Source organism: Cryptomeria japonica, chromosome 8 (genome assembly GCF_030272615.1).
Source record: "Cryptomeria japonica chromosome 8, Sugi_1.0, whole genome shotgun sequence".
In the NCBI taxonomy this organism is placed as follows: domain Eukaryota; kingdom Viridiplantae; phylum Streptophyta; class Pinopsida; order Cupressales; family Cupressaceae; genus Cryptomeria; species Cryptomeria japonica.
In genome coordinates, this window is record NC_081412.1 from 484654444 (window position 1) to 484798622 (window position 144179).

General features: G+C 36.9%; 1 protein-coding gene across 8 annotated transcripts; it reads left to right on the top strand.

The window, feature by feature from the left end:
• The first annotated feature begins 22126 nt into the window (after positions 1–22126).
• LOC131077280 (tetraspanin-10) lies at positions 22127–113402 on the top strand. Of its 8 annotated transcripts, none has more exons than XR_009113569.2 (13): positions 22128–22377; positions 22481–22596; positions 22709–22763; positions 22862–22917; positions 84817–84864; positions 85088–85136; positions 85268–85351; positions 85462–85529; positions 85720–85845; positions 85957–86032; positions 86237–86301; positions 90493–90563; positions 113170–113402. XR_009113569.2 is itself a non-coding variant. In XM_058014736.2 (12 exons), exons 1-12 carry the CDS (start codon positions 22324–22326, stop codon positions 113222–113224), a joined length of 852 nt encoding a protein of 283 aa, XP_057870719.2. In that variant the 5' UTR covers positions 22128–22323; the 3' UTR covers positions 113225–113402. The 8 variants fall into 8 exon arrangements, 5 of the variants coding, with proteins under 5 accessions (XP_057870724.2, XP_057870719.2, XP_057870722.2 ...); XR_009113570.2 differs by lacking the exon at positions 113170–113402 and adding an exon at positions 111723–112213; XR_009113571.2 differs by lacking the exon at positions 113170–113402 and adding an exon at positions 93127–93611.
• Positions 113403–144179: the final 30777 nt, after the last annotated feature.

Here is a 144179-nt window from a genome sequence, read left to right on the forward strand (position 1 = left end):
TAATTGGACCAACTTGTAGAAGCAGATGTAAATGAGGTAAAAGTTAAATTTATTGTCGCATGTGTTTTGTGTGATGATCGATGGTATTAGGACATTGTCTCATATTTGCTAAACATGAATTGTACACCTTCTATGTATGAGAATCAAAGAAGAACCCTCGAGATACAATCACAAAGGTGTGTGTTCATCTAGGGTGTGTTGATGTGGAGGAATCAATGAGTTTGACTTCGGTGCCTGTATATAAAGAAAATTAATGAAGCAATGAAAGAATGTCACCATGGTATATGTGGTGGACATTTCAAGTCCAAAACCACTACACATAAAAAATTGAGGGTAGGTTTTTGGTGTCTAAGAGTTTTTAAGGATTGTGCATAGATGATAAAGAAGTGTGATGCTTGTAAAAGATTTTGTGTAAGTTAAAGTTTGTTGGAGCACTTCCTCTGTTGTCGTAATTTGTTAGGCCCCTTTTTAGCAATGCTAGATTTATTTTATTGGAGAGATACAAGATAAGTCCAATAATGGTACAAGTGTATTCTTGTGGCTACCAACTACTTTACCAAGTGGTTTGAGGCTATGACAACCCGTAATACAACTTTTGATCAATAACATTATAACAAATATTGGAGTTCCAAAAGTAATGACCATTGATAACTCCATGTGTTTTGGGTCAAATTATATGCAAGATATGTGTTCTAAGTTTGGTATCGAACTGATATACTCTTCCCCAGACCACCCAAAGAGTAATGAACATTTTGAGTCTAGTACTAAAAGCTTTATGAAAATCATAAAGTGGACTTTAAATCAAAATAATAAAGTTGGGATGATAAGCTCAAGTATGCTCTTTGGGATGATAGAGTCACTACCAAACATGCCATTGGATGTGTCCCATTTGAATTGGTTTATGGATAAAAATCTAGTATTATTATGACTTATGAGGCTACCTATTCATCAATTATTGCAAGATAAATATGATAATCAATGTAATTCAGTTTCCATTTAGTTCATGACATTTATTGAGTTGGATGAGAAACAAAGCATAACTCATGATAAAAGTATTCAAAAGAAGAAGGTAATGAAACATCTACATGATAAGAAGGCATCACCAAGGAATTTTGAGGTTGGTGATTTGGTTCTTTTCTAGAATATCAAGTTTGAAGATAAAGGGAATCATGAAAAAATTGACCCCTTATGGCTTGGGCCTTCTAGAGTGGGTGAGAGGTTTGAACTCGATCTATATTGCCTCATGGATTTTGATGGAGAATTTTTGGAGCTACCTATGCATGGTCAACATATGAAGAATTATAATTCACAAGTGATGGAGCTCAAAAAAATTGATTGGTGAATGTAATGCTACATCTTTTGTATTTTGATAGTTTCTTTGAGTAATCTTGGGTTTAGCTTTTAAGATGTTATTTTGTTGCAATTTTGTCAAGATTTTATGCTATTCTTAAAGATCTAGGTTCTCATCATGCTTGAAAGAGACATAAGTTACCAACCAATTCTATTCTTGGGTCAATTTTTTGTTATATTTTGTTTCAGTCCCTTCCTTTTGCATGTTTATGATGTGCTCATTTCATGACCCCTCATCGATAATCGATCTGAGATAGTCCATAAGGGTCACCTTGTCTGAATGTGTCATTGGTTTTGTGTTCTCCACTCATGTCTTTAGTCATTTACCCAATGTTAAAAAATTCTAAAATCTATTTGAGTTTGGGATTTTTTTGAGCCTTGAATATTGTAAAATGTTGAAATGGGTATCTATATTTTAAATTTGGGGAAACTTAGGGTCAAATTAAAGAAGTTATGGCTAACCAAATCTTTTGGTAGTTTAAATTTGACCCCAAACTATGTCATTCCACCTACCTATATTTTTGACACCACTTCATCTAGCTACCTAAAGTAATTGTTGATTCTCTCCATCGATCTTAGGCATCCTTTTGGAGGGATTCTTCCTTTGCCACTAATTTTGAGTTTTCTATAGTAGGAAAACTTAGGGTTTGACTTTACCTTGAGTTTTTATAGGAAAGAGACTCTCATTTTTCAAGGATTGGACAATAGAGATGAGTAGAGTAGAGGAATATTTAGAAAGGCATAACTTGTAGAAAATCAATTGTAGAGCAATTACAAGTGACGAGGCAAAATTTATTTCAAACTGCTAGAAGAATAAATATGATATCATTGTTACTTTCATGTATCCACCAATGTGTGTGTGAACTCACATAATGTATCATTTTTGAGATGTTTTCTTTAGTTTATTTGTTGTTGTGAATGTAAATGCCATTAGAAGAATTTAACATAATTCTAAATGTATTGCATACATTGTAATAACTCTTTTATGTGTTTGCACATGAGTTTGGGAAATTCATTGATAGAAACTAAGTAGATGAAGTGAAAAATAATATTTTCTCGTGAATTTGATGAGTATATCACCTAGAATTTGCCATTTTCTCATGCTATTTCTCCTTATTGATTGTGACTCTAGTGCACTGAGATAAGTATCAATCTCACAATTTTTTTCTCAACACTATTTTAAAATATACTTTGTTTTAGTTGTAGTGTGTGTGGAATAATATCATTTTTTGTAAATCATGCAACTCACCCCACCTTGCACTTCTTTCCAAGGTGTTATCATCAACTACATAGGGGTTTAAGCATGAAAAGTTTCACTTGGTCCAATGACGATATTCGGGGCTAAGGCTGAGGTCCCATGAACGGGCTTAAGCTTCTATTTTTTTAGGAATAGGAGATCCCATGAAGAAAAATAAAATTTGATATGGGATTATTTGGATTTTTTTCCAAAAAAATAGAAGCTCCTACTTTTTAGGCTTGCATATTTAAGTAAGTGAAAATGGGGCAAGGCTAGAAAATGCCCCACCAACTTAGGAATGTAAGTTGCCACTTGTTGATAATTTAATTTTAGATTTTTGTTAAAAAAAATTGTAGGGAAAATATTTTTTTTACTTGTTTTTGTTTCTATATACAAATATATTGCGTTCACGAGACAAACAACTTCCTTAAATTTAGGATCTTAACATTTTAAGTTGTATTGCACCACAAAGTTTATGAAACCAACAACTTTAAAATATTCATAAAAAATCTTAGCAACTCCAGCTCTATGTTTTAGGAAGCACCCTCCATGGGACCCCACCCCAAGTAGGCAACTTGGGTTTGGTTATCATTCAATTTCATTAATGATACAAGATTTCCACAATCTATAGAATTCTTTGTCAGTAAATTTCTGGATAAGATCGTGTGGAATTTTTAGATCAACGTTTCAGATCACACTTCATGGTCCATCATCGAGATTTGTTTCTTCTTATGCTCTCATTCATCTTGATGATGGATCACAGAGTGTGATCCAAAACATTGATGTAAAAAATCGCACACCATCTTATCCATAAATCTACTAACAAAGAATTCAATTTCATTATGTTCATCGTATGTGGTTTCAATACCTATTCAGGTATACCTCAAATAATACCCTACCGAGTTCAAGCTAAGCTCAAATTGTACAAGATACAACCCACTGTCATGGAGTTAGCTCAAATTAGTCCATAGTTCTATATAGGAATTGATTTTAGTCACTTGTTGACAACCCTAGCTTGGTAAGTGAAATACTATTCTAGGAAGTGGAGCAATGATTTTGAGACCTAACACCCCTCCCTTTTATGTAAAATTCCATAAATGCACTTTCTCAAAGCAATTGAAATTCAGTCAAGTTTACCTCCTTATTTAGTTAATATAATTTTCTCTTGGAATCATTGCAATATTTTTTCCTATCTCATAAAACATCACATATAAACTATAAAAATGAGATTTGATTTGTTATGTAAGATCATTACATTATTTAGCACTGTGACCCTAACATGGCAAATCTTGTCACAGTCTAAGCTCGTGTTTATAGATTGCTTTAGTCAGGGTCACCAATAATTTCTACAAGAACATTATCCTTGTTCAAAATGATGGAATTGGTTTGTTCCTCTCTACACAAACATGGATAAAAAGTTGGTTGCAATGTGGTACTCAATACATACTCGAAGGCTCTAGATAATGTTAGAATTCATGAAATGCGAATCCCACAAGCCCAATTATCTTCTGCAAGAATACCTGTCACACATACAAAGAAAATTGAACAACAAAATTATTGAAGACAATAACAATGAAATTGATTGAATTGCTTTGAAATTGCTCGAGTTACAATGAAGGACATTACATCCTTATAAAGAAATCCAACTCTAAAGATAGAAACCCTAAATGGTGGAGTTTACAAGATAGAGTGAGAGTTGAAACATAATGCATGAATCAGTCATGTATGCACAAAAAACATAATAGACTAATTACATGCATGAAACTCTCGAAATCTAAACATAGTTTGCTTTTCCTAGTTTGCATTATGCATGGAGATAAATATTAATTAATTAACTAAATAATAAATACCAATAATTAATTATTAATTAAGGCACGTATTATTTAATGAATTAATGCAATTAAGCGGATAATTAATATATAAATTATTTACTCCAACACCCCCCTTGAATGCATAACTGGGAGAGAGGCAAAAAAGATGGAGGAAAAAAGCATGCAAAGATGAATGCAAGATGGGTCTCGACAAAAAGCCTAATGAGGTACCCATGAACAAACATGCAAGTTTCTAAGAAACGGAGCAAAGGGGAAAACCTAATGGGAACAAAACTCCTCTTGAAAAGAGAAACAAAAGACAAGCATGAAGAAGTTGCAAACTTTGTCGTAGAATGACTACTATGATGCTGAAAAAAGAACCTCCTCTGAAACAAAAGTTGACCAGGATCAAGAAGACATGAATCTGGACGAGTTACTCCAATGACACTAATCAACCATGCAACACAAAACTGCTAGTCCAAAATACAAGTGCCAATAGTCTAAAGAACTGATCAAGTGAAAATGGAAGGTTGCCTCTAGAAATAGGAACACGAGAGTGTCCAAGTGGTAAGTATTCCATCTCATTGAAATGCATGGGTAACCAACCACTGCATGTTCTTAATACATAGGAACAAGTACTGAATACATAGAACCTCCAATGCAAAACCAAGGAAGCATCAGAGCCAACAGTAGAAACCCCCCCATAATGCTGATAAGGGAGAGGTATGATAGGTACTCTGAATCTGAATGTTATTCTCCATGATTTTGAAAAAAGTAGAGATCTGAGACAAGAAAGGTGGGGCTTGAATCATAGGAAGGGCATAATAGGTCCATAAAAACCACTATTAACTTCAAAAGGAATAGACAGTGGTCTAGTAAGCAGTCTATGAAAATGGACTTGATATTTGGATAGAGCTCTGAATCATCTTTTCGACGATATCCCGTTTGAGAAAAACAAAGTCCAAATGCACAAGATATGCCCCTGGGAGTGCAAACAACAACTTCTAACTTCAACTAGCAAAAATACCTGCAAAATGGAAAAATCGAAAAAGAAATACCTCTATATCTGGATGATGCAGCCATAACTGATTAAAACCCTCAAAAGAGTGAACCGACTTATGAAGCAAGAGAGACACAATGCAATCAGCAATAAAACATAACAAATTCATATAAACAGAACATATTCAAGCCACAGAACTTCCGACTATCATCTCATAATCATCATATTATCATAAGAGAACATCCGGTAATTAACTGGTTACATGCAGGCTTCAAGCCAGAAACAACCCAACCAGAACTCTAAAGATCAACCAAATCACAACATGCGAATCTCAATCCTTATTCTCAGTTATACTTCCTTTGGCCCCTACAAATGATTACATAACATCATATTTATACCCATCGGAACATATCTAGGGCGACCTCAAAGGATTACATTCACCAATGCAGGAAAATGAAACATGTAATTAGGTCAGCCCTAAGATTTAAGAAATCTTTCTGAAAAATAACAACCAAGTGATGTGGTTCAACAAGAAGGTCAGCCACATGCCAAAGAACATCAGACAAGACCCAAGATGGATCTATACACTAAGAATTGTGTCGATAAAGAAGGAAAACCAACCGGTAAGCACAAGAATTGTCTCGAGAACCCCAAAACAACCAATTAGAAGCGATAACTAACCGAAGAAGAACCCAAATGAACTAGAAATATGGAATCAACCACATGAAACCACCAGGAAACTGCAAACATGATTTGCCATGAAGAACAAGAAACTATTAGTACATACCGGTAAGAAAACTGAAACTGCACAAAGAACTAAACAAGAACAAAACTGAAAGGAAATGTTTTTGGTTGATGTAAGATTTCTCATCGACCGGGGATGCTCTTGCATTAGACAACCCAGGTAGAAAAAGATGTTCCATGAGAGGCAACTCATGAACATCTAAAAGGATTCAAAATGAAGATCCCTTGCTCATTTCTGATCCAAACTGTTGGCATTATAACAGACAATAAGAGATTGTTGGCATTTCAATTAGGATATTGAGAAGGTTGTTTATAATGATATAACTGATTAAGGATGATTACTGTCTTCACAATATTATTTTGTCATTGATGTCAAGAAATTGATTTTCTGATTTAGTAGGATGTTGCCATATCTTAAGAAGTATGTTTGTGATGAATAAGGGGAGGAATAAGTTATTCAATGGGCAACTATTACCAAGTTAGACAATGATGAGATCATGTTGTTTAGATTGTTTTGATATCCTACATATGCTATTGTTTGTAAGGTTAATGCTATACTATGTTACCGAGCAAGGAACCTAGTCGGTAAAACCTAAGGAACCTAGTTGGTAAACCCTAAGGTTATCGCTATCGGTTAATGAAGGCGGAATGTCTACCGAGTGAAGTTTAGTATTTACTGAGTAATAACAGAATCATTGGATGTATACATGCATTATTTAATGATGGAAGCTAATGAGCTGGTTATGATTAAATGATTGATACAATGTGTATGAAGTTTGTTAAGGATCTATGGCAATGGAAGATCGACAGGAAGATCTACAGCTCAGATTGAACCACAATACCCTAGCACAAGTTCCAAGAAATATATGCAAGTTCCAAGGCGAGGTAAAACGTTTTCTGATCGAAGGATACATTGAACCTGGTCAAGATTGAAGATCTGATGGCTATGATTGATAATGGGAAATGTGATCAAAGAGATTAAGCGGTTAGCAAATTGTTTATAAATAAGGAACCGTTGATAAACAATGTATGCGGGCAAGTGTAAGCACAAGGAGGCTACATAGTGATTACCGAGCACATAAGCTTGAAGACCTGTTTGAATAACATAGTAAGGAGCCCAACAAAGGGACAAGATAAGTCCTATGACTAGATTGTATTGAGAAAATAAGAATATGCTTTAGCATTTTAGATGCAAAGTTGCAGACATACTCATTACTGTTGTTTATTTGTAAGTGATAGAAAATCTCTTAATCGAGTGGACTTAACAGTCTTATTTGTAAATCCTCTAGCAAGGTGACATTCTGAATGAGTGTTTGAAACCCTTTAACAAGGTCACCTCTAACAAGGTGAAGATCCTAACAGATCTGAGGGAAATCCCTTAACCGGGTCACATCTAGCAATGTGTTTGTAATCTATAACAGGATTTGCTTTTAACCAAGCATACTCTAGAAGAGTATATTTCTTAGTGGGTCTGAAATCCCATAGTGGTTTTTCCCTATTTGGGTTTCCACGTTAAATTTGGTGTTATGAGTGTTGTTATAATTATGTGTTCTTAACGTTGCATGTTTTACAGTTTTGATTACATATATCTGTTTAAGCTACTGAGTTTGAATCTATTGAATATATTGAAGATTAAGTTTGTATGATTCACCCCCCCCCCCTCTCATCTTGTTAGCTTGGCATCTGTACTTAACAATTAGTATCAGAACTATCAATTGGTATTAGAGCTTTGGACTCCGGAAGAAAAAAGTTTAAAGGTACGTGAGGAAAATATCCAAAGATGTATAAGAGGGATGCACTGAAGCTGAACAAGTCAAGCTTCTCTACATGGCAGAAAAGGATGAAGCTGCACCTATCAGGAGTTGGAGAATATGTTGTATATTATCTGGAGAATGATTTCATTACACCTAGCACCTATCCATTGACAATGGAAGAGATAAAGGCAAAGCAAGAACATATTCAAGCAATGATTGAAATAACATCTGCATTGACCGACTCGGAGTTTAATGATCTAGAAGGCTGCAATGATGCCAAGGCAATGTGGGACAAACTCATATCTGCGTATGGTGGTGATGAACATGTTCAAAGAGCAAAAGTGGACAGTCTAAGAGGACAACTTGAATCCATGAGAATGAATGAAGGTGAGAACATAACCCAATACAGTACAAGGTTAAAGGAGATTGTCAATCAAATCAAAGGAGCAGGAGGAACCATTGAAGAGAAGGATGTCACAAGTAAGTTATTAAGAACCCTTCTACCAGCTTATGCAATCTGAGTCTCTACAATCAATGAATTGAGGTATGTACCCAATATGCGAGTTTCTTTGGATGCTACTATTGGTAAGCTACATGCATTTGAGTTAAGTAACTTTGATAACAGTGGGTCTTCGGTAAATAAAATTGAGTATACATTTAGTTCTTTTCATCTTGATGAATCTGATGATTACAATGATAGAAAGTATAAGTACTCTGAAGGGAATCACAGTGGAGCAAGCGAAAGATTTTGCAAAAACATGGAGGAGGTACACAAACTTTATGAAGAAATCAAAAAGCAAGAAGATTTTGAAGCACTATTAGCTAGAAGGCTACTGAGAGGAAAAGGTAAGTACAAAGGAAAGTTGCCTTTGAAATGTTTTAATTGTGATAGAATAGGACATATGGCTTCTAATTGCCCTGACAAAGAATCCAGTGAAAAGAGAGATTACCGAGATGACAGATAGAAAGATAATCATTACAAAGCACACCGAGACTTCAGAAGAAGAGATAAAAGGACATGTCTAATAGTTGATGAGGAATCTAATGATGATAAATCAGATGAAACTGATACAGAGGAAGTTGTTTATGTGGCTATCAAAGATGGATCGGATGAAGAAAGGTATGAAGAAAAAGCTTTAATATCTCACATGAATACTAATGATTCTTGGATCATAGATAGTGGATGTTCACATCACAGGACAGGTGATAAACACAAGTTTGTTATGTTAGAAGATTATGATGGAGGTTATGTAAGATGTGGTAATGATGCACCATGTCCAGTGAGAGGTAAAGGATCTATAACACTTCTTGACAATGCTAAATGTACTAATGTTTATTGGGTTGAAGGTTTGAAATATAATTTGTTGAGTGTAGCACACTTAAACAATACAGGATACCGAATAGAGTTTCAGAAAGGAATTGTCAAAGTTCATGACAAGCATGGGAAGTTAGCAGCTACCGAGACACAAACAAAAGGTAACACATTTCACCTTGACTCAACTTGGAATAAGTGTCTATATGCAAAGATAGATGATACCTGGTTATGGCATAAAAGATTTTGTCATGTAAATTTTGATAATCTGATCAAAATAAGCAAGAAGCACCGAGTAAGAGGTCTACCGAGTCTTGAGAAACCTGAGAATGCTATATGCCGAGGATGCCAGATGGGCAAGATGACAAGATCAAGCTTTACAAGTAAGTCTTACACTTCTAATGGAATTTTAGATCTTGTGCACACTGATCTTTGTGGTCCTATGAAAGTTCAGAGTTATTATGGCGATAAGTACTTCATATTATTTGTGGATGATTACTCAAGGATGATGTTAGTAATGTTTTTAAAAGAAAAATCAGAATCTTTTCAAATGTTTAAATGGTACAAGGCAAGAATTGAAAATGAAACAAGAAGACAACTGAAATGTCTTAGATCTAATAGAGGAGGTGAGTTCACTTCTGATGAATTTAACTTATACTACAATGATCATGGTATAAAGAGGCAAGTATCTGCACCGAGAATACCCCAGCAAAATGGGATAGCCGAGAGAAGAAACAGATCAATTGTGGATTGTGCAAGAACCTTGATGATAGAAAAGAAGGTACCTCAAACATTTTGGAGAGAAGCAATCAACATTGTAGTTTACACCCTGAACCGAGTACAACTAAAGAAAGGAACCTTGAAGACACCATATGAAATCTGGTATGACAAGAAACCTAATGTAAGTTATTTTAAAATCTTTGGAAGTAGATGCGATGTTCACAAAGATGACAAAAATGGTAAGTTTGATCAGAAAAGTGAAGAAGGAACATTTCTTGGTTATTCTTCTAGAAGCAAAGCATTTAAATGTCTGATCAAATCCTCTAACAAAATAGTAGAAAGTGCAAATGTGAAAATTGATGAATTTGCAGAAAAAAATGATGAAGGAAACTCCAAAGAACTAGAAGATTATGAAGGATTTGTATATGTTCAACCGAGAAGTCCTATCGAGAAAACTGCTGAAGGAAATGAAGAGAATGTCTAGTTACTGAGTGATGAAGAAGATCATACAGAGCCTACCGAGCCTGTATTAGCCAAGTATGTCAGAAGGAATCATGTGTCAAGTCGGATTATAGGAGATAAGGATGATCCAGTGATGACAAGAAACAAACTGAGACATAACACATGTCTGATATCTGAATTTGAACCAAGGATAGTGAAAGAGGCATTTAATAGTGAAGATTGGATAAATTCTATGACAAAAGAGATTGATCAAATCAAGAAGAATGACACATGGACACTAGTCCCAAGATCAAAGGACAAAAATGAAATCGGTACAAAGTAGATTTTCAGAAACAAGCTGAATGAAAAAGGTGAGGTCATTCGAAATAAAGCAAGACTAGTTTACAAAGGTTATGCTCAAGAAGAGGGAATTGATTATGGTGAGACTTTTGCACCTATGGCAAGACTTGAAGGAGCAAGAACATTGTTGGCATACGCTGCTTACAAGAATTTCAAAGTATATCAAATGGATGTCAAATCTGCATTTCTGGATGGTATATTAGAAGAAGAAGTTTTTATTGAACAACCTGAAGGATTTGTTGAAGGAGAGAATAAAGATCAGGTATGTAAATTGAACAAAGCTTAATATGGTCTGAAACAAGCACCTAGAGCATGGTATGAAAGATTGCATTCTTATTTAATCAAAATTGGTTTTATAAGGACAAGTGAAAACAACAATATGTACATGAAGAATGATGAAAATGGAATATTGATCTCAGCCATATTTGTTGATGATATTATCTTTTGTGGAAATGACTCTTTATGCAAGAAATTTGGAAATGAAATGAGCAAAGAATTTGAGATGTCGTTAATTGGTGAGATAAAGTATTTTATAGGTCTACATATACTACAAATGAAAGATGAGATTTTCATTACTCAACCCAAGTACATAAAGGAAATCTTGAAGAAATTTGGAATGGAGGATTCAAAACCAGTAAGTACTCCTATGACTACCAACTGTAAACTATCAAAGAATGATGAATCTGCATCTGTTGATGAGACACTTTACCGATCTATGATTGGAAAGTTGCAATATGTTGTTCACAACAGGCCAGACATAACACATGCAGTAGGTATAGTTGCAAGATTTTATGTAGATCCCAAGGAAACACACATGACAGCAATCAAGATAATTTTTAGATACTTGAAAGGTACTGAGGATTATGGCTTAGTATATCAGAAAGGAAATGACTTTGATTTAAAAGTTTATACTGATGCTGATTGGGTAGGCAACATAGATGACAGGAAAAGCACAAGTGGTGGAGCTTTCTTCTTAGGAGAAAGACTAGTGAGTTGGCTTAGCAAGAAGCAAAGATGTACTTCACAGTCTACAGCAGAAGCTGAATATGTTGTTGCAACATTAAATTGTACCAATATAGCATGGATCAAACAACTGTCGAAATGCATAAATGAGAAAGTTACCGAGCCAGTAACTATATTCTGTGATAATACTAGTGCCATTAACATTTCAAAGAATCCTGTTATGCACTCCAAGACAAAGCACATCTCTATCAAATATCATTATCTTGGAGAAGAAGCTCAAGAGAAGAAAGTGGTGTTGGAGTATGTTAGTTCAAAGGAACAAATAGTAGATATTTTCACCAAGCCACTACCAAGGGACACTTTTGAGTATCTCAGAAGTAAGTTAGGGGTCCTACCCCTATCTTCTACTCATTGACCGAGTTCGGTGAAAGCATCAATTCGATGACTCTAAAGAATATCTTTTAGGAGTTGATGCTGATTTACACACTTTAGGATGTTTTCTAAAGGCATGCAGGAAACAAAAACAGGGAACAGGAATTGAAGAGAAAATGCTCTAAATGAGACTGAGTTGATACCGAACAACAAATGAATTACTTCACACAGGAAGAAATTATGTATTAGTTTTCTTTTGGCATTGTTGTCAAATGGGGGAGAAGACTAATGTATGGGGGAGAAGACTAATGACAGGGGGAGAGCATTTCAACACTCTGAGCAATCACAATCACAACAATCTGAATTCGATTTTTTTAGGTCAAATCAATTGGTTTTGCCATCAATGCCAAAGGGGGAGATTGTTGGTATTATAACAGACAATAAGAGATTGTTGGCATTTCAATTAAGATATTGAGAAGGTTGTTGATAATTATGGATATAACTGATTAAGGATGATTACTGTCTTCACAATATTATTTTGTCATTGATGTCAAGAAATTGATTTTCTGATTTAGTAGGATGTTGCCATATCTTAAGAAGTATGTTTGTGACGAATAAGGGAAGGAATAAGTTATTCAATGGGCAACTATTACCAAGTTAGACAATGACGAGATCATGTTGTTTAGATTGTTTTGATATCCTACATATGGTATTGTTTGTAAGGTTAATACTATACTACGTTACCGAGCAAGGAACCTAGTTGGTAAAACCTAAGGAACCTAGTCGGTAAACCCTAAGGTTATCGCTGTCGGTTAATGAAGGCGGAATGTCTACCGAGTGAAGTTTAGTATTTACCAAGTTGCAACCAAGTAATAACATAATGTATTGGATGTATACATGCATTATTTAATGATGGAAGCTGATGAGCTAGTTGTGATTAAATGATTGATACAATGTGTATGAAGTTTGTTAAGGATCTATGGCAATGGAAGATCGGCAGGAAGATCTACAACTCAGATTAAACCGCAATACCCTAGCACAAGTTCTAAGAAATATATGCAAGTTCCAAGGAGAGGTAAAACGTTTTCCGATCGAAGGATACATTGAACCTGGTCAAGATTGAAGATTTGATGGCTCTGATTGATCATGGGAAATGTGATAAAAGAGATTAAGCGGTTAGCAAATTGTTTATAAATAAAGAACTGTTGATAAACAATGTATGTGGGCAAGTGTAAGCACAAGGATGCTACATAGTGATTACCGAGCACAGAAGCTTGAAGACATGTTTGAATAACATAGTAAGGAGCCCAATAGAGGGACACGATAAGTCCTATGACTAGATTGTATTGAGCAAATAAGAATATGCTTTAGCATTTTAGATGCAAAGTTGCAGACATACTCGTTACTGTTTTTTTTTGTAAGCGACAGAAAATCTCTTAACCGAGTGGACTTAACAGTCTTATTTGTAAATCCTCTAGTAAGGTGACATTCTGATTGAGTGTTTGAAACCCTTTAACAAGGTCACCTCTAACAAGGTGAAGATCCTAACAGATATGAGGGAAATCCCTTAATCGGGTCACATCTAGCAATGTGTTTGTAATCTTTAACATGATTTGCTTTTAACCGAGCATACTCTAGAAGAGTATATTTCTTAGTGGGTCTGAATCCCATAGTGGTTTTTCCCTATTTGGGTTTCCATGTTAAATCTGGTGTTATGAGTGTTGTTATGATTATGTGTTCTTAAGGTTGCATGTTTTATAGTTTTGATTACATATATCTGTTTAAGCTACCGAGGTTGAATCTGTTGAATATATCGAAGATTAAGTTTGTATGATTAACCCACCCCCTCTCATCTTGTTAGCTTGGCATCTGTACTTAACAATTAGTATCAAAACTATCACAAACATCTTCTTTATCTGCCAATCTTTGCTTTGACTTCTCTGGTGCCTCAACCAGATTCTCTAACCTTTGAATCCCTTTGGTTTTCTTTCTTTGCTTCAAATATGCACATTCTCCCTATGTATTGCCTTCTTTCTTCTGCAACTCGGGATTTCTTCTGCCACGAGACTTTATCCGGTTTGTCACCATGAGCTCTCTGTCGACCGGTTCCATCTATCCATCAAACTCATTTGTTAGATCCTTCGGCCAACTCATGTCACCTTCCGGTATAATATCTGCAACTGGTCCTATAAGATCTTTCTTAAAAACCTCCGATATAACCTCCGCAATTGGTTATGTCAAACCTTCTAGTATAACCTCTACCACCGGTTCCTTCAAACCTTCCAGTGTAACCTTTGCCACCAGTTTCCTACAACTTTTCTCAAGACTCAAATTCTTCACCTCCTTCTCTTTCTCCTTCAAAGAAATCAATGTGAACTTCTACCCATCCTTTTCAATAGTAACTAGGTTTCTTCTACAGTCATAAATAACTCCTCTATCATACTGCCAAGGTTTTCCCAACAAGACATGACAAACATTCATTGACACAGTATCACATAAAACTTCATCTCTGAAAGGCCCAATATTGAAACTCACCCAACACTGCTCCTTTATCTATATCTTCTAATCATATTATAACCAACTTACCTCGTAAGGACAAGGATGCTCAAGCCTCCTCAACCCAAGCTTCTCAACCATCTCTTCAGATACTAAATTATCAGTACTTCCATTATCTATAATGACCTTGCAACACTTACCACCCGATTTGCATATAGTCCGAAAAAGACTCTTCCTCTGAGTAGATTTAGTATCCTTTCTTCTAAACATAAGGGATTCTCCTTGCTCCGGTGCACAGTCAGACCCGGTACCATCTGGTTCTTCACTTGCCATGCAACTTCTTGGCATTCCTTGCTTACATTCGTAGGATCTATGTCCGGTTTCTCCACACTTAAAGCATTTGCCAAGGAATTCTCTACCGGTACTGCTGCTACCTTTCCTTGATGTCTTTTGCTCTGGTTCTTTACTCCATTTAGGTTTTGACTCCTCTTCTTCAATTGATTACTTCATACTATCATTCATCTTGAATTTCTCCTTTCCCTTATTTGATTGTCTTCTTCTCACCTTCTCCTCAGTCTTCAAAGCATACTGGTAAGCTTCTTCAACTGTTGAAACCTTCACCATACTCATCTCATCTTGAATGTTAAAAGCAAGTCCATTGATGTACCTCGCCACCTTTTCTCTATCCAGATCTGATTAACACATTGTAGAATTCCTCAGTATATTCCTTCATAGTCATGTTTCTCTGTTTCAGGTTCTGAAACTTCTTGAACAAATCCAGTTCATAGTCTCCCAGTATGAACTTGGCCTTCAACTTTGCAACCATTTGTCTCCATCGGGTGATCTTCAATTAACCACTCTCCACTTTGTCTTTGTGCAACTCTTTCCACCACAAGGCAACATGCTCTTTCAACTTGGTCTATGCCAACCAAACTCTTTGCAGATCCTTGACATCCTCAAACTCAAAGTAGTCCTCCAACTCTCCGATCCAATCGATCAGATCCTCCAAGTTCAACGTTCCAGAAAATTTAGAAACCTCAACTTTATGCATTTTACTTTCTTGCACCACTGCTCTTAGGAATCTTTCCTCTCTCTCATCTTCCAGTCCTTCAGCTTCCTCAATCTCTTCACCGACTTTCTCATACTCATCCTCAGAGTTAGGGTTTCTTAGCAAACCGACCAAAGCATTCCAGATTTCATTCCTCACTTCATTCTTGAAGTCTTCCATCATCTGTTCTACCCTCCAGGGGTTTGTTCTCCTTAGCGACATCTCTCCTTCCACTCCGGTGAACTGCCCCAACTCGGCGATCTGTCTATCGGTTTCAATTGCCTCCCCTCGATGATCTATTGAACACCCACACAACCTGCCTCTAATCGACGATCTGTCCACCTCAAGGAATGCCTTAATATTTGCAAACAATTCTTCCACCAGTCGGTCCATAACCAGCTCTGATACCAATTGATATAGCCATAACCAATAAAAACCCTCAAAAGAGTCAACCGACTTATGCAACAAGAGAGACACAACACAATCAACAAGAAAACATAACAAATTCATATAAACAGAACATATTCAAGCCATAGAACTTCCGAAAATCATCTGGTAATCATCAAATTATCATCAAAGAACATCCGGTAATTAACCGGTTGCATGCAAGCTTCAAGCCAAAAACAACCCAACCGGAACTCTAAAGATCAACCAGATCACAACATGCAAATCTCAATCCTTATTCTCAGTTCTACTTTTTCTGCCCCCTACAAATGATTACATAACATCATATTTATACCCACCAGAATATATCTGGGTCGGCCTCAAAGGATTACATTCACCAATGCAAAAAAAATGAAATGTGTAATTGGGTCGACCCTAAGGTTTATGAAATCTTTCGGGAAAATAACAACCAAGTGATGCCCACTAGAACATATCTGGGTCGGCCTCAAAGGATTACATTCACCAATGCAGAAAAATGAAATGTGTAATCGGGTTGGCCCTAAGATTTATGAAATCTTTCCAGAAAATAACAACTAAGTGATGCGGTTCAACAGGAAGGTTGGCCACACGCCAAAGAACATCGAACAAGACCCAAGATGGATCCATACGCCAATAATCACACCAGTAAAGAAGGAAAACCAACCGGTAAGCACAAGAATTGTCTCAAGAACCCATAAACAACCAACTGAAAGCGATAATTGACCGAAGAAGAATCCAAATGAACTAGAAATCTGGAATCAACCACATAAAACTGCCAAGAAACTGCAAACAAGATCTGCCACGAAGAACAAGCGATTACCGGTACATACCGGTAAGAATACTAAAACTGCACAAGGAACTAAACAAGAACAAAACTGAAAGGAAATGTTTTTGGTTGATGCTCGCTCATCGACTGGGGATGCTCCTGCATCATTGGATTGAGATTGGAAAGAGATTTCCAACGATATATGGTTTGTCCAATTTCGCCTCTGTATGCTCAAGTTATGGCTAAAAGAAAAAAAACCCTCTTTTAGGGCGCAAAGAGGGTCCAAAGGGGTCATGTATGTTGCCTGTATTGCAGCACTGATGCAATGTACTTTTGCTACAAAAGAGTTGACCTTTTGTTTTTTAAATTAAAAAAAAAAACCTTTTTGTAACAACATGCACCCACTTGATTTTTATTTATTTTTAAATAAAAATTAAAACCCCAGCAATCAATTTTTTTATTTTTGGAAAATATTTATGACGCATGTGCAGGTATGGCTGTATGGATTTTCATGTCTCGTAAAGCATGCCAATAAAAAAATCATGCCTTAGATGCCCCTATCATGGAAAATAGGCAAATTATATATCAAAATCCGTGGAATCACCCTTTTGAATCCAACCGTGAGGTCCTTTTGGGCCTAAAAAGCTCCAAATTTTTAGGTACACTCTGGAACAAAGAAAACCCTTGAACTTCGAACCCTTGCAAAATGGACTGTGTATTCGATTTTAACTAAACAAAAGGCAATCATGACTTTCTCAAGCCTTTTGGAACTGATTGTGCACTCCAAATTAACCCAATACGAGCGATGTGTTGCGTATACAAATAATATCCAAAAAAAGTAAACAAGAATCTTCAGTTTTGGAGATTTGATACCATGTTAGAATTCGTGAAATGCGAATCCCACAAGCCTAGTTATCTTCTACAAGAATACCTATCATACATATAGAGGAAATTGAACAACAAAATTATTAAAGACAATAACAATGAAATTGTTGAATTGCTTTAAATTTGCTTGAGTTACAATGAATGATATTACATCCTTATAAAGAAATCTAACTCTAAGGATAGAAACCCTAAATGGTGGAGTTTACAAGATAGACTGAGAGTTGAAACAAAATGCATGAATTAGTCATGTATGCACAAAAAACATGATAGACTAATTAAATGCATGAAACTCTCGAAATCTAAACATAGTTTGCTTTTCCTAGTTTGCATTATGCATGGAGATAAATATTAATTAATTATCCCTAGTAAATTAACTAACTAAATAATAAATACCAATAATTAATTACTAGTTAACGCACATATTATTTAGTGAATAATTAATATATAAATTATTTACTCCAACAGATAACTCTGGTTGTTGTTTAAGGAGATGTGTTTAACAATAAAAATTCAATTGCTATATTGGTAGTGGAGGATTAAGTTGTTGGCATTTGCATAAAGATTGCATTAATGATATGTTATATTGTCATTGATGTCAATTGAATCGGTAATGGTATTTATGATATTGCTGATATTGTTGTTATTGATATTGTCTTGTAACTGGTAGGAAGAGCTTTATGAAAGATGTTGTAAACCAGTATGTAAGTATGTGAGTTGAACCGATAACTGGTGTATAAGGTTAAACCCTTTCTGTGCAATGTAACCAGTAAACCCTAACAATTATTTTTTGTTAAACCCTAATTGATTAAGTTCGCTGAAATGGTTATGTTGGTTTATTATTTGATGATGAGCGGTAATGATGGTGACATGTGTGGTCATTGTACGAAGATAAGTTCAGATTGTTTTGGCATGTTTGTTTGATTGTCTAGGGAATGAGCAAAGTGGATTGCATCTAATGTAAAGCACGTGACGAGTTACAAGTCCAATGAAGCAGTGATCATGGAGTGGTTGGAATTTTCTTCAAGAATGTGTATAGATTGCTATGTAAATCCAACGGTCACACTTGAACCGATTTGTTTGTAATCTCTATGAGAGAATTAGGTTTTTGTTGTGTTACCGACCTAATTGATTTGTATTTAAGGTCGATGAAGTTGTTTTATAAAAGGTGTTGGCAAGAGTTGGCAGAAATCAGTTGAGTGTGTGGTTGCCTAACCGGAGAATGAATCTACAGTTTGAGTAAAGGCAGATTGAAGCTTAAAAGGATCCGATCAAGAAAATGTAGTAAGCTCTAACAAGCTTGGTTACTTCTTAAATCCTCTAACAAGGTGGTCCATTAGCTTGGATCTCCTAACAAGGTATTTGCTTTTTATCAAGGCATTTGTAAATCCCTTAACTGGGTGATTCCTAACAAGATCAATTCTTAACAAGACTTATTGTAAAAGCTTTAACATGCTTGACTCCTAACAGGGCAAACTTCAGAGGAGTTCAGATAGCTATCTTGTGAGTCTCATCTCACTGTGGTTTTTACCTATTTGGGTTTTCCATGTATAAACATTTGTGTCATGTGGTGAATGTTTTTGTGGTTATGATCTTATGATTGATTTGATTAACTTTTGTTAAGGCATGATAACTGGAAGCATTGAGAGATGGAGTGTGTTGATATATGATTAAGCATTTGGATGTTTACAAGATTAAAGTTGTTTACTGTTAAGTTGCTATAACAATTAACTGATTGATGTTGAGTATTCTTATGAGTATTGATCTTGACAGTGATATTCTATTGATAAGTTTACTTTGTGTGATTGAGTTTGAGTTTGGGAAGTTTGTATCAGTTTTTCAGTTTACTGATTCACCCCCCCACCCCCCTCTTAGTAGTCTACCAGATACTTATTCTTTCATCATACCATCATAATTCCTTTTCATTCTCTATAAATTTAACATGTCTTCAATTTGGGGAAAACATTGCTACCTTCATCTTGTAAGATAAATTTTCCGACTTTGTATATATCTCATTTGTTTATGGGTGTCATATGTTTCCTATAAAAAAAATGTATCATTTTATGGCCTTGATATGACTACATCTAGATACTTATTTATTTTCTATATCTTTTGAATCAATCTTGTTACCATTTAAACCTCACCTCACCTACCCCCTCTACCTAAATGTGTGAAAAATAACATAATTTGTAACATTTTTAGGATCCAACTTAAAATAATCTTCTAATCTTGTATTGCAATGTGTTCTAAATGAATCAAGTAAAGAAGTCCACACAACAAGTATAGGTTTAATTATTTTTGATGATTTTTTAAGAGTTTACTCAAGTTGGCCAACATAAAGGTGAACCCTACACACATGGGATTAATTATCTAGTTGTAATACAATAAGAGTCACTCATAGCATTATAGTATTTACATCTCCCATCCATTATATGTTTTTGGTTGCATCCTTGTTGTAGACACCTAAAATACATCCCTACATTTATGTTGTCATCACACTAGGTCAATCCTAATAATTAGTTCCTAACATTAACTAAATGAACAACGTCTATTTGATTATTCTTCTATTTTAATTGGAATTATTACACATGATGTAAGGTAAAGTGGTCATGGGATAGGAGGAATTGTATGAGACATACATGTGGGGATAATATGAATTAGCCACATATGTATGTGTAGAAGTAGAAGAATGAGAGGCAACGAAGGCAGTAGTGGAGAAAAGGTGGTGGCGGCACTATAGGTAGGAATAAAAGAGGAAGGGGTTACAATATGAGGGACAACATGGGTGATGAAGGCAATTGGAGTGACAACTATAAGATGGGAGGAGGAAGGATTGAAAAATGATGAAGGTTAAGTGACTAGGTGAGAGGATACACCATTGGAAGAACCCACGAGAGTACAAATATTATAGTGAATTTTCACGCCATAAAGGGGTGCCCACCAATGCATTATGTAAAGTAGTAGCTAACTATTGAGGATATTCAACATGAAAAGGTGCACCCATAAGTAATCATATCATAAGGGAAATATCTTTCTTAATAAGATATACCTCGTGAACATAATCTTGTTGTTCTTCATGTCCCTCAATATAGTTCCTAGCATTAGCATTACTAACATCCATACCAAATTGGTGGTTATTGTTGATTGAGTGACTAGCCATATTAGGGTCAATACAAGCACTCCTTTATACAAAAATTCCAAGGTTTTGAGTAGCTTGTTGAATAAGCAAATTCTAAAGTGAAAATAGATTCAATTATAAAGAATGAAAACCACTCTTAGATTTGAACAATAAAAAACTAGAAAATAAAAACCTAAGGAGATGTGAAAGTGAAGGAGTTCTTCTCCATAATTAAATGAAAAAAAACCCATTATTTTCCAAATAAGAGGGTGAATGAAATCTCTTTTATGTAAATCTAAGGCACGTTAATAAATAACATAAACATTCATAATATACTCTAGATAAAAAGAATGTATATGGAAAATGTAATAAATACAAATGAATTAAGTGTAGACTCTAAAATTTCATAAAATAATAAATATACTTAACTGGACAATTGTGACCAACAATACATAAATATTAGCGATGATTAGAGAAATGCTTTGGAAGGAGTGAATGTTCTATTTATTGCTCTAGATCACTTTTGCAACTTTAGATTTGATCTTGTGTAATTCTATCTTGTAGATCTTAATTGAAATTTGCAAATTGGATCTTTGTATACTTTCAAAAGGTCACCTCACCTTTGTGCTCTTAGTCCACTATCATATAAAAAATGCGTATAAGTTTAATGATTTACATGTAGCAAGAATAACTAATCCTTTGTGTTTAAAACATTTAAGCATATTAATTTAACAACTAGAAAATGATGGAGGACTATGTGCTCAAACATACAATGCCTTGATACTTATGCAATGTATATTCCGTAATAAATGCTCTTAACAATATATGCAATAATATATAATATTTATATATATTATTTAAGATGCCACAAATCTAGATACGTCTTGATAAACTAAAATCAATTAGGACTACTCCTTTGAATACAATACCACAAATACCTTTTATGTCCTAAGTCAAAATACAATAATCGAATGAAAGAGTAAAATTGATTTTAAATAAATATTTGAATTTCAAAAATCAAAATCCTCAATACAGCCATCTTTATATTTATTATTAAAAATTTCATTCCAATCAATCTAGGCCTAAAATATAAGTTAAAAAGGGCATGGGAATACTATTTTCACCATGACAATGTTTTGAATAGTTTAGTGCCTCGTGATATTGAGTTAATGACAAGCCAAAATAATCAAACGCTATTATTGTATGCCCAAATAGTACAAAGCACGATGCCACGTCATAATTATCGGCCGACAGAGCAACAGCGAGCCTGCGACCGAAATGATGATGTGGACCCTGAAAGTATTAGTTTAATGTTAGTCTATGCCATTTTAACACTGAATGCCATCATGACGACGTTAGCTCCTCTGTTTCAACTTTTCCGTGCCTTCACGACAATACTTTAATGAATGGAATTAAAGCCTGTGCAGAGAAAGGTAACTGAATTTGCTGCGTCTCGGGTTCGAGTCTCACTCACTCAAATATAAATGTCGTTGTAGCAGTCTGTAAAAGCCAAAAGCTCAAGGAAAATGGGATCCCGCGTCAGCACATATGTTATCCTGTGGGTTAATCTCTTTACTCTGGTATGTATGTATGTATTTTGAGCTCAGCACGCAATTGCAGCTTACAGTTTTTTCTTTAGCATATAAAGCTGCTTAGAAAGTTTTGAGTTATTTTTTCTGGCAGCTAGTGTCGATAGGCGTGTTAGGATACGGGACGTGGTTAGGTGCCAGACATAGCGACGATTGCAACAAGTTCCTCAGCGCGCCCGTTCTTGTCATCGGAGCTTCCGTTTTTCTCATGTATGTCGATTCGAGAACAAATTAGGGTTTGAAAGTATTTGTGTATAGTTATTGAGTGTACGTCTCGTCAACTCGATTGTAGCTCATAGACTATGTGCTGGTTTTGTGGTAGATCATTGATTGGATTTGTAGGAGCTCTGAAAAACGTCCCGATACTGTTATGGATCGTATCCTTTTTGGCGGGATTTTGTTGAAAGTCATTTTACAGTTTTAAAATGCATTATTACTATTATATCGTGGTCCTTGACTGTGATGTTTTTGGCAGTATCTTATACTTATGTTTTTGCTCCTAGCGGCGATTGCGGCATTTACAGTATTTGCGTGAGTAATTTTAAAATGCTTTTACTTTTTACTCTTTCCACTATTTGAATTTGGTTTAGTTTATGTCTTCACCTTTAGAGCTATCAGTATTTTTGTCTTTTACTCCCTTCTTAGTTTTCTTTTTGATAATATAAGGAGGGTGATATTGGACCCTGGGCCTTGATCTGGTTGTTAACAGAGCCCAGTAATGGGCATAAAACCTGCCAGAGCATCGGCCCACCGGATATTTGAACCTGGGTGGCCGTTGAACTTGAAACAACTCCACCTTTCAACCATTGCACTATGATCTTAACGGCGGCTGCTTCCATCTTATTTTTGCAATGGTTTATCTCGTGTAACATGCTATTATGAACATTGAACAATATAACTTTATTTGGTATTCACAGTCCAACTCTGACCTACGCCATTTCACCCATAGTGTTGGTATTGGTTATTTTGTAAGTTTGTTTGATATGATACTTCCTGTACAGAGCCTTAATATGCTTTTGATGTATTTGTTACTTCCCATTCCTACGTTGCGTCTTAGCCAGAGCACTTCGTCTCAGGTGATTATATTGACCAAAACAAGGACAGGAAGTTTTTACTACTTCAAATCCCTGTTACATATTAGCTAGAGCATTTTGTAGAAGGCGATTGTGAGGAGTCAGTGATAAGAAGAAAGATAAAGCTGACCAATACAAGTTCAATGGCAAGAATGACTTCAGAAGCGCATCTATTTTAGAATTAAGTTTGATTACAGCTGTATACATTTGAACTTTCAGCAGAAATTTGGTGATGCATCATATCCATGATATCAAAATCTGGATTCAATTGATTCTTGGATCGAAACTAATGAAAATATATGCAACAATCAGGATAATCTGAGCTGCTAGATCTGAGTTTAGTTTCCAGCTGCTTTTGCATTGGTATTTGTTGAACAAAAATCAAACAAACAAATAAATGTTTTGTCATTCTGACTATATAAATTCTTTTGTATAGATGGACTGTGAGCATCAAACGTTAGTGGAACCTATGCATGGGTATGTAACTTGCGGTTGCAAGAGCTCTACATGCCATAGAGTCAAAATTTAACCCAGGCTTTTCATAGTACTTGCCAAGACCAGGTCCAAAATTCAGGGTATGGAAACATGCATATATGTTTATAAGATTTGGAATATTTCATGTATTTTCCCATACAGCAAGTTTTTGCACAGTTAAAACCGAGACTTGCCTACTTTTCTGGGTCTTCAAATCTGAGATTTTGCCAATTTAGAGTTTTTCTTTTTTGGCTCACTTTTGAACCGAATTGACTTTTGCCTTCTCATGAGTCAAATATCAGGCGTGCTCTGAATCTTTTAAGGATTTCTGGTAGTTGAAACATATTTCCCAGGTTTCAAAATATTTCTCCATTCTGGAACTTTGAAGAATCCCTGCAAATTTTTGAAATGTTTCTGGCAAATTTTGAAATATTTCCAGTAATTTTCACATTTTCCAAAAGTTTGCTGTGTTGTAGCTTATCGTTCTAGAATATTTTAAAAATTCCAATACCATTTTCAAGAAATTTCTGAGTTATTGATGCCCTCATCAGGTGGTTATTTCTGTGATAAGAAAATTGAATAGAAACTTAAATGGGTTATCACCAGATTGCACCCAAGATTTCTTGTTGTGATTTGTATATCTCTCGTTCTGTCGTCTTATGTGCACCTAGTATGTTTTACTTTACAACTTTGTCTGTAATGCAGTGTTATAAATTGTCCTTGTAAAGAATAGGCCTTTTGAAATTCAATTGGAATCTATGATCTACTATGGTTGAGGCTACTTGCCACTCTGGTACTCTCTCTTGTGGTCGTGGCTCTATATCATCTGTTGTTGGGGACCTGTTGACGTGTATTTTGTACACTATCAAACACAGAATAAAATACCCAAGGGTACCTTATCCTCTCTTGAGTAAAGCCTCTGAATGCTGAAGATATCGCGAAAAGGATCAATCAGGGTGACTTCAAGGTTCTTCGTTGTAGGATCTCTACGTGTGGATAAGCTCTTTGTGGTATGATGCGATTTGCTGGAATCACAAGGGGACTTACACGTAATGACTAAACTTCTGATTTGCTTTGAATATTGCCAGAACACAGGATTTTACCGGCTTTGATTTGAAAAAAGGAAAAAAGATGAGGGTGAGGAAAGAATCTAATCCTAATACTAAGGAATGTAGGAGCAATGATTGATCTTTGATGAAATTCTAACTAGGTCTTGTTTTGACATCCCAGGACCATCTCCACAAGGTTAGTGCGATCTTCGAAGGAAAGCTTTATGATGTTCAAATCATCACTACAGGCATAGACACCATCAGGTTGATGCATATCAATGAAGAAGCGACAACTGAAGTTAAGCTTAAGCTGAATGATTCCAGTTGACTACACAAGGCAAGTCTGCAATCAACAAACCAATTTCACCATCAATCAAGCACGTTTCTTCCACTCATCTAATAACATGAAATCAAATATGACAAGTATAGAGACCATGCAAATTGTCAAATCGACCCATAAATTTCACCATTTCTTCAATGATGTTTTACAAGTCTTTTACAACAACATCTTGGCAACAATCTTTGCCTTCTCTCTCTACTCTACTCTAATTGCTATTCTATCAACTGACTAACTATCTTCTATTAACTCCCTATTTTCTAACTCCTTTCTAACTGCTTTCTATTCTATTCCTATTAGCCTTTACAAATGAAGAGCTGGGGCTTATATAGTGCCCATAATACAATTCAATGGCTCGGATCCATTTGAGATCAATGGCCAAGATTCAACAATGAAAACCCTAATTAGGGTTTGTTACAACCATTACATAACATTTAATGCTTGACCAATGATAAAATTACATCCTTAGGACACATGTCTTCTCTGGAAAATTTGACCAATAGATAGCTGGGGTAGGTACATCGAAGTTTGTGCCACCTCCCATGAGTTAGGTACATTGAATCTGGACACGCTGAGGTGGACCAATCTAATTGGAGGAGTGATGACTAGGATGCCACCTCGTTTGACACTCGTAATTTGGTGGATATTCAACTTGACGTTGCTGAGAAGCTAGCTTTAATTAACTTTTTTGGAACTATCTGCTCCTTCAACGAGCCCTTGCTCTGACTTCTTTTGTCTTTGATGTGCAGGGTGATGATGTACCTCGCCTTGGAACGCTGGATCGGAAGAGGTTAGTCATGATGATGCTTGACCGAAGAAGGCTGTCTTGTCGATGCTAGACTGGAGGAGGTCGCCCTTATCCTTGCTTGATCGTCTTTGATGAGAGCCTACCGACTTGTAGATCCTCTGGACTTTGGAGTCGCCATCTTGATACCTACACAACATTTCAAAATTAGTAATATATCTTGAAGTCTAGAAATTAGGATTCAAAAGGAAGATTTAAGATTTTAATTAGGAAACCTCATGATAAATCTAGAGTTATCATTTCCTAATTAACCATGCAATACTTAGATTTTCCAAAACAAATGTCCAAAAATCAAACCTTAAACAAGGGTGTCAAGATGATTTTGCCATACCTCCTCTTGAGTATTAAACTCTAAGAAATGATGCAAAAAATGGATTTCGCTAGGCAAAATTTAAATCAAAATTCTCCCTTGGATGAATTGCGCCTCCTCTAGCTTCAAAAAGAATAGACTCCACCCTCTTTGATCTTCAACACTTAGTAGAAATTCGCTCCACTCTAGCTAGATTTCACTCCTCCAAATTGCACCTTAATTAGTAGAATTTCGCCTCCAACATGCTATATTTCGCTCCTCCAATTCGCACTTCAACTTTGCACTTGAAAAAGGATGAATGAATGATTTGAAATATGAAACAAACCCCTCCAATATATAGAGCGCTCACCTCTCTTCTCTCCAAGGCCGACTTGCCAAAAGGGAAATGAAAATGAAATAAAATCCTCCTCAAAAGAAGGCCAACTTGCTTGTAAAAGCAAATAAATGTATTTGAGCGCTCAACTTGTAAATTTTTAATTTATTTAAATTAATTTTAATACCTCTAAGATGCTTATTTTGATTATTTCAAGGTCTAAAAATTAATTTATTAAATTAAAATGCCTTTAATTTAATGCGAATTTGATTTAGCCTTTCCAAAGGCCTCAAAGTTAGCAACTTGGTGAATTTTAAGGAATATCAGCGCTCAAAAATGTAAAAATGAAGGATATCACCAATTTCGCCCTGGACCTTCAATGAAGGTCAGGAGCGATTTTTCAATCTTGCTCTTAATCCTTCATCTTTTGGATTCCAAATTGCTTCCAAGACATAAAATATCATCTCTTCTTCCTATCCACACAAGATCTGGTCTCAATTCCTCAAACAAAGGAGAGGACCCTGAAAAATCGCTATGGGCCCTCTCTAAGGGTCAGGAGCGACTTTTTGATTTTAGGCTTTATTCTTCATCATTTTTCATTGAAACTTCATTCGTCATTAAGCAACATCCTTCATTTATCCATCTCATCCAAACTCGCTTTGTTGTTGCAAGGTAAAATGAGGATTTTCAACAATATCGCTATGGGCCCTCTCTGAGGGTCAGGAGCGATTTTTCATTTTTTGACCAAAATCATCAAGTTTCAAAGGCAAAACAATATTCATCATGTTTTTGGAGGTCTCTTCTCCTTATCCTAACCTTGCCTTAGCACCATTTTGAAGAAAACATGCATTTTTTGAAAATCTCGCTGTGGACCTTCAGTGAGGGTCAGGAGCGACTTTTTGGTTTTAAGCAAATTCCTTTATCTTTTAATCTTCAAATCACCTCCAAGGCATAACACATCACGTTCTCCTCCTGTCCAAGCAAGATTTTGTCTCAATTCTTCAAACAAAGGAGAGAAAATTGGAAAATCGCTATGCGCCCTCTTTGAGGGTCCGGAGCGATTTTTGTAATTGCCTTCAAAATATTGATTCTCAACGATTTCTTTTCACTTCAAGGCTTTTCAAACATCGTTTCTAACCCATGCCTAACCTTAGCTTTCCTCAAACTTGGATGAAAATTTCCCATTTTAGGTTTCTCGCTGTGGGCCCTCTCTAAGGGTCCGGAGCGATTTTTTGCTGTGGGCCTTCAGTGAGGGTCAGGAGCGATTTTTTCATTTTGGGTTGATTTCTCCTTGTGTTGATCCTCCAAATTATATTCAACCGATAGAACATGCTTTCCTTCATCCCTTCCAATCATAAAACATACTTTGATCTTGCAAGAATAATGCATATTTGAAAATCTCGCTGTGGACCCTCTTTGAGGGTCAGGAGCGATTTTTGCTACCTGGACCAAAATGCTTCACTTTTCACCTAAAAATCACTTTGCCAAGGAAGATGTCATCTTGTTCTTTGGTATGAATAAAAATTCATGTCCAAGAAAGGTCCAAAAATGTGCACACAAAGAAAATCGCTGTGGGCCCTCTCTGAGGGTCAGGAGCGATTTTTCCTTTCCTGGGCAAAACTCCTTCAATTCATCATCTTTGATCAAGTCTGGATACTTCACTATGCTCATTTCATCCATCCCCATGCCTTTGACATCTTAAGTCGACCAAATAAGGCTAGCAATGACCCTTATAAGATTTCTCGCTGTGGGCCCTCTCTGAGGGTCAGGAGCGATTTTTCTATTTTCAACAAAGTCCTTCATCATTTCTAGTCAAAACTTCTTCAGGTGGGTGGAGAAAGTCATTTATTTTCCATTCATGATCAAAACTTGGTCTCTTTTCATTGCAAAATGAAGGAAATCAAAATCTCGCTGTGGGCCCTCTCAGAGGGTCAGGAGCGATTTTTCGCTGTGGGCCCTCTCTAAGGGTCCGGAGCGACTTTTTGAACTCTCTGTCAGGATAATTTTATGGAATATAACATTTAAGTATAAGTGACATTTCCTTAAGTTATATTCCATATATACTTTCAGGATGTTTGAGAGTGGTTTTAGACCTCCAGGAGCTATATTGCAAAATCTAGTTTTTGGAGGATTTTCAGTTTTCAGACTTAGTCAAATTTCAGGATCAGGACATTCCAGACTTAGCCAAATTCAGGATCAGGACATCACTCTAGCAGGACTTGCTATCCTATTGATCTCCCCGACAGCACTCATCTTGCAAAGGCTAACAGACAAAACCCTAAAAGACCTAAAGAACAAACCCTAGAAAGCAAAAAGCAGGGGTCCCCATTTGCAATGGGGCGATGTGTGAAATGGTCACAACAGGACCCTAGTTCACTTCCCTTCCATGGTGCAGATCTGAGAGGCAGCCTCATATTACCATTTTTCCCCACTATCAGCGGTTCTTCGGCCTTGAATTTTATGAGAGGTTCTACTTAGGGTCGTCTAAGTTCCAGAATTTTGCAGCCCACCCCCCTTAGCTCTAGACTCACCATGCCGACCATTCTCAGATTCTGTATAATTACTCTTGTTGAGACATGAACCAGCTAGGACTCGAACCTAGGACCTTCCATACGCTGCTGGAGTGCTCTACCACTGAGCTATTGGCCCCCCTCTTGGACCAGTCCATCGTCGGTCCAGGTGTGGCTTATTTCCAACACCAACACCCCTCCCTTAAGCCACACCTCTCGTGTGCTTGGGGCTCCTAGCCTGGACCTGGCTCTGATACCATGTTGAGACATGGACCAGCTAGGACTCAAACCTAGGACCTTCCATACATTGCTGGAGTGCTCTACCACTGAGCTACTGGCCCCTCTTGGACCAGTCCATCGTCGGTCCGGGTGTGGCTTATTTCCAACACCAACAACTCCCACTATGATCGATGGCAATTTTTGTTGGCTCCTCGTTTGTGTCTTGGAGCACTGACACTTGAAGTTCCCAGTTTGGATGGCTTTCTTCTGACCATTGCCTTATAGGGTGTTCCCCCTTTTTTTCTTTTTATCATTACACTTGCTTATGGCCCTATGGGTATGCCATTTTTCAGGCTAGTACTTGTGTTTGTATGCTTTATGTCTAGGGCATCCATTTTTGCTCTAGTCCTTTGCTATTGCACGTGCTATACGTTCCATTCCCACTGATTTTTTTTTTGTCATTTATGGATATTAATTCTTTTCTTTCTTTCTTTCTTTCTTCCTTGCCTTGTATTGCCGCATTTATCCACAACCCTATAAAACTGCACTCCACCATAAAAAATATGCCTCTTCCCTGAAAGGCCTGGGGACTACTTGCCACATCATCACAATGGCTATAGGTTGATATTAAAGAGTGTCCTAGATATTTCCTTAAACTCTAGTAAGAGCTATAAACATCTAGCCCGTGAACTAAAGTTTTGGAACATGTTAAGAGCAACCATAAAACCTTGCAAGAGTGCTGAAGTCTTCTTGCTGCTGATTTAACTCAGCAACCAACAAAGCCTGTTCTTGTACATCTGCTTGTAGGTAAGGTCAAGAATGTGTTATGTTTTTCGGTGACAGTTCCAATCTTTGCTTTCTGCACTAAACAGCTTCATTAGAGAACCATCCTTTGTCACCAATCCATTCCGTTAAAGTTAACTCCAAGTTTAGAGTTTCTTGTAGGACAATTATTAGACATCTGGTACCATATTCAAATCCTGTCTTGAATGGAATTCAAAATATATACGGTTCAAAAGGCATGTGGAATATATTGCCAATATTCTGTAAATTGTGCCAAACTCCAAGTTTATAGTTTCTTGTAGGACAATTATTAGACATCTGGTGCCATTATTGAATCCTTTCATGAATGGAGTTCAAAATACATACAGTTCAAAAGGCATGCGGAATCAAGTTACAATATTCTGTAAAATTGTGCCAAATATGAAAGAAAGAATGAAAGCAAGCTCTACATCAAGCTTGAAGCAATAAGAGAACTTGAACAAAAGAAGCCTTTATATGGCTTGCAGATTGCTCCAGGCCATTACATAGTAACTTGATGAAATATTAGTTCTAAACCTTTCAACCTTAAATTCTTGAAGTAACATGGTAGTCTTATGCTGTTTTATTAGTGTTGCTATATCATACTTTTTAATTAGTGTGAGATGTATCTCTCACATTCCAAAAGAAGTTTGCAATATTCATTATTAGCCACAATATCAGACCTTTGTCATGCTTATTGAGCATTGTACATATAAATGTGATGCTGTTGATCATCATATTCTTCGATATGAGTATCTATATGTTGAAAACCAGGTAGTTTGTTTTCAATGTAATAATTCTTAGGCTCTGCCGTGTCTCCATAAATTGAGCAGAAACATTTTTCTGAGAAAGAGCATTTTCTGTAGACCTAAGAAGATTGAGCTTGATTAAGAGGGTTTTTAGAAACTTTTCTATATGAAACTTCTTGGCGTTTTGCTTCCTTTTCCTCCCCCCTGCTGTTGTAATCTAGTCTCAATCTCACTCTTGGAACTTTCTTTGCTAACTTTATTTTCAGCTCAATATTTGTTCTTTAAGAATAAGTAGTAATCCTTATTCTGACTACTTAACGTTTTGTTTGCAAACTGGGCACTAGGATATTTATATATTAATTTACTGGAATGCAAATGGCCTAAAATATATGTAATATTTTATATAACCGAAGTGGTCAATTTTGTCTTCAAACTCGTGGAAGATTTTCTCAATCCAATTAATCATTAATGAAAGATGTTAAGCTGATGAGAGAAAATTAAAGAAAAGCACTAACAATCTCAATTGGGCTTGTAGGTCTAACTAGGCCTACAAAGCCATCCATGGCCGCATCATGATAATAATTGAAGAAGCCATTAGCGTGAGAAACTGCCAGGATCATTAGATCAACCTTTGGGACATGAAAGATACGGTCCAGTCAAGGAATACAGCAGTGAGTGTGAAGTGAAGAAAGGAAGATGGTTCTTAATATGGTAATTATGATGCAGTGTTTGGTACCAAAAGAAGGCTTTTCTCAGTTTGGAGAACTTCAAATAGTTTATACATGTATAAATATCTTTTAAGTTGGGCTTTTCTTTTGGCTTGGTAAATCAACGGTCAGGTTATGATGTGTTTTATGTGGCATGGGATATGTAAGGCCACTTTTTTCAGATCTGTAAGCATGGGTTGCGCTTGAATGTACACGACAATTAATATGCCAAAATCTCACCAAGTGTTCGTTGAAGTTATGGCCTGTCTTATTATGGCTGGGGGATTGGAACTTTGGTCACACTCTTATGAGTGTGCTCCATTACCATTACTTCACAACCATTGGACTTAAATGGGAATCATTTGAAAATGATCAACATTGCCGATTTTCATCTTATTAAGTGTGTGTGAATTAGAGAAATGAACCAACTTGGAGTTAACTCTGCACTGCACTGATAAATTTCAATCACACTTTTCATATTTCAACTGATGTAGAAACTATTATCACTTGGTTTCTTTTCTTCTAAGTTACCGGTCTTAGTCTTGGTACTGGTGTGGATTTGGAGTCAAAAAAAATTTGGTGGTTGGGTTCATGTTGGGTTTGTCTATACAAAAACATATAAAGGTCAGAAATATATACATACTTGCAGCAGTAATTAAGTCTAAAATAACACATAGCATCATATAATAAACAAAACTACCATACATAAAAAATATTACAGTTTCAATGAGTCAAACTTGAATGTCATATATTCAAATAAAATAATAATAATGTGAAGTGTCAACAATCAGCTATCACCAATCAAAGATCAACCTCATATGACGGTTCTTTAAAAATATCATAGTCACCATCCATATTAGATGATGTAGGTAGTGATATATTGGAATAACCATAAATAGTACCATTGGTAGTGACACCAACATTGACACTCTCATGCTCACTAGCTGGCTTGTCGTCAACATCAAGTGCAACAAGGTGGGAGGCGGAAGCATCCAAGTTAGTATGCTCTAGCTTGATATCCCACTTCCTTGTGCCCCCTTCCATGTGGCGACTTTGTTTGTGAGGAAGGAGATGCAAGTTGAAATGCACATACACTAAATCCTTTGCCTTTTTTCAATGTAGTCATTTGCACTTTATTGATTGAATGGAGGAGTATGTGCTCAAATACCTTTCAGATGCAAATGAATTAGCAACATATTAAGACAAAATTAGAGAGTTAAAGAGTTATAAAATTAAATTTAAATTATTAAAGGAACATTTTTTTTTTTTTTAATAATATTTACATGCTCTAAGATTTTGATTGCAAGATGTTGTAGTTGTGTGAATGATTGGCCATGTAAGTGTCACGAATTGTGAGCATCAACCTTAAATTTGTTATGAAGAGCATCGATACTAAAGTCATTGAAGTGTCCAAAAGCCATGAACTCAATCCTAGTTGCATCCCACATGGAAGTACCCTTGGTTGATTTCATCTCTATATGGGGCAATCCTTGTAAACATAGAAATGATCTCAATAGTAGAAAATTGGGACTACGTGCAAAGGCAAGAGAATCTAGTAGAGTGGTCATTTTGTTCCATCTCTCTAATAATTTTCTTTTATATGAACAAAGCTTTTTCAACATTTTGTTCTTTCTCATTTATGATGGTTTTCATCTTCTTAATCATTGAGTCAATTCCATCATACATCTCTCCCATAATGCCTATTCATGTCAGCATAATGGATTATACTCAATATGGGTCTAGTAAAACTAGGGAGATATTTAACATGATCCCACCAAATGTCATTTTTGTTCATCTATTTAATATTTGTTGTTTTAGTAGTGTTATATTGCTCTGTACAAGAGTACATGGGGACGTGTCCCCTAAGGTTTTTGGCCAAGTCCCTGTACCAAGGACGTTTTGGGGATGGGGGACGCCTTGGGTACGTTTCCCCAAAGTTGATCTTTTTTTTGGGGACGTCCCCAATGAGAGGGGACAGCCGGCCGGCCCCTAGACGGTCAGGGGATGCTTGGACGTCCCCCAACTGTGTTGGGGACAGCTGGCTGCCCTCTTTTTTATAGCTGTCTTTTTTCAATCAAAAAACATAGAATATTTTTTATTTTTTTATATTTTTTTTCCATTCTAAGTTGTGAAAATAATTACTTATGTGTGAAGGAGGCAGTGTATAGGGGTAACATATTAAATATTTGTCGGTGAACTGAAATAAAACTAATGCTTTACTTTCTCTTTTGTTACTAAAGCATAAACTAATCCTGATTGTTTAAAGGGGTAAGTAAAAGACAGTCCCAAAAATCTTATATCCGATTTGGGTTGAGGAATATATATTTCATCTAACTCAGTCTTTCTTTAGGACTTTTTGAAAATAAATGACAAATTATTCAATAAATAAAAATAATATAGTGTACATATATTGCAATGAAACATATATTCACTCCAAAGTAAATTAAGCAAGTATGTAACAATTAGGTATTTCATAAATAAATACATGTCTTCTTGTTAGCAAATTTGCATATAATTATATATATCAAAGGGTTGGGAAATACGGGCTAGGGAACAGGTTAACCCCTTTTGCTGTGGACCAGAACCTTGGCATAGGCAAGAGAAGCAAGAAACTGCACAACGCATAAGATTTGTGAGAAAAAAATGTAATAAGTATGCTTGAGGATTCACCTCCTCATATCCCCTAAAGGCCATTGCACAGATATTCAAAATAATTTAATGTTGGTAGCCCTATGTTTAAAAACACCTGCTGCACCCACTGTAGAACTTTATCAATGTTATCATATGAATATCTGAAATTTCCCTATTTTTTAACTTATAAATATAGCCGTCCTCGTCCCCATCCCCATCTCCGTCCCCTAAAAATGGCCTAAAATAATCCTGTTTTCGAAACATGCCCCCTGTCTCGGAGACTCAATGAAACATAGCCTTAGTACGGACCGATTTTCGTTGATGACTATGTTAGTGCCTCACAAACATTCACAAGTTGCCTCAAGATGATTGTGTTGGAGGCAAAACGGGTGTAAAGAACTTTTTGATGTGTTTTTCATGCACATGCGAACACAAAATAAAATACCAAGGTATCTTATCCTCTCTTGAACAAAGTTTCCCCGATTGCTGAAGATCTCGCCAAAGGATCAATCAGAGTAGCTCCAAGGTTTTGATTGTAGGTTCTCTACGTGTGGGTAAGCTCTTGCGGTATGATGTAATTTTGCTCACAAGGGGACTTACATTCGATGACCCGAGCGTCTGATTTGCTTTGGATATCACTGGAATGTGGGTCTTTATTGATCTTTGATTTTTAAAAAAGGGAAAAGGATAAGGGTTGGAGAAGGATCTAATCCTAACACTAAGAATGTAGGAGTGATGGATGACCTTTGATGAAACTTTAACTAAGTCTTGCTTTGACATGCTAGGATCATCTCCACAAGGCTAGTGCGATCTTCTAAGGAAGGCTTTATGGTGTTCAGATCACTGCTACAAGCATAGACACCATCAGGTAGATGCATATCAATGAAGAAGCGATAATTGAAGTTAAGTTTAAGCTGAATGATTCCAGTTGACTACGCAAGGCAAGTTTGCAATCAACAAAGCGCTAGTAGTATGGATATACAAATTTCACCGTTGATCATACAAATTTCTTCCATTCATCTAATAACATGAAATTAAATTTGAGAAGTATAGAGACCATGCAAATTGTAGAATCGACACATAGAATTCACCATTCCTTCAATGAAGTTTACATGTCTTTTGCAATAATGTCTTGGCAACAATCTTTGCCTTCTCTTTCTACTCTACTCTAAAATGCTACGAATTATTGACTATTCTCTGACTATTAACTATTAACCTTTACAAATGAGGAGCCAGGGCTTTATATAGAGAGCCCTTTACAGATTGACGACTCTTATGGACTTAGAATCAATGGCTAGGATTACAAGATAGAAACCTGTTGACGTGTCTAAAATAGCTGAACTTGCGACTTCATCCGGCCAATGCACAATAGAATGTACTCACTGAGTATCCTATCCTCTCTTGAGATAAGGAAATCCCTAATGCTGTTTTTTGTTTGATCAAAGGGGACGACCTCAAGGTTTTGATTGTCAGGTCTTGACTGCGGGATTACTTAGTGGTCGATGTGATTTGCTGGGAGCACAAGGGGACTTACGATTTGCAACAAGCTGGTCTGCTGTGATTCTCAAATTACGTAATAAAGAGCAAAAGGAAAGGGTTAGGAGATCTAAAACTAACAACACGGGTATGCGGGTAGACGAATTCAACATAACCAATCCTTGCTTGGCCAGAATAGCTCACAACCTTGCAGGAATGGTGCAATCTTCAAAGGGACTTGGAAGATTTTCAGACTGGAGATGCACGGCTAAGCACCCAATTCTAGCGCAACTCAGATGGACACCTGCAATTGAACTAAGCACAATTAAAGGCTCAGGTTAACCATACAAAAGGATACACAATCAGTATATCCTCAATGGTATGAGCCTGAATCTATCAAATACCTGCACACCCAAAATAGAAAGATCTATCTAAAATGCTAAGAGAAACCATGCAAACAAGATGAAAACAAGACAATAAACACCAAATCAATGTCTATATATTGATTTCAGCTGCCTATTACAACAATTTCTGCAACATCTCTATGCTACTGCTTAAAATCTAACCTATTCTAACTCTAAAATCTAATTCTCTCACCAGAGTCTAACTATTTAACAAAAATCTCTAACAATCTAACCCTTTACAAAAGAAAGGCCTCTGCCTTTTATAGATTTTACAATACAAACCAAAGGCTAGGATTAACTGCATCCAAGGGTCCTGATCTGCCTTCTAGAAACTAGCAGCCCTAACCCATGCCCATTAAATTCTCACTCATCCATTCAACCACAATTTCAACTACCTGCCACTATTTGGCTTCAATTTGAGTCTATCCGGTAGTTGGACATAACTGTCCACAACTGACTTGTTTCCCCTTTCTTTCAAAATATCTGAGTGGGACTTACAAGCAGTTTTACAATAAAACAATTTCAGCTTTTTTAGAAATTGAATTCCTAGAATTAAATCTAGCTGTGTGCTTTTTCTGAGAAGGCATAAACTTGCAGCGTTCAGAGTGTTCTTTGGTCTTTGGTCCCGGTGGTGGACTTCATCTTTGTTCAGCGGCACGGTTCCCAATGTTTGGTTGCTCTTGCGCTCCTGCAGGGCGTTCCCACATCTTTTTTCTTTTCCAGTTTTCAGCGCCTGGCCTTGATTGCGATACTTCTTTGATTTGCGTTTCAGGTCCTTCTCCTGGTTCTCTAATGACGTCCTATGACCTGCGAACAATCAATTTCATTTCAATAGATCAATTTGAAAAATTAATTAATTTAATTTAACAAATATTAAAATTTAACGCCTGGAGGGTCATTTGAAAATTTCCCAAGTTTTAACGCTTTTACTCCTTCCACGAATTTAGTTGTTCCTGGCAATTTCGGGCAAGAGGGGCGTTCGAAAAGTTTTAAAAACTTTGACATTTTCACCCTTTAATGGTGAATTTCGGGATTTTGGAGTGTTTTGCAAACTTTAAAATCTTTTACATTTTCACCCCTTTATGGCCAATTTCGGGATTTTGGAGTGTTTTGCAAACTTCGGATCTTTTGAACGTTTTGCCAACTTTTACCTTTTAGGCGTTTTCACTTAAAGGTCACTTCGAAAATTTCGGACCTTTTTCGCCTTTTGCCAATTTCGGACCTTTTGGTCACTTTGAAAATTTCGGACCCTTTTGGCTTTTTGACAATTTCGGACCTTTTAGGCCTTTTGCCAACTTTTCACTTTTCTAACATTTTTGGCTAAAAGGTCCGAATTTCGGCCCTTTGAGGCATTTTGCCAACTTTTCACTTGTCTAATATTTTGGCTAAAAGGTCTGAATTTCGGCCCTTTGAGGCATTTTGCCAACTTTTCACTTTTCTAACATTTTTGCTTAAAGGTCCAAATTTTGGCCCTTTGAGGCATTTTGCCAACTTTCACTTTTTCTAACATTTTGGCTAAAATGTCCGAATTTTGGCCCTTTGAGGCATTTTGCCAACTTTTCACTTTTCTAACATTTTGGCTTAAAGGTCCAAATTTCGGCCTTTGAGGCATTTTGGCAACTTTCACTTTTTCTAACATTTTGGCTAAAAGGTCCGAATTTTGGCACTTTTGGCCATTTTGCAAACTTTCTAATTTTCTGACCTTTTGGCTATTTTGCCAACATGTCAAATTTTCGGACCTTTTGGCTGAAAGGCGTGAGCTTCGGCACTTGGGTGAGTTTAAGGCTTTTGCCCCTCCTTAACCTTCCAGATGGCGAAAATCGACATTCATACAAATCGTGCAAACTTCTAAAAACATCATGTAATCTCTCCCATTATTCTCATGCGAAAATTGGCGTCTTTGGGTCCTCATGCGACCTTCAGATGCGCTGTCCTTTACTTGGCGGATTTCGCTAGTTTCTATCATCCCACGCCTTTTCAAGGCAATTTTACAAGCTTAAAGAACCTCTTGGAATTCGTGCCTGAGGGTTCAACCGACCATAGGGAATCACAGGCTCTTTCGCTCAACATCATCATCTCATGGATTGATCGCGGGCTCGCTCGAAAGGATGCGAGACACTCTGTGCGGAACTCAACAGGGCGAAGACGGAAAAGGGGCCAAAAAAAAGGGAAGGGGGACCCTGTTAGCGACAGGGGGCGTGTGCAACACACAACAAATGGCGACTCTGCTGGAGAAATGTTCCCAGTCATTTCGGGGATGCAAGTCCGGATTGAACCCAGAATCTCTGGTATATGCCCCACAAAACAACCCAAATGACAGAAGACAGATTCAAAGTAAAAATGAGGTCGCAAACTAAATCAAGTCACCAACCTTGAGAAATCAAGTGTGTGCAGTGAAATTCATTCTGGCATTAAAGAAGGTTGAGATATCATTGTTTAGTTAATGCAAGTTACGTAGAGCGACTCATACTCCAAAAGCAACCTGGATAGAGCCCCGCTGCCAGCAAGCGTCTATAGCCCCGATGGAGTTATCGCTTGTAAGTTCACAGAGATTGCTTTGTTTGCGATAAATTTTCTTTTGAATACCGGCAGAGGTGTTTGCATTCCCAAAGCCAAGCAACTTGATATTTCTTTGCTTTTCAATTTCTTTTTTTTTTTTTGATTTTTTCTGTACTTTTCACTTTTTCACCTTGGCTGGTAAGTAGTGAAGCCTACGTGGGATTGAGTGTTACAATGGTTGTTAATGCATAATAGCTTCGGTAAGATAAATGATTGAATGAGAGATAAATGAAGTCTCTCATTCAATCATTTATCATATCGATAACTATGATAAAACCATCAAGCAATTGAATCATCCTTGATAGTCATTATATATTTGTATATGATCAAACTATTGATTAAACCATACTTTGCATCTTCCTCATATTCATCTATTTAATGAATCTTATATCTAGATGAATATCGATCTAATATAATGATGACTCCGATTAATATATTATTATCGGATTGCATTAGACCGGGTTGCATATTATATCGGGGTGCATATAGTATATGTATCGAATGCATAGTTATCGGTTAGTATTATGTTAGTCACTGATAGTTATCGGTGTGTTAGTCTACACCGATAGTTATCGGTTGTCGAGGCTAACACACCGATAACTATCGGCTGTTAGCATTGACAGCCACCGATATACTATCGGGTCGTAGCGCTTGGTAAATACCGATAATTATCGGTTATACTCCACACCGATTAACATCTACATAACATGCAGTTTATTAGTATTAACAATAAGACACGATCAAGTAATGTCTTGATCGGTCATGACCGATCAAGGCTTTGCTTGATCGTGCCTTGTTTGTCATATACTTATAGCAAGTGGCATTCGTGAGATAGGATATAGAATATAACTTGCATATTGAATGTAAATTGGACATCTTTTACAGTGGTCGTTGAAGCAGAGCCTCAAAATTTTTCACTTGCAGTGACCTCCCTTTGATAAAACGACAGACTTAAGCGTTTAAAAGTGCAGTGATCACAACGTTGGCGACAAGACGTAGTAAGAAACTAAATTTTTAGACTGACTAAGCCTTAAACCAAAAATGGACTGACTACGGGGGCAACCATCAATTAGGTGCTCTACCAAAGTCGGCATCCAATAAATGAGCCGGAATTTTTGTTCCGACTTCGTACACCAAAGCTGGGAAAAGCAAACAAACCCCTTCAAAAACTGACAGGGAGACAATCCCTTCTGTAACGACACCTACACTACGGAAAGCAAACTAAACTAAAGCAGAAAACAAGAAATCTAAGCTAAAAAAACCAGAAAACGAACAAAAACCTAAACTAACTATGTACAAGAAGAGACCGATTGTACAAACGGTGGACTATATGCATGCGTTCCTGACCTAGGGTGATTTTTCAGTATATGCAACAGTAACAGGGCAGTGGGAATAGTTCTTAGTTTGGCTGGTTTGTCTTTATACTCTGAAAAGAAAATTTTCAGTTAGCTACTCTCGAATTTAATCAGGACAGTGGGTAAAATTATTAGTTGGGGAAGTTCATTAGGTCCATGGTTAATCCATTTACAGGTTGTTTTTCCAGAATATTCAAAATTAAATGGAAAATTTTCAGAATTAACAGCAGGAGGGAAAGAAACAACCTGGCAAGATTCTGAGTCATGCAGAGTATTGTATGATGGGTTGTGTGGCGGGAAGGCTTCAACAACTGTATCAGGAGGTCGCCATTGGTGGTGCAGCATCTCATCAGTGTTCAGAGTGTGCAAATCAGCATTAGATTTTTCATCGGGTGGCCCAGGTTGACAGTTGATCTCAAAACCGAACTCGAACTTAGGAAAGAGGGGTGCATCATTTGCCGATGCATCTTCATATTGTGTGAACAATGCAGCCTTAGGCACCTCTGCCACCCGTCTTTAAACAACAGGGATCGTTCGATTAATTGGCCCTCAAAAACATTCGCGACGGACTCTTGGATTGCATCGTCCATCGGTGAGGCTGCTGCAAATTGCTCTTCAACCTGTGGCTGATCCACAAAGCTCACTTGATCATCCTTCTGAACACTGTCCTCATCAGTTGCAGTGCTGCCTTGGTTTGATTGACCGGTTCATCTTGCTTAGCAATTGGCAACTCCATCCTTTCATCATCGGGCAGTGCGGTGCTACATTGATTTTGCGTTCGTCTATACTCGTCTGCAGCAAGGTAGGCACTCCACACTTTGCTGGTGATGCTCTCCTCTAGTTCTTCCGGCACTCTAAATTGGGCTTTAACTTGACTGATTGCCTCCATGCATAGCGAGCAGGTGAATTCTGATGTGGGGTGCGGTGAATTCTGCACCACCAAGGTGATAACACGCTTTCCAAGCGTAATTCCTCATCAAGACCAAACCAGTTCTCAATCAAATTCTTGAATCTTGTAAATTCTTCGATGCTGGACGGAGGACTGGGGATATCCGGCTGTACGATCGCCTCTGGTTTGGGGACATCCCAAAAGAATATCTGCCCCTGTAATGTGAGCTCAACCCTTGACAAAAATGTCAAGCAATTCAGTTCATCGTGCGTTGTGGTGTCATGAATCCTGCAGTGAGCTGTAGATGCAAATTCGGACAACCGCTTGGGATATAGCTGCAGACTCAACCTCTGTTGGATCTGAAAAATTTCGGACTGCAAACAGCCTTCATGAAGCGACTGACTCAACATAATGACTCAGAAATATTTTTGGTATTTTTTGGTTTTTTGATTTTTTGGCTTTTCTGGTTTAATAGGGATCTTGCATATCCCAAGTATAGCATTTAAAAGGTCTCAATAAACTCAACTTGCTGCCTGAATCCTGACAAAGGCCCTCCTAGCGCCAATTCTGTTGCGCGCGGAGGAGGTTAAAAAAGCTATAAGGTTACACCTCTTAAATATGGATTGATATGATCTTGAATTAGCTGTTGTAGCGTCCTAAAATTGCGACACTTGCAATTTCGACTGCATTTCGGTCTTCACGATGGCGACGCAACACGCAACCTGAATGGAGACCCCGAAACCTGATTACGACACCAAAAACTGCATTTTTCAAGTACCCTGGCCTGAACCTCCTTGCACCCTGCTGTCCCGGGAGGTGGGACCAGGGCGCCCAGCGCCCTGGTCCCTGGGTCCTATTTTGGGCCCGGTCTCCTAAGGGGTCTCGGGTCTTTTTGTTTGCAATTTGGAAATTAAGTTTCCTGGTCGGCCTAAGGTCGGGAAAATCAGTCTATCAGCCCTAATTGACAAGTATATAAACTACATTTGCCTCTCCCATTTGGGTAAGAAAAAAAGAAAAAGAGAGAGACATACATGACGGAAAAAGCGTGGAAACTATACTCAAGCATTCAAGCATTCAAACATTCCTTCAAACAATTGATCATTTCAAGTCTCCATTCAAGGCTAAGTGTTGCATTCAAGACAAGGATTCAACCATTGAAGAGGAGATCACATACTACTACAACATACAACATACAACATACAACATACAACATCTAAACCTTCGCACATAAGGATACAAACATCCTTAGAACAAGGTATTAGTACTTGTTTTACAGTCATTTACATTTACAGCTCTTGCTCATTTCTTGGTTAATTCCAAAACCGGGGTTTGACCTAAAGGCAAACCCCTAATCCCTAACCCCCCAATCGTCTTCGCTTTTCTGTGTGTAGGTTGCAGGTACGCGGCAGAGATTGAAGATCTGGAATCCTTGTGCAGAGACGAACAGATCTTCCTTCGTTTTGCGGATTTTTCGGAGGACCGTGGCGCCGGGCGCCATCGTCTCGACAACTTTTGCTCAAATTTTCAGGACAACGCCGTATCGACATTTTACTGCTAATTCCAGGTCCGCAGCTTCATACTGTATTCCTATCTCAGTTTATAAGCGAATCTTTGTCACTTTTTATGCATTCCTAGCTCAATTCTTCTATGCACATTCTTTACAAAAGAGGGTAGCCTTGCTGTCTTAACCCTTGAAACTCATTTAGCATCCAATCTTGCATTGCGTGGGATTGGATCTTGTGGGTTTCAACCCCTCTTTTGAATGTAAAGTCTCCCCCCTAAGTGAAAACCATCGAATCCTAGCGAACCTCCCTTCTCTCTCCTTGGAGTTGGAAGAGGGGAGAGCAACTAGGGTTCGATCGCGATTTTTTTCCGCTTTACATTTTGGTGAACCCGATGTGAACATTCTTTCTGATTTTTCATGCCTAGGTCTGAAAAAATTGATTACATTTCCATGTTTGATCTTTTGCAAAATTTTAGAGGTGATTGCATAAAAACCCTAAAATTTCTTTTTAGTAATTAAGCTTGTGAAATGTTTAATTGTTAATGCTTGTTTCAGATCTGTCCTTCTATTACAAATTATCAATTCATATCTATGTTTTAATTTTGAAAATTAAGTGGTTAAGTGTCAAAACCCTAATTTTTGAAACCCTCTTGATTCAACCTTTGTCCGACAATTTCACTGATCAAAACATCTCCAAATCAGCTGTAACTTTGGATTCCGCAATAAAATCACAATATCTTTCATCCCTGAAAATTTGGAAAAAAGTTGCGAGGACCGTGGCGCCGAGCGCCATCGTCCCCGACATTTTTTTCGAAATTTCGGGAGCAAGATCTTACTGTATTTTCCTGCTAAAATTCAAAATTTTGGCTGATTTTATCAATTTTAACACCTTCAAAATTACAGTCAAAGTTGGTCTTGTGATTGCTTGGATTAAGACTTTTAAACATTCAAAAATCATTGAAACTGAAATTTTGTGTCAAAATTGTGTTCTTACTGTCCTAAATCTGAAAAGTGCGTTAACATTCATTAAAAATTTCAGTGCTATATTCAAATTCTTGCATTTTGTGACTTTTGAAATTAAGTGCTTAATTACAACAACTTTGATTTCCGCTTTCAAAATTGAATTTTGCGTGAAATTGAGTCAATTTTTGAATTTCAAAGCTTGCATTGCTTTTGACATTCCCTCTAAAATCATAAAATTCAAAATTTCAGTTTCCCTCTTTTTTTCAAAATTCAAATTTTGCATTTTTCGACAATCTGGGTAGGGTTCAATTTTGAGATTGCAACTTTAATTTGGCCTATCTACAGATCGTAAAATCACTCAATTTTTTCAGATTGGCTTTAAAATCATCATTCCTTTCATCCCTGCAAATTTCGAAAAAAGTTGCAAGGATCATGTTGCACTCCGAGCGCCACGGTCCCGGACATTTTTTCCGAAATTTCGGGAGATTGTCGTGATTGCATTTAACAGCTTAAATCCAGAAGATTGGTTGATTTTACTGAAAATTGCTACCTCTAAAATCAAAATTTTCTCTCCTTCTCTAGTGCATGAGTTTTACAACAATAAGCCCTACTTACACTATTCCCATTAGACGAAGCCGTAGAATTAAGTCTTTCCGAGGTTTAACTACTCAGGAGATGGAACCTAATTTGAATAGCCTTTTTAACGAGGACATGGGTAATTCCTCTAATCCTCCTAATGATGAAGAAGCTCTCCATGAGGTTTCTGAAGAACAAATTTCGAAATTGGATAACCAATTTGACGATTTTCGACAATGGATGTCTCAAGAATACCCTGATAGTCAAGCTCTTCCTTTAATTGAGGGTCTAAAACGTATGCTTCAAAGTGATAAGAATGGAATTGATATTTTGCGTGGTATTTCACACATTGTGGATTCGAACGTGATGCCTATGAAGAGTTGTGCCGAAACTTTAGGTTATACACAACCTCCTACACAAGTCAATCATTCTATTCCTTTGATGACTTCTATTGCTAGCATACCTACCTTTACATCAAACATAATGGCTACTTCTACACAAGACATTCCTCCTGTGATCACTAGTCATGGGGGCAATCCTTCCTTTTCAATTAACCCTCTTCCTTCATTCAATCCGACTTCTTCATTCATTCCTTCAATGAGTGTTCCTATTACATCTCCGCAAATGAACATGACGCAAGGGGGCAATTCATTTAATCATTCCATTCCTCCTTGTAGTGTTCCTCCTGTCCAATCATCTCCTATGACTAATTATCATAGGGTCCCACCACCTTACTCTTTACCTTCTTTCAATAACATAACACCTCCATCTCAATCTAACACATCTAATATGAACCCTTCGACTGAAGCGACCATTAACAATCTTGCACAAACTGTCTCTTCTTTACAGCAACAAATTGCCTCTATGAATCAATCTAAGTTTAGTGTGCCCACATTTGATGTTGCGAGCTCACTTTCTCTTGACATTGTTCAAGCTATTACCCCTAAACATGTTGAAATTCCACATTTGGAGCTTTATTATGGTAAGGGTGATCCTCTAACACATGTTAAGACCTTTCAAACAATATGTACTGATTTTGCTTATGACCAAAGGTTGCTTGCAAAACTGTTTACTAGAACATTAAGAGATAAAGCCCTACAATGGTATTGCTCGTTGCCTTCGTATTCTATTACTTCTTTCGAACAACTTGCAAATGCTTTTATTCAACAATTTCAAAACAATATAAGTCCTAAAGTTACTTTGATTGATTTAATGCATTGTAAACAAGGTGTTAAAGAAAAAGTGACTGATTTCATTGGTAGATATAAGCATTTGTATGCTCAAATTTCTTTTCCAGTACCTGACAATGATATTCAAAGAATCTTTATTTCTAATTTACAAAAAGATATTCGAGACAAACTTCTGTTTTCTGAGTTTACTTCTTTCCAACAGTTGTGTGCAACTCTTCACAATTATCAACTGACTGTGAGTCAAATGGAACAATCACATCCTATGGCTCCGAGTGATAAGGGTGATAGCAGTCAACAACCATTTGGGAAGTTTAAACCGAACAGAGACTCCATCAAATTCAATGAAAACATCATCAACAACAATGTGAATGCAGCATCAGGTGTGCCTCCTATTTCTAAATTTTTCAAGAAAGAAAGAAAGTATACTCCTTTGAATGAATCATTGCATAGTATTATGAATAAATTATTGGAACAAAATGTGCTTACTCTTCCTCCTATAAGACAAATTGATCCTGCAAAGATTACTTCACCTTATTTTGATAACAAAGCCTTTTGTCAATTTCATCGTCAGCCTGGGCATGATACTGAAAAATGTTTTTCTTTAAAGGGTAAAATTCAAGATTTGATTGATAATAATACTATCTCTGTTTCTGGAGTGAATGATAAAGGCAATACATCTGTAGCTCCTCCTAATCAAAATCTTCAGATTTTCACTGATCCATTACCTTCTCATACCTCTAATGCGATTGAGACTAATGATTCCTCTCTTTCATCTGATGGTCTTGTGTCTATGACTCCAAATGTGATTAACTTTGTAGAGCAGCAAGAAATCCCTAAAGAACCTTCCATCACATTTGATTCCAATGAAACCATTAGGGCACCTGATGGTCCTTTATACATAGTTGCAAAAGTCAAAAATACACCTTGCCGTGGAGTGCTTATTGATCCTTCATGCATGGTTAATGTTATTACTGAAGAATTTCTTTTTACTTTGCAATTGAATCAAGTGATTTATGACAAAACAGATGTGATTGTGAAACTATTTGATGCATTTTCTTCTCCTGCAATTGGTTCTATTACACTGCCTATTGAGGTCTATAACAAATCCCTTGATGTGAACTTTGCTATTATTCCATCTTCCGAACAATTTTGTGTGAAGCTTGGCTATCCTTGGCTATCTTCCATGAAAGCTATTGCTTCTCCTATTCATAAGTGTTTGAAATTTCCCCATAATGGTGAAGTTGTTACTGTCAATCATAGCCTCTTTAAACCAGCTGAAAGAACCTCTAGTGTTCCTCTTGATTACTTTTGGCCTAAACAATTCCAATCCCTTCCTCCGCGAAGTGATCATCTTTTCAAATCTTATCAAAAGTGGAAAACAGATATGATCCTATCTTTAAGTGAACCTAGAACACCTAAACTTGACATTCCTATCATTCTTGAGAAGGAAGTTCTTCCTTTGAAAGATAAAACTAATGTCTTTACTCAAGAAGATTCCCAACCCATCCCTATGGATGTGACTATGTCTATATCTAATAAACTTCCTACAAGTAGACCTATACCTCCTCGTCATGGTGGACTTGGTCTCCTTCCTAAACCAAAAATTCCTCCTTTATATGGAGCAGTTCCTCCTCCTTCCTTTTATAGAGAGAAGAGACCTTCTTCTTCTCCTATTATTCAGCCTAAGAGACCACAACCTAAACACCCAAGTGATAGGGATGAGAACATTCCTCCTCCTCAATCTTCTTCACTTCCTACTAAGACTAGACGAAATCGTTCTGCACGTGAATGCCGACGAAAGCGTCGTCTTAGGGCTCAAGCAGCTGCTTCTCAAACTTTGAAATCTCCAAAAACACCTTCAACAAGCATTATTCCATTTTCTCCTCAGCCGGACATTGAGCCTATATCTCCTAAACATAAGATGCATGATGGTCTTGATCCTGTGCGAGTTAAAGATCCTATTTTTATAAATCTTGATGATGATATAGATGAAAATGTTATTCATGATGAAAATGTTACTCCTGTTCATTCTGATAGTGAATATGAATTTGTTGATATTGATAACCATTTATCTAATGAATTTTCTAAAGCACTTATCCTAGCTCCTAGACAAGAACAACGTGGCTCGGAACATGAACATAGCCCTTGTTTGGATCTTGTGATAGCTCCATCTGCGGTGTTGAATGTTCCTCCTCTAGCGTGTTCCCTGCCTTCCCGAAACATTGATCAGCAAGATCGGGGGGTAGATGACGTGCTAGACTAGTTACATTACCATAGCAGATTCTCTCCTCCTCTCTTGTGTTACTTCTTCTATATGTTATTCTCATTCTTCTATTTGTTGTCCTTAGTGTTGTCTACTTGAGGACGATGCAAAGCATTGAGATCTCTCGATCTCTCTCATGTTGACTCAAAAGACACATGTGTTCCCTTCTTCTAGGTGACCTTCCTTGATTGGGGAATGAAGAACAATTATGCATACATACATATGATATATATACATGAATTATCATACAGCATACTGACCCCAAGGAAAGCGAAGTCACCTCGTGCTTTGTGTTTTGTGTCTATTATCCTTGGGCTTATCTCACACTTGGGGGCTAAATCCTTGCGATAACGTGCTCCTTTCCTTTCTCATTCTTATGTGTATCACTACGTTAAAACAATCACCCCCGGTGAGGCGTGTGCGATCGCTTTAACGTAGGGGGGCATACATCCCGTTCATATCTTTACAAGATACTTGAGAATTTCTTGGCAAATTTAGCTTTGCCTTGAAAATTCTTGATATCTTTCTTGCATGACTCATAGTGAGGGAACCTTACTACTGACAGTCATGGTTCTCCCTCGTGATCTTCCCTTTTACTTTGTCAATCGAAGTCGTAAGATCCTTAGTCCACTGGGGGCTTGGTGTGTCTTGCCTCCTTGACGTGGTGAAAGTCTTTCAATGTTGTTTCCTTGTACTTTACCGGAAGTATGAGCATACATACTCCCGCTAAAGTGGGGGCTAAATGTAGCGTCCTAAAATTGCGACACTTGCAATTTCGACTGCATTTCGGTCTTCACGATGGCGACGCAACACGCAACCTGAATGGAGACCCCGAAACCTGATTACGACACCAAAAACTGCATTTTTCAAGTACCCTGGCCTGAACCTCCTTGCACCCTGCTGTCCCGGGAGGTGGGACCAGAGCGCCCAGCGCCCTGGTCCCCCAGGACCATGGCGCCCAGCGCCCTGGTCCCTGGGTCCTATTTTGGGCCCGGTCTCCTAAGGGGTCTCGGGTCTTTTTGTTTGCAATTTGGAAATTAAGTTTCCTGGTCGGCCTAAGGTCGGGAAAATCAGTCTATCAGCCCTAATTGACAAGTATATAAACTACATTTGCCTCTCCCATTTGGGTAAGAAAAAAAGAAAAAGAGAGAGACACACATGACGGAAAAAGCGTGGAAACTATACTCAAGCATTCAAGCATTCAAACATTCCTTCAAGCAATTGATCATTTCAAGTCTCCATTCAAGGCTAAGTGTTGCATTCAAGACAAGGATTCAACCATTGAAGAGGAGATCACATACTACTACAACATACAACATACAACATACAACATCTAAACCTTCGCACATAAGGATACAAACATCCTTAGAACAAGGTATTAGTACTTGTTTTACAGTCATTTACATTTACAGCTCTTGCTCATTTCTTGGTTAATTCCAAAACCGGGGTTTGACCTAAAGGCAAACCCCTAATCCCTAACCCCCCAATCGTCTTCGCTTTTCTGTGTGTAGGTTGCAGGTACGCGGCTGAGATTGAAGATCTGGAATCCTTGTGCAGAGACGAACAGATCCTCCTTCGTTTCGCGGATTTTTCGGAGGACCGTGGCACCGAGCGCCATCGTCTCGACAACTTTTGTTCAAATTTGCAGGACAACGCTGTATCGACATTTTACTGCTAATTCCAGGTCCGCAGCTTCATACTGTATTCCTATCTCAGTTTATAAGCGATCTTTGTCACTTTTTATGCATTCCTAGCTCAATTCTTCTATGCACATTCTTTACAAAAGAGGGTAGCCTTGCTGTCTTAACCCTTGAAACTCATTTAGCATCCAATCTTGCATTGCGTGGGATTGGATCTTTTGGGTTTCAACCCCTCTTTTGAATGTAAAGTCTCCCCCCTAAGTGAAAACCATCGAATCCTAGCGAACCTCCCTTCTCTCTCCTTGGAGTTGGAAGAGGGGAGAGCAACTAGGGTTCGATCGCGATTTTTCCGCTTTACAGCTGTCTACACATTTCATCATACCGCCCTCCTTCTAGCACGAATTCTGTTGACGTGTCTAAAATCGCTGAACTTGCGACTTCATCCAGCCAATGCAGAATAGAATGTACTCGCTGAGTATCCTATCCTCTCTTGAGATAAGGAAATCCCTAGTGCTGTTTTTTGTTTGATCAAAGGGGACGACCTCAAGGTTTTAATTGTCAAGTCTTGACTGCGGGATTACTCAGTGGTCGATGTGATTTGCTGGGAGCACAAGGGGACTTATGATTTGCAATAAGCTGGTCTGCTGTGATTCTCGAATTACGTAATAAAGAGCAAAAGGAAAGGGTTAGGAGATCTAAAACTAACAACACGGGTATGCGGGTAGACGGATTCAACATAACCAATTCCTGCTTGGCCAGAATAGCTCACAACCTTGCAGGAACGATGCAATCTTCAAAGGGACGTGGAAGATTTTCAGACTGGAGACGCACGACTAAGCACCCAATTCTGGCACAGCTCAGACGGACACCTGCAATTGAACTAAGCACAATTAAAGACTCAGGTTAACCATACAAAAGGATACACAATCAGTATATCCTCAATGGTATGAGCCTGAATCTATCAAATACCTGCACACCTAAAATAGAAAGATCTATATAATATGCTGAGAGAAACCATGCAAACAGGATGAAAACAAGACAATAAACACCAAATCAATGTCTATATATTGATTTCAGCTGCCTATTACAACAATTTCTGCAACATCTCTATGCTACTGCTTAAAATCTAACCTATTCTAACTCTAAAATCTAACTCTCTCATTAGAGTCTAACTATTTAACAAAAATCTCTAACTTATCTAACCCTTTACAAAAGAAAGGCCTTTGCCTTTTATAGAATTTACAATATTGAATCGAAGGCTAGGATGGATTGCATCCAAGGGTCCGGATCTGCCTTCTAGAAACTAGCAGCCCTAACCCATGCCCATTAAATTCTCACTCATCCATTCAACCACAATTTCAACTACCTACCACTATTTGGCTTCAATTTGAGTCTATCCGGTAGTTGGACATAACTGTCCACAACTGACTTGTTTCCCCTTTCTTTCAAAATATTTGAGTGGGACCTACAAGCAGTTTTACAATAAAACAATTTCAGCTTTTTAGAAATTGAATTCCTTGAATTAAATCCAGCTGTGTGCTTTTTCTCGAGAAGGCATAAACTTGCAGCATTCAGAGTGTTCTTTGGTCTTTGGTCCCAGTGGTGGATTTCATCTTTGTTCAGTGGCACGGTTCCCAATGTTTGGTTGCTCCCGCGCTCTTGCAGCGCGTTCCCAGATCTTTTTCTTTTCCAGTCTTCAGCGCCTGGCCTTGATTGCGATCCTTCTTCGATTTGCGTTTCAGGTCTTTCTCTTGGTTCTCTAATGACGTCCCGTGACCTGCGAACGATCAATTTCATTTCAATAAATCAATTTGAAAAATTAATTAATTTAATTTAACAAATATTAAAATTTAACGTCTGGAGGGCCATTTGAAAATTTCCCAAGTTTGAACGCTTTTACTCCTGCGAATTTAGTTGTTCTTGGCAATTTCGGGCAAGAGGGGCGTTCGAAAAGTTTTAAAAACTTTGACATTTTCACCCCTTAATGGTGAATTTCGGGATTTTGGGCACTTTTGCAAACTTTAAAAACTTTCACATTTTCACCCCTTTATGGCCAATTTCAGGATTTTGGAGTGTTTTGCAAACTTCAGACCTTTTAGGCCTTTTGCCAATTTCGGACCTTTTAATTGTTTTGCCAATTTCGGACCTTTTAGGCCTTTTGCCAATTTCAGACCTTTTAAGTGTTTTGCCAATTTCGGACCTTTTAATTGTTTTGCCAATTTCGGACCTTTTAGGCCTTTTGCCAATTTCGGACCCTTTGGGGCATTTTGCCAACTTTGGACCTTTTAGGCCTTTTGAAAATTTTGGACCTTTTGACAACTTTGCCAATTTCAGACCTTTTAGTCACTTTGTTAATTTTCAAAATTTATTGCGTTTTCACCAAAAAAGTGCGAGTTTCGGCACTTGGGTGAGTTTTGGGAAAGCCTTGAATGATTTTCGAGCAAATGGAGTATTTTGCTAGTTTTCAACTTCTGGAGTTTTGCGAACTTGAAGACTATGGACGATTTGAGTTTTTAACCATAGCAAACTCGGGTGATTTGGCTTTGAGGTATGAAAGGTATTTGCAAAAGCATCCATTTCTCCCACACAGGCAGACAAAAATTAGGGGGGGTCCCCTGTCAACTGACGGGGTGTGTGTGCGAGCACAACAAAACCCTAATTAGGGTTTGTAATAACAAACTTCCTTAGCCAATTAGAATATTACATTCTAGAAGTGAGGACCAATAGGAAGTGGGGGTGGGTACACCGAAGTTTGTGCCGCCTCCGATGAGTCAGGTACATTGAATGTGGACATGCTGAGGTGGACCAATCCGACTAGAGGAAAAGTGACTGGGATGCCACCTTGTCTGACGTCTGTGTCTTGGTTGATCTCTTTTCTGTCTCAATTTGATGAATGATGTATTCCTTGATTCTCTATGTGCTTGATGAGGCTTCCTTACTGTCAAGTTCTTCTTTCTCCGGTAGCATACCTTGCCTTGAAGTATTGGTGAAGCCTTTCTTTGTCATCTTGTGGTTCCTTAGTGTGGTGAAGTGAAGGTTTTGGAGGTAGTTGGCAACTCCTAGAACACATGTAGTCCACCTTTTTGCCTTTGGAACATCCTTGATGATGATGGACTAGAACGGGTCGTCCCTGTCCTGATCTTCTTCCATTTGCAAAACAAATCAAAAGGTGATTAAGGACACATAATAAATTCATTCAACATAGCATTTTCTACCTTAAAACATCAACAAGAAGACATCAAAATGAAGCTTGCTCAAAATCCTTCCCAGGGACAGGCCCTATAAAAATTTCGCTCTGGACCTTTTGGATGGGTCAGGAGCGAAATTTGCATTTTAGCTCAAATTTCACCATCTCCTTGCCTTGAACTTCTCTTGACCTTTGAATTGCTTTCTCCTGAAGATATCATTGATTTGACCCCCAAAAGACCAAAAGAGGATTTCGCTTTGGATCTAGGCCAAGGATAGGACCTATTTAGAATTTTGCTCTGGACCCTTTGGAAGGGTCAGGAGCGAAATTTGCATTCTTGGCTCAAATTCTTCTCATTTTGTGACCATACTTGCTCAAATTCATGCCTAAGGATACCCTTAATCTCAATCAACACTAGGTTTGATGCAAAATTGGAGCAAAATAGAGTTTTTAAGGATTTCGCTCTGGACCTAGGCCAAGGATAGGACCTATAGGGAATTTCGCTCTGGACCCTTTGGAAGGGTCAGGAGCGAAATTCTCCTTTTGGGTTGATTTCTACTTCATCGCCTCAAACCTCTTCTCAAAGGCAAATATGCATCAAAGCCTCCTCAACCATGCCTCAAAAATCCAAAACTTGGCCATATTAAAGAGCAAAATAGAGAAAAAGTGAATTTCGCTCTGGACCCTTTGGAAGGGTCAGGAGCAAATTCTCATTTTAGGCTCATTTTCACCTTTTTCCTCCCTTCTTTGGCTTGGATATAACTTATTAGGCCTCTCCTGATCATCCTCCAGTCCAAGTTAGCATTCACTTCAAGGTTTTGTGAAGAAAAAAAGGGTCTTATATGAATTTCGATTTCGCTCTGGACCCTTTGGAAGGGTCAGGAGTGAAATTCCTCCTTATGCTCAAATCCGGACTTCATTTTCATATTTCTTTACTCCAAATAAGTGTTTTGCCCTCAATAATGCCTGGGAATGAGTTAGTTCTAAGTTTGGATCAAAGTAGAATGTCTTATAGAGGAATTCTATCTGGACCCTTTGGAAGGGTCAGGAGCGAAATTTGACATTTTGGTCTCTCCGTCAGGATTCATATATGGAATATAACATTTAAGTATCACTTATACTTTAAGTTATATTCCATATATACTGTCAGGATGTTTGAGAGTGGTTTCGGACCTCCAGGAGTTATAATGAAAAACCTAGTTTTTGGAGGATTCTTCAATTTTCCAGACCTAGTCAAATTTCAGGATCAGGATGACATTCTAGACTTAGCCAAATTTCAGGACATTTGAAGATCAGGATGACATTCCAGACTTCATCACTCACCAATTCGACCTAACTCAGATCCTCAAAGATGATATTCACTCACCAAGCTTCATTGACCTCTTGAAACTCAAACAAGACACAATTAGCAACAAGAGCAAAACTTTGTCCTAAGGAAGACTTTCAAAGATGACCCTAACCCGGAGCATCCACTGACTCACCCTTTAGCTAAAACAGAGCTTGTTATCTTAGTGATCCCTCTAGTAACACTCAGAATGCAAAGGCTAACAGACAAAACCCTAAAAACCTAGAAAGCAAACCTTCCCCCCCCCAAAAAAAAAAGTAGGGGTCCCCATTTGCAATGGGGCGATGTGTGAATACGTCACAACAAGAACCTATTTACAAATCATTATTTGTTTATTTTCAAATCAAGATTAAAATTGAGAAATTTATTAAAGTGAAACATATTTATTAAAATAAACTTTATTCCTTCACTTACCTTTAACAAGTCCAATTTTGGGGATGTTCTAACTATGCCTTGTGATATAGGCTTTTCTTGTATTTGTGAAAGCTCTTCTTTTTCTCATTTTTGCTCTGTTTGTAGTTCCTTTTATGTTGATGATGTTTGCTATCTTTTTTCATGTTATGCTCTTCCTCGCAATCACTACTTCTATTTTCATATGAACATTTAGCAGCAAAATGTCCCTTTCTACAATTAAAAAAAAGGCAACTTTCCTTTATACTTGTCGGATCCTTTCTTGAGCTTCCTCACAAAATGAGCTTCTTCATTTGATTCATTATTGGAGCTACCACTTGGCTTAGACTTCTTTTTCTTCATCTTCTTTGAGTCTTTGAAGGCTGCCTCTCACTTGGATGCTTTGTCCTTTTCGGTCCTCATTCATATGCCGTGAGGATCCCATGTAACTCATCCATTGTCAATTTATCTAGATCCTTCATCTCTTCAATAGTGGAGACTTTGGCATCACATCTCAAGGGAAGAGACCTTAATACTTTTTGCACAATCATTTTGTCTTCAACCGTCTCAACCGTTGCAATTTTTTTTTTGTCCATTTTCAAACTCTTGAATAGTCTTTTGTGTGTTTGAAGCTTAGCTTTCTTCATCTTATCGTCTCCTTTGTAGATGTTCTTAGTTTATCCCATATTTCCTTAGCTTTGAGTTACAATGCATTACTTTGACAAACTTTGATTCTGATAGACCACACAAAATTGCATTCATAGCTTTTGCATAATTTTCGCTAGCCCTTTTTCCAACTTGATCTGTTGGTGGAGAATTCAGAGCTACATAACCATTCACCACTGATTGCTAAATGTCAAAGCCAAGAGTCATTAGAAAATTGCGCATCCTTATGCTCCAAAAGGCATAGTTTGTTCTGTTGAACGATGGAGCCCTATTTGAGGAGAATCCTTCTTGATAAGCCATGTTGGCTCTTTGAGATATACCTTCTAGCAGTTAGACTATACTTGAAGGAATCAGCTCTGATACCAATTGATGAACACACGCTTATATTGGGGGGTGGTGAATTAGTATAAGGTAATCTTTTACTTTTTAAATTAATAATCACACAACACCAACAATTAAGAAGACAAGAACACAAAATTTACGTGGAAGCCCTTTTCAGAGAAAACTATAACAAAAGATTGCTTATATAAAATTCTCTTACAAACTTTGTAGGCACCAATCTACTAGACACACCAATCCTTGCTTATCTTTGTAGGCACCAACCCACTGGAGACTCCAATCCACACTACTGAGCACCAACCCAGCAAGAGACACCAATCTTTTCTATTGAAAGGCACCGACCTCTAACTCATCAAAATCTTAGTCTATTTGGGAATAAATCTCCTTCAAATCTGCTATAATTCCTCTCATAGATTTGCTATAACTCTGCTCATAAACTTGCTATAATTTTCTTCTATTTTTTTCTTCCTCAAATTTTCTTTGAATGATCTTCTATAATTTTCTTCTGCTCAAATCTGCTTGTGCTTGTATGATATATCTTTTATTCTTCACACACACATTTTCCAGCAATTCACAATCTTTATTTATACCTTCATGAAGGAGGGCAACTTCACCAAAGAACATGTCACTTGCAAAGGGAGGCAACTCTTCATTTATATTCAGCCTTTCATTAGAAAATATGGGTTCCTACCATGAGGGGTTGATCCCTTCAAAAAATTGTTTGTTCATTATTAATTTCCAAAGAGGGGTGGCTCTATAAGGGCTGTTGGCTTCATAAAATATATAAAACTTTTTTTTGTTGTTTATAACAAACAATGCCTTCATCTTGGGTGCTAGACATGGCTCAGCCAGCATTAATAAAAAAATGAGATTAATTTAATTTCATCACCTGCCCTTGCTATGATATAGTCGGCTTGCTTTTGGATGACAATTAATGGCCTTTGGCCTTTTGATTTTATTCAACAACATGATGTTTTGGGGTAGTGATCAGTTCACCTTTGACATCACCTTTGACATCAATGACATTAATTCTAACAATTTATGTAATGTATGTGAGAAATCTTAAGATACTTCTAGGAGATGTATAGAGACACCAAGAAACTTAATGTGAAGTTTCCTAATGTTTGGAGATGTCCCCATATGGATTTTTTGAGGGGGGGACAATTTTTGTATGGGAGATAAGTACCAAGGGTTAAGGTAGGAGTCTCTTGCTAACCATGCTTATAATATGATACACCTGAATGAATCTCCATCTCGAGTTTTGCTATGAGGATATGGGACTTACCTCTCCTTTATTGCCCAAGTATACTTCACTTATTGCTCTGTTGGAGTGCTATATATGGTCACCTATGTGTTACTGTTTGAAGTTGCCAAGTTTAGTCAAATCACCTTATTGCATTCATTCTCAGGATTGGCTTCCTTGTGCACCTTTGAGTATTTACAGACTTTTTACTGCAGCAATGAGTGCCCCTTTGAATATTTACAGACTTATTACTGCAGCAATGAAATAATGTAAAAGAATAAAAAATTACAAAAAAATTGTCTACACTTCTTTGAGTATGATCTGTACCATTCTTCCCACTCTCCATTGTTATGCTAGTCAGCACTAATAACGGTCTTTGCGCTGTTCATGTTGGCTTTGAATCTAGCTTCCAGCATAGCTCTAGTCTCATTGATAAAGCTGTCCACTCTTTTTTCTAATGGTAGGATTTTATCAACTTGGTGACTAAACAATTTTTGATCAATTTTATTGCTTGTCAAGAGTGGCTCTGCAAATAAGGGTGCAAGATTCTTAACATTTTTTTTTCAAATCCCAATGGCCTTCTTTCTTCCATCATGGCCCACAATGCTTGGGTTGATGTCGAAACTCCATACCTTTTCCTTCCCCTTGACTTGTCCCTGAAAACAACTGTTTACAACTCACTCACTTCATGAGTTGTAAATATCTTATCAGTGCTTCTAACGATGTATTTGACATTATTGTGTATTTATTCTCATGGGAAGCACCTTGAAGATCCACGATATATTGATTACTAGGTGCATAGGCTCAAGCCCTTTGGTTTGTTGCTGCTATGATATTCTCATGGCATTTCCATGGGTCATCTGCCATTCCAATCAAATGTTGCACTCTATCTTGTAACACACCCCTAATCACCTCTTCAATATATTGCTTGGCCTTGTTGGTGACTTACTTTTCTCTTTCTTTTAACCTTCTCAAAAGGTCTTTCAATCTTTTCACATCTTGTTTTGATGAATCACTTCTTTGAGATGTACTTATAGGAGGCATTGGTGCCTTAGGTCCCATTGCTTGGAATTGAGCCAAAAGCTTATTTGCCTTTTGAATTTTCCGCCTTTAGGGATCCCTTTTGGTTTGTTTCTCCTTCAAAATCAAGTCATAGTTGGCTTGTAGTTTCTCGGTTGTTGCTTTGGTGAATTGAACAATTTAGACTGCCCAAAAGGTTTTTTGGGAGCAAAAACATTCCCAACCCTCCTAACAATAGTTGCTTTACTAATCATTGTGGATCATCATAAATTGGGGCTTATTGTGCGCTAGGGTAATAGCCCACATTGCCAATCTTTTATACTTAGGGTTGTATTTTGACCTGGATTAAAGTCTTTTTGCTTGCATTGCACTTTCAAGCACGTCACATTTCTCCCTACTTTTGAGGGTATCTATGGTGGTGGCAAAGTTAATATCCCACCTAGGGAACAACAAAGATCCACTTTCCTTGACTAATTTCTTTCCTTGTTCTTGGTCATGCCTTCTATATTGACATAAAATGTTGATAGTAAATTTTGGGAAGTATTAGGTTCATTTGGCATCAACTTAGCATTAGATCTTCTACCTTGCTCGTTCTTTTGAGCTTTGAATCTCATTTTTAATGCAATCATCTTGAATTCATCAAAATTGATGACTTTGTCATCCACTAGGAATTCATTATAATCCTTTTTTCATACATCCTTAATATCTTCAATCATCACCCATAAGGATTAGCATATTGGGAGCATCAGGTGTTGTTATCTCAATTCTCCAATGGTGTGAGGGAGAAGCAACTCTATCACAATTTGGGTCATTTGGAGGCACCAAGTTGTCAAACACCTTTGTATCATCATAGTTCATTAATGGTTGTATTGGAAATTTGGAACCTTAGCTTGAGTTTGACGTCTCTCATGGTGCTTGGCTGCATTTTAAAATTAGTATCGAAGGAGATTGAAATCTGGAGTGCATTTTGCTTTTAAGAATGTTCCAAGGGCTGATGTCTTAGATGGAGAGGAATTGGTGCATATCTTTCATTCATGACTCCTTTTGGGGCTTCCAGTTTTGTAGGTTTAACCATTTTGAGTATTATGCCCAAGGTTTCCACATTATTTAGCATGACCTCCGTACTTTCAATTAAGTCCTTATTTCTAGGTAAAATCCCTTATAAGAGGCATATTCTTTCCACAAACCACAAAATCAAAAGAGTGCTTCTAGATAAAACTGTGTAGGAGGTTTTGAGCAATGTGAAAAGTACTACATAGTTTTATATAGAAGTACTCTCTATAAAGATCCCTTTAGTTATGGTCATTTAATACTTTTCCTTTCAACAATCTTAATTTTCCTCCACCTATCCCTTTTCAGCTCCTTTTCCTCCTCATCCTTGTAGTTTCTAGTAAGGTCCTCTTTTCCAAAATGTTGGTGCTCATATCTAGATTTGCTAATCCCCCTTTTTATGTTTTGGAAATTTTTTTCTGGATCCAATGCCATGCTGAATTTGCTGATTACATCTTTCAATATCGCATAGGCATCCTTCCCTAATATGGTAAATTCAGGAATCTGGGCTTGTGAGGGAAAAAAACCTCTTTTTGAGTGACATGAAATGCCAATGATTTGAATCATATAGCTGCCAAATTGATTAAAGTAATTTTGTCAATGACCATTTTGGGCAATCTATAAAGAACAACTGCAGCACCATATATCCTAATGATAGTCGATCTCCTTAATGGTTTAAATTATTGTTTTCTTTTTCAACATTACACCTTGTTTCACCCAGCAGTGTATCTTTTGAACCGCCAAACTTTAATTAGCATTGGGAGCTTGTTAGTTTATCAATGAAATACTTGTCAGAGAAACTGATCTTGTATCTCTTGTCACGCTTTCTGTTATAGAGTCATGCAGTAGTAATCTGTTTCATGTCACAAAAAATATTTAATATTTATTTGAATTTTTCTGATAGCTTGTGAGAAATGCTAGGGAGATGTCTGATAAGTAATAGCGTATTCTTTGGTCACCATGCTAATGGACACATTGTGCAATATAGAGTGAGTTGAGTGCAGCATTTAGAACTAAGGAGTATAGAAACGTTAAACTTGAGCAGGCTTCATTATACAAACATTTATGCTGTCTCCATTGGATTGTAGCCTGAGCACAAGTCTTGAATGTTATGAAGTATGTTATTCCAATGCTAAAACTTTTCTATTGTGTCAATTTCAAGTTGTTTCAAGTTCAAAACCTTCAGAACTTGTCTTGGCCTTTGTTCTATTCTAATCTTCATACGATTGTGGAATCAAGCATTCTGAGAAAAGGAATGAGTTTTTCAAAGAGAATATTGGTTTCAGCAAGCGCACTTGGAGAAAACAGTGCACCTAAGTATCATGGTCAAATCTAGTATAGTTCATAGATGTGCACTTGGGAAGCCATGACACACCTCAACAAAGAACAATATAAGTTGAAATTCGAAGACTTTTACAATACAAAAGTGTGCCTAAGAGACAAAATGTGCACCTATACAAAGTAGATAACTTGAAATTCAAATATTTAAAAATGTGCTTTGAGGATTAAAGGTTCATTGTAATGAAGGTTGCAAAAGTTCAAAATTGATCTTCAATGGTTAGGTGCACATGAAAGAATTAGAATAGACCTCAAAATGAATGATAAAATTTTTCAAATTTTTTGATCAGTGCATGGGCATATGTCAAGGAGGAAGCACGCACCTTAAAGAAGAATCACCAGTTTTGAAAAAATGTGATGTCCCCACTTTGAAATATAATTTAATAATAAATAATGATAATAAAATTAAAATACAAAAGAATAAACATAAAAATTAAGTTAAATTTAAATATCAATACACTTATTTAGTATTGATTAATCATCCATTCATTTCCATCAGAAATATATTATTATATGATGAATAACCATTTATCTCTATAATAATAAATTATTAAATAAAATATTCATTTGCAATCAATATTAATTAATATTAAATAATTATTAAATAAACACCTAGTGGCAGACCAAATCTGACCCATGTCAGATTTGTCTGCCTTTGCAACAACTAACTACATGTATAAAGGAAAGAAGGAAAGCTACGTAGCAAAGTGGGAAGATGGGGTGTAATGCTTAAGGCTTAAAAATAGTGGTAAAGAAGAATCGGTGATAACAATCGAATATGATCATGGTTCAGGCATATATCGACAGCAATTAAAATGATTATATTCATCAGTAATAATGAATTGGAGTGATACACAAGCTAGGGCGAACACCGATAATTAGTTAGTATTAACTATGGGCTATCATCCACTCCTTAGTGTCTTACAAATTGGCACAATATTAATGATAAAGCAAATACAAAACAACAACCAGAACTGTTATCAAGTCACATAGAACAATGACTTTTCTAACTAAAGAACAATCAGCAACTAAAGAGATCCAGACAATTATAGGCACTCAAATTGATCGATAAGATTAATGAAATACCCAACTAATTATCATTAGACATGATCAATGCAAGTTAAGTACCAGCGAATTAAAGTTATCGTTAATATTAGTATAAACCAATGGTAATAAATAAGCAGCGATAGTGTTACAGAAATGATCTCTTGTGGAGGGATACAAATAAGGAAAGGTACGACTTCAAGGTGTAACCATTTGATAAAGATAGATACATAAGGAAATGGAAATGGATCATAAGAGGGGGGATCTTATGGAAGCACTATTGACTTTAGCATAACAGGTACATAATTCACGTCTACACGAGTGATCATGATTAAAGAAGCGAATTAATTAAGATATGGTCGACTCCCATTAAGATAACTACAATCAAATAATTATTCGTCGGTAGCATAAGTAAGGATCACAAGTCTAGATTTCATCGGTTTGAATGCACATCGAGTGAACAGAGATTATATATTATATTGATTCCTGTGCCAGAGTAATGTGGTTGCTGTTGTCAATGGAAAGATAAATCAATGTTCCAGATCGTCTGTAACTACGAACAGATATATGATCAGCTTATATCAGACATAAGGAATCTTATAACCGGTTTGTAGTAAGGAACTTTATAGCAGATAGTGTCAAATTTATGACAGAATAATGAACAGCATAAGTCTATTGACAAACCAAATAAAACAATCAAGATAAGTTCTATTTCTTCAATTGCTCCTAGAATTTTAAGTTAAATATTGTGATAAATTGTCTTTGGATTTGATAAAATTATATGTTAAAATCCTCACCTTAATGTTGGGTTTGTTATCCCAAGTCTAAATTAATGGAAACCCCATGTGGGGACATTACAAAAAAAACTGAACTGGCATGTATAGGTGTGCACCTTAAAAAAGCAGATTAAATTCAATTTATTTTAATACAGTATATAGATGCGTACAAGATGAGAGGCACAATGCTTGGCCCATGTCATAAAGTTTCAAATTTTTTAAAGCTAATACATGGACGTGTGCTTGGGAAAAGAAACATGCCGACGCAAGGCATTATGCTTAGATGTGTGTGACAACATAGATGCATGTTTCATAAGGTAAAGTTTTTGAAAAATGTCTAAGTGCAATACAAAGACACACTTGTAGAGATGAAGATGCACCTAAATGAAGGAATTTTTTTAGGTTGATAATTCACATGTGTGCTTTTAGGGATGAATGCACACTTATACAAAGAACTTTTTTAGTTAAAAGTCTTCTTTAATGAGCAGGTGTGCATGGGAGAATATTGACATATCTATCTAAGGAAATTAGTGCGAGTCATGATCACATTCCAACGTATAAGTACACATATGGGTAGGAAGACACATCTCAAAGAATGAAAATCAAGTATTCAATAGCTTCCTTTCATAGGTGCACACCTAAGATTTGTTTGTTAGGAAACTAAATGTGAACAGCAATAATGGAAGCTGAAATCTATTGTTAATCTGATATTTAGGTGTTAACTGTATGGAGATTAAATCAGCAATAGCAATGAAAGCATTGCAATGAAAACCAAAAACATAACACAATTTTCAATGTGGAGAAACCCTTTTGGGAAAAAACTCCACTAAAGAAGAGATGAATAGCTTGTATTATTAGCAAAATGTGATACAACAAATTTACCCTAACTCCTCTTTAGTCTTCAATCCGACAACATAGCACCTAGAAAGAAACTTGAACAAAAACTTGATGCAACTCTCCTTCTAAGCGCTTGTTTAATGGAAAAATGATACAACCATGAAGAATGACATCCAATTTTGAAAACCCAACACCTTTTACCTTGTAATCATCAATTTACAGCTCATCATGACCTCATATAGATGCTCTTACAGCTGTAATAAAACTTCCTCCATGCATGGGCACCTAGGGACCAAGATAGACACTATCATAACTATCATAAATCCTCTTACAACTTATTACAAGTTGCTTTGCTTTTCTTCCCTCGTACGATGTCTAGTACGACAACCCTCTACTTCTGTTAAGCATGCCTCGTCCCTGTACAACTCCATTTGTCTGCCGGTATAGTTTTTGTGGAGTGTATAACCTTTAGTGCTTTTTTTGTTCTTTGTACGGTGTTTTTAGGGTGTTTGACCTTCTGCTTTTGAGCTCATATGGACCCCTCCAACATATGGTTGCCCTGCTCACGTACGACCACCCACTCAGCTCGTTTATGTTCTTCCATCCTCTTGTTTTCCGTACAGTCTGGTAGGATGTAGGCATGGCCTATTTGGTCCATGTAGGTTGGTGTTCTTGCTGTACGACTGAATGCTTTTCCTCACATACGACATCACCCCTCCGTACAGTGCCCTTCTCAAGTATAGCTTCCTTATGTATGGGGTGTTTGACACTTCTATCGATTTAAACTTCGCTATCCCTCTGTATGGCATGTGGTCTTTCCTTTCATATGAATTGTTTATTTGCTCTTTGCATGACCTCCTCCCTACTTGCTTGTGTGGTGTAGTCCTTATGTACGACCTTCTCTTGCTCTCGTACAACTTCCTCACGTACAACTCGCCTAGCACTTCATCTTCTTCCACGTAGGGTGTGTCATCATTGTTTCTTGGTGCTTCATCTCCTTCCATGTACGATGTGTCATCATTGTTTCGGTATGACTCCTTGTATTTGGTCATGTACGAATTTCCCTTCCCTTGTCTGTACTGCTCACCTCCACTCTCATACGGCTTGCTCCAATTTTTCTTCTCCTTTACGTACGACTTTACCCCATACAATTCCCTTGAGACTAACCCCGTACAGAATGTTAGGACTTGGCTTGTGTACAGACTTTGCACTTCCTCAATTTCACCAATCTGTAGCATGTTGCAGTCAGGGTGGAAGACTTCGTAGTCCTCCATCTGGCAGTGAATAATCCATTTAAAGAACTTGTTTCATCTTTAGAACAATCTTCCAACTTGAGCACACCTTCATCATTTGGTTCCATGCCTTTCCTTCCTCCCTCCATCCCAAAATCTCCATCCTCTGACTTTGAGTTAGAGAATGCCATTCCTTCACTCACCGCCTAGTTCCTCAAGTCGATGATGTACTTCCTCTTGTCACTTTGGATCGAAAGTATGTTCCGCTTTCAATTATGATTTGCCTTGGTAGTAATCAACCATACCCTCTTGATGAGTGCGTTGTATGCTTTCTTCTACAACGGGATGACTACGAAGTCCAAGAAAAATTGTTGTGTCCCAATTATTAGTTTTTGTGCCATCAATGGCTTGATGTTGTGCTAGTCGGTACCTACCAAGTGGAAGGTTGGGGACCAGAGCGTTGGTCTTCCAAGGCATTTCCAAGTATCTTCTAGCAGTACATTTACTCCCGAGCCTCCATTAACGATGGTGTTTTTCAACTTCTCCATAATGTCCATCTTGACGACCGCCGACTTCATCCCAATGCTCACCATCAGCAACATTGGATCACTGGCCTCATTCCCTTTACATGGTGATTTCCCTGTTGGTTCCTCTTGTGGTTTGCATTGTCTTTGGCTAACTGCATCGTCACTGATCGTGCTGGTAATTGCCACTCTCAGTTGCGGCACAGTTTGAAGAATGTTTTGTCACTTGATGGGTATGGTTGCTTGTAGCACTTGCCTAACTATGTTCTTCTTTGACTCCTGCAATGACGTACTTGCAATTCCATTGGAAGTTATTTGTTCCTTTGCTAGCACTTGTTTGACTTCTACTTTGGCTTCTTGGAGTTGTTCCTTCTCCGTACAAGGGTCCGAGTACATCGCCTTCTTTGTTTGTGCTCTCATGATTGTCAAAATTGCCTCATCTTGTTCTCCCATGTCCAACATATTAAATCCCTTTTGCTTTTGGCAATCAACGTCTTCATGATTTCCTAGTCCACACCATTTGCATAATAATTGTATGTTGTCTTTCTTATTTTGGCAGTCTCTCACAAAGTGTCTCCATTCACTACATTGTCGGCATCATATGATAGGGCGTCCTTTGGAGTTGTACTGTATTTGATTTTGCCCTCGTTGATTTCCATAACCACCCGTCGATAGATTTTGTGGTTTCAGTGGGCTAGACTCTCCATGTGTGAAGAGTACTTGCATACTTCTAGTCTTCAAATTATATGGACACTCCTTTATTGAATGACCTATCACTGGAAAATCTCACAAAACATCTTTTTAGGACAATTACCTTTCGTGTGCCCCTCCATTATGCACTCAATACACCATAGTTCATTACTTTCTTTATTGGTTCCTTTCTCAACCTTCAATTCTTTCATCATTCTCAACATATCCGTCGCAGTGCCTCGTTTTGGATTCTTCATCACTGCTATCTGTGGTGCTCTTGTCATTGTCAGTCTTCCTTTTCCCTTGGGAGGATGTTTCGTTTTCACTCTCAATATCCATTGCTCGATTGTAAGCATTGGTATACGAGGACAGAGGCACTACTTTCATCTTCTTGCATAGTGATGGGATCAATCCCTTAGTGAACCACCTCTTCTTCAACCTGTTGGCTAGCTAGTTCTCCATCTTGTTCAACAATTCTTTGAGCCTACAATTGTATGCTTGCATGCACTTGTTCTTCCTTTGCCTAGTGTTGTAAATTTCTGCAACAATTTCATTGTCGTCTCTCAATAGTTTAAACTCTTCTTGAAATGCCTTCTTTAGTTCGTTCCATTATGCTTTGTATTGAGCCGCTAGGTTTGTATACCAGTTGATGGCGATTCCTCGTACGGTGGTGGGGAATGCCTTCAACCAATAGTCTTGGTCATTCTGGCCATTCGCCTCCCTCATTGTTATGCAAATCTTGCAATGGCGTATGGGATCCTCCGATACGTCTCCTATAAATTTAGGAGTTTTTGCTTCTCTTGGGTGTTCATCATTGTTTTCACTTGGAAGGTATCGTTTGTATTCGACTAGATTGGACCATCTCGTCCTCGCTTGTGTTCTTGTGCCTCTCTTGCACTCTTGGCCACACGCAAGCTTTCTACACATCCACCTTTTCCGTCTTCTACACCTTGGTCACCTTCTTCATTTCTATACTCTCTCAGAGTCTTCAGCTCATGCCCCCTTATTCTTGGTTCCTCGGCGAGGGACAAGTTCTCAATACAGTGCAAATTGGTTTCTCGCCTGCTTACCCTCTTGTGTGTCGGACCTAGGTGGACTATTCCAACCTCTACGTTTCAATGCTTGTCTTGCACTCTTGGCCACGTGTTTGTCCTCTACACGTCTACCTTTAGTGTCGCCAATACTTTGGGTACTTCCAGGCATTGACTTGTCCCTGTGCTCCCTTTGGCCGATGGTCGGCAGTTTGGATCCTCCAAATCTCGATTCCCTTGAGATGGATAGACGATGGAATATGTCTATGAGTTTAGGATTTCCCTCTTTGTACTCCTCATCCGACGTTGACTATATGGACAGATGGTCTAATCGTTTGGTTGGATTTTCCTCGAGTGTTTCTTGTAATCTTCTTCTTCGTTCTCTTTGTTCTACAATCCTTAAAGATTGCCTAATCTCTTTGTCTTGACCACCCTGTGCCTCTTCTCACCTTTATTGGGGTCTAAGGGCATGAATCACTCAAGGTTGACTCGATTTCTTTTAAGGCAATGGCGCTAAAATGTTTACTTCTATATTTGATAAATTAAATATTGGAAATAATAATACAGATAACAATGCATTCTAGATACATGAGTAAAATATATCTTTATTTGCACATGAAATTATTATAGAGAAGAAGACTAGAGATGGTCAACCAAGGATTACAATAAATCCGACTATACCATACTACCTTCCTTGGTAGCACACAACATATTTGAAGGATCCGATGGTTGCTGAGAGAAACTCAATCGTCAACCAATGGACGCACAACTACCCGAGTGACAACTCACTACAAATAATTAATACATTGCCATACAACAAATATTATCAAATATCACAATAGGCATTTTATGCTGACTACACAAGTTCCCTCACACCTCAAATGGTTGATTCCCAAGGTGGATGCCAAGACTTATCATGCTTATCCATTCACAGTTACTGTTGTGAGGTATTCACACATTGCCCCATTGAAAATGGGGACCCCCACTTTTTGCTTTCTGGGTTGTGTTAGGGTCTTTGCTATTAATCTTTGCATTGAAGGGATAGAGTTTCTCAAGTAGCTAGGGGGTCATCATGTTAGGTTGGTCTCTGGAGTGGAGTGAAGTAAGTCATCAAGCATGTTGCAAGAATGATTCATGGGTGAAAGATTTGAGGATTGAACAAACTGAGCAAAGGTAGGTGAAAGGACTAAGTCAAGAGTCTTTCCTAAGGATGAGTACCTTGCTCCTTCCCTAGAGCGAAATTTGCCTAAGTACCTTGACCTTGTACCTTTCGGAGGTCATAGAGCGAATTTGGTTAGATCATGTACCTTGCCTCAAGATTAGAGTGAGTTTGTCTTGAATTTGTCCCTTGCATCATTTTTGGAGTAAATTCTTCCACCAAGACAATCTACCCTACTCCTTAATTTGAGTAAAATTGGTAAAAGCCCGTCCCTTACCACACATTTGGAGCAAAATTTTCATCAAGAGGCATGTACCTTACTCTTGATTTGAAGCAAAGTTCATTAAGAACCATGTACCTCGCAGCCTGTTTGAAGCGAAATACTCATTGGCATGTACCTTGCTCTAACTTTGAAGCGAAATACCTTAAGGCGTACTTTGCCAAGGGTCAAGAGTGAATTTCTCACCTGGACCCTGTACCTTGCTAAGGACTGAGAGCGAACTTTTTCATGAAAGCATGTACCTTGTCCAAGCCTTAGAGCGAAAATTTCACCAAGGGCATGTACCTTCTGAAGGATCCAAAGCGAAATTTTAATGTACCTTGTTGAGGTCCTAGAGTGAAATTTTGCTTCAAGTCATGTACCTTGCTAAGGTCCTAGAGTGAATTTCAACACAAAGTCATGTACCTTGCAAGGGATCAAGAGCGAATTTCTCCAAGTGAGGTCCTAGAACGAATTTTGAAATGATGTACCTTGGAGAGGTCATAGAGCGAGTTTTATCATGTGTAACTCACGAAGGTCTTGGAGCGAATTCACCAATTTGTGTACCTTACTAAGGTCCAAGAGCAAATTTTTTATCTATTCATGTACCTCCCAAAGGTCCTAGAGAAAATTCCCCAAAAACAAGTATTTTGGCGCCAAATTGATTTAAAATTCGAATTCCAAAAGGGTGAGCTTGAATGTGATAGGTCGGCCAGCATTAAGGAAGCTATTTATTATTTTGTTTTATTAGACTAAGTCGGCCTTACACTCCCAAAGACACCTCTTTTACCCTAAGCGCCTATAAAAGAAGGATCAAGATATTCATTTTAACCATCAATTCAAACATTCTCTTCTTTTCAAGGGCGAATTTGAGAGTAGGCTGAGGGAACTTTTTTAGCAAGGAAGCGAATTTTATCTATTCATGAGCGAATTTCACTAAAGCATAAGTGAATTGCTCCAGCACAAATTGCGAAATTGGACATTAAAGGTGCAGACTTGAGGATCAAGACAAACAAATTCAAGCATTAAAGATACAGATCTGATGTTCTAGGAAGTCGAAATTCATCATTTGAGCATCTGGAAGAAGCAAATTTGCTCAGCCAGCAAGCTTATCAACCAGCGAATTCATCTTGAGACAACCCAGATTTGTCCTAGGACATTCAAATAATCTTCTACACACAGTGAATTCATTGATTGCATTGAAAGAAATCATCAAAAAATCAAAGATTAGATCAAGCTGTATATCATGTGCGTTTGATGTTCAATTGTTTATTTTGCAGGAGGTAAGGAAAGAAATCAAATGGGCCAGGTTGAAGGAAGATTGGAACAAGGATTTTAAGGAGAGAATTTCAGCATCAAGATCAAGATACAAGGAAGACCTCTTCAAGAAGCTTCATCAGCAAACACAAGAACATCAAGGGAGGGAAGATCTCAAAAGATTCCCACCACATCATGACGACATGAGGAGATAGAAGGAATGCAGGGAAGAATCCACTCAACTACCTCAAGGCACTAGAGCATGCAAAAAAGATAACCCACATGATGGAAGAATGTTTGACAATTTTGAATTCCCTTCGGGAATCCAAGAATCAAATTCAGTACATTGAAGAGCTACATTCAACCAAGTGCATCATCCACTCAAAGTACATCATGAGCAAGAGAAAGTCAACCAAGTGCATCATCCACTCAAAGTACATCATGAGCAAGAGAAAGTCAACCAAAGTCATCACAAGACCTACATCGAACATGATTGAAGAAGCAGATAGTTTCAGAAGAGTTAATCAAAGTTTGCTTCTCATCATCATCATCACTTTAAGCAAACTGAATAATGTTGAGTGTCAAGAGATATCTCTCAACATCCCTTCATAATGATGAATCAAATCAAGTCTACAAGTGCAAGATTGAGGTGGCACCCCAGTCGCTACTCCACCAATCAAAGAGATCCACATCAGCACGTCTTAATTCAATGAACCAAGCTCACCCATGGATGCACGAACTCCGAGGCACCTACCCTTGTTATTATCTATTGGTCATTCTAAAGTGTTGTAATTATTTCATTGGCCAAGCTGAGTTTGTTGTAACAAACCCTAATTAGGGTTTTCATTGTAAAATCTTGGCCATTGATTTCAAATTGATCTGAGCCATTGAATTGTATTGAGAGCACTATAAAGGCTCAAGCTCTTCATTTGTAAAGGTTAATAGCGAGTAGAGTAGTGAATAGAGCTAAGATGGTAGCTAGATTAGAGTAGAAGTTAGAATAGGAGAAGGCAAAGATTGTTGTCAAAGCCTTGTTGTAAAGAACAATTGATTTCATTGAAGATATGGTGAATTTGATTTGTTACTTCAACAACTCGCATGGTCTTTGCTTCTCAATTTATTTCCATGTTGATTAGATTGAATGAAGGAATTTGTTGAATGTATTTATGTGGAATCCGTTTAGTCCATACCACTAGCCTCTTGCTGATTGTAAGTGTGCCTTGCGTGGTCAACTGGAATGATATGAGCTTAACTTCGAATTGTTCTCCACTCATTGCTTATGCATTAACTTGAATGGTGATCAATGTTTGATGGTATTGATTCGAACATCTTTGAACCGTCTTTAGAAGATTACATTGAGCTTGTGTCAAATTGTTCTTTTTGATGGCGAGACCTCGCCTAGTAGGATTCCATCAAATCATTCATCCATCTTCTTACATTCTAGGTCTTGGAATGGACTCTCTCAACCCTTTCCTTTTGCCTTTTTTAAAAATTCAAGTTAGTTTAGGACTGAAAAGCATCACCAGATTGTAACATCAGATGATCCAAGTTCCAGCAAATCAAGCATTCAAGCATTCAAACGTAAGTCCCCTTGTGATTCCAGCATAATCACATCAAACCAATGAGCTTATCCACACGTGACCCTACATTCATGAACCTTGGAGTCTTCTCAAGTGATCCTTAAGCTAATCTTCAGCATTTGAGAGATTTTGTTCAAGAGAGGATAAGGTAATCTTGGGTATTTTATTCTGTGTTCGCATGTGCGTAAAAAACACATCAACAGAATTGGCGCTAGAAGGAGGGCATGATAGCAATGAACGCCTGGACAACTAAAATCCAGATTCTATCAATTTATGTTTGCAGGAGTAATCATAAGGACTTTTTCCACCCTCCTCCCACGCTCAACAGAATTAGGAGGGCAAGATAGTGAATACAAACTCTTGAATAGGTGAATCCAAGGAAGATTAGTGGAGAGTCGCCCTCAACGCCCTACAGAATTGAAGTACAAGGAAGGCATGATTGTGGATACATGAGTTAAGCAGTTGATGCTGGAAGTCACTCTTTGGTAGACTTGTGGAGGAAGGAAGCACTTTGCACAGCTGGAACCAGTTGAGCTTTGAAGCTAAATTTGAGATTTGCAAGATCTCTCTTTATTCCAAAAAAATCCCCAAAAAAGTTAAAAATTTCTCGATGGAGCAACAACAATTTCGAGATGAACAAGAAGTTGATATTCCTCAACTTTGGTGGAGACTGAATATACAACTTTACTTGCACCGTTTGTCCGAGTTTGTAAGGCCAAGGCAGTGTAGGATCCATGAGACAAATGAACATGATGAGATGCATTGCTTAACATACCTATTAAGGATGGAATCAGCAGGACAAGGAAAGATCTTCTTTTGGGACGTTTCTAAGCCAGAAGCGGAAGAAGACAATTTCAGTGTCCCGGAAAGAAATGATCCTCTTTCAAGTTTCTTATGGATGATTGAAAATCAACTTATTTTGAATGGTGAAATGCAGTTAGAGGGCATATTGCTACCATTGTGGTGTAGGATTCACAATGCACCTCACTCCGAATTTACTTGCTCAGTGTGTGAAATGGCCATTAACCAACTCAGATATCAGTTTGGAATGCCGACCCTATCCAAGGAAGAGTGTACTGAAAACAGATCTTGGAGTGCAGACCTTGCAGCCGAATTTAGAAGAACCTATGAACAAGACATTGCTACACCATCTGAAAGTGAAGGAAGACAATTGCACGTTGATGATACAAGTTCACCCGATGATCAATGTGAAGCAGTGAATGATAGCTCTCCACATCTTGCACCTAAAGAGGAAGATGTTGAAATACAAGTCAAGGAAGACAATGATTCACATCCCTTTCAAGAAGAGGAATTCCTTGAACAATTTGCATTCCTACTACAAAGGGAGATCCTTGAGAACGAATTGCAAGAGATTTCAAGTAACCTTGGAGAAGAAGACAATCATAAGAGATATTGAACAAAGAATTGCAAGTTATCACAAGTGGGCCCAAGCATGAAGAACAATTTGAGGGGGCACTTAAAGATATTATCACCATCAAGCTATTCAAGGGGGCGCTAAAAGATCTTATGGAAGAAGTACAAATGGAATCACTGCCAAATTTTTTTCAAGACAAACAAGTTATTTTGGGGGATTTAGTTCATCATCAACTTCGGCTTCTTTAGACGATGCTTGAAGATGAAATACCACCAAGGATCGTATTTGATCAATTAGAGGACAATTTTGAAGATCAAACATTCAAGGCGACTCTCATTTTCGATGATATGCTTACAAAGTTTCATGAGGATGCATGGTTTTTGCATAGAGATGAGAAAGATGTCATGGTGAAAGTAAAGAAAATTGAGCTATTTGAAGGGGCACTAAACTTAGTTCAAGAAGAGCTTGTAAATGAGGGTCAACATGTTGTGAATGCTCGTGGAATGGTACATCACCAATGGTGACCTCCTAAAGCAGTTGATGATCTCTCTTCTTACGATGCGAAGGAGGCAAACATGCAGGAATTTCCATTCGAGCCTGAAACATGCCAGGTTGTCTCTTTCCTTAATCCTAGTTTTGAAAATTATGAATTTGACTACGAGGGTTTTGGGAAAACAACTTGCGTCTGGATTGATCACGGTCCTAATGAGTTGCCTCAATCGATTATCTTACATGGAACCTTGCTCGAATATGAGAGATGCATGGCGAGAGCTTGCTTTTTTGTATTTAAAGATGAATCTGCTTGACTGTAAACTATCACTTTTGCTATACTCTTGTTGCATACCTTGAGAAATCATGTAAAGTCATGTACATATGTCGTTTCTTTGAGTTGTGTCAAGTCTAGGAGTCCTGTATGTAGCTTTAGAGTAGGTTTTCTTTACGCGTGTTTTAGTTAGAGGTCTTTTTGAGCCTTATTCTTAATTTGCCTTGAGTCATTTGACTCATGATCTTAAGTGGCTCAAGTAGTTAATTGTTTGCTCTCTTTAGTTTGTTTGCTTTTGGTTTGCCTTAGTTGGGTTTGCTTTTGTGTGCTTTAGCTTAGTTTGCTTTGGGTATAGTGTGCTTTTGAGTTGGTTGGTTTGCTTAGTTTAGGTGTCTTGTTAGTGGGAGCCTTCATCTATAAGAAAGGTGTTTGTGTTATTTTCTCACACGCTGGTAACATCTTGGATCTTGATTTTATGAACAAAATGGTATTGACCATCCACATGCTTAGTCCATGCATGATACATAGGATTCTTGGCTATAAATGGATTGCTTTCTAACTATCAAAATTAAGTTGAATGACCTTACGATAAAAACCACTACTTGTAACCAAACTACCTCCTTAGAGAAATAGATTGTAGTCATATACTTTGCTCCCATAGCAAATAAAGAAACTATAGCCTACCTTGTACTCATCCAACTCGTTGCTCCTCCAAACAGAGTAAACACATACCCATTGGTGGACCTTCAGCTGTTCAAGTCCCTTGAAAAAAATTGTATCAACAAATCCTTAGATGTCCAACATCTTAACCACACTGTCAATCCCAAATTATTCCAAACAATAATCAAAAGTACCCCACAATATCTAAATAGCATTTTAACATGAGTCTAGTGCTCTCTACCAAGGTCAGACATAAACCTACTTAAAACTCCCACTACTTGTGTTGTATTTGGTCCAGTGCAAACCATTGCATACATTAAACTTCCTACAACACTAGCATAAGGCACATTAGACATATTCTCTAAATCATCATCATTCTTAGGGCACATATCTAACAAAAGCTAAGTGCCAACCTGTAAAAGAATTCTTACTAGTTTACAATATTGCATAATGAATCTATTTAAAATAGTGTCAACATACTCTGCGACAACCAAAGCTTTTTGTTTACCCAATCTCTTTTGTTTTCCATACCAAGTATATACGTAGCAGCTCCCAAATCCTTCATGTCAAATGTCCCAAAAATTTGAGCTTTTAGGTCACTAATCATTGCTTTAGAGTTATTGAAAAATAGCATATCAAGCACATACATGACAACAATTAGAATATGACCATCAATCTATTTAATGTATACATAGTGATCTTTTTCACTTCTAACAAAACCCAATTTCATGACAAAATAATCAAATTTTTGATACCACATCCAAGGTGACTATTTTGTAGCATAAAGAGACTGTTTTAGTTTTGCAAACCAAGTGTTTCTTCTTTTTTACCTCAAATCCTTTAGGTGGTTTCATGTAAATTTCCTCTTCCAAGTCTCCATGCAAAAATGCAGTTTTAACATCCATTTGCTCGATTTCAAAATCATTAGCGGCAACAATGGATAAAAGAATTTAACAGAGGACAATTTACTAACATATGAGAATATCTTACCAAAAGCAACTCCCTCTCTATGGGAGTAGCCCATAGCTACCAGTCTAGCTTTGCACTTCTCGAATGAATGGTTTGTTCCAAATTTATTTTTGTAGACCCACTTACAACCAATGGCTTTCCTTACTTTGGGCAAACAAACAAGATCCCAAGTGTCACAACAAGTTTTAAGCCATCACCCCCTCCAACATGTCTTGTTGTTGAGACTCATTATCATTTGAAAGAATAGCTTCCATGTAGGATCTGGGTTCATTTTCAGTACTTAATAAAGCAAATATACAACAAAAATCTGTTGGGCTATATCTATCGACTGGATTTTGTTGTCTTGTAGGATCTTTTGAGAATAGGAGTATGAGGCTCTTGCTGTTCTTGATCTTGTTCAACCTGTTTTTAATTTTTGTCCTCATGTTCATTGGTTCGACCAATAACTTTATCTGAACCCTCACCTTCTTCTTCCTCGTCTTGATATCCATCTCTCTATTCTTCCAAAGGTGCAATTTTCAGCTTGATTTAAAAATGCACTCACTTTTCCTTATCTTTTTTTTTTTCGCTGTATAGGATAAAAAGTAACACTGAGTTCCTTGAAAATCACATCTGTAGAAAAGATCATTTTTTTGGTTAGCGGATTCCATAACTTATAACCTTTCACATTCTCCATATCCAATGGAAATGCACATTTTATCTTTTGGATCCAACTTAGTTCGTTTTTCTTTAGGCACATGAACAAAGGCGTCATAGCCAAATACCCTTAAATGTGAAACAAAAGGTTTCTTACTTATCAACACTTCATAAGGTGTTGTTTTAAGAGCCTTACAAGGAGATCCGTATAACAAGTAACCAAAAGTACTTACAGCTTCTGCCCAAAAGCATCTATCCAACTGTGAACCACTTGGCATACTTTTGGCTCTTTCCATTATTGTTTGGTTCATCCTTTCTGCCACTTCATTTTGTTGAGAACTGTACAAAGTAGTTTTTTGTTTGACAATTCTTGCATGCTTACAAAATTCATTAAATTCCTTAGAATAATATTCTCCTCCTTTGTCAGTTCTCAAAACCTTAACTTTACAATCTATTTTCTTTTCACTAAGGCCTTAAATCTTTTAACTTAGTGAAAGCTTCATAATTATGCCTTGTAAAATATAACTAGGTTTAGCTTGAAACATCATCAATAAAGGAGACAAAATATCTAGATTTTCCAATTGATTGAATATCCACTCGACCAAATACATCTGAGTGAATAATTTCCAATTTATTACTGACTCAAGGATTTTTGTTTCATCTTGTTTTGCAAAACACACAATGTTCACAAAATTTAAAACTTTCATCAGACTAGGAATAAACTTCTAACAACTTTATATTCAAAATGGTTTTTAAACTAGTCTCACAAATGTGGCCCAATCTATGGTGCCACATCATACAATTATTTTTTATATTGGTAGAGTTAACAACAGTAGTGGCTTCAAGCCTAAATAGAGTCCCTTGGCCCTCTTGCTACCACCGAATTTCCTCTTATTAGTTTGCAACCGTGCTTGTCAAATGTTACATGCAATCCCACATCATTCAACTTAGAAAATTGAAATCGAATTCCTCGCTAAACTTGGAATATACAAAACATCAAAGAGGTTTTTTATTCTCCTATCATCTAAACAGAACTGAATCTTACACTTCCAACGATAGGATATAAAGAGTTATCACTAAGGTAGACTTCTCCTCCATCATATTTCTTATATGTGGAAAACAACTCCTTATGACTCGTAATTTAATACGAGCATCTTGAATAAATTAACCAATGTTCACTAGTCAAACTATGAAGAGAAGAAATTAAAGCTTCATCACTTGAGTATGCGGATTTCTTTGTTGAGGAATCAATTTGTTTCTTCAGATTCCTGCATTCCTTCTTTACATGTCCTCTTTTCCATAGTTCCAACATTTCACTCTATTCTTCTTCCCAGGAGCTTCAGATTTTCACTTAGACTTGTCCTTAGGCCCATTCTTATCTCCTTTAGACCCTCTTTCTTTAGGCCTTCCCTTGACATTGAGAGCAACACCCTAAACATTCGTAGTTTTCTTCCTCATTTCTTGTGCCAACAAAATTGCTTCAAGTGCATCCATTTTTGGATCATTGAGGTTAGTAGTGATAGCAAGAATGAAATTTTCCCATGACGGGTAAAAAACAAAAAAACATAATGCGTTTATTTTCTTTAATTGTTACATCTCTAGAGGCTAGTTGACTCAAAATCAAATTAATTGAATTTAAATGCTCGACTATTGTTTCACCATCCTTCATCTTAAGAGAAAACAGTTTTTGTTTCAAGTAGAGTTTGTGTACTAGACTTTTTGCTTAGTAGATCTCACCTATCCAATTCCGCAAGGCATATGCAGTCTTTCCTTTGACTCATTTAGGAGAACAGAATCAGTAAGACACAATCTGATTGTACCTCGTGCCTTTTTGTCCACCTTCTACCAGTCTTCATTACTCATTTCATTGTGTTTCTTTTCATTTGCTACAGCCACCCATTGATATCGTTCTTCAATGAGATCCTCCATTTTCAGCTTCCACAACACACAGCCCATTCCATTAAATTTTTTATGTCCAAATGAGAAGTTGCAACCATGGTTTCAACACAAATTTGCAGAAGACAAACTAACTAAACTCCCACTACAACTCAAAAAACCTCTGTTCTACTGCCCACCTTCTACCAGTCTTCATTACTCATTTCATTGTGTTTCTTTTCATTTGCTACAACCACCCATTGATATCGTTCTTCAATGAGATCCTCCATTTTCAGCTTCCACAACACATAGCCCATTCCATTAAATTTTTTATGTCCAAATGAGAAGTTGCAACCATGGTTTCAACACAAATTTGCAGAAGACAAACTAACTAAACTCCCACTACAACTCAAAAAACCTCTGTTCTACTGCCCACCTTCTACCAGTCTTCATTACTCATTTCATTGTGTTTCTTTTCATTTGCTACAACCACCCATTGATATCGTTCTTCAATGAGATCCTCCATTTTCAGCTTCCACAACACATAGCCCATTCCATTAAATTTTTTATGTCCAAATGAGAAGTTGCAACCATGGTTTCAACACAAATTTGCAGAAGACAAACTAACTAAACTCCCACTACAACTCAAAAAACCTCTGTTCTACTGCCCAAAACACAAAATTGGTTAGAATCTGATACTAATAATTAGAAAACTAAAGGCGAACAACACTAATGGAAGCTTAAATCTACTGTAAATCTGATTTATAAGTGTTAACCATGTGGAGATTAAATCAACAATAACAATGAAAGCACCGCAATGAAAACCAAACACATAACATAGTGTTAGATATGGACAAACCCTTTCGGGAAAAAACTCCAGAAAAAAGGAGAGATTAATAGCTTTATTATCAAGAAAATGTGGTACAATACATTTACGCTAACTCCTATTTAGTCTTCAATCTGACAACATAACACTTGCAAAGCAACTTGAAGAAAAACTTGATGCAACTCTACATTAAATAGAAAAATAAAACAACCATGAATAATGGTGTCCAAGTTTGAAAATCCAATGCCTCCTACCTTGGAATCATCAATTTGTAGCTTATTATGATCTCATACAAATGCTCTTATGGTTGTCATAAGGCATCCTCCATGCATGGGTGCCTAGGGACCAAGATAGCAATATTCTATCACAGATGCTGCCATAGAATCTTATGACAGATGCCATAGCTGACATAGATTCTCTTACAACTTATTACATGTGTTCCATAGCTCAATTTGTTTGATTTCCACGGTGGACACCAAGAAATTTGTTTGATTTCCAAGTTGGACACTAAGATTTACCATCGTTATCCATTCATGGTTACCATGATGCCTGAACAATAAAAGTAACTTAGTAAATCCCTACTAGTAAATAGACAACTATTGAGACTAGTAAAAACATTCTTACTATTAAAAAATTAATTACCATTATCATTGATATCCTCCATCCCTTACGAGTGTATTGCAAACAATATTAGGAGTAATTAATTACATGGATTTACAAGGCTGATGGCACTTAAATCCCAACATTCTCCCACTTGATATTATACATTGTAAATAAAGCCATAAGAAAACATAATTATAAGTCAACTAAGTACAAGTGACAAGGCTCATGACCTCCTTACACCAGGTAAATTTCTTTGTGCTTATAGGTTTGGTAAGTTCATTATGAAAATTCAATTCTTATTTGTTAGGTGCATGCCTAAGGTGAGAGACACACCTCAATTAAAGAAAAAAAATCAAAACAAGTTTCAAACCCACTGTTAGATGTGTGCCTAAGGTCAAGGCTACACCTCAACAAAGAAAATTTTCAATTGACATCAAAGTTTGGAAACCCCATTGTTTGGTGTGCACTTAAGGGCAAGGGCACACCTCAGTTAAGGAAATATCAAATATTCAAAAACCATAGTGTGGAGATGTGCTTTGGGGTATAGTTGTGCACTTAACCAAAGGGATTTTTTAAATTTCAAAAATTACGTAATTTGGTGCTCTCTTGGTGATGAAGTGCACACTTGTGCAAAGGAAATCAAAAGTACAACTTCAAAGTCCATTTTAATGTATTGGTGTGTGTGTGTGTGTAAAGCAAAAGTTCACAACTATCAAAGGGATTGAAAATGTCTAAGCAGAGTAGCCATATACTCCTTTGTCCCTCCTTGGGTGTGCGCATCCATGTATTTGAAATGGATACGTATCCAATACGACCCGGATATATGTCGGATACCATACGCACGTATGCCCAAAAGCCTTGATTTTCCAACCATGCTGGATACTATGTGATTTGATTTTTTTTCATTTGGACATAAATCTTCCTAAATATAATTTAAAAAAAATTCATTCATGCATTTTTTTAAAAATTGGTATAAACAAAACCTACACAAAATGAGAAAGACAAATGAAATGTTTTTCTATTTTTAGCAACCCATTTTTTTGGGTTATCTTCCAATGTAACTCTACTATTTTTGCATATTGTAAATTGTTAAATCAACTTATAATTATTTATGTAGCAATTATGTGTGTATATGGCTTTTGAAGTAAGGAAAATCTCATCTTATAACTTAGAAAATTGTGTTAATTATATGTGTATATGTTTTTTATGAATGTCATATCAAGCTGTATTCATATTGGGGGTTTTAAAAAATGGCCATATTCATATCTGATACCATATCTGTATTTGTATCCGTATCCGTGTGTTGTGACGTATTCACACATCGCCCCATTGCAAATGGGGACCCCTGCTTTTTGCTTTCTAGGGTTTGCTTTCTAGGTCTTTTAGGGTTTTGTCTGTTAGCCTTTGCATTTTGAGTGTCGCCAGGGAATCAATAGGATGGTAGGCTTTGCTTGAGCTAGGGTGAGTCCACAGGGCCCCAGAATTAGGGTTTCTTTGGGAGTCTTCCTTAGGGCTTGGTTTTGCTCTCGTTACTAATTGTGTCTCGCTTTGTGAGTGGATATCATTCTTGAAGGTCCGAGCTAGGTCGAGTTGGTGAGTGATGAAGTCTGAAATGTCATCCTGATCTTAAAATGTCCTGATCCTGAAATTTGGCTAAGTCTGGAATGTCCTGATCCTGAAATTTGACTAAGTCTGGAAAACTGAAGAATCCTCCAAAAACTAGATTTTGCAATATAACTCCTGGAGGTCCGAAACCACTCTCAAACATCCTGAAAGTATATATGGAATATAACTTAAAGTATAAGAATTCTTTCTTATACTTAAATGTTATATTCCATAAAATGGTCCTGACGGAGAGTTCAAAAAGTCAAATTTCGCTCCTGACCCTTCCAAAGGGTCCAAAGTGAATTTCGCTCCTGACCCTTCCAGAGGGTCCAAAGCGAAATTCTCCATAGGACATTCTACATTGACCAAAACCTAGAACTAACGCATTCCCAGGCTTGAATGAAGGAAAAAACGCTTGTTTGAATGAAGAAATGTGAAAATGAAGTCAGGATCTTGGCCAAGATTAGGAATTTCGCTCCTGACCCTTCCAAAGGGTCCAGAGCGAAATTCATCATGAACCTTGTTTGTTGCCTTGAGTGGACTAGAAACCTTGTTCCTAATGTGGATGATGATCTAATTTTGCCTTGTGAAGTGGTTTGAAACTTGAAAAATGAGCAATTTAGCCAGGAATGAGATTTTCGCTCCTGACCCTTCCAAAGGGTCCAGAGCGAAAATCTTATAAAAGCTTATTTTTCACTAACTTTGGCTAACTTTTCATGTGCAGGATCTCTTGGAATGAAGATTGGACATCATTTGATACATTTGAAGATTTGGAAGCATGCAAAATGAAGATTTTTGGACAAGAAAGGTGAATTTCACTCCTAACCCTTCCAAAGGGTCCAGAGCGAAATTCTCAATAGCTCCCATGTTGCAATGAAAAAGGTCAAGTTTTGGGCATGAGTGAAACAAGAACAACTCCCTTTTGCCTCTTGAAGAAGTTTCAACTTTGAAGAATGAAGGATTTTGCTTAAAACCTAATTTTCGCTCCTGACCCTTCCAGAGGGTCCAGGGCGAAAATCTTTATAGGAGACATTTATTGCCTTGTTTGATCAAATTGAGGAGCCTAAGGCATCATGAAAGGAAGAATGAGTAGGATGAAACCCTTAGGCATGTTTGGAAATGAAGAAAATGAAGGATCCTGGCCAGGAAAGGCAATTTCGCTCCTGACCCTTCCAAAGGGTCCAGAGCGAAACTCCTTATAAACCCATTTTTTTAGCCTTTCTTGGATATGAAATCCTATTCCTAGCACAGTGAAAGGTGAAATCCCACTTAGCAAAGAAGTTTCAAGGTGGAAAATGAAGGATTTTGGTCAAAATGGTGAAAATCGCTCCTGACCCTTCGAGAGGGTCCAGAGCGAATTTTCTCAAAAACACTTTTTGCTATCAAATTTTGCTAATTCAAGTAGGGGATAAGATGAAACATAGAAGGAATTGCCCCTGGGATTAAGTTGAGATTGGAAGAAATCGTCAAAAGGTGAAGGAATTGAGCCCAAAGGTGAATTTCGCTCCTGACCCTTCCAGAGGGTCCAGAGCGAAATTCCTAAAAACACCTGTTTTCTTGCAAGGACAAGGCAACTTTTTAGATTTTATGGCTTGAATGGGTGTGAGAAGGTATGTTTTGACCTTTGAAGATAATTGAGATAGTCAAGAGGAAGCAACCAAGTCTAGAAAATGATTTTCGCTCCTGACCCTTCCAAAGGGTCCAGGGCGAAAATCCTAAAACCTATCCTTTCTTCCAAAGATTGGACTAGACCAAGCTTAGACATGGGTTTGAGAAGACTTTTGAATTGCCTTGGAGCAAAATTGGATTGTTAAGAATGAAAATTTTAAAGCCAAGAGGGAAATTCGCTCCTGACCCTTCCAAAGGGTCCAGAGCAAAATTTCCAATTCCTCCTATTTTCCTTGCATTTCAAGATGAAATTTTGGTTTTCAGACTTAAAGGGGAGTAAGGCATGATGTTCTACGCCTTGGAAGTAATTTGAAGTTGAAAAGCATGAAGAAATTGTCCTAAAACCAAAAAATCGCTCTTGACCCTTCCAAAGTGTCCAAGGCGAAAATCATAAAACCAACATGTTCCTTTCAAAGTTGTGCTAAGGCAAGGATATACCAAGGAAGAAAAGACCTTTAAGACCACTAATGAGTAAATGTTTGTTTCAAAGTTGATGATTCTAGGTCGGAGAGGAAAAATCGCTCCTGACCCTTCCAGAGGGTCCAGGGCGAAAATCTAAAAATCCCCTATTTTACCTTGCAAGAACAAGCCAAACTTGGGTGGAGTGAATGAGGAAGACCATTGCCTAGCTTTTCGTGAAAGATTCAAGAAAAGTTGATGAAGGAGTAAGCCTAAGGAAGAAAAATCGCTCCTAACCCTTCCAGAGGGTCCAGGGCGAAAAAACCATAAATTCACCTTTTTCTCCAAGATTTGAATGAGACTAAGCTTGGACCTCAGTGAAAGAACCCATTTGAAATGCATTGGAGAGGTTTTGGACCTTAAAAAATGAGAATTTTGAGCTCAGGAGAGAATTTCGCTCTTGACCCTTCCAGAGGGTCCAGAGCGAAATTCCCAAAAATGCATTATTTCCTTCAAAATTTTGATGAGCTAACCCAATGATGGAAGGAAATGAACCCTGGAGACTGCCTTGGAGGTGTTTTATGATCAAGCTAAGGTGAATTTTGGCCTAAAATGAAAAAATCGCTCCTGACCCTTCCAGAGGGTCCAGGGCGAAATCATCAAGAAGCTTCATTAAACCTCAATCAAACCTCCATATTCCTAAAATTTCACCAAATTTGCCAAATTCAAGACATTTGGGAGGTTGAATTAAATTCGCATGAATTAAAGCATTTGCAATTTAATTAATTAATTTTTAGGCCTTGAAATAATTGAAAAATCCACCTTGGAGGCATTGAAATTTATTTTAAAATTTTAAAAAAATTAAGGTGAGCACTCAAAACATATTTACTTGCCTTTACAAGCAAGTCGGCCTCCTTTTTAGTGGTTTTTATTCCCTATTTGCTAAGTCCGCCTTGAGGGAAATTAGGGTGAGCGCCCTATATAAAGGAGGAGTGTTGTTTCAAAATTCAAATCATTCATCCATTACCTCTTATGCGAATTTTGAGGAGCAGATTAGAGGAGCGAATCCCAGCAGATTGGAGGCTAAATTTCCAGAATTTGCTAAGTGTTGGAGGCTAACTTTCCAAAATTTACTAAGTGTTGGAGGCTAGTGAAGGTGACATTCTTTTGAAGGTTGATCAAGACATAATTCATCCAAGAAGGCCAGCAATTCAATCCTCATCCAGCAAAGTCTGATCTTCTTTCTTCATTTTTCAAGGTTCATAGTTAGGCTTTCAAAGGAGACGGTATGAAGAATCCTTTTGAAGTTTCTATTCAAGACTTATTTTGATTTCATAGCAATCGTTTGAAAATCTAAGTCTTGTGCAATCTGATTTTCATTTATAATTTGATAATTCATAATTTTTGAATTTATTTTGTCATTTTCAAATTAATGTCTAATATGTTCCCTTGAAAGGTCTTAGATCCTATGCTATAAGATATTATACTCAAAGACTAACTTTAATCTTTTGTGTAGGCATCAAATGATGAGCCCCAAAGCCGGAGGATCAACTACTTGGCAGACCCTCATCAAAGAAGATCAAGTCAGGACAAGGACGATCTCCCCCAGTCTAGCATCATTAAGGACGACCTTCTCCATCTATCTTCCAGTCCAGCATTTGATGGAAGGCATCACCAAATTGGCATCAACCAAGTGTTTGACAAGGTGGCATCCCAGTCATCACTCCTCCATTCGGGTTGGTCCACCTCAGCATGTCCAGATTCAATGTACCTGACTCATCAAAGATGGCACTAACTTCGATGTACCTACCTCGGCTATCCATTGGTCGAATATTCTAGAGAAGACATGTGTCCAAATAATGCAATTATTTCATTGGTCAGAATTAAGTTTGTTGTAACAAACCCTAATTAGGGTTTTATTGTAAAATCTTGGCCATTGATCTCAAATTGATCTGAGCCGTCGAATTGTATTGAGGGTGCTATATAAGCCTTGGCTCCTCATTTGTAAAGGCTAATAGTTAGTCAATAGTTGATAGTAGGTGAATAGTTAGCTAATAGTGAATAGTCAGTTGATAGAATAGCAATTAGAGTAGAATAGCAAGAGAGGGCAAAGATTGTTGCCAAGATGTTGTTGTAAAAGACTTGTAAAACTTCATTGAAGAAATGGTGAAATCTATGGGTTGATTCAACAATTTGCATGGTCTTTATACTTCTCAGATTTGATTTCATGTTATTAGATGAGTGGAAGAAATGTGTTTGATTGATGGTGAAATTCGTATATCCATACTACTAGCAGTTTGTTGATTGCAGACTTGCCTTGTGTAGTCAACTAGAATCGTTCAGCTTAAGCTTAACTTCAATTGTTGCTTCTTCACTGATATGCATCAGCCTGATGGTGTCTATGCCTGTAGCGATGATCTGAACATCATAAAGCTTTTCCTCCGAAGATCGCACTAACCTTGTGGAGATGGTCCTGGGATGTCAAAACAAGACTTGGTTAGAATTTCATCAAAGGTCATTCATTGCTCTTACACTCTTAGTGTCAGAATTAGATCCTTTCCTCGTCCTCATCCTTTTTCTTTTTTTTTCAAAATCTAGGCTAGTGAAATCCTGTGATTCCAACAAATCAGACGTTTAGGTCATTGAGTGTAAGTCGCCTTGTGATTCCAGCAAATCACATCATACCGCGAAGAGCTTATCCACACGTAGAGATCCTACAACAAAGAACCTTGAAGTCATCCCGATTGATCCTTTTCGCGACATCTTCAGCATTCGGAGGCTTTATTCAAGAGAGGATAAGGTACCTTTAGGTATTTTATTCTGTGTTTGGTCGTGTACAAAATACACATCAACACCGTGTCCATGCAACTTTGTGTCAAAGTAAAATTTTCAAGATTTTTTAGAGGGTTAGCCTTGATCAGAGTAAAATTTGCAAAATCATCAAGGTCATTTGGAGCTGTCTATCTAGAAGTGTATTTTTAGCTTGTGCTTAAAATAATTCATGCTATTTTTAGCCATCACCTTATTCAAAGAAAAGAGCATATCGTGGGATTTGTTAATTTTAGCTTGAGGAGCCCATGTTATTTTTAGTTTTCCACTATTTTTAGTGATCGCTATTGATAGCATGGACTCAACTATTTTTAGATCTCTTGCCATTGTATTTTCATACATCTTAGTGAGTTAAATGCATTAGTTATAAAGCTTCTGTTTAATTTATCAAGCTATCCTCAACAAGCACTGTAAATTTGCTATGATTGAAGATGTTTGTTTGATGTGTGTTGACACAGGTTCATCATAACAAACAACGGTGCTGGTCATACAGTTTCTGGCCAAAGGTATAATCAAACAATGAGACTTCCTCTATTCTCTTTGAGTACTTTGACAAGTTATAACTAATAACTTATTTCTGGCAGGAAGCTTGAAATTTTCAATATGTACACTGCTTATAATATTTTTGAAAAGAATGATCCGGCCTTGGTTCTTTCTTGCTGCAATTTGAAATGTAAATTGGAGCTCAGAATGTTTAGATTACTTACCACATGAATATGTGCTATGCAGATATAAAGAATATCGTCTTGAAGACTATTCACAGTGGTTTCAAAAGCAAGTAAGTGTCCTTTCGCATTAAGAGAAATTTCTGGCCAATTTATGTGCTTTTTCCTTTAAATGTTTGATTGAGAGACCATCTGATGTGAATATTTATACACTTCATTATCTGCTGACATCTTTTTCTTTCAGCTAAATAATACCAGTAACTGGAAACATTTGAAGAGCTGTTTAGTAAAACCTGACTACTGTAACAAGTTGATCAAAGAATATAAGGTGAGCGCTATAGAATTCAACTTCTTGAGGATACTTTTTCTTCTTTTGTGTTGAGTTCTGGTAGATTTATGTGGACAATGATATAGTGCAGCTTTTGAATTTTTTTGAAGACTCTTAAGCAATATAAAAGGGCCAAATTAAGTCCAATAGAAGCTGGTTGCTGCAGACCACCTTCTGAGTAAGTTTGTCTCTTAATCTTGCTAACCGATCCTTTCTTTCAAACTTACCAATCAATTACTTCTATTGAGACTAATATTTGGCACACAGAATTATTTATGATAGTGTAAAGTGACAAGAGTTTGGAACTTTTTATGGAATAATTGATGCAGTATGAATTAACTCTTGTATGTATGTTGTTGCTATTTTAGGTGTGGTTATCCAGCCAAAAATGCGTCCTATTATGATTTAAGCTTTAACCCTGTCAGTTCAAACAAGGATTGCAAACGGTACAAAAATAAGCGATCGGTCAAGTGTTACAACTGCAATTCTTGCAAGTATGTGGCTATCCTCAAAGAAGTTCCACATGCAGATTTTTTTATTTTGTTTACACATGTATGTGCCTCTTTTTTTCAAAACCAGATTCCTGATCGGAGTATATAGGGCAGGGCTGGAGTAGCACAATATTTGAAGAGGGAATGGAAGGTTGCTGCAATATTCAATGTCATTGCTTTTGCCGTGCTGGTAAATTTTGTCACCCTGCTATTTTGTTTTACACATTTCTTCCATTACATTTATAATTGTGCTCTGCTCATCTATGACATAATAATAAAATGAACAGCCTTGAAGCTTTCAAACACCCTCAACTTAGTATATTTGTGCTTGAGTTGGTTTAATCATTCAGAAATGTATTGCCTTTATGTGAAACATCGGATGTTTTTGGAACAGGTTCTTCTCTACTGTGTTGGATGCTATGCCAGGCGAAATGCTTCCAGATCTCATAACTCTAAATTGTGAGTGTATTGATTTTGAATTTGTAAGATTTGTAAATGTAATATGATGAGTTGAGATCTTTTATTGAATCAGTCCATTGAGTAGATATGATTGACACAAATTATTTGGGAACACGAGTCTTGTGAAATTAGGAAATTTGAACATTTATGTTGCTTTGTTTTTATGAAAGAAAAAAGTTTTATATTCATGGACAGCTGGGATAACCGTTTGGAATCATGAAATACATGCTGGATTAATTTTTCAGACAAATACCTTGACTTTTTCCAAAAACCAAAAATGCCACTTCATGTAGAAATGCATTGAATCATTTTAGTAAAGGGATAAAGTGAGACTCTGAGACTCATTTTGTGGAGATTAATTTATTTCTCTTCTAATGACTATAAAGACCAAGTAATGTTAATGCTTATTAAGGTTTTGAGATTTTTACAGGTAAACACTATACAATTTGTTGGATACAACTTTGTAATGAATTTTTGATTTCCATGTTTTGAGTCTCTTTAATTTGATGTTTGCTGTAAATTTTAATGCCTTACACTTCTTATGGGCTGTAGACCTTGCCACAATCAGGGGGGCTTAGGGTAATGCCTTGATCAGGGGATAAGGAGGGCTACTGGTTCCACTTGTTGGGGTTTGGGTGTAAGGACTTTCAAATTTTTTTTTGGGCCCCTTAGAAATGGTTTTTAAATCTATAGTTTTATAGTTATGCTCATGTATAATAATAACACTTAATGGTTTCCTATACTGATGTGCTTATAAATACTCGCACATGGATTAGGGAAGCACAAGTGAGAAATATCTTAATTGTAAAGTGAATGGTTGAGTTAAGACAATGAGTGCTGTTTTTGTTGGGTTTTTAACTTTTTACCCAAGATAAAATCTCTTGCCATGCTACGAGTGTGGCTTTATTTCTTTTGCTACATTTAACATTTTGTTTGCATTGGTTCTCTTTGCATGGGTTTATTAGTATTATTCCTTTGAGACAACTCTGAAGGAAATATTAGACCAAAGATATAGTTTTTTGAATAGCTTTCATTATCCTTTAAATACAAGTCGTGACAATTTTTTTAGGGTTTCTGAGGAGAATTGGCTACGAGTTTTAGAATTGCACCAATTGGAAACATTATGGTTGACATTTATTATTAAATTTATTTATGAGCCAAACACTCTTTGATACTAAGCAAAATTTATTTGAATAAAGCAACAAAGGATCGAGTGGAGAATGGGGGGTGGATATATTTCCTAAATAAATACAAGCATCTTGGAAAAATATATTTTGACAAAAATCAAAACTTCTTTTATAAATACAATTTAACAATTAAAGTGCTTTTAGTTGAATATGCAACCTTTATATGTAAGTCAAGCACCTCTTGAATAATAATTCAAACAATTTTAGCAAATCCAAATCATTTGTATGTTTAACTTCAACATAACATTTTGCTATGAATTTTTGTGTTTTATGTTATGGAACTATTATTTTGCATTATGAATACTAATACTATACTCAGATATCCTAGAAATCATTAGAAATCATTGTTGTATTATCATGAACAACACTGAAGTTGCACAACTAGAGTAATGAAAGGACATATACAAACAAGGTTAGATTATATTTTTGCATGAAGATAATAGGATGTGAATGGTATTGTCATCAAGCATTAGAGCAGCGTACACAAGGGATCACACTTGAGAATAAAGATGATGCTCATTTATAAAAGTGTATATCCATAAGAAGTGTGATATGAGCATAATATTTATTAAGAAAATAGGGCGTGAATAGTCTTGTCATCCAGCATTAGAGCAGCATACACAAGGGATTACACTAGAGTGCTAGGAAGATAAGGATGATGCTCATTTATGAAACTGTACTTTTAACAGAACATTGTTGCCATGAATTTTTGTGTTCCACAACATGGAATTTGCTATTTTACATTATCAATCCTATAACTATACCTGAAATTCATTGTTGTATTATTAGAGATATCACCCAAGTTGCACAATTAGAAAAGCATTGAAAAGAATACACTAACAACCTAAGATCATTTTTTTTGCATGAAGATAATAGGGTTGGTATTTTCATCAAACATTCGAGCAACATACACAAGGGATCACACTAGCGCTCAGGGAGAATAAGGATGATTTTCATTTATAACATTGTAAAATCACAAGTACAGTGTTTTGGCTATTGATTGTTGACAGGTATGTGTCAGTTTACCACCAAACTTTAGAGCAACATACACAAGTACAGAGTTGTGACTATTTTTTTGCATGAAGATAATAGGGTTAATATTTTCATCGAACATTAGAGCAACATTCACAAGGGATCACACTAGGGCTCAGGGAGAATAAGGATGATTTTCATTTATGATGTTGTATGCCCACAAGTACAGTGTTTTGACTATTGATTGTTGATAGATAGGTCTTAGTTAACCACCATACACCCCAATGTCCATCCATGTAACCTACTTGTTCAACTTTATCCATTATTTATATATAATTACAAGAATATCCAATTAATCATTCAAGGATTATGGTTTCTCTTTTACAGTAACAGAATGGATTGAGCTATATATAGGTCCATCGTTGGATATTTCTATATACAAGCAATTTATCAAACCTTTTTAAAAATAATGAACTAGAGGCTAATTACTAAACTCTCGCATAAGTAATTACAATGCGAAACAGTTGAAGTTCATAGCCTTTGGCATGCAACATTAACAACTACATAATTCTTCAAATATAAATACTACAAACCATGAAACCACATATAAGATACTAAGAATTTTTCGGAAACCCCTTTTGGGGTTTAAAGTTCTACATGAGAAAATGGGTTTTTTTATTCATACTGAAACTCTTTATGACAAAGAAAAATATCATCTGTACACTGTGGAACAATTACACTCTGATTACTCATGTAAAGGAATATGCTATAATGGACACTTGCTGACAACTACTCTCCTGTTGCCCTCGATAAAGCTTACCAGTGGTGTAGCAATGCCACTTATTTTGTTCCTTATTTGATTCATTTAAGGTGAAGTTTGAACCATTTCTGTCTGATGCATAAACCATTTGTCTTTCTCTGGTGTGGCGGTGGAATGGATGCATCAACTAGTGTCTTCAATTACTTTGATTTATTAACTCAAGAATAATTGTCACCTATCTGGATATCTAATGATGATAGTTAATTTTAGACTTTTAGCTCATATCTTCTCAATTTCCTATGATTTATAACTATTAAGACTAAAACCATATTCTACCATTATTTCCTTGAATTATATTCAGAGTTGACACTGACGTGTCAAGTTGGCCTTGGTGTCTCCCAAGGAAAAGAACAGTTTACGAGTTGGTTGGGATAAGCATGCAGTGACGATTTGTTAATGTTAAATTGCTATGAGATCAATTCTAGTACCTCTATCCCCATTGGATGCCACTTTTAGGTTTCTTTTTTCTTCTTCTTGTTTTCACTATACAATTTGAAATTATATATAGTCCAATGCACCGTGTTAGTGCAAAAGAGAAACCTTATTACCCAAATGTTTAGACATCGATAACTTTTGATGATATGTATCTATCCCCAATCAAAGAGTCTTTTTATGAAAATCTAGACCATAACCATGTCATGATTGGATTCAATGTTGTAGAGAATTTTATTTTCAGACCAGAAATATTGTTTGTAGCAACTTGTCCACTGAGAAAACTAGTCCACAAATCCAAATGCTCAGTGCAACAAACAAAGACTAACTTGACCCACTGATACCATACTTCTTAGACAAGGCCAAATAGGAACTAATAATTATAAAAATATATTATAGAAGTTATCATGATAAAGACTCACCAATTGCATAACTAGGATTGAAGTGTTACAAATTGAAGCAACACTTGGGATTCCATCTGTATTGTTATCACAGCTGTTGACAAAGGCCTTTATAAATCATGAGGCTATTGGATATTCTGGAAATGCACAAAGCCTATCCCTAATCTCTTTCAGACTTGTCGGGCTTGTTGTTAGCTCCCTATTGATTCCTTTTGGGTTCTGATGGACCTCAAATCTGATATTAAAATGTTCATATTTTCTTCAAAATTACTTTTTATCGTTTTGTCCAATTGCCATCTGATATTGTCCAATTGCCATCTGATACTATGATTTTGAATTCTCTTGGTGATATTCATTTTGATTTTTTCCTGGTTTTCAGCTGAAAGATCTTCAGGAGATGGCTGTTTCTTTTTTTGATGTTAGGCAGAGGGCCGAGAGTTTTTTTGTCAGGTACTCTACAGTTCCTTTACAACTCTTGTGGCTTTTAATTGCTTATTTAGTTTGCCACCTGCCGGTTTTTGGGGTATCACCTTGAATTTTTTACAACCCATATGCCTCCCAAGTACTGCATTTCCCTCCTCCACATGTCATCCATTTACAAAGATAAGCTGAAGATATGATGGCAAAGATGAGGAAAAAAGTAATACTACTAGAGGCTTCAACACCATGCTATAAAAAGTTATTTGCATTTCTGAAAACAAAAAAGAAATCACATTTTCCCAAATCTACATAGAAAAAACTTGTCATAGTATTATTCAAAATCTACACAAGGATGTCAAGAAACACAACCTGGCTAAAGCTATGTTACCCTGAGTTTCCGGGATGGGGATAGGGGGACGGGAAATAGGTTTCCAGAATGGATTATTTTTTTTGCCATTTTTGGGGACGGATATATAAAAAATAGGGAATTTTTTTTTTCGAATAAAGGGGTAAAAACTTTATCAATAATCAGAATCCAGAATTACACACAAAGGCCAAAGCCACAAGGCTCTAGAAGAGAACAACCCAACCAGAAATCATCCAGCTTCATAACTGTCCATATCCTCAGCGAGGATCTTATATAACTACAAATAAACAAAAGGATTTGTTGGAGAGAGTTCAAAACTGATTTATGTATCCCTATATGCCTTGGTTCTTTCTATATTGTAGTAGCTAGATAGTGGGTTGCACTTGATGAAAAGACTAAATAGCTAACTCCATTTCAATCAATCGACAAGCTTCATGTGTGAACACTCGAGGGTAAAGGTTCTAGTATCCCATCCCTTTAGATTGAGGCACCATGGATGAAGGATGAAGATGAGGAGCCTAAATTCAAGTGGTAAAATAAAATCAAGGGAAAGGATATGGAACATTCTAAGTACAAAGATGATTTTGAAGTTATTGAGTTGAATTAGGGAGATGGGTAATTCTAATGACAATGAGGGAAATGAGGATGAGGAGATGATGTATGTGGGAGTTGAGGAAGTGCACATACTAGGTAGCTTTAAGAACTCAATATTCTCAAGGAACACCCCTTGCTTTCTTTGTTGTGCATAGTTTAGTATATATATCTAGTACTTATGGAATGTCCTCATTTCTATGTCTTCCTACCCTGCTAGGGTTGGCTAGTTGTTGGGGTTTGTAGTTCTCTTTGGTCCTCAAAGAACATTCCTATTTATAGTAAGTTCTTGCATGGTGCTAATCTTTTTGGGTTTTTCTGAGTTGGTTCTCTTTGGTCCCTAGAGAACATTGCTATTTATAGAAAGTTCTTGCATGGCGTTGGGATTTTTTGGGTTTGGTCTTTTTGGTTCCTGGAGAATACTACTATTTATAGTAAGTGCTTGCATGTTGCTAATCTTTTTGGGTTGGTTCTCTTTGGTCCCTAGAGAACACTGTTATTTATAGTAAGTTCTTGCATAACACTTATATTTTTGGGTTTGTTCTCTTTGGTTCCTAGAGAACACTACTATTTATAGTATGAGCTCATGTCGACATCAATTATCTTTTGACAACCTTAGTTGGTTTAGGTAGTGTTGCTATTTTGGAACATACAATGATTACATTGACAATGGTATCATGACAACTTATGGTGTTTTGAGGTATTATTTAAATAATGTTAATGCATTTAAGTTAAATTGTATATTTAACTTAACGTTATTTAAATTTAATAAAGTAACCTTAAAAGATATTGCCTATTGGTTATTCAATTTTATAAGGTTTTAAATTATGTAATTAAGTGCTTTTTAGAAGTAGGCTACCAACATAGGTAGACATAAGGAGTTGATAAAGTTAAATTAAAAATATTGCACAACCCTAATTAGGGCATTGAGCTTGGAATTTATAAAAAGATATTTTGGAGATCATTTTCTCTATGTTGAAGTTAATTATCTTGTTTGAAAACCCTAGTGGTTTTGGAGATTGAACTTGTTTCATCTCAGCCTTCTTGAGGACGAAGACCCTCTCGAAGAAGATTGGCTCCAGTGGTGAAAGATCTACCTTGATAAGTAGGAGATATTTTCCACAACAAGTCAAATTATGATATTGCTATTAGGTTTCAACTATGTAGTTTTCGAGTCAAATTGATTGACTCATTGGAGATTAACCATGGCTAATAGTGGTGCAAGATCTACCCTGGCTAATATTTGGTAGTTATTCGGGTTTCGCATTGGAGATTAATGATTGCATTTTGGTAACTATTGAAGACTTATTTCAAGACAATTTTCTATGATTAATGTTTGGCAAGTTGTTTGTATTTGGATGCCCTCTTCTTCTTGGTATGAGCAGTTCATTATGTGTTTTATCTTGGGCATAAGGTTTTGATAATTGTATTGTGTGCTTTGAGGGATTCTAATGGTGAGCCATTGGTGATTCTTTTTCGATGAGTATTTTGCCCGAGGTGTGTGGAGTGGTAACCCTAAGTGTGGAGTTCTTAGTATTTTATTTGCAAATTTATGCATATCTTTATTAGTGTGTGGGCATCCATCGCATGGTTCTCTCTTTTGGCTAATGCTGGAATATTTACAAGAGATTGCAGGTAGTTTCAAGCTTGAAGCTTCTGTTGTAGCATTGTGGGATTCTTACCTTCATAGGCGTGAGCTTAGAGGGACAGGTTGTGGCCCTCAACTGAAGACCTTGCTATTGTTCATTCCCTCAAGTTCTAGTATAGTGAGAAGAGGATAGTTTGAGGGTGATTTGGTATTGCTTGTTGGACACTTTCATTTGACAAGTTGAAGAGTGGAGAGTTTGTGGCAACCGATCTTATCTACATTAAGTCTCCCATGTTCATTTCAAGTGTTGTTTGAAATTTTGAGTGCTGCAATATAGCTTGGAGACCTATATTCGAATTGAGTCTTCTAAGCAAGCATTGTGATTCATTGACATTTTTCTTCTACTGTTTATATTTCTGAACATTGGCATCTCACTTTCAGATTTGTGCTTGCTAACGAAAGGTCATCTTGTTATTTTATTGCCCTTGTAATCTTTAATCAATTATTAATTAGTAAAGGATATTGATTTTCAGTTGGGTACACATGATAATTTGTATTATTCAATCAATAAATGTTCCAGTTTTTTTGAGCAAAGAAGTTTATTTTCTCACATATCATATGCTTCACAAATTCGAATTTCGAACATATTGCCAAACTGAAAAGGAAAACTACATCAAAAACATCATAGTTCCTTATGCAAGCAAATTGTTTGAAAATATGTTTGAATACTAAACCATTGAAAGTAAAAGGGAAAGTGAGCTGGGGGCTGAGCTCGATTGGTGAGAGCTTCTAGTAGTGAAGAACGAGCTCATGAGGTCTAGTCTCCCTCTAGCCCACGTGGTACTGAAGGATGTGTTGTGCTAGCAACACCTGTCACGTTAAAAAGTTTACTCGATGCATTGCAGTTTATAGGGGGTGCTATACTCGATTCTCGTAATCTAAAAAAAAAGGTAAAAGGGAAAGTGCAAAAAATTAGTTGCCTATTAGGGCGACCTCTTACACTTTATGGGCATGGCAAACAAATGCCCGCCATTTCCTTCTCACCTCCTTTTTGCTAAGCTTAGCTTGTTGTGCCTAACCCTAAGCTAACAATTTCAACCGTATAGAGAGCACACATTATTTCCATAGCTAGCAGAACAAAATGAGTGTAGATGGAAGACACCAGAATCATGTATTCAGTCAGATGACACCACACATCAGTACAGTAGGTGTGGGTAGGACCCTCGGGACTATCAGGACTATTGATTGGGATCTTTTTAAGGAGATTAAAAGCGCATAGTTTTGCTAAACTTGAAGATGATATTCATGAGCTCACAAAAGCTTGATAGAAAATGAATATAGCAATGCTAGTTCGGAGCGTCAAGCAATGGATATGGATGACAATGTTAGTAAACAACCCTCAACCTAACAATTTGTGGAAATATTGCAACACTTTATCCATGGTCTTTTTAGCACCTCATAAACAATTCAATCTTAATATAATCATCTTAATGATCTTCTCAACAATAATGTGAGCAATAACTATTGTTGAAGCCTGCAATGTTACTTGGTTAGAGGGTGTTCTAATTAAGTAAATCAGGATATAGGGCCTAAACCCTTTAACATAACAACCAACTGGGAAACAAGAGGGATAATACAATTAGTAAGACTACGAAAACCCAAAAAAGACCAAATTCTTTTTGGCAAAACAATTGATGGGAGACAAGGCTCCCAACCCTCTATAACCTAATTCTCTTTCATTGACCATAAAAGAGTAGGGGGAGAAGGAGAAGGACATTTCCTCCTTCATTGAACAACCATCCAAGCCATACTATCATCCATTGCTCAAAATTGGGGGAAATTAGAGGTGATCCCCCAACTGGAGGATTAGCAACAAATAGAAAGGTGGGGCAGCAAGAAAAAAGGCAAATCAATAACCACATTATGACGGTAGTAGTGAAGAAGCAACTTGTGCGGCAAGAGATAGACAAGGAATGAAGTCTCCAAAGGAACAGTGAGAATTGTCAAAGGAGCTATTGGGCACAACAGGGACACACCCGATTCAAGGTGCTCAGGATAAACTTGATCAAAGTACACCGTAGAGGAAGCCTCAACAACTAAGTGTTCTTTTGTAGCATCCTTCCACCATGCAACAACACCTTTCCAATACGAATCTAGACCACTAGATATGACAGTAGCATTGAGGAAGCAACACATGCGACAAGAGACAAACAAGGAATGAAGTCTTAGAAGGAACAACAAGATTCGTCGAAGGAGCAACTAGGCGCAAGAGGGACACACCCAATTTAAGGTTCTCAGTAGAAACTTGGTCGAAGTACACCGTAGAGGAAGCCTCAATAGCTAAGTGTTCTTTTGTAGCATCCTTCTACCATGTAGCAACACCTTTCTGATGCAAAAGAGATTAGTTCGAAGAAAGATGATTGATAGCACAACAATGATGATAATGAAAGGGGGCCCCTCATAATCCAGTGGTTGCGTCCAAGGCTTGTTCTTGACCATCATAACGACTTCCTTGTGAAGAGATTTCAAGATGTCGATATCAATGAGAATGCGAGCAAAGGTGAGGTGTCCCAAGCGAGAAGTGGAACCATCAACCTTGAAAAAATGATCAATATAGTTGCTGATGTCCTCATAACATGAATCCTCCCAAAATTGAAGAGGAAGATTAGGCAATCTTACTTAGACTAGACACGCAAAGAGTAGTTCGATGAGGGGATTATAAGAGGGGTCCTGGATGTGACGAAAAGAGAATGTTCTCCCCAGACCCAAGAAAGTCCTAACACTATATTTTGGTCCCAACATGACACAAACTCGACAATGGAAAACCATTTTGCATTGGGAAAGTGTTCTATCTTACCCTAAACCAAAGGCTTCCAAGAGGATAGTTACCAGCTATACAAGTCCTAAAGAGAAGGCCACTTGATTAGAGAGTGTTGCTTGATTATACTAGTAACCAATGCTAGGCACTTCTTTGGATGGAAATAAAATAAAAATCAATGATTGGGTACATATGCATAGTTAAACAAAGGTGCATTTGAGGATGGTCAATTAGATCTTGATATTAGGTAATGTTGGGGAGACAATGTAGGTCTATTTTGTTGATGGAGAAGATGTATACACAAATTTTAGATGGTTGCTTTTTATACACGTATCGGTTAAATAAGTAGTTGATCAATGCTTAGTAACAGTGCTATGTTGTTCTTAAGAATTTGAGTATGGGGAGTACTGTAGGAGAGCATAGGTAATAAAAAATCAGTCAAAATGAGGTGGTTTATAATTGTAACATAGTCAAGACTAATAAGAAGACAAATTGTTGCCTCAACAATCTTGAATTAGTACAAAAGCAGATGACAATGGCAAAAATTCTTCAGAATCCAATCTAGACTAGTTCTACTAATTTACAAAGAAAATACTCTTGTGCTAGTAATTGAAAAAATACAAAGGAAAAATTGAAGGTCAAAGATAATCATTGTGAAGTTGAAAAAAAATCTAAAGCAAAGAAAAACTAGCTTTTGGTCTTGAATGCATTAGAAGTAAGTGGTCACAACACTTGAGTTGGATGTAGCAAACTTGTAGAATAAAGAGACAAAATGGTAGTGGCTGAGGGTGTGGTTTGGAAGGAATAATGTAGAATTAGAAACAAAGCTGATGTAGACAATGCAAACAAATAGTTTATAGCAGATACCCAAACTACAGTTTGAACATTTCTATAGGTGAATATGCAATGTAACAAGTTGATTGGGGAACACAAATGGTTTTAAGGTAATTGTCAAATTTTGCCATAACTCTCTATTGCTGCTCTGAATTTCCAAACTCCTTAACTACAGATACTATTGTAGATGATTTTATCTTCATCAACAACTTAAGATTCACTGTCTTTGTCTTATGTTCCACTCATGATAGCTTTGCCATCCACTTTCCAACTTTCAATTAATCAAGGTATGATTGTAGAGTTTGTTGTATGATTGTATATGTTGCAAGACTTGCACAAATATGAATAGTGGTCTCAATACTTCCTATATTACAATTTACAATTGAGTTATAAGTTAATCTTCCTTTTGCTTATGAGGGTTATTGACTATTATTGTAGTTGTTGACCCTACCTGCTCTTTTCTTATTTCTATGAACAATCATGAGAAGATTGGGGATATTTTTAATTAATCCTAGTATATGAGATAGATCTATACTGGGAACAAACTCTGGAAGTATTTTCCGGAATTATACAAATGATTAGCATACATATATTCTTAAAATGAAAACACCAGAAAGCCCCAAATACTTAGACTGGTAAAATTTTAACCATGCTTCTTCCTCCATTCTAGCAAGCACAACAGAGATCTCATTTAAAAACTGAATTTGAATACAATATCATTGGGATTTTAACAGAATCTTATTGTAAACAACCTATCCAATTTTTTTTGATTTTAAAACAACCTGAGCAACCAAAATCTAAACTTGAGGTTGGAAAAGAAGACAAGGAGGGTTTGGATTGGAGATTTAATTACAACTCTATCATTTTCCCCAAATAAATGACATTTTTAACATTCACAACCAGATTTCTACAAAATCCAAAACAATTTCTTTTAAACAACGAAACCAATGAAATAAACTAGAGACCTACTTGATTCAACAATCCTGAAAGAGATTTGATGAAGAGCTCAACCTGCAAGCTCAAGAAATCCTTCCTTCTCCAAAATGCCCAAATTTCTCCATCCAAAAATATTTTTCAAAAGTACTCTCCAAAAAAATAATCCTCTCCCATATTTTTCCAAAACCTCGGTTAAAATGGAAGATTGTTGATCAAAATTCTTTTCAACAATTCAAATATATATTAAACTTGCTTTTCTAATAAAATTGATTTTCTTAAATAATTGAAATTAACCTTTCTATTTCCAAAATGTCAAAGAGGTTAAATTATTTCTATTTCAAATAAATTTAAATCTTTCTTTTCCAAAAGCATAAACTGAATAAATATTCATCACTAAAATTAACCATTTAAATCAAACTTGCTATAAATAGGAATTGAACAATTCTAATTAATGATTAATTGCACAAGGGGGACCTATTTAATTTAGTCCCTAAAATACTAACGCGTAAACACACATTAAATCAAATTAAATACTCAATTTAACCACACACAAAACACGCAACCCAAGAAAAGTCAAACAAACAGACGACTTGCATACTCAATCACATGGGATACTGACGGACGACTGACGACACTCACTTGAGCACGACTAAGGTCAAACGAGGGTCTTAGGACCACCTAATCCAACTTCTAAGGACCAAAAAGGTACACTCAAACCTGCGAATCCAAGTGGAGACGAACCTCGTACCTATGCAGTATTGTATGTACAATATCCTGCAACCATGAGTCATACATGCATGCATATATATTGTAGCGTCCTAAAATTGCGACACATGCAATTTCGATTGCATTTGGGTCTTCACGATGGCGACGCAACGTTGAACCTGAATGGAGACCCCGAAACCTGTTTACAACACCAAAAACTGCATTTTTCTGCACCTTGGCCTGATCCCTCCTTGCACCCTGCTGTCCCTGGAGGTGGGACCATGGCGCCCAACGCCCTGGTCCCTGGCCCTATTTTGGGCCCGGTCTCTTTTGGGCATCGGGTCTTTAAGTTTGCAATTCGGGAAATAATGTTTCCTGGTCGGCCTAAGGTCGGAAAAATTAGTCTATCAACCCTAATTGACAAGTATATAAACTACTTTTCCTCTCCTAGAAAGGGAGGAAGGAAATAAGCAAGAGCAAGAGGCGAAAGCGATATTCAAACATTCAAACATTCAAGCATTCAAGCATTCCTTCAAGCAATTGAGCATTCTAAGTCTCCATTCAAGGCTAAGTGTTGCATTCAAGACAAGGATTCAACCATTGAAGAGGAGATCACTTACAACATACAAAATACAACATTCATTACACCTTCGCATGTAAGAATACAAACATTCTTACAACAAGGTATCAGTACTTGTTTACATTACAAACATTTACATTTACAGCATTCTCATTTCTTGGTTAATTCCAAAACCGGGGTTTGACCTAAAGGCAAACCCCTAATCCCTAACCCCCCAATCGTCCTCTCTTTTCTGTGTGTAGGTTGCAGGTACGCGGCTGTAATTGAAGATCTGGAATCCTTGTGCAGAGACGAACAGATCCCCCTTCGTTTCGCGGATTTTTCGGAGGACCGTGTGCACGCCGGGTGCCATCGTCCCGTCAACTTTCGCTCAAATTTGCAGAACAACACCGTCTCGACATTTTACTGCTAATTCCAGGTCCGCAGCTTCATCCCATATCCCTATCTCTGTTTATAAGCGAATCTTTCCTACTTTACATGCATTCCTAGTTCAATCTTTCTATCTACATTCTTTACAAAAGAGGGTATCCTTGATGTCTTAACCCTTGAAACTCATTTAGAATCCAATCTTGCATTGCGTGGGATTGGATCTTGTGGGTTTCAACCCCTCTTTTGAATGTAAAGTCTCCCCTAAGTGAAAACCATCAACCCTAGTGACTCTCCCTTCTCTCTCCTTGGAGTTGGGGAGGGGAGAACAACTAGGGTTCGATTTTTCCGCTTTACATTTTGGTGAACCCGACGTGAAACATCCTCATTCTGATTATTCATGGTTAGATTTGAAAATTTTGCTTCCTTAATTACATTTCCATGTTTGATCTTTTGCAAATTTTAGAGGTTGATTGCATAAAAACCCTAAAATTTTCTTTTTAGTAATTGAGCTTGTGAAATGTTTAATTGTTAATGCTTGTTTCAGATCTACCCTTCTATTGCAAATTGTCAATTCATATTTGTGCTTTAATTCTGAAAATTAAGTGGTTAAATGTCCAAACCCTAATTTTTAAGACCACCTTGATTCAACCTTTGATTGATAATTTCACTAATCAAAACACTTTCAAATCAGTTGTAACTTTGGATTCCGCAACAAAATCACAATATTTTTCATCCCTGAAAATTTGGAAAAAAGTTGTGAGGACCATGTGCACCCCGAGCGCCATCGTCCCCGACATTTTTTTCGAAATTTCGGGAGCTAGATCTTACCGTATTTTTTTGCTAAAATCCAGAATTTTGGCTGATTTTATCAATTTTAACACTTTCAAAATTAAAGTCAAAGTTGGTCTAGCGATTGCTTGGATTGAGGCTTCTAATCATTCAAAAATTGTTGAAATTAAAATTCATATCAAAATTGTGTTTCTTACAGTCCTAAATCTGAAAAGTGTGTTGGCATTCATTCGAAATTTCAGTGTTTTATTGAAATTTTTGCAATTTGTGACTTTTGAAATTAAGTGTTTAATTGCAACAACTTTGATTTCCACTTTCAAATTCGAATTTTGCATGAAATCGAGTCAACTTTTAAATTTCAAAACTTGCATTGCTTTTGGTATTCCCTCTAAAATCATAAAATTCAAAATTTCAGTTTCCCCCTCTTTTTCAAGATTCAAAATTTACATTTTTCAACAATCTTGGTAGGGTTCAATTTTGAGATTGCAACTTTAATTTGGCCTATCTACAGATCGTAAAATCACTCAATTTTTTTCAGATTAGCTTTAAAATCATCATAACTTTCATCCCTGAAAATTTCAAAAAAAGTTGCGAGGACCGTGTGCACTCCGTTCGCCACGGTCCCGGACATTTTTTCCGAAATTTCGGGAGATTGTCTTGATTGCATTTAACAGCTTAAATCTAGGAGATTGGCTGATTTTATTGAAATTTGCTACCTCTAAAATTCAAAATCTTCTCTCTCTCTTTAGTGCATGAGTTTTACAAGAATAAGCAAATATGACAACAAATAACATATACATCCTTAGTGAGACCATGTGAGAAATATGTTACATAGGAAAAAACAAATGAAAGTTGGTTTTGACATAGATTAATGGGCCATATGAAGTTTTGATAATCAAATGTTGTATAAATCAATGTATGTCAACCTATTATATATGACAACATCAAGGCCAAACATTATGCAACAAAGATTCATGTGAAAGCAGTCAAAGTAATATTCAAATTCTTGAGGGGCATTTTCGACTTTGCTTTGTGGTATCTCAAAGGCAAATATTTCATTGTAGCAACATGTATGGATGCAAATTGGGCAGATAATGTTTGTTGATAGCAACAATGTCATGTTGTAGAGGTAGAATACACATTAGTGGTGGAATGCATAGCAATAGTGTCATGTTGCAAACAAGTTCTTTGGATGAAGCATACATTGAAAGATGTTATGGTAGTAGCATGTGTAAACTTGGAGTATCTCAGACATAAATTTTGAGTGCATAAGGAGAAGCACAGTTTCATAGGGAGCTAATGACTACGTTATCTTACAACCCCTATAGATTTCTTAGTGATACACTTTTAGAAAATAGCTCAAATAAAGGTCAATTGGTGGAAATTTTGAAAGGAGAGTTACATGAAAAGGGGGATTGATGACATTGATGTAAAGAGGAATAATTACATAAAGGGGGAGAATATTTTTGAGAGAATAGATAATCTTCTTGCAATTGATATCAAAGAGGAAGAGTGACAGAAAGGGGGAGCTTTGCAGAAACATGGAGTATATGTTCTTCTTGATTAATTCTTTGCAAGCTTTCCATCAATGACAAAGGAAGAGATTGTTACAACTAAACAAGGGTGCAGACCATTTAAACAACAACCCGTAGGTGGGAAAACAAAGAATACAAATGTACAAACTAAAAACGAAACAAGGTCAGGCGAGCCAAAAGCAACAAGCCAAAAGTCCAATGTTAGAAGCCCGCCAAACCAACAACCCAAACCCAAGTCAAGAGTGGGGAGAAACACCCAAAACTTGACACAAAGGGGTTTGGGGGGCGGGGAGGGAAGGACTTCCCCTTCCGCCTGCGAAAAACAATAGTCCATGCGATACTACTGTAGAACATCTGGAGCAAAATCACCAAGAGTGGAACGCCGTTGTTGAACAAGAGCAGTAAAAGTAGGAGCCTCTAGGACAGAGGAGGCCACATCAATAGTAATGAGAGGGTCAACAAAAGATTTAATAACAGTAAGAGGCACAACCTCATCCTGAGGGGAGACATCCTCCTCTTGAGAGTAGCCATCAGAGTCCGAACTAGAAGCATTGACTGTCAAGTGATCAATAGTAACATCCTTCCACCGAGTAGCTACACCTTTCTGATGAGAGTGAGAACAATCTAAAGCTAAGAGGCCTGTTGAGTAGCATCTCCGACAATTGAAGGGGAGACCCTCATAATCCAATGATTGAGTCCATGGCTTATCCCCAACCATAAGAACCACATCCCCAAGTAGAGGCATAGAGGTGTCAATATCGACCAAAATGCGAGCAAAGGTAGAATGACCCATGGAAGACGTAGCATCATCAACCTTCAAAAAATGGCTAAAAGAGTTGCCAATGGCCTCCTAACAAGAGTGCTCCTATAAATAAGGGGGAAGATTAGGAAGGCGAACCCATATCGGACACACATTAAGTGGTTCAATAAGGGGATTAAGGGAAGTTGTCTAGAGTTTGATAGAGAGATAGTGATCTCCGCAAGCCCGTAATATGCCCAAAATCACATCACAATCAAGAGAATAAGCAAAGGAAGCAATGAAAAAGCCTTTAGAAAAGGGAAAAACTCAATGGAATGATCAACTAAAGGCTTCTATGAATCACTCACCCAACAATGGAGGTTCGAGAGAGAAGGCCAAAACCTAGTAAATTTGCAAAGCAACACACAACGTTGGTAGAAATCATCATTTTGCACAACCTAATGGCCACAAACCACCATAGGGGAGGTCTTGGCACAAGGGAAAGGACAAATCCCCTTGGGAGGATGAGCAACAGATTTGGCCACGCGAGCAAAGCTTCACCCACTAGCAAACGAAGGAGGTCTAGGAGGGATCTTAGCACCCACATGATCACCATTGACAACAGAGGCAAGAACACTAGGAGCCGCAACAACACCTGCACCCACGACAACATTACCCACATCGACACTAGGAAGGGCAACAACTGCACCCAACCCACCCGCATCCAACACAACAACAAACATAGGGGTAGCAAGAACAAGACCCGTTGCCAACGTATTAGCAAATGTAGGGCCAACCAGAGCATTTGAAAATGCCAAGGCGAGAGAGCCATTAAACGCCATTCACAAAAATTCTATTGATTGTTAGAAATGTTATCATTGATGTCAAAGTGTGTTTTGTTTAAGAAGGGAGATTGTTTGAAATATGACCATTAATGTCGGGGTGAGATTGCTGGAAATATTGTCATTGATGAGAAGGGTTGTTGATGTTAAAGTTTGGGAGATTGTTTGTTATGTTGTCTTTAATTGGAGTTCTACTAATAGAATTTTTTTATTATGATTTAATTTTATAGGGCTGACCTATTTGTTTTATGCAATTAATTTTCACATCCAAAGGGATATTAAAAGATGAAGCATGTTTGTAAGTATGGCATCAGAAAAAATGTTTTGTCATTCGAATATATAGCAGATCAGATTAAATGCAAAGCAAATTTAATACATAACAAATTTTGTGAAGAGTGGAAGTGTAGAAAATTTTGTTCATCATTTGTCGTAGAAGCAACAATCAAAAGGTGAAATTTTGAAGAAGAGGTTGGTACCTCCTAAAAGAAGAGATTGGTGTCTCTTGTTGTGTTGGTGCTCAGTTGTGGGGACTGAAGTCTCCAGTAGGTTGGTGCCTACAAATCATGTAAATTGGTATTGGTGTCTCCTGTAAGTTGGTGCTTGCACATTTTGTAAGTGGGGAATCGTGTCTCTAGTGGTTTGTCCTCACAAATATTGTAAGATAATTTTTTTTTTGTCACTAGATTTGGACAGTAAATGCAAGCAGTCCCTCTCCTTGGTTTTTTTTTCATAAGGGTTTCCATGTAAATATTGTGTTTTGAATTGTATGGATCTTGTGTGTTTTCTATTAATGGGTTGTTAAATTTTGAGTACGTGAAATTTTGTCTTACATTGATTTACCTTTGCTTCTCAGTGTAAGTGTGTGCTTATCATACACGAACATATTAGGAAGCAGTTATGTTCAAAATTTGCAATGTGTTGATAGTAATGTTGGCCTCTAGTGTTGTCAATGATGTCAAAGTATCTCATTGACAGCAATATGCAAGATTGATAGAGTGTTCACCATAGGGGAAGATTGTTGTTTACAAAGATATTGCAAATATTGATAAAAGTTGTCATGCAATATTGCAAAGATGTCTTGGTCTGTCCTGATCATAATAGAAGGATGCTCATAAATTATGTACATGAGAAAATGATATGGTGTTGTTGTGCAGAAGGGTTGTTGTGATCAGATCAAGTGATTTGATTAGTTTTGCCCTTGGAATAAATTTTCTCTACTCTCTAGTCTGATTAGGATTTTGTATCCTTAAACCCTAGGTCTCAGTATTTGGCTTGAGCACTCTTGTTATATTTGCTCGTTGACTAGGTAGCACCTACAACCAATTGCTTAAGTCGTATCTTAAGCCTTCAACGTCATGGTTCTACGGGCCCCTTCGCCTAGCAAATTACTGACTTGATTGGATGGACAAGAGCTCAATATTCCCCAAGTCGGAGGCCTAATATATGTTTGGATTTGATGAATGATTACGATGCATTCCTGAAAATCCAACGGTGCTCGGAATATCGCAAGGTCATGGCGGGATCCTTCTCTCTTCGTTTCAAATTTGTGTAATGGTGACACGTGTACATTGTGTTAGGAGATTGAGTGGCTTTCACGTGCCCGCAAGGATGCAGCGAGGCCTCATCTCTTTAGCCATAGGATTGTGGGGAGATGACATGTTGCGAAGTTCAACAACCAACATGTTTTTTTTTGGAAAAAAGCTGTCTGACATGAAAGTAGTGCACATATATTTATATAAATGGATAAAAGATCATTTCTTTGTGTGAAGTCGATCTAGGAGAGTTACGTTAGGCATAACAAAAAGTTATACCAATGCTAGGTAGCATTGCTCTCCGCAGATCATGCTCCACCTTTTGATGTAGAAGTTACCAATGCTAGGTAGCATTGCTCTCTGCAGATCATGCTTCACCTTTTGATGTAGAAGTAAAGTGAGTGGATGTAGAACAATGTGTGGACAAGAAACCGATAAATGACAAAGCAGAAATTACAAGGTTCATTTTGTCAATCCTTAATTTTATCTTTGGTTGAGGGATTTTTGTTTTTTATGTGCGAGGTTGCTGCCTCTTGAATCGTAGTTGGTGCCCTGCTGACATTGTATCGATTTGGATAAGGGTCCTTTGGGGTTGGTGCCCTAATGAATGTATTTGTAAAGGGATTGTAGTCCTTTTGGGTTGGTGTCCTAATTGATATTGTGGTAAGCGGATTCATAACAAGTCTTAAAGATTCATATTATATTATGAGATTGGAGTTGCGTGCATTTTAAAAGATAATTAACATTAAACATTAACACATGGTCTTTGCTTGCGCATAATATTGAGCTTTTTCCTTGTGCCAAGGGCTTTTCATTGTTTCCTTTGCTTCCTTCCATGATCGGGATTTGATCTTGGGTAAGTTGTGGGCATGGGGGATCACTCTCTCTCTGTCAAGCCCTAGACAACATCGCTTAATCCTCTTACTCAACCTCTTAATGTGCTACCAGTTTGGGTTCACCTTCCTAATCTCCCCCTTCATTTTTTGGAGCATTCTTGTTATGAGGCCATTGGTAATTCTATCAGCCGTTTTTTGAAGGTTGACGATGCCACATCTTCTATGGGCCACTCCACCTTTGCTTGCATCTTATTGGATATTTGATATTGACTTTTCTTCGCCTGTCCTCGGGGATGTGGTTTTGATGGTTGGGGACATGCCTTAGACTCAATTGTAGGATTTTGAGGGTCTGCCCTTTCCTTAATGGAGATGTTTCTCAATGGGTCATCTTGCTTTGGAGTGCTTGTTGCCACGACACAAAGGTGTTGGTACCTGGTGGAAGGATGCTACTGTGGACCACCTGACAGTCAATGCTTCAGACTTTGACTCTGTTGACTCATCAGTCCTCTCAGGAGGATGATATTCCCTCCTGAGATGATGTTGTTGCTAAAGATTCTCTTGCTACTTCCGTTGTGGCCTCCTTTGTCCCTAAGACTCCTGCTCCTTATTTGTAGCTTTGTTCTTCTCTGACCAATTTTACTCATGATGCTACTCAGTTGCAACAACTTGCCGTTGTTTTATAGTCATTTCCTATTGTTGTCACTGACAGGCTCTATGAGGGTTCCTCCCTGCTTGACTCTTTTTGTTGGTCCTAATGACACTATTGCCTGGATTGTGGTTTGTCGCAAACGGAAGGTAAAATCTTTCCCCACCCCTCAAACCCCCCTTGGTCACGGCTCGGGGGTTTCCCCCCATTCTTGAGTTGGTTTTTGGGTTGTTGCTGGTTTGACATGGTTTTTGTTTACCTGTTTGGCCATGTTTAGTTTGGGGTTTGTACCCTTGTTTGTTGTCCTTTGCCGCCCTTGGGCTGTTGTATCAAGGGTGAACACCCTTGTTTTACTGCTTTAATAAAAAATATATGTTCTTCTTTTTTAGTTGTCATCATAAATCGGTTATTTAAGTTCTTTTTAAAGAATTATAGGACTAATATAGCTATCTTAAATACATCTATCTAAAACATGCCTAGAGCTATCAATTTTTAGTTATTTTATTTCAAGAAATTTTTAATTTTGAAATTATATGAGAATTACTTTATTTTATTTATATCGTTTAGTTTATTTTTATTCGAAGAGAGTTTTATTTGCTCAACATTTATTTTTGACAATGGTAAAAGTGAGATATTTAAAGGGCCTAAACCCTTGTACAAAAACAACCATTGTCTGATAGAACAAGTACTATGAGGCATGAAATAGACCAAACTGTAGCCAAGTTGCTATACAACATTTCTTTAACGTTTATTATTAGGAGATATTCTACAATAATTTCAAATAAATTATTTACTCCATATTTAATGATACACTTATTTATAAGTAATATTTTCAATGTTTTGATAAAAAAAGAAGCGTTAATAAGGGCGCTGACCCAGTACAAAGAGACCACAATCCCTCAACGATTAGCGTTAACTATTGCTAATTGTTTTTGAAACAACGCAACATTAAGAAGGGTGTTGACCCATTACAAAGCCAAAGGCTATCAAAAAAGACCAAGCAGGGGTGCAAACCCCAAAGGACAAAGTCAGACCGGCTAAACCAACCAGATAAACCATCAACACCCAAACCAAATCAAGAGGGGGGAGAAAACCCCGACTCTTGAGAAAGGAGGGCTTGGGAAAGGTGGTTAGATTTTCCTTTCCGCCTACGACAAACCACCGTCCAGGCAACACTATCAGTAGGAACTTTCGTAGAAGAAACAGGTGGGGAAAACTTATTTATTCATTTACTATTTTCTATGTCATTTATTGAAGTGCATAACTTTATTTATTCATTTACTAAACTATGTAGCTATTCCATTAAAATTATTTAAATATAGAGTTTTGATGTTGTTTTATGTCCATATATTTAATTATTTTTATATATAATTATTTTAGTATGTCAATTTTTTAATAGTTTTTGTTAACACAAACTATTACACTCTACCCCTTGCTCGCATTTCAATTACACCCCTGAATGTAATAAACAAATAAGAATGATAAGGCGTGTATAGGATAATTCATATAGAAAAGAGAAATAATAATTAAAAAAAATACAAAATAGAAAACAGCCAATAAGTGTGAACTTTTTAATTTGACAACTATCAAAATGATTAATATTAGAAGAAAGATAATAAATATATTGAGAGTAGAGAAGATAATATCTCCTAGATTGTTGTCAGGAAGAATAAATGCCTTCCTAAATCTTTATCCCAAACTCATGCTAGAGTATTTAATGAGAGGCCAATTCTTGCAAGGTATGGTATTACCTAAGTAGGACCTTGAGTCTCTCAACTATATTATTTGTTTGTAGTTGGTTTTGACAGCTTGACTACAATTGCACCTCACTCTTTTTGGTCTAGTTGAGTGGTTTGGTTTGCCCCTTTGCTCATGGTTTATGTTCCTTTTTCTTGTTGGCTTTGTTGTTGTACAAGGGTTTGGGTCCTTTTAATCTTACTTATCAATATATAAAAACAATAGTAAATATAGAATTGAAGTTTACAACTTTTTTATTATATATTACTTTGACAAGGTTAATAGTAATCTTATCCATCACAAATGTGGCCACAAGGAAAAGATTGCAATGCAAGGAAATCATTGGAGCAATCACTAGACAAGACATTACTAGGTGCTTTAATAGTTTTAACTAGTGGTTTAGTGATTATTAGGTTCATAGAGAAAGTTGCCCTCGTAATACCAATAGTAGAGTGACTTGCACCTTTTTGAATTGACGACCTTATGGGAAAGTCGAGCACCATATTTTCTAGCATATCTACTATTAAATTTGTTCCTTACATACTTAAAAATGACCTTGATTAAGTGTGAAGATAGATTTATGATATCTTAAACTAAATGATTCAAGTAGTTTTGCTATATACTATCAAGCCCATTCTCATAACCTATGGTAACACCATCTCATAGTTTATAGTTTGTGAGATTTCACAAACCATGGTGTATGGTACTTTTAATATCATAACCCCATTTTAAACATATAACAAATATATGCTTTTAGTGTCTCTAGGTATTTTGGAGATAGAGGTGTTGACATTTAAACATGCATCAAAACTTACATGGTTTTGCCATTGGCCCATTGGGTTTACTACTATAATTTGCTTATATCACATGGTACCATTAAGTGTGATTAATGTTGCTTATTCATTCTCATAGATGCATATCCTTCTATATGAGTCACAAAGTAGTACCCTCATGGGGTGCAAGATAATGCTCAAATGTCAAATTTCATCATTATATATATTTTTTGACTTGCTTAACCATTAAAAGTTGAAGAGTCATACATGAAAGAGAGATTATTGTATCTTACAAAATGAATCCTTCCCTTTTATAACATTGTATGATTATGTATGCATATATATGTTAAAATAATATCAATATCTTCTATAATGGTCATCTTCTATTTTTAGTGGTCATCTTCTATTTTAAGTTGTTGACTTATTTAGCTTGTTAAGTTAGCTTTTTATTATTTAATTAGCTATTAAGCTTAATTTAGCTTTCACGCTTAATTTAGCGTTTAGCTCTTTAATCTTTTACTTTAACGTTATGTTCTAATTATAGAATATTCTTGTAACCTCTATATATGCGTGTGTATATCGTTCAATGTAATCATCGAATTATTGAATCATTCATTCAATTTATTTTTCATGGTATAAGAGCATGGAAATTAAAAATTTCGAAAATTTTTGTTATTAAAATTTTTCCAAGTTTTTATTGAAGAGATTTTTTTTAAAATTTGTTTTTTTTTTTTAAAAGAGCAGATTCTTTTTCTCTTCTTCGACAAATTTTTTTTTTGCAGGTTGAAAATTTTCCTAGGGTTTCTGCAATTTTCGACTAGGGTTTTGACCCCTCAGTTCAAGTCAAAATTTTATTCTGGTTGTAGATTCTTGGTGGGTTTTTCAAGACCTCAATTGGGTCGTCATCAATTTTTTTTGGATGCATCGTTTTTTGTGCCTCGTTTTTTGAGCCGTCGGATCCCTCCCATGATTTTTTTGTGGAAAAAATAAAAAAACCGACAAACAATTTTTTAGGAAAAAATCGTGAAAACCCTGGGCCTGTAAGACGAGGTCTGGCCTAAATCAATTTGATAAAGGTAATGGTATTCAGATATCGTGAACATGCATTGTTTCCAAGTGTTGTGACAATTGTTGAACCTTTGACTGTGTTCTAACATGATGTTGGTCAAATATGCCATCACGAAAATGGAGGTTGAACGAGGTCAACCTAGTGAAAGCATGAGACAAAAGAATCTGATTAAAAAATCAGAATAGAAGCAACTGCACAAAAAATCTGAAACCTTGGAGGAGAATTCTGGAACGAATTCTAAGGCACAAATTTCGAGGTTTGGAAGAAACCCAAAAATAAAAATTTTCTGCAAACTTGAAACTTGAAATTTTTCTTGAAAATAATCAGAATTTTTTTTTTTTTTTGCAGAAAATAAAAAAAACTCTGATTTTTCTGTAAAAAAAGAAAAGAAAAATATTGATGATTTTTTTTCCAAAAAAAACGCAAAAAAAATAAAATAGGGGCTAAAACCCACAAAAAAATCTGCCCAGGAAGAGAAAAAGAATCTGCTCTTTTTTAAAAAACAAAAAAACAAAAAAACCCAGTTATTAAAAATCAAAATTTTCTACCCCTGGTATCAGAGTGGGTTGATGGGATTCTTTAAAGTTTGGCGAATTTTTTAATAAAAATTGATGGCCTTCTTTCTGGAATATTTTCTAGATTTTTTTTTTATTGTTTTTTTATACAGAAATGATTTTGTTTTTTTGAAGGTTTTTTGTGGGTTTCGAGGGTTTCTTGTTCGTGGGTGAATTTCTTTGTGCTGGGCAAGAGTTCATGTTTTTTTTAGGGTTCTGGAGATTTTCGGGCCTACAACATGGAGTTTATTTTTGTAGATTGAAAATTTTCTTAGGGTTTTTGCAATTTTTGACTAGGGTTTTAACCCTTCAGTTCAAGTCGAAATTTTATTCTGGTTATAGATTCTTGGTGTGTTTTTCGAGACTTGAACTGGGTGCATCGTTTTTTGTGCCTCAATTTGTGAGCTGTCGGATCTGCATTCTGATTTCAGATTCTTTGTGGGTTTTTCAAGAGCTTTTCTGGGTTGGTCTCAGATTTTTCTGGGTGTCTCAAATTTTTTGCCAGCGAATTTGCCTTGGAATTTAAAAATAGTCAGCGATTTTTGCTAATTCTGTGGACGTCGAGAATTTTGGTGTCTTTTGGGCGCTGATTATGTTGTACGTCCGATTATTGACCAACATCATGTTGGAACATAGTAAAAAGTTCAACAATTGTCAACAATGCATGTTCATGATATCTGAATATCGTTACTTTTATCAGATTGATTTAGGCCAGACCTTGTTTTACAGGTCCCAGGGCTTTCACGATTTTCTCCTGAAAAATTGTCTATCGGTGTTTTGATTTTTTCCACAAAAAAATCATGGGAGGGTTTTCACGATTTTTTCCTTAAAAATTGTTCGCAGGGTTTATAATTTTCCCTTAAAAATTATCTCATTTGTAATCCGCGATATTCGCGTAAGATTTTAATTATCTGGGTTTTACCATTTTTTTCCACAAAAACGGTGATTTGTAACCTCAAATTTCTTGGTTTTCACATTTTTTCCCTAGAAAATGGTTCACAGGGTTTCAAATCTTTTTCCTTAAAAATTATTATCTGTCATCCGCAAAGCTTGCATGGGATTTCTAGGTTTTCACAATTTTTTCTTCAAAAATTGTTTGCTGATTTTTACGATTTTTCCCTCAAAAATCATTTGTAATACGCGAAGTTCGCGTGGGATTTGTGATTCGTGAAGTTCTCTGGTTTTGATCGTTTTTCCTCCTAAAAAATCGAGCTTTGTTGCAGTTAGTTTGGGTTGCACTTGCCAGGGCAAACATCTGCAACCGTGGTATCTTGCAGTCAGTTTTAGAGTTGGTAGGTACTCTTCTGCAAAAGGGTTTGCTGATTTTTTCCTCAAAATCATTGTTTCAGGCTTCAGTAATTCGTGTGTGCCAGATCTCTAATTCGCATGTGAAGGCTACATTTGCTTGGATGGCTTTTGGTACTCTTGGTCATTTACATTCTGCAGATCCTGGGAGGGTCTCCGTAGCAACAAAGTGTTCTTTGCATCTGTGATCATAACACCTGCAGTGTTTTCTGTAGGGTATTGATTACGATGACCATTAGGGAGGGTGTTAAAATAATATTAATATCTTCTATAATGGTCATCTTCTATTTTTAGTGGTCATATTCTATTTTAAGTTGTTGACTTATTTAGCTTGTTAAGTTAGCTTTTTATTATGTAATTATCTTTTAAGCTTTATTTAGCTTTCACACTTAATTTAGTGTTTAGCTCTTTAATCTTTTACTTTATCGTTATGTTCTAATTATAGAACATCGTCTTGTAACCTCTATATATAGGTGCGTATATCGTTCAATGTAATCATCCGATTATTGAATCATTCATTCAATTTAATTTTCAATATATAGTTAGCATCAAATATTGGAAGATATGCGTGGCTTGTGGAAGATAGATATCTAGAGAACACTATCAAGACAATGCTATGTATAAAATGCATTGGCTATTTTTGAATAATTGTTTATCATTGCTTTAACATTTAAAACAATTTAAAAAAAGATTTGTCCCCTCATATTCTTGTGGTATTTAGATAACAATAAGTCTCACTTTTTATGAGCATGGCATGAAAGAGTGTATACAAGTATCTCAGAGCAACCTTAATGATGATGAAAAGAGAGAGTTCTTTGAACCAATAAATATATATTTTTAATTTATGGTTAGGACTTTCAAAAATATTGTTACTGTTTTTTTGTTGAACTATGTTGATCAAGAAATGTCCACCGTAACTTGCTTCTTTCCCACTAAGAATCTCTATGTATGTTGCATTTCAGACAATGACATTTTAAGCATAGTAAATACAATATTATTCTTTTGATTGAGTTAGATGGTCAACTACATTATAAAAGTTGTAATTAATCATAATTATATATACCTATTAGATTTACAAAAACAATTATACATAAATATGTGTTAATAGGCAAAAACAATGCATTTTAAGCATAGTAAATACAATATTATTCTTTTGATTGAGTTAGATGGTCAACTACATTACAAAAGTTGTAATTAATCATAATTATATATACCTATTAGACTTACAAAAACAATTATACATAAATATGTGTTAATAGGCAAAAACAATGCATTTCTAGTTCAATGTAAACTATACAATACTTTATTTATTTAGATTTGTAGACAACCTTTTCATTTACTATTTTCTTCAATGGTAATATTTTTGATTTTATAATTAAATAATTTATGTTGAGAACTATGCTTTTATTTAAAATACAAAATTCATAGCCATTCAAGTTGTTTGTTAAAAATAAATTTCTAACCTTTTATATTGCCATTTATGTTTTGCAGGACTCGTATATGTATTAATTTAAATGAAATTGATGTTATCCACAATGTGTTATAATATTTAGAGTTGTAAATACTTCATAATTTTTTATTTTGTCATGATATCATGATAATATATTATAATATTTCATTTTGTCATGAAATCATGATAGTGTATTACAAATGTATAAGGATGATATATTTAGTTTTAAACATTCGAAAGCATTTTCAAATAAATATAAATTTCAATTATTGTATATTTGTATTTATAAAGTTTTATTATATTGTAATAAGGATTATAATAAATAAAAAAATCACTTATATTAAGTAGTATGTTTTAAATTATTAAGTAAAATAATATATCATTTTTTTATAATTGATTTTAAATTTAAAGAATAAATATAAAAATGAAGTTTTTCTTATATAAGAGTAATGTTTTGATAGATCTACTAATTTGACATCCTTTTGTCAAGGAGAAAGAGATTTGAGATAGTGGTCAACATAAACATATTAATGAAATAGAGATGCTACTAAAAATTCTTTATACATTCATTTATGAATTTGAATTGGTGTAAGTAAAATATTTAAATATTTTATTATTGTAAATTAGTTTTCTTTTAATATTGTAGAGGTGAAAAGTGCACGCCTAACATTTTTTCTCACTCATTTGGGACTCACTTTGACCTTTGTCCTTTATGCAATAGGCTAATGCTTAATTGAGTATTTTCATGTAAGAGTTAACATTTACACTTTGTACTTGAATTGAACTTGAGTCAATAGTCTCTAGCGATTTGAGTAAGAAATCCAATACAAGTATCGACTCTTGATAGGTTTACATTGATACTAATTATGGGATTTACATTAATCTAATCAAATAAATACTTGCAAGATAACATAGAACGAAAGTATTCCAACATACAAATAAACACATAGTACAAGATATATTGTGGGGAAACTCTTGAAAAAAAGTGGCTTCAAAAGCATACCCAATGTATTATAAACAACAAATCGACTTATATTACAATATTAGAGTATTAGTGCTCTATGAAGAGCAAAAGCTGATTAGATTTGTCGTTTGTGTAATGCCCCATATATAAGACCAAGGCAAAACTTTACAAAACAACATTTTATTTGAAACACAACAACCAAAAACATGGGAGACATGATATAACATGTCATACTTTTACTACAATGCACACAAGTGTCATGTGGAACACAATGACCCAAAGGCAACGACATCAAGAATGACCTCACAATTGATTAAGCAAGGACACTCCAACAAAAGGCTAAACAACCGAGGGGCAACTCACTAAGGAGGACGTACAAGAGAGGGAACAACAACATCAATTAGGCACTAGCCCATGATCATGTTCTCTCTTGACACCACATAAGCATGGGATGAGGGAATTTCATTTTTCAATCCACATCCTACACACTAACAACAATTACGAAAAGCTTAGGAGCTAACACTACTCAACTAGATGACAACATTGACAAATTTTGAGACAAGGAGTAGGACGAGGGCTCTAGCATCTATAGTCCACTCTACTAGAGCCAAGACAATCCATAACATGAGGCCAACCTACACAAGAGGTTGACTATTTGAGAAGCCTTTAACCCACTTGACACACTCTTTCTTCGAAGGTTGGGGTATCAATTTATCTCCTTCACCAAACAAAAGAACTTTGAAGAGGGAAAGCCCAAATTTCAAAGAGGACTCATCAACGATTAGAGGTCGGAGGTTCAACTTTACCATTATTGAACATAGGCAAACACAAAAAGGTGGAAGTACAAAGTTCGACGAATGCAAAACTTTTGAAGTTCGACATCCAAAGGGTCTTCATTAGGGATCAGGGGTCAACGGTTCAACTGACCAAGTCCACTAACTAGTCGAAGTTGGAGAACGAAGGTTGGATGCCAGATGTCTAAAATTGTCGGGGTTGCAAGTCAGAGAGTTACCATTTAGGGGTAGGGGATTAGGGATACACCTTCCCACTTCTTGCATGAAATAAAAAGGGTAGGTAGAATGTTTGATGCGCGATGCTTGACTCCTTTAGGAAAATTTTAGCGATCGAGAAAGAGCTTATGGGGTATGAGTGTCAAGGTTGCACCCTATTTTTTTCAATCATAATGAACTCTGAAGGGCAAAGGCTTCATCCACAAAGCCCTAAACACTTGAAAGGTTCTAACAATGAAGAGGAGGCTTTCGAGGTTTGGAGTTAAGGCTACATTTTACCATGCACACATATTTAACCAATTGTACAAGGCATAGGACCAATCCTTGAAGCTCAAAACACTTAGAGAGTTTGACAAAGATTAAGAGTCCTTCGATGATCGAGGTGCAAGGTTAAGGCTCAACCCTTTCATAGATTCAATGAAAACCAAAGGGCACAACTCTAATCATCAAAGTTCAAAACACTAGGAATAAGAACAACTCAATGGGGACCATGGGTAAGAACTAACATCAATAAGGGGGAAGAAGAGACAACACTTGTTGTCACGAATGAGTTGTGGTGTGACAACAACGAAAACTCATTACTTTCATTTAACGCCAAAGGAATGTTGAATATTTGGAATACTAAGAGGGGAGGGGAGAATGAGTATTCCCTTGAACTTAAAAACTTCTAACTAACTAATCACATAAAATAATTTAAATGTAGTAAATGAAATTAGCACAAAACACATAGCACCAGATTTGTACGTGAAAAACCCAATATGGGAAAAACCATGGAGAGAGTGTTCTCTTAGGAATGATGTAATATGTAACTAGTTACACAATACAAGGGGTGGCTCACTGTCGATTTGGGCTCACTCCCTGGAGGGATGATTGCGCAAATACAAAAAGGCTCACTACCAGATAATGGAGTATACAAACTTTGATTTGTTAGAGTTGCATATGACATATGCATAGATTATAGTTCCTTTGAAGTGAACAATACTGTCTTATACATTCACTGTACTTAATCTACATAACAACATTTACATCCACAAACTTTTTCGTATATACACACTGTACACAAAATAGTTGTTTTTGAACAACCATGCCTCTAACATGCAACACTGATGGCAATATATATTCGTATCCATTACTTTGATGAGCCGACTCAATCGAAAGGTGTGAGATCGAACTTATGCACATGCTATATCAACCAAAATATCTTCATGTAGTATTGTCTTCCAATTCGAATCATAAGACACCTTGCAGAACCCACTTGCAACACATCTAGATAGGATCAGATCAAAAGACACCATGAAGAATTTGCTCTCATTGCGTCTAGACGAGACCCGACCCAAAAACATCTTTCGGTAAGAGTAAGTATTGGACCTCAATGTTGCATGGAGTTCGTTCATACATACATTGAATAATAAAGAAACATCATATATAGAAGCAAACTTTCAGACTGAATCACATACATACATGCCAGACCATATCATATCCATGACATCAATGACAACAATGACAATAGGTCAACAATCTCCCCCTTTGTCCTTGATGGCAATATAAGGTTATACATCATAAGTTTGTTGAAATAACAACTGAAGTACTAAACTAAGAACTGTTTGAGAGTTTGCATAAAATAACATAAAGATACTGCTATTCTTAACACTACTCCCCCTTTGACAACAATGACAAAAGGCCAAAAAGTTAGAAACAATGCACAGATAACTAAAAAACTGAAAACTCCACCCTAAGGGTGACAATTGCTATCATCTAGAGAACTACTTAAGATTCTGGACATGCACCGTTCGGGCATCCTTGTGCTTATCCTAGTGAGAGATGACCTCTGACAGGAACTCAATGTGAACCTGCATGGATACGGACAACTACTCTGCCTCTTGAATGGAACCGAGTACAAAATATTGGAATTGAGTGGCTTGGGAGAGGGCTCAGTTCATGATGGAAATACTTTCATTGCTACGATCTCTCAACTTACCTAAGGGAAGAATAATGTCATCCCTTTGTTGCTGCAGTCCAAAATATTTTTCATGAAGCTCTCCAATCTTGGATCTACCGGAACCAGATAAGTCTTTAGACAACTTGTAGTTTGCATGAGCTTGCCGAATCTTGTCCTCAATAATATTCATTTCATCTTTGATGCTCTTTGTAACATCCGACCATTGAAGATTGTAAGAGAAGAGTATGTCACCATTTTCCAGATATGATTGTCCTTGAGAAATAAGTTGTGTGACCAGATGATGAGCTGACACTCACTTAACCTTGAATTCATACAACAGTTTCTCTCGATTATCTGATCTATCTTTCTCATACTTTTCTTTCAATTTCTTAGTGTGACTGCTGAATGAATTAATCAACATTTTGCATTTATTTGCATTAGGGGTGTCTAGATCTAGGTGACATTCTGGCATTGCAGCATGGAGTGCTGCCAATAGATTCTCAACAATCTTATCCTTTCTTCGAAAATCTTGTCTTGTAGATGAAAGAAATGCCTCTCCAATTTCAAGCTTTTGAACTGGATCAACATTAGAAAAATCAACATATTGCACAGATTAAGTGATAGGTTTAATAATTAGGGGTGCAAAAAATAGTTTCTTCTAGGTATCTTCAGTAGTACCAGAATTAGTACCGACTACTGTCATTGATCCAAGTACATGCACACTAGACTCTTTAATCAAATTAACTATCTTAGCTTCTGATAGAGCCTTGGGCTCAGGTTCATTCTTTTTAGGCTCAGTAGACACATGTTCATCTTGACCTTTATCAACAAAACCTTCAATTTCTTTGCCTTTACTAGATTCAAAATTAACCAGAGGAATATCAGAGGTTCTCAAAATATCCATAACATTGCCCATGGCAAATGTACCACCATCTGGGTCATTATCAAGATTATCAACAAGGGTGTTAACATGATTAAATGACACATTTTCAGGCATACTAGTAGAAGTACCAGAGTCAACAGGAGGGAACAAACCAAGATTCTTAGCAGCTGTCACTACAGTCTCCATAATTTCATTTTCAAGTTTTTCTTTGGCATTAGCCTCTCCTAGATTGAGACTACTTAGTGTCTTCTTGGTTCTTAATTCAATTTTGCAAGCCTCAATAAGGGTAGCCTTATTATCTTCGGAAAGTGCAGAACCAAGTTAAAGACTTGATCCTTAATGGACTGTTCCTCTTCCCTAGCAATTTTTCTGATCCTAATAAGTTCATCTTATAGATCTTTTGGAATATCATTCCTGAACTGACCAACTGTTGCTTCAAACTTAACACAATATAACAAAAATGCTTTAATTATGCTATTTTGATCCTCAACATTTCCTTAGAATAAAGACGACGTACCTCTTTTGGACTTTTACCTTGAGCCATAGATTCGCACAGGCTCTCCACATCAAGTGGCTTCTTGACTTTCTTTCCTTTAGACTTCCAGACATGTATCTGGTATTGTTCTACACCTTCCTCTTCTTCATATTCAAGAACTATTGTCTTTGTTTTAGCATTTATTGTCTTCTTTGAGGAACTCGATGAGGGAAGCTTCTTTTGAGCAACTTTAGATGCTCTAGATGTACTAGCAAGCTGTCCAGAATGTCTAATTTCAGTAATGTCCTCGTCAATCAGTTTAGTCTTATCCATGGATTCCTGAATTACTTTCTTCACAACCTTTTCACGATCCTTCTTGGTGTGTTCCATGCGGACATTCAAAGACTTTTCATCTACTATCCCAAAGCATTCTTGAGACTCATCGACCAGACTCTGCAATAGGACTTTAGCTGCACCTTTAAGCATTTCTTGGGTATCTTCATATTTGAACGGAGGTACCCAAACTTTCCTTGGCAAAACCGCCTCCATATAGCATTTATCAATTGTGAGTACAAATGTAATGTCGTTCTTGTACTTTACAACTATTTCCTTCGAGATGCTGTCTCTCCTTTGCATTTTCATTTGGAAAATGACAAAGAAGGATTCAAACACTTCCTCTTTTGCCTTGTCATTGATGAACCCTTTTAACTTATTTGCTTTGCAATATGATGGGCTACAGGGGTATACATAGACCTTAAACCCTAGCTTGACTAGGTAACTCTTGTAAGAAATAAAATAGAATACACAGGGCTAAGGTTCCAAAATTGAAAGAATGTTTCTTTTTCTTGCATTGTGCAAAATTATCTAGAAACTACTACTGCAAGATCTTACAAGGTCGAAATCTTTGTTGAGCTCCACCATTTCATACACCATATGTACTGTCGTGGCTGAAATGGAATTTTCCCTATTTGTGAAAAAGATCTTTTTCCGACCATCATTGACAAATATTTAACCATTGGATTCCAGACATTGTTAATCGCCAAAGAACACTTGTCAAATGTCGCACTGGTTAAATCCATAACAATCTTGTTCTTGGTAGATTTTAGAGTAGGAATCTCTTCGGAATCACTAAGACTAGTAATGGCTTTCATTACATCTTTAGTGATAAGGTGAGTTTGATCTAACCAAAAAAATTCATCATGAAACCTTCTCATGGCTAGCTTAACCCACTTTTCGTCATAACATAAGTTGGGAAAATCAATCCATGTGTCTAATTTCTTCTCCGGTAGGTTAGCAAATTCAGGCCTTACCTGGTCGTGCTCGTTAATCATTTTCTTAGTCCATAATTCCAACATCTTTGCATGATGACTGAACTCCTCCAGCTTGACAAGAATGTAGGATTGGACATCCTCAACCAGGACGACTCTAAGGGATGTGTTTGAAAAGCTCCAACTAGATTAGTCTCTAATGTCTTGTATGGGGTCTTTTTGAATACAGGGTGAAGCTTGGATGCCACATCAACTACGGTAGGAGTATCCATGATCTCTTATTCAATGAATTGTTAACCCCGATCAACTTCACTAGAGAAATCCTAAGCACTTTGATCACCTTGACTTCCTTCAATGCTCTTAGTCACTTTTGTAATTCAAGGTGAAGTGAAGTTCATTGAAGTGATGTCCTTATATTCCTTCATGTAATGCTTCACATTAAATGCACGTGAGCTGTCTTCCACTTTTTGGAGTTTCGTAATAACGTACCAGATCCTGTGATGAGTCATGACCTTGATGACTGAACTTCTTCATAGTCTACTTTGTTAGTATTACAACCTCATACTTCTTTGACAAGGGACAAGAATATGATGTTTTTCTGATTGCTCCCCCTTGGGCCAAAGCCACAGATTTTTTAGTTTCTAGATGAAGTGCCTGCATCGGAGCTAGGTATCGATGCATCTATTGTCTCTTTCTTTCTCCACATCTTCTTCATCTCAGCTTTTACATCCTCCACATTGATCTTCTTTGCCCGTTTGATTGGATTTTGAATCTCATTTCTTCTGCACTCTCTCGACATATGTCCAGATTTGTTGCAGTTGTAACACCCGATGTTTGCTAGGTTTTGTCTTGACCTGCTCTGGTTAGCTTTGTGTCCAAAAATATTGCATGTATAACATCTACCTCTCAAACAATTATATTTATTTTGATTCAAACTGGATTTCTACATTGATTAGCTTTATGACCAAATCTATTGCATGTATAACATGTACCAGAGAATAGGTTAGAATTTTGATTCATGCTACTTCTACATTCTATTGCCCTATGATATACTTTATTGCATTTATAACAAGAATCATTAAAGAAAGTTGTTTTCATACTTACCCGCTGCTTGACCAAAGACTTACTTTTTTATTCCTTGGTAGCTGTCGCTTTTAGTGGAGGTGAATCTTCTTTGCAATTTGTTTGGGATTGAGAGCATTCACCGAAATCATTCTTTGCTTCCTTCTTGGTTTCTCGAACTTTATTTGTATCTGTCACCTTGTCAAACTTACTGGATTCGATTTTGCTCTCTTGTCTTTTTGCTTTCTCTAGATCTACTTTTAGAGATGTTACTTCTTGCTTTTGCTCTCTTGTCTTCTTGCTTTAGTATTCCTTGATCTTCTCATTGTCTTCATTTTTGACTTTCGGATCTACAATAGTGTGCTCTTCTCATTGTCTTCATTTTTGACTTCTTTATGCCTTATTTAAAACTTATGGATAATCTCTCTTAGCAGTTCAATGCGTTCATTAGTCAGCTGGACATTTTCCTTCTGATCTTTATTTTCAATTTCTACGGCCTAAAGATCCTCAAGAGCATTTCTAAGATTTTCTCTTAAATCCATAAGTTCAACTTTTCGGATCTCCTTCGAGTGGTTAAACTCTTCCGAAGGACTTGACTCTGATACCAATTGTTGAATATCCAAAATATTGAGAGGAGAGGGTGAATCATATTCCCTTGAACTTATTAAAACTTCTAACTAACCAATCACATAACCTAATTTAAATGCAGTAAATGAAATTAGCATAAAACACATAACAATGGATTTGTATATGGAAAATCTAGTATGGGAAAAACCACGAAGAGAGCATTCTCTCAGGAATAATGTAATATGTAACTGGTTACACAGTACAAGGGGTGGCTCACTGCTTGAATACAAAAAGGGTCACTACCAGATAATGAATTATACAAAATTTGAACTATTAGAGTTGCATCTGACATATGCATAGGTTACAATTCCTTTGAAGTGTACAAAACTGTCTTATACATTCATTGGTTGGTTGCTCCTGGTTGGGGGTACCCATTGTTCGAACTGCCTGTAGACTTTCCATGCATATGTTCTTATTTGTCAGGTAACTTTTCTTTCTGGAGGGGTTCGTCTTCTTAGATTCCCTTTTCTTGGCTTTGATCCATCTCATCTTTGTTCCACTTTATTTTGTGGATAATCTTGAATATTTTTAGTTATGGGTTTCAGGTCCTCCCTATTAAACCTACTTTGTATAGGGTTTCGGTTCCATTAAAAACCCATTTTTAACTTAATCACAAACAATATTTACATCCACAAAATTTTTCACATATACACACTACACATAAAATAGTTATTTTTCAACAACCATGCCTCTAACATGCAACATTGATGACAATATATATCTGCATCCATTACTCTAACGAGTTGGCTCAATCGGAAGGGGTGAGACTCGACTTATCCACATGCTATATCAACCAAAATATCTTCATGTGGTGTCGGCTTCCAATTCGAATCATGAAACGTGTTGTAGAACCCACTTCCAACACATCTAGATATGACCAAATCACTAAACACTATGGAGAATTTGCTCTCATTGTGTCCGAATGGGACCCGACCCAAAAACATCTTTTGGTAAGAGTAAATACCCGACCTCAATGCTCTATGAAGTAAGTTCATACATACATTGCATAATAAAGAAGCATCATATATAGAAGCAAACTTCCGGACTGAATCACATACATACATGTTGGACCAAATCATATCCATGACATCATTGACAACAATGGCAATAAGTAAAGGGAATGTTCCTACATTCCTTAATACTATCATGCCCATTTGATAAGTACTATGTTCATTTTAAAACCTAAGAAAAGATTCCTAAGTTCATTTACCTATTAATTAACATCTGCATGAGAAGGAAAACATACAAGTAGTTTGTTTTTGGTACCAACACCAAGACACAAACTACTCTAACCAATTCATTTATCATTTGATTACAATCCCTTCATAATGAGGGTCCAATATATATATTACAAGTTACATATCATAGGACACAAGGTCCTTGGATTATACATGTGTTATAAATTGAAAGAATTAAAGTGCAAGGAAGGAAATATGAGAGGAGAGGATCGATGCCAAAGCCTCCAGTCCCCAACAATGGTTACCACGCTACCCAACCATGTGGATGAAGAACACAAACAAACACTGAGAGAGGGGCAGTGAATTAGTGTATTTCAAAACTTTAAGTTCAGTGTGCAGATTTTAACAATGTAATGCAAACATAAACACACACACACACAAGAGAACGTCACATAACACCAGATATACGAGGAAAACCCAAAGTGGGAAAAACCTTGGTGAAAATAGTTATTGGAGTCTACTGCTCCAATCCAGCCTCACAGTAAATAATAGTTTACAATACATTTTAGGGCACCTACCCAAGGAGTACCAACCCCTGATATTTTGAGCACCAACTCAAGGAGCACCAACCCCTAGTTTTATGAGCACCTACTCAAAGTAGCACCTACCCCTTCTTTGGGCACCCACTCAGAAAAATACAATGATTGTTCAAGTTTACAATGCAATGATAAAACCTTGCTACAAATGAATTTTGTAACATAGAATTCTCATATCTTGAGAATTACTTTCTGTGCCTATTGAAGTTTTTTCTCTATTTCTCCTCCTTCCTCTGTCTGGTAAACTTCTTCTGTCTGCTACTACATCACTCTACAAAATGCTCTGTTCTTTCTCTTTTTTCTCTTAGCAACAACTCCCTCTTTCTCTCTCTCTCAATAGCAACACACTATATGCTTCACCACAACTTCACACCTCTTCAACACACACACTTGTTTTGTTTCATCAACACATAGAGCTATCTTTGTTTCCACCTTTTGTCTTTGTTTAACCAACCACACCTACCAACATCGAATCGCAATTACAACTATTGCTAGATTAGATCGATTTTGCACACATTAGATTTTTCTTTTGCTTCAATCTTGAATATTTTATTCATGACGGTTGTCTTGGAGGTCTGTAACTCAAGAGATTTTATTCTTTGTCCTGAATAAGATCTCAGATCATCTTCTTGAATTAAATGCATCATATCTATCTTTAGATCATTCTTTATTCTTGGATTACTAAGTTTAGTAATCTCCCTTTGCCCAAAATGATCTGCAATATTTCCTCGAGCCACACAACCTGCCTGCAACTCGGTTGCCATTAATGAGATCACCATCCTCTGTCGACCTACTTAGACAAGATCGACAACTACCACACTAGAATCCACCATCACCGACTTCTGCATATCATATATCTTCTTCAACCAACCAATGACCCATATGTGTCCATTCCCTTTGTCCAAATCCTTCGGTCAAGGCCGATCGGCCACCATGTAGATCATTTTGCCTATTGGCATGCAAACATCTTCTTATTTAGTATCCAAGTCACTTGGTCAATCCTGGTCAACTGTCCTTGTGGACCTTTGAGTCTATCGGCTTGCAAACATGGCTGCAAAGTCGATCACAATCTTGAACTCTGTTAGCAAAATACCCTTTCATCATTTCGATAGGTGTCGTCTAGTTCGCTCCGTACATGCTACGTAGTTGGGTCAAACTTGGTCAATGCCCAGGTGGACTATCGAGCTGCTTAGTTCCATTGAACTCCATGTGCATCGTATGTATGTTCTATTCATGCGAGATAAAATTTTGTTTGATCTCCATAAGCCTTCCTCTTTCTTTGTTAGCCCGCACCACATTAGCATAGTCTCTTAACCTTCACGAGATAAGCTTTGTCTTTGCTTTTCCTTATCCCACAAGTCCACTGACCTCATCCTCGTCTCGTGCGGGACAAGTATCTTCAAGTAATCTTTGATTTCTTATACCGCGAGAGCATTTCTCTCTTTTGCCTTCGTTTTTCCTTGTCCCGCTGGACTACCGCATAACCATCTATCTCGTGCAGGATAAGGTTTTCTTCATGACATGCTTTCATTTGTTAGTCCGTGCAACCTTTAATGCACATCTTAGCCTGTGCGGGATAAGGGAATCAACAAACTTCCCTTAAGTTACTTGTCTCGTGCGACCTTTGTTGTCACTTTTGACACCGTGGGATAAGAGGGAACATCTCTCCACTTTGACCTCCTTTGACTTTATTATCCCGGACAACCATCATTGGTTGCTTTTGACAACGCAAGATAAGAGGGACCACGTTGCCTAACAAACTTAAGTTATCTTGTGCGACATTTGATGGTCACATTTGATACTATGGGATAAGAGGGACCGCCCTGTTCTTTTGAATATATGTTATCCCACATGACAAGCACATGACCTTTTCCACAACACTCAACCAACATGCCGCGGGATAAGAAGAAACATCATTTGCACTTCTCAAGTGTTATCCCGCGAGGTCAACACTCTCTCAGGAACTCGCAGGATTAGAAAATAACTCGATTAATTTGTCAATAATGTTATCTTGCAAGGTCTCTTCCTTGCTCATGAACACAACATGGAACCCATGAATACACATGAGCCAAATAATTGCTGCCACGTGGAAATCGACCCGGTCACTATTGCCGACATGACCGACATGTGAAGGCGAAGAATTTGATCAAAACCACAATGATGAATCTGGTCGAACCCTTGCAACATAACATGACGTGTTATGCGTGACTGCTTCCTGCAACACTGCAACTTCCCTTGACATCCTTTTGACATCAATGACAATAAGGTCAATAGTGGAACCCATAGGTCCACCGCATCGTGCTATTAATATGATCACATGACCCAAACACAACAAGCACATAATACATTAGGGAGAAAGACTTACACACATGCCAAACACAAAGCATACACAATGTACAATAACATGAAGTAAACATGAAAAGAAAAGAAATACACCATCTTCCAAGTGCTATTCAAACTACAAAGGGGGATAGATACTAGGCAACATACAAGGGTAGTGTTATCGTGTAGCAATAATGGCTCGCACGAATCGAGTGATCCTCTCATGGAGACGAGGAGACTTGCTCATACTAGATCATTGTCCTATGGACAATCACATCTTTCCATCTCATCCCAATCCCATAAAAACACTTAAGGCATGAGGGGAAACATCCTTTGTTTATAGTCAATTCATTGCTTATGTTTTATGTCATTTTCACTTGTTTTAACATAATGTTTAATGAGTTAACCAAGTAGATTACAAGTGCTTGGGCTCTCATTGGGAGCCACTCCCATACCATCCCTAATAGCTAAGCCCTACGCTCATGGTGCTCTACACGAACAAAAAATTCCAACCTCCCATTTTATACTATTCATAACATAGTTCCAATTACTCAATGCACAATAATGACACGAAACTAATCCAAATTGAATTTAATTTTAAATTTCATATATTAAATCTATGATTCCACATAATAATATACCAGAAAATATTCAAAAATCCACTTTTAAACCATCTTTCAAATTTTTGCAAAAAATAACAAATAGTGCTTTCCACTATGAAAATACCTTCAAGAACACTAATTTTTCAAAAGTTAAATTTCAAAATTATAAAGACACCCTTTTGATTCCTATGTATCCCACGCTAGGTTTTCATAATGAATTACATTTTGTCCTTTCAATAAAGAATTTGACATGGTAACACTTATATGTACATGGTTTAGAAATTTTGTTCAAATCAAAAGACTCAAACAATAACACAAAATACTTTGAATAGGAGAAATGATTCTAATACCAATCTAATTCATTTAAATTCATTCAAATACCAAAAGAAAAAAGAATCAAAGAAATAATGAAGTTCCTACCTCCCATATGCACCAAATTGAAAATGAGAATATCCTCAAAAAATCACAATCAATCTTTGAATCTAGGAAGCAACAATGAGTTGTTCACATTACTAATCCATTGCCTCAATACCCACAAAAATCCTTCATCAATTTCCTTCCCAAATTACCATTTCAAAATTCAAGTGTAGGGGGATTTTCTACTCTCCTAATTGTCTCCAAATTCACAAGTATGACAATAAGCTCTTTTTCTATTTTATAAAACACAATTAACACTTTTGCCTTGTTAATAAAAATAAATAAATATAAATACATAACATTTCTAGGTGGTCCTATTAGGGTTTATGTTGGTGCTAAGGTCCCTTTCGGACCTTCTAGTGCTGGTGGGCGAAGTTTTGCTCGCATGACCAGATTTGTTGCTCATCCTCGTAAGGGAAAACACCATCCTCTTCCTTGTGCCAAGACCTCCCTTGCGGTGTTTTGTGGCCAAGATGTGGTAGAAAATGTTGGTTTGTATCGACACTGTGGGTTGGTGTGCAAATTTGTTGTGTTCTTGCCTTCTCTCCCTAACCTCCATCATTAGGTGAGTGATTCTTGGAAGCCTTTGGTTGCTGGTAGCATTGAGCTTTACCCTTGTGCTAAAGGTTTTTTCATTGCTTCATTTACTTCTAATGATCATGACTTGGTGCTGGGAAAGTTGTGGGTTTGGGGAGTTCACTATCTTAGTCAAACCATGGATAACTTCTTTTAACCTTCTTACTAAACCATTCAATGTGCATTTGGTATGGGTTCGCCTTCCCAGTCTTCCTCGTCATTTTTGGGAGCATTCTTGTTACGAGTTTTATCACTGTTTTAAAAAATAGATGTTCTCGGTCCATAATTGGCTAATTTTGTTGAAATTTTGAGTCTGGCATTGGCCTTGTTACCTTTGTTTTGTTGTAAGCCAATGGGAAGGTTTAAGGGTTTTAAGTTCTAACCTTCAAGGTGTCTAAGTAAAAACTTGGTTCTAATTCTACGTTACTTTTTACCACTTAAGTGATGGGTCTGTTTGTCATGAGAAGTGTCCCCCCATTGTTATTTACCTAGGCGGTCCCTTAAATATTTTAAATTTTTATACGCCAATTACTTTGCCTTTTTTCTAATGTTTATCGGGCCTTGTAAGTGTCATGCAACTTTTTGATTGATCCAATGACCCGCGTTATTTCGTGGGATGAAGATGATTGCGAGTTACCCTCCGTGAAATAGCGAAAAGTGGCGGGTCCCAGAAGCAGGCAGGTTTTCCAAAGAGTAAAGAGTGGTTGGTTCAGAGAATGATCAACGACCCGCATTGATTTGCAGCCAAAAGGTGCTCGAGATTTAGCCTTCGCAAAGTAGCGAAATGACATGGCAGTCCAGTTAGCTGTCTAGGTGGTTTAGGTGGCAAATCAGAAAGTCACACATGGCCTTGAGGTTAAGTAAATCAAAGAATAAACTTGGCGACCAGATGGATTGATCATCGGATAAAAGAATTGCATCTTGATTGTGATCCAACGGCTCGCGTTGATTCGCTAGCCCGAGATGAACATGGTATATGTTCTCCGAAACAGTGAAAACACGTGGCGGGTCCCAGAGAGAAGCGGTCTTCCTTGGTTAAAAGGTGATTGGGTTGGAAAAGGATCAACGAATCGCGTTGATTTGCGGCTAGGAGATGCATGTGTTGTACCTTTCGCGAAATAGTGAAAGAGGCCGGTGGGCCCAGAGGACAGGCAGGGCACGAAGTTAAAAGCCGATCAAGTATGATTTGATCAAACGGTTCTCGTTGTTTCGTGGCCCGAAGATGCCTGCAGCTTAACCTCTGCGGAATGGCGAAAACCGTTAGCCGTAAAGATGAGGTGCAGTTAGTTAGTGAGATTGACGGTCCTGGTTACTATTAAAGACCGGGTGATTAGAGCTTGATCTAATGGTTGGCGTGGCTTCGTGAAGGAAAAATACACGAGTGTTAAAGCCTGCGAAATAGCGAAAAGAAGGTGGGGCCCGACATTAACAAAGAGAGATCAGACGGAGGTAAAGGCAGTGTAAGTTCTTATAATCCAATGGCCTGCGTTGTTTCACGAAAGAAAGGTGCGAAGGTTTTATGCACTATGAAATAGCGAAAGACCGAAACAGAGGAAAGACTCAGAGAAGTTATGACCCGTTGGAGCCAGTTTTGAATTCGATTTGGTGAATTCAATTATGAAAAGATAGCCTAAGCATGCAGAGTTAATTTCTAAAAATTCAATGCCAACTTGTCCTTTAGAGTCCGCATCAACTTGATTGTTAGTATTGTTTCATTGAAGTCTGTTGCAGAGCAATTGGTACAGAGCGATTCTTTTCAGGCGAATAATCAGGTTTTTTGTGCTTTTCTTGATAATTATGGTCTGTTTCCAATCATTGCTGTGTGAATTATTTGATTAGAGGTCTTTGCTAGTTTCAAGTGGTATAGTTGCTTATTCAGAATGACACCAAGAAGAGAGTTGACAGGAAAAGTGAATTATCAGGACAAGAACATCTGTGATGATTTTTTAGAACAATTAACCATGTCCACCAATGCCGGGGCTAAGGCCAAAGAGTTAGTACCAAAGAACCCTCGTTTGAAAATCGGGGATGGCCTATATGATAAAGGCAATTGGTTAAGGGACCCCGAAATAGGGATATCAGGTCTAAGTCTGTTCAAAGTCGGTTTTGGGCAGAGACATTCCCCAACTCCTTTAAATAGCATATGGGAACTGGATGTAGGAAAACTTGTGGTCCCTGGTGTATTCATGGATGTAGATCTGTTGACCCTCATTGCACAGAGTTATGACCCTGCTGCCAGATGCATCAAAAATATAAAGGGATCAACCCTAGTTGAAATCAAAGATGACGAGTTTAGAAATGTTTTCAAGCTTAGTGAAGCTTCAAATTATCTTGAGCCTATTGATTTTGAAGCATTAGCTCAAGTCTACAATGCACAAGAGATCATCTTAGGAGTGGCCCATTGAGAGAATTCTTTGTTAAAATAGGAGGGTTAACAGTTGTAGGCCCTAGTATAATGGAACCATTTTCCCTGAATTTGTTTACTTTAAGAGCTAAGGGTATGTATTGGATAGTGTGTCAGATCTTTGGAGAAGATGCTGAGAAACATATGCCAACCCATTATATGCTGATGATTGCCCAAATTCTAAACCCTTCCCTGGCAATAACATTTGATTTTGCCCCATACCTCACTGATGCTATTCATGCAGGGCTTGTAGGGATTAAAAATGGTAAGGTGGATAGGCCATTTGGATGGTAATCCCTATTAATGCACATGTTTTTGTTCAAAGGTGCTGATTATTTTGCAAAAGATATGGATTTAGTCAAGGTTAAAGATAAAGAGGAGATGCCCGTGCAACTTTCGAGCACTGTTCTATCTTGGGATAGAGAGGATGCTAGTTTTCTGAAGTTTGATAGATGCTTTGCATCTAAGATTAGAGTTCTTTTATGTGCAGAAAACCCTAGGATTCTTAAGGCTCTTTTGGAATTCCTTAGGCCTAAAGAGTTTGCAGAAGATATCAAGATTGTTCACAACTGGGGAGACATGTATTTGTACCCTGTTTCTATTGTTTTCAGAGTATATGGCTTCAGAGGAACCCCCTATCTACTGCCCTATCAGGTCCCATTGAAGATAGGGATTGTAGAAGAGTTGAGAGAAATTGGAGGAGTACAAGAGGCAGAGCTAACCAATAGGGGTAAAGGGACCATCTTCCCGACTATCACCATGGCCCACCATTTTGTAATCACTAAAGGTGGATGGAAATATTTTGAAGAATTCTTTAAGCCATATAGGCTGTCAACTACAATTTCAAGATGTGCAGACCCTGAGGACTTTTTCAATGGCATGTTCAGAAAGAGAGCAGTGTGTAGAGGTAGGCCTCACCAATTTCAGTTCCCCGAAGATTTAATTAGGAATGAATTCAGCTTAGATGAGCAGGAACTAAGGAAGGAGAAGTGGGTTGCATATAAGAAGGCACTTGATTTTATCCATCAATTTGATTCTAGCTATGACCCTCTTTCTAGCTTCAACCCTTTTGAGGAGAAAATCAAATTCTTGATTCTCTATTTTGAAGACCTCATGCAGACCTTAAAAGAAAAAAGGGAGGCTATAATGCAAAATGATCCTGATAGGGTTAAGCTGGTCTTGGCTAAGCTTTCCTTTGCTAAGGCTATCCCACCTGGTGACTATGTAATGCATAAGAAGTCAAAGTACACTGTGATGATGCCAGTGACAGGTGAGCCTTCCACTTCAAAAGGGAAAAGGAAAATTGAAGATGTCATTGCCATACATGATTCCCCTAAAAGGAAAAGAGTGGGAAAGGAGGTTGAAATTGATGAACCTCAATATTCTCCATCTCAGTCCCCTATCCACATTGGAGATGAGAAAGCAGTGGCTGAACAAATATTACAGTTAGGGAGTCTAGGTGAGATTGCTTACACCTATGAGGAGACCCAAGAAGGGATGCCAGAGGAGCCACCTAGTGCTGAAATGAACTTAATTGACGGTGAGCTAAGGGGCAAAGAATTAGACCTTACTGTTAAACAAGCCAGTGAAGAATTCCTGGCTGACAGCAACTTTGTTACAACAGGGGCTTTCATGCAATTTGTGTGGAAGCAGAACATGGAACAATTCAAGACCAGATGTGAACAGAAGAAGAGTGAACAACCTTTCAGAGATGCTAATCAGATAGAAGAAGAAATAAAGCAAGAAATGATGGAGGAGTTTAAGACAATCACCCCTGAGAAAGGAAGATAAATGGTAGGAAAGGCTGGTGTGTTAATTCTCCCTGAATGGGATATAGCTGATGCTTTAGATCTTGATGCAGTAAGGAAGGAAACAAAGCCAATGGAAGGAGTGACCTTCAGCAAGGATAATGCTACTCTTGTCATGTGGTCATTAAAAAAAGGATGAGAACAAAAGGAGGAAAAATGCATCAGATTCTAGCCTCTTAGGAGGCATGATTGTTAAGAGAGTCCAAGATACAGGGGTAGTGGAAGCTGCAAGCACAGTTTTGGAAACTGCAAAGTTTAATGTGGTAGTAGTAGAGAAAGAGGCACAAGAAAGAATTAATCTTCAATTGAAGTTGGAGACTATCTTAAAGGCTTACAATGAGGCTAAAGAAGGAATAGCCAACAGGGACAACATCATTACTAAACTCCAGAGTCAGTTGGCAGGTCAGCACCATCCAGGTGAATCCTTTACACTCATGATAGCCTCCTCTCCAGCAAGACCTCCTCCTACTAGTCCCATTATAGAATACCCCCTTCTCCTATGCCTTCTGGTTTCCAATCAGCTGAGACTATCCAACATGAGTTGGAAAAGTTAAAACAAGCTCAAGCCTTGTTTGCAAACAAATATGAAGAGAAGGTGAAAGCCACAATTTTGAAGTTTGCTGACTCAGTTAAGGCCTGCATTGTATACATAAATATGAAGAGGATTCTGGAGGTTATGATCAAATTCAGAGAAGATGAGGCCACTTTGGAACCAATCCTTAATAAGTGGATGCCCAGAGGTAAGGAATTGGAGCTCATGTGTTCATCCCATGCAGATGCAGAGGAGAACGAATTTCTAAGGTCCACCAGTGAGTTTATAAAAGAGATGAATATTCTCTCAGAGGAAAGGGCAGGTATAAAAAGAAAATCCCAACTATATAGAAAGGAATATTCGGATCACAAATTTGAATTGTTTCCAAGAGGTTTCATTAGTCCAATTCAGTTAAAAGAAGAGAAGACCTAGTTAGAGGAGATGGACCACAATTTATCCCAAAGGGTCAATCAAATTATCAACACTGATGACACATCTTTATTTGTCCAAACAATTGAAGAAATTGAAAAGGTGAAATCTCATTACAGTTTCATAGGAACAAAAATTGGGCATTTAAGAGTCACTTGGAAAAGGCTAGAAGACATGAAACATAAGGTTGTTAGTTTTGCTTGGCCAAGTGATGATGTTTTTCAAGAATGGAAGGATAGTTATGTGGGACATAAAGAAGATGCTCTAGAGCAGTTACAAGAGGTTGCAACAGAACAAAAGGTGCAAGAGGCCGTAAATGTTGAAAAGGACTTGTAACCACTCCTTGGAGAAGTATTGCGGTTGTAACAAACTTTTTTGAAAAGGGTCCAAAGCTTGTATGCATCCATAATATTATAAATGGATACCAGGACTAGTAAAAAATGATCACAAGAATTTGTAAAGAAACTCTGCAGAAATTTATCTGCGTTTTCTCTAGTGTTTCATAGAAAATTATCCAAGTTTTGTAAGATTTTCCAAATTGAATATAAATATACAGACCATTAACTTTGAGCCTAAAATTTGTGTTGTCTTCTATTATGCTTTCAAATATTTTACTGGTTTCATTTGGGCAATTCAGGGTTATTTCAATTGAACAGAGATTGTAATACAATCTTTATAGATATGTCTCTTAGCTTTGTTCTTCAGGAGGGGAATTAAATACACGAGAAATATCTTTATCAGTAGGTTATTTGTTGGGAACTTTGAATTTGATGAACACTGTTTAGTATAACAAGGGAGGGTTATTATACATGCCAGGCATGTATGGAGTTGGTAGAAGCCAAAGTGATTGAGATGCATGGATATGTTTAATTTTGAAGTTCTTGTTTAAAATAGATGACTTTGTAGCTTGGATAAGGCACTGTTATCTGTTAATGTTTTTCTTTTCTAAATCTCTTGAGGATCAACACTGAAAATGAGCCTAAGTTTTCCTATATTTTTTCAATTTTTTGTTTAAGGCGACAAGATCCATTGGTTTCTGGACAATGGTTACTGTGGATTTTGTTTAAAAGTGTGAAAGTATTCACATAAGGTGTACCCGCCTGAAATTTGGATAAGTTCGAAGTGTAGAAGGTTATTAAAACCTTGTCATATGTTGCTCTAAGGTTCTTGTTCTTTGATTTCTCCATTCACATACAGAGTTATTCTTTCTCATCAAATGGGATAAGAAGCGGATCAAAATTTGAGAACAACAACGAGGACATTGGTAACTCTATCGTTTGATTCTTGAAGGTTGATGATTCCATGTCCTCCATGGGTTATTCTACCTTTGCTTTCATTTTAATTGACATTGACATCTTTATACCTCTCCCTAGGGATGTGGTTCGTGGTTCTTATGGTTGGGGATAGGCCATAGACTCAATTGTTGGATTATGAGGTTCCTCCCTTTCACTTTTAGAAACACTTCTCAACGGGTCACTTAGTTTCCAATTGTTCTCTCTCACACCATAAAGGTGCTACTACTTGGCGGAACATTTGATTATCAAGGCTTCTGATTCTGATGACTCCTGACAAGCAGATGTTGACCCCTCCTGGGATGAGGTTGTGCTTCTTACTGCTATTGAGGCCTCCATTGGCCCTCTGGATGCTACTGGCATGGCCTCCTCTTGCCTTGAGGCTTTTATACTTGTTGCTCTTGTTATGCATCAACGTTTTGCTCCTAGTGAGTCTGCTCCTTATGTTGTTTGTAGCAATAGTCTTCTGTAGTTGTAGACAAAAACTCTATAGGGATCTCCCCGCTTGATCCTTATTTTGATGTTCCTAACAATAGTATTTCTTGGATTGTTTTTGTCATAGGAAGAAAGGTAAGTCTTCCTCACCCCGCCACCCCTCCTCCCCCAAACTACTCCATGTTAAGATTTGGGTGTTCTTCCTTATTACCGAGTTGGGCTTTTTTGGGTTGTTGTTGGTTTGACATGCCTTTAACAACAGTCTTTTGACTTGTTGTTAAAGGTCTATTTAACCTAAGTTTATTAAGGGTCAACACCTTTGTTTTGATGCCTTTCTTTTTTGTTGCCTACGAGTTGTTTGTATATAGGGCCAACACCCTTGCTTTGGTGCTTATTTTAATAAAAACCATTACTAGTTTCCCAAATATTGAAGTTTTTCCCAATCATGTGATGCATTTTACAATGGATATAAATACACCCTATTTTAGCTTTTTAAATATTAAATTGCCAATTTAAGATATAAAACACATTTTCATTTTAAATTGAACTACAATGGTGAAATAGAAGGTATTGCATGCATTCTCCGTTTATAAAACTGAGTTTAATGATGCTCCAAAAAAACAATATTTCATAGTATCTCTTTATTGAGGTGTAGAAAGAAACTTGCGGAGGCCATTTTCTCTTACAAACATCATGGGCAAGATCTAAAGGCAAGTAAAAAACCCTAAACTATTGGATTTTTCTAAATTTGACTCAAACTCCCTTCAAAATGTGTTTGTCCTTTTTGCTTACAACATGGAGCTAGAACTTAGGCATGAGGAGTTAAATGAATCTCCACACAGACTTGGCAAAAAATATGCCTTGTTCTTTATGGCCTGCTTTATGGAGTGTTTTTTAAGGACATGAGAAACAAATGGCTTTTGAATTTTGATTGCCTTCATATGTCAATCCAAAGTGGACCATAAAAAATATGACAAGGCACTAGAATGCCATTTGAAAACTTGGGAACTTAAGATAAACCACCCATTTGACAAATAAATGCAAAAAATGGTAATGCATAGTTTGGGAAATCTGAACAAGCCCACAACACCTACACAAGTTTTATGATACACTTTCAATATAAATTTAATTCAAACAAATAGTAGCAATTTCAATCATTAATATTATTCAACCATCTAGCATCTAAAACATGAACCAATACCATAATATCATCTCAATGAGGCAAGGGTTAGAGAGGCATTACAACTTGCAACACATGCTCTATAACTTTTGAACAATCTAACATCACAAGCATACATCCATATGTATAGTATAATGTCAAGACCGAGAGCAACAAGAGATCAACACTCTTCAACCATAGAGAAAATTTGGCAGCATAACCACACCTTTTCGATTGAACACTCTTTAAATAGACAAGTATCATAAAAACAAAATGTTTTTAATGAATACAACAAAACAACACCAAGGTCAACATGTAAGTTTGACTCTATATCTAAGAGTCATTACAAACTCCACAACAAAACCCATACAACTTTGAATTTAACTCTTATGTTTGAGATGATGTATATTCACGTGACTTGCCCACATATATTAAATTTATTTTCTCAATGTTGCATATAAAAGCTTCTTATAAAAATAATACTCTACCCAAAGTGTGTCATCCCATTTCAACATGAATCATAAGTTTAGAAAATAATAGTCATTTTATGCAAGATGTACAACACCTTTCCCAACCATTTCCCCACTTGCATACATTAGAAAAGGGGCCTAACATAAACAAAGAAAGATTTCTTGGGAAAAATATTTTAGTAACCACCAAACATCATTTTGAACTCCTTTATACTCATTAATTTCAACAAAGAAACTACAACATCCTAAAATGCACATCAATGAGCTTCAACCACTTAAGAAAATGTGTTCTCTACCACATAGGTGATTCTCTAAGTTTTACATAGATCACAATAGTATCCCACCATATACTAAAGTTGTAAAACGAGCTTAAATGAAAACCACCCTCTTTATGAATATCAATTCACACATCAAAGAAATCAACTCATACCAAACTATCCGTGCCTTGTACTTTAGAACCCCATCCTTAGAATTGACTCCACATATTAAGATTAAACTATCCTCATAGTTGATATTTCCACAGTTCGAAATCTATTCACATTAAAAAATAAAGAAAAACTAGAACAGACAAAAATAAAATGGGCTAAACCTATTTGCCTAGTCTCCATCGAGTATGAAAAATTGACCCCCAACTACAAGTGTAGGCTCCTTATCCTTTTTGTTGAAACTTTATTAAGAGACTCAATTTTACCATACTCAATCTATAAACACCCAAGAGATCTCTAGCATAACCAAAATCTATTTGCTAAAAGTAGGTACATTATCAATAATCTCATGCGAAACAAAACTTCAAGTGCAACGTTGTAATATTTAGGACTATCTATCCTCATGGAAAAATGATTTTTATACTCAATTGAAAAACTATTTCCAAATCATAACCAATTCTTACATTACATATTTAAATCAAAAGATCATCTCTCTCCATCTAATAAATTTTCTCAAAAGCGACCTTAACACATCTCTACAAAATTCCCACTAAAAGTGATATACAACTACTAATGACATAGTGATAAACTTGTGATAGATTATCAAACGCATCCGTGTCATGCCAAAACACCCACACCACGTACTTAGAAGCTTCTCATGGCATACAATTAGTTGTACATCTGAAATCTAAAAATCATCCATGACCTTAGCATAATCTAAGAAATCCTATTGTTAGGAGCTCCCAAAGGGGCAATTAGAACCATCATCTTCAAAGCCAAGAAGATTAACTTTGACAATCAAATATGTTCCTATGTAAAGCTCCCACAAAATCATGATTTAAAATCTCACATCAACATAATTCATGTCCTCAAAATATTGTAAAGATTGTCTCTAACGTTGCAACATATTAAATTTCAAAATTTTTCATTGTTAAAACTGTTATTAAAAGGTGATATAGAACTTCTCATGGAAAAATGATTCATGTCTTAAAAAAAACCTAACCATTTAGTGAGGTTATGCGGTAGTGATGACTTAAAAAATTCTTATAGGTGACATGGTGTATTACATTTTTTTTTTTTGAAAAACTCCCCTTCCAAGTCACTTTAGGTGTTGATGGGGCAACACCTTCTTATCTCTTCTTCCTAGAACCATAATATATCACCATAGTGATATTATGAGGTTTCTCAAAACATTTAGGTATTGCTAAGGTTCTCCCCAAATTAGAAAGTGCTGCTTAGGTGACAACTAACTTAGGCATCTCACATTAAAACTTTGGGGAGTCATCACTTTCACATATGGCTCAAAATTCAAGCATCTTTAATTTTAAATTATATATTTTTTTAGAGGAATCCAAATACAAAATCCAAAACTCTCTTTGAGGTCTCACTTGGGGGATTTCTCTTGTCCTTAAACCATTTCATTTAAAATCCATGCTCTACAAGGTGTCACCCTAGTGATAATTGGAGACAACTTTGGCACAATATTTTGTTGTCCACTCTCTAAGGGGAAAATGGCTCAAGACATCCTTTGAGATTTTTAAAATTTTTTTCCAAAAGAATATGGGGGCAGTAGCTCGAGTCCTTTTGAACTCTTTTTAGTATTCTTTCTTTCTAACAACAAATTTTAAATTTTTATACCCTCAAATATATCTCTACAACAATAACTTGAGGCATCCCTTGAGAAAATCAATTACCTTATATCACATTAGTGATATTTTCTCCTTCTCTTTTTATTATCCAACATTTTAATGCACTAAATATGCCAAAAGGTTTTACTAACTAGAATTGACAACGTAATTTTAAAAACTTGCTCCAAAATTTTGTATGCAACATGTAGGTGCAAACACAATATTCACAAACTACCAACATACATTTGACCTTCACAAGTAACATAAACAATAGGTAGTGCTAATCTTATAATAAACAAAATAGCCATAAAACTAACCAAATTTGACATAGTGTAACTTAGATCCACCACAACAATGTAGTCCCGCAAACATGCAAACTCAATTTTCAGTAAGCAACAAAAAATAAAAAAACACAAATAAGGAATCATATATATTATTTCAATGGGAGGGTCATTAGATCCAAAAATCAATGAATTTAATATGTAATAAAACCACAACTTGGGACTTCAAGTCATTCAAGAAACTAACAAGAAACTATTGTAGATTTGAAACTATCCCCAACTAGAAAACTCATAGGCATTATAATATAAAAATATGAAAATCTAGAACTCACAAGTTTTCATTAGCCACAAAAACTACAATGCCAAAATAATTCATACGAATTTGAATTTTTAATATATCTTAAAAAACTATAAATCCTAGGACCAAGGGTTCATTATTTAAATGACAAAGATATCACAACTTTACAACCCATAGATCCAAAACATCACTAGTATATGAATTATTTGCAAGGGTTATCAAAAAGCTTTGGTCACTAGAAAACCAACTCCACAACCTTTTCAAACCTCTATTTTTTATTTTATCTTGATGTGTTTGCCATTTCTATCTACAAATATTCAATCTTTAGAAAAAATCCAATTCATAACCGAGATTAATGGAGGGCTAATAATGTCCTTCCTCCCATTCATAATCAAGCTACAACCATCTTTGATGTCAAATGTGAGAAATCGGACACAAATAGTAATCCTCAATAGGTTAACATTGATACTAATTATGGGAACTCAAACTAATTTAATAAACAACTATTTGTAAAATAAGTCAAAACCAAAGTGTTCCAACATATAAATAAATACATAACACAAGATATACCCTAAGAAAATACTTTCAAGAAAAACCTAGCCTCCAAAACATACATACTATATTATTACCAAATCTAATTATAGTATAATATTAGTTTTTGTAATTAGTGGAAAATTAGGGTTTCCACAGTGAGAGGGATGAAAACCACTAATTTGCCATTACATTAAAAAGAGGGGCGAATCCAATAGATTCAATCACAAACTAGTAACGATAAGGGCTGAATACTAATTGGATTCAAGAGGATGTGAATTTGTTTACCCTCTTTTGTGAGTTGAATTGTTGAAATTAGGGTAAAATGTTGAAAAAGAAGGTAAAAATGTAGAAACAACGAGCTACAATTGTTGGATTGAGGCATGGACCTGCATTTGAGCAATATAAGTAGATTCAGACTTGATCCCTGAAAAAGCTCAAAAAATGTCGGGATTGGAGCACCTGTCGCTTTGGTCCTCCTAACTTTTCACACACCAAAAAGGGTTGATTCATCTCTACAAATAATGCCTATTCTGAAGATCACAACTTTGTATTCGTTTCCCGCACATAGAAGGAAAGGGAAATAAGTTGGGAATAGGGGTTTGCTTAAGTCAAACCTCGGTTAAGGAATTAACTTTGATTGAAAATTTGTAATTACCAAAATAAATAATGGAAATATATGCCTCATATCTGTAATGACTAATAATTATGCTTTGCTTCTTGAATGTAATCACATATGTTGTATGAAGTGGCATGAACATGACAAAACCCTAATAACACACACATGCTTGCATATGAATGATGTAATGTTGCTCCATAATTGATGAATGAAGAATGCAGCCTTGAAGGCCTCTAGAAATGCTTGATGATGAATGCTTCACTGCTTCAATGCTTGATGATTATAATTTCGCCCTTGTATCATGATCTTCTTATCAATATATGTTGTGTATATCAAAATGGGGGGGGGGGGAACCTCCTTATATACTTTCTCGTCGAATAACATGCTAATTTTCTGACATAGGCCGACATGAAGAGAGATTTCCCACTCATTTTTGAAGATGCTAGAGGTGGTCAAAGAAGGGACCAATTAAGGGGGACCAAATCATGACGTTCTTGTCCCAATGAGGACTAGAGAAATGAGCCCTATTTTAGGGCTAGGACAAGGGGTTATGTAGTGTATGAGTTGAAAATAAGGCCACATCTGCACGATGAAGTCATAATCAGGTCTTAATTAGGCATTGGGATGGACACCAAGGTGAGGGCCCAAAATGTGGACTAAATTGTAAGGGAGTATAATTTAGGACGCTACACTTTTAATATTCTATTAAGAGCAAGAAAATATTAGATTTATATCACCTTTGATGCATGCTCTTTAACCCATGAAAAATTTGGTAGCATTACAATCGTACATCCATATCCATACAATAATGTTACAATAAAGAGGACCATGAGATCAATAATCTTTAATAGTGGAAAACAATTGGTAGCATATTGTAATTTTTAACAACTTCCTTAACATTAATATCCTTTATTAGGCATCGTTTAAATATATTATGATCAACAAGAAAACTTAGTTTTCTAATTAATGAACCTTAGTGACATTTCCAAGGTTAGCATCCAAGTTTGACTCCAAATTTGATGGGATGGGGTTTGGGATAGACTAGCCTAGTCTATGCTCTTGGATCCTTTCCTTGGATCTCCTAGTGTTCTCCTCACACCCTAGGGTCTCTAGGACTTCCTTTGTTTGAGGAATCCCCTGACCTTGCCCAATCCACCCACCAATGAGTTGCTATGCTACTCTTAAGGTCTCACCTACACATGAGACTCAAAATCCCTTACTATGGCTAATAAGGGCTAATCTTGTTCCACACCTTCCAAGGTCTTAGAAAGGTTGTTTCAGGTCTATTTCATGGTCTATCCACCCATTTATGAGCCCCCGAGAGGTTTCAAGATTCTAACCCCTTACCGATTTCACAAATTTGGGTTTTTGCCTTCAAAAAGGGCTACAAGGATTAGGACCAATTAGGCCTCCTAACTGGTCTTCTAGGACTCCCTCTCACAAATGATGCATAAACAACCCTAACTCCCAAAATGGACTGCCATTCAATTGGCAAGGGCTCAAGGATTTTCTAGGTTTTGGGCCTCCAAGTGGCCGTACAGTGCCTAGGGCGAATTTTGGGGTTTTTAAGGGTTTTGTGAGGGTTTCTAGGGTCTGCCTGGGTCATAGTGAGTACTTTGAGTTTTAGCCACCTTGTTTGGATTGGTGGAGGCTCCTCATTCACACCAATGATGCTTCAAACACTCCTCTGCACTTCCTCCAAAGGATGTACTCTCCTCTGTCCAACCTTGCTCTCCAAGACCTCTGCAATTCAACCTCTCCTAATTGGGCACTGTCCAGTCTCGCCTAGGAGTGGGTCTTTGCTTGGCCTTCCTGCATTTTTAAGGTCCTTTCTTGTTTTGAAATATGGTACAAGGTCTGCACTCTCATTCCCGATGGTTTCATGGTGGTTCCACAATGGGGAATGGAGTTATGCAGCCATTTACACAATCCTGTCCAAAACTGGACAGTAAGAAGACAATTTACAGACTATTTACAAACACACTCGATCTGCAAATAAAAACCTAAACTATTTGCTTGAAATGAAAGTATTTACACCATGGAAAATATTCCACAGAGTTTTGGACGTCTCTCAACCATTAACTTGCTTGTTTTCTTCATTCAAACTTACTGGTAACAGTTTTACAGTCTCAGTCTAATCTTTTTGCTAGGGCCATACAAAGTCTGACATCCAACCCATGAATTTAGGGTTTGCAAGTACTTATACTACCTATACCTCAGTTTGTGTGCCTAAACTAGGGTTTTCCACGCTAACCTAAAGAACTTGACATCATGGTGGAAAAGTTGCTTGACAACTTTTAAAAGTTGTCATACAACTTTTGCAACTTTTGAGCAACTTTCCCAATGTTGCTTTTTATGACTCCTAGACCCACATTGGGCCAACCTAAGGACACCACCATGTTATAAAGGACCCCTAAAAACTTCAAGGACACACATACCCTCCATTTTCAAGAAAATCACAATCTTGACTCATGACCCCTAAGATCTCCACTAGGACCCTAACTAGGACCTATGAGCACATGGCTCATTATTTTATGTACAATGGCTTCTAAAGAAGCATAACACCAACAAAACAAAGAAAGAGAAATAATTTGGAAGGGTTCTCCTACACCATACTCCCCCTCTGCACACAACTTAAGAAATAGAAAAAGAGATGAGAGCCGGGTCTATTCCAAGTGCCTTGAACCTGCTCTCCTCCACCCATGTAGCTTCAGATACTGGTTGATCTGCCCATTTCACTAAGTTCTCCATGTAGACCTGGTGCCTAGTTGACTTCTTCACTCTAGATTCCAAGATCTCCTCTTCTTTAGGCTTCTTCATCTGTGGTAAGACATTAACATCAAGGTCCTGCAGTACCTTGGCTTGGTTCTCAGTCTGCCCTACTATCTCACCCTTGTACATGATCAGGTCAGCTACATTAAAGACTGGTGATATAGCTAAATCTGAAGGCAGGTCAACTTTTTAGGCATTCTTACCATATTGCGACAGGATTCTACAAGGTCCTACCCTTCTCATTTGCAGTTTGGTAGGCTTACCTCCTTGCATCCTAGCTTTGCTCAAATGGACCATCACATAGTCACCCACCTTGAACTAAACTTCTCTCCTTTTCTCATCCACTTTAGCTTTCAATTTTTGAGTGGATTCAAGGATGGCCTTCTTAACCCGCTCTTGCACTTCCTTGATGGTTTGAGTGAAGTCTTTTGCTTTCCCACTCTTCATTTCCAAACTACCAAGGTCTCTCAACTCACATACTCCTCTTGGATGTCTGCCATAGACAACCTCAAAAGGACTTCTACCAGTGGTTCTATTCACACTGTCATTATATGCATACTCTTCTTGAGAAATGATTAGGTCCCATGTCTGGCCATATTCCTTAGTTAAACACCTCAACAAGTTACCTAACACCCTGTTGATGACTTCAGTTTGACCATTTGTTTGTGGATGGTAAGCTGAGCTAAATGACAAGTTAGTTCCTAGTCTCCTCCATAATGTTTGCCAAAAATGACCCATGAACTTGCTGTCCCTGTCTGAAACAATGCTTAAAGGGAGTCCATGAATTCTAACAATCTCTTTGAAGAAGAGATGTGCAACATAGCTTGCATCATGTGTAGTCTTACATGGGATAAAATGACTCATCTTGGAAAATCTATCTACTACCACATAGATGCTGTCCATACTTGTTTTTGTCTTGGGAAGTTCTACTACAAAGTCCATGCTTAGACATTCCCAAGGTCTGTTTGGGACCGGTAATGGTTGATATAAACCGGCATTGCTTGATCCACCTTTGGCTCTTTGGCATACACCACACTGTTCTACATATCTTTTCACATCCCTTGGCAACTTTGGCCAATAGTAGTACCTCTGTACTAAATCCAAGGTTTTGTTAACTCCAAAGTGTCCACTTAAACTACCATTATGTTTTTCTTGGATGAGGTTCTCCCTCATGGATCCCCTTGGTACACACAACTGGTTACCCTTGAATAAGAGACCATTTTGGAGAGTGTAATCTGCATACTCACCATGGAAATGGTTCTCAAACTCTTTACAAACCTTGTAAGTTGTTGAGAAGTCTTCATCTCCTTCATAGAGGTCTTTGAAACCTTCTATTCCTATGCTCTGCAACTGTAACTCTTGAACTGTCAACAACTTCCTGCTCAATGCATCTGCCACCCTGTTAAGCTACCCCTTCTTATGCTTGATGGTGAAGGTGAAGGATTGGAGGTATTCCATCCATTTCAAATGCCTGTTGCTTATCTTCTCTTGAGTGTTTATGTAACTCAATGCCTGATTGTTTGTGAACACTACTAATTCTTTTGGAAGTAGGTAATGCCTCCATTTCTTTAGAGACTACACTAATGCATACAACTCTAGGTCATAAGCTGAGTACTTCTTCTTTGCTTCATTAAGCTTCTCACTGAAAAATGCCACAGGTCTTCCCTCTTGACTCAATATACCACCTACTGCAACTCCACTTGCATCACACTCCAAGGTGAATAGCTTACCAAACGTAGGTAGGAGAAGGATGGGTTTTGTGGCTACTTCTTGCTTCAACATTTGAAATGCTTTGTCTGCTCGCTTAGTCCATTCAAACTTAGTTTTCAGACCTCCTTTTATGGTGTCAAGGACTGGTGCACATATACCACTGAAATTCCTCACAAATTTCCTATAGAATTGAGCTAATCCATGGAACCTTCTAACTTCAGTCCCTATTTTAGGTGCAGGCCAATTCAAGATTGCCTCCACTTTGTTTGGATCCATCTTCAAGGTTCCTTTAGACACCACAAATCCTAAGTAAACTAGCTCTTGCTTCAAGAAGTCACA

Excerpts from the sequence above, each read along its gene's own strand:
- LOC131077280 (XM_058014736.2), top strand. The coding sequence starts at position 22,324 with ATGGGATCCCGCGTCAGCACATATGTTATCCTGTGGGTTAATCTCTTT. Across the intron at positions 22,918-84,816 it reads GCGGCATTTACAGTATTTGC|GTTCATCATAACAAACAACG; the intron begins GTGAGTAATTTT and ends GTGTTGACACAG. Across the intron at positions 85,137-85,267 it reads CACAGTGGTTTCAAAAGCAA|CTAAATAATACCAGTAACTG; the intron begins GTAAGTGTCCTT and ends TTTTTCTTTCAG.